This window comes from Lygodium microphyllum, chromosome 26 (genome assembly GCF_053477565.2).
Source record: "Lygodium microphyllum isolate KBCC chromosome 26, Lygodium_microphyllum_v1.1.10, whole genome shotgun sequence".
NCBI classification, from domain to species: Eukaryota; Viridiplantae; Streptophyta; class Polypodiopsida; order Schizaeales; family Lygodiaceae; genus Lygodium; species Lygodium microphyllum.
Window position 1 is genome coordinate 84,009,649 of NC_141160.1, and position 144,179 is coordinate 84,153,827.

Below are 144,179 nucleotides of genomic sequence, written 5' to 3' on the forward strand. Positions count from 1 at the left end.
TCTCTCTCTTAAATTTTATATTTCCTCTCTCTATAATTCTCTTTCTCTCTGTTTCCCCTCTCTTTTTCTTCTCTTCTTTCTTTTTTGCTCTTCGAATATTTTTTTTCTCTCTCTCTCTCAGATTAAACTTTTGAATGTAAACTTTTTGTTTAATTAAAATAAGAAGAGAGATTAAACTTTTAAATATAATCTTTTTGTTTAATTGAGAGAGAGAGAGAGAGAGAGAGAGAGAGAGAGGGAAGAGAAATTTAATTAAAAAGGGGAGGGGGAAAAGAATATTCTCTCTATCTCTCGTCCCTCCCTCCTCTCTTTTCCTCTCTCTCTCTCTCTCTCTTAAATTTTATATTTCATCTCTCTATAATTCTCTTTCTTTCTTTTAACTTTTATCTTTCCTCTCTCTATAATTCTCTCACTATGTTCAAATTCTTTCTCTTCTTCTTCTTCTTATTTTCTCTCTCTTGCTCTCATATTTTATTCTCTCTCTCTCTCTCTCTCCCCTCTTCCTCTCTTTTTCTATTTTCTTTTGCTCCCTCCCTCTCTCTCTCTCTCTTAAATTTTATATTTCCTCTCTCTATAATTCTCTTTCTCTCTGTTTCCCCTCTCTTTTTCTTCTCTTCTTTCTTTTTTGCTCTTTGAATATTTTTTTTTCTCTCTCTCTCTCTCAGATTAAACTTTTGAATGTAAACTTTTTGTTTAATTAAAATAAGAAGAGAGATTAAACTTTTAAATATAATCTTTTTGTTTAATTGAGAGAGAGAGAGAGAGAGAGAGAGAGAGAGAGAGAGAGGGAAGAGAAATTTAATTAAAAAGGGGAGGGGGAAAAGAAATAGAGAGATTATAAGTGTGAGAGAGGGGAATGGGTTTTAATTTAAAAAAAGGGGGGGGGGGGAGGCTTTAATGAAAAAAGGGAGGGGAAGAGAAAATGAGATATTACACGTGAGAAAGAGGGAAAAGGGAGGGGAGGAAGGTTTGGAAAAGGGGGTAGGTTCAGGAAGCTCTCTGGAGGTTTGGGGCTTTCCGAACCTATAGCTAAAATAATATAGTAGTAAGAAGTAATATGAGAGAGAGAGAGAGAGAGAGAGAGAGAGAGGGGGGGGGAGAAATTTAATTAAAAAAGGGAGGGGAAAAGAAAGAGAGAGATTATAAGTGAGAGAGAAGGGAAGGGGTTTTAATTAAAAAAAGGGAGGTGAGGGAGGGGGGGGGGGGGGGAAAGAGGGGAGGTTTTAATGAAAAAAGGGAGGGGAAGAGAAAATAAGATATTACAAGTTAGAAAGAGGGAAAGGGAAGGGGAGGGAGGTTTAGAAAAGGGGGTAGGTTTGGTAAGCCCTCTAGAGGTTCGGGGCTTTCTAAACCTATAACTAAAATAATATAGTAGTAAGCTCTCTCTCACTTATAACCTCTCCCTTTCTTTTCCCCCTCCCTTTTTTAATCAAATTCTTCCCCCCCCCTCTCTCTCTCTCTATTTTAATTAAACAAAAAGTTTACATTCAAAAGTTTAATCTAATCTAGAGGTACGGGGCTTTCTAAACCTATAACTAAAATAATATAGTAGTAAGCTCTCTCTCACTTATAATCTCTCTCTTTCTTTTCCCCCTCCCCTTTTTAATTAAATTCCTCCCCCCTCTCTCTCATGTGTAGGCTTAGGCTCTCTCTCTCTCTCTCTCTCTCTCTCTCTCTATTTTAATTAAACAAAAAGTTTACATTCAAAAGGTTATACAAAGAGCAAAAAAAAAAAGAAAAAAAAGAGGGAGAGAGAAAGAGAAGGGGAGCAAAGAGAAAGAGAATTATAGAGAGAGAAAATATAAAATTTAAGAGAGAGAGAGAGAGAGAGAGGAAAAGAAAATAGAAAAAGAGAGGAAAGAGGGGGAGAGAGATAGAGAGAAGAAAATGAGAGAGAGAGAGAGAGAAAATAAGAAGAAGAAAAGAAAGAATTTAAACACAATGAGAGAATTATAGAGAGAGGAAAGATAAAAGTTAAAAAAAAGAAAGAGAATTATAGAGATGAAATATAAAATTTGAGAGAGAGAGAGAGAGAGAGAGAGAAAGAGAGAGAGAGGAAAATAAAAAAAGGAAAGAGAGAAGGGGGACGAGAGATAGAGAGAAGAAAATGAGAGAAAAAAATGAAAAAAGGGAGGGAAGAGAAAATAAGATATTATACGTGAGAAAGAAGGGAAGGGGAAGGGAATGAGGTTTGGAAAAGGGGGTAAGTTCAAAAAGCTCTTTGAAAGTTCAGGGCTTTCCGAATCTATAACTAAAATAATATAGTAATAAGAAATAAGATGAGAGAGAAACGGGGGAGGAATTTAATTAAAAAAAAGGGGGGAAAAGAGAGAGATTATAAGTGAGAGAGAGGAGAAAAGGTTTTAATTTTAAAAAAGGAAGGTGGGGGGAAGAAGAGGGGAGACTTTAATGAAAAAAAGAAGGGGAAAAAAAAAAGATATTACACTTGATAAAGAGGGAAAAGGAACAGGAGAGAGGTTTGGAAAAGGGGGTAAGTTTGGTAAGAACCTATAACTAAAATAATATAGTAATAAAATAAGATATTAGTAAAAAGAGAGAGGTTTGATTTAGTATTAACAAGAGGAGACAAAGGTTGTGCTTTACAATATGAGAAACTTAAAAAAGGTGGCTAGAGTTCAACAACATGAGCCAAAAAGCGAGAAAAGTAGAAAAAATATAAGCGTTATTAAAAAAACAGAAAATTAAATCTCCCTCTGAAGCCGATAGGCATTCCTTCCAAAACTGCAAACTAGAGCAGTAAGTAAGATCGTCACAAGGCATGAAATCAATATTGTTTTTTCCCAAAAAAGAAACTATTTGACCTCCACGGTGAGGATGCCTCTGAGACTTTCCAGTTGAAACAGATCAGCAGGTACTTGGAGAACATCAGCAACGCCATTGCAATCAGGGTGGAGCATGCTGATGGCAGGTGATCTGTGCGGCTTAGGCACAAGCTTCTCCGGATTAGCGTCCCAATGAAGGGCCACATGGGGCTGTCACAGAGGCCAGAAAATGCTCCAGGTGCGCCATTTCTCCCCTTGTGTAGCGGCCGAAGCCGGGCAAGTCCCTCCGCCCCGGTTCGGCAGGCTCACAAGGGAGAAATGGCGCACTGGAGCATTTTCTGGCCTCTATGAGGCCCCATGTGGCCCTTCATTGGGACGCTAATCAGGAGAAGCTTGTGCCTAAGCCGCACCAGATTGGCCTCCCATGGCGGTACCTTCGCCCTGATTGCAATGGCGTTGCTGATGTTCTCCAAGTACCTGCTGATCTGTTTCAACTGGAAAGTCTCAGAGGCATCCTCACCGTGGAGGTCAAATAGTTTCTTTTTTGGGAAAAAACAATATTGATTTCATGCCTTGTGACGATCTTACTTACTGCTCTAGTTTGCAGGTTTGGAAGGAATGCCTATCGGCTTCAGAGAGGGAAAACCTTTGTTACTTGCTCCCCGAAGTGACTGATCAGGAAGGCTTGGTGCAGTCTTTACTACGTGGTGATATTTTTCATTTTGGGAACCCTTTAGCTGATTGGTAATTTGTCCTACCTTTCTCATTGATTTCACTTAGTTTTAATCTTTTGATGTAGCTGCCATGCTGTATCCAATAGTCTATTAATTATCAACAAGAAGTTAATGGTTGTACAGAAGCAGCACACGATATCTCATTCTTGGACATTAAGGATGAACATATCACCTCTAATTGCAACTGATAAAATCTAAGCCTTAATGGGATGTTGAGTAAAAGTTTATTTCATATGAGGGGGTGGAAGTACAAGCCTTCCAATGGCTGCAAATACTGAAGGTTGCTGAAATACGTGCAAGGGTTAAGAGCCTGAGTTTTTCCGCTAAAATTGATTACATGTTCTTTCTTTGACAGCTTAGTTGAAGTCTTATTGAATAAACCACCTGTGCAAAAAAAAAGGAGCCTCATGGGGCATCCATTTGAGGCTTGAGAAAACAATGGTTGCGTCAGCTAGTGAGAGAAGAGAAAGGCAATAAATGGTCCAAATCATGGAAGGACAGGATGTCAATGTCGAGGATAAGCTGTGCAGGGAAATTGCCGGTTCGTGTTTTGGTTAGGGGCAAAGTTCATCACTGAAATCATGGATATTGATGTTGAGGATAAGCTGTAGAGAAAATGCTGGATCATGTATGGGGCAGGGCATGATACAAAATAGGAAGTTTCCCTCATGGAAGTAGAGGATGTCAATGCCAAGGATAAGTTGTAGAGGGAAATGCTAGATTGTGTCTAGGCTAGGGGCAAGATACAAAATAGGAAATGGCCATTATGGAAATAGAGGATGCTGATGCTGAGGATAATCCATGGAGAGAGATCCCCTACTTGTGTCCATGGTAGGGGTACGATACTAAATAGGAAATCGCCATCAAATGAAAAGAGGATGTTGATGCGGATGATAATTTGTAAGTTATCAAAGGAAGAACTACTTAATACTGGCAACGATCTTGTGTGAAGATCAATATGTTCAGAGCTATCATTAAAGGGAGAGTCAGATTGCGTCTGGGGTAGGGGTGCTATACAAGAAATCACCATTATGGAAAAAGAGGATGTCCATGCTAGGGATAAGAGATTGAGTGTAACATTGGATTGCATCTGGGGTAGGGGTGCTATAAAAAAATTAGGAATCACCATCATAAAAGTAGGAGGATGTCGATACCGAGGATAAGTTGTAGAGAGAAATGCTGGCTTGTGTCTAGAATAGGGTCATGAGAAAATAGAAGATCGTCCTCATGAAAGTAGAGGATGTTGATTCTAAGGATAAGTTGTAGAGGGAAATGTTGGATTGTGTCCGGAGTAGGGCATGATACAAAATAGGAGATTTCTATCATGGAAATGGAGGATGTTGATGGCGAGGATAAGTCGTAGAGTGTAATGTTGGATGAAAACGAGGATGTCGATGCAAAGGATAAGCTACAAGGAAAATGTTGGATCTTGTTCAAGGTAGGGATGCGATACAAAATAGGAAATGGCAATCATGGAAATGGAAGATGTCAATGCCTTGTCATGGAAAAAGAGGATGTCATGGAAATGGAGGATGTTGATGTCAAGATAAGTTGTACAGGGAAATGTGTTCATGTTTTGGGTAGGGGCACAATACAAAATATGAAGTTGTCATCATGGAAATAATGCCATATCATCTCTAGGATTGGGATGTTGGGTTACCAAAATTTAGCCATGCATTAATGCAAAATTATCATGCACCAATGCCTAATTTTACTCCTTAAAAAGAGCCCCAAAAAGCTTAAACAAAATAAAAGGCTTTATTTGAACAGTAGGAAAAATGCCCAAAAATCCTCTCTAAAAGCACATGTTGTGGTCATCAGCCTACACTCCCTTGCTGCTCATGCCCTGAAGGAAGACGTTGCCTGGCCTTTTGAGGTCATAACCAGCAAGAAATTGTCAGCCAGCTGTGCCCAGCCTGCCGAGTTCATTGCCAGCCTTTTGGAGGTGTTGCCCAGCCTGATATGCTGCCACCCAGCTGCCTGACATCATTGGCAGCCTTGGAGGACTGATCTGGCAGTGCCTCATCTTTGGCATCACCTGCTGCTGTGTTTTCATCAGACCAGCCTGCATTTTCAGCTTGTGAAGACAGCTAGCTGGCCTCATCACTTTCATCACCATTGGCTGCTTGTGGAGCTGCATTTCTCAGGCAGCCTGCATTGTGTTTGCTGCCTGGAGTGTAATGCACTTGGGCATTGTCCACATACATGTGCTATGGCAGAACATGGTGTATATGATCATTGGCAGAAGATGTGGCAGCAGATCGTTTTTGATAGGCTTGGCTGGAATTGTCATTTGTTAGCGATTGTCATCCCTTGGCCGTGCCACGTCAGCTGCCCCACGTGGCAGTCTGGTCGGACTGTACCAGTCGGCTGCATTTAATGTATCCAACCTGTTATATTTTTCGCATTATTTCAGGCTATTTATAGCCGACGTTCTGCACATTGTTCCACACTTCTGTTTTGCAGATTTCAGGCTGGAGACTCGTGCAGACTGCAGCGTACTTCGAGGTGGACAGCAGGTTGCATTGTCGAGGTGGAGACACGCAGTCCCGCGCACTGCGCCCGTGTATGTATCTGCATATCTTTGTATACATCACACCTTGTACAGTAGATCTTCATCTTCCACTCTCTCTCTCTCTCTCTCTCTCTCTCTCTCTCTCTCTCTCTTCTCTTTGTGTTCACTCTCAATCTTGGTCCCACGCTTCCACATCACTGCACACTGACATGGTATCAGAGCATTGAAGAAGGGCTGACTGAGTGAAGAACCTACCTGAAGAGGAGATTCCATCGCAACACAAGGCTGCGTTTCCAGCGTTTGAGGGCGAGCGGGAGGGCTGCGCATCGGAACAAGGCTGAAGCAAGCGTGGGCGCGCGAGAAAGGAGTCCAGTTGGTGGATTTGCTGCTGGTGGATTTGCTGTTGTTTGCTACTGTTTGAAGAGGAGGTCCGAGGAAGGCTGTGTTTTCAGCTTTCAAGTGCAGGTTTTACTTTTTCATCGCCTCCGGCGAGTGAAGAAGGTTCAGCACGCGGAAGAAAGAGCCTAGCAGGCTGTGTTTTCTCAGTCAGAGGGGGCTGCTTTTGCGTTTTTGCAGGCATTACAGGTGAAGATGTCTACAGAGATTGACTTGGAGTTCCAGATGATCATGGATCGGAAGGTGCCTGTCTTATCGGCTCTTTCCTAAAATCAAAAGCTCGATGGCGACAATTACCGCATCTGGCACGTGATGATGTTGGCCATCCTTGAGTCTTACGATTTGGCGGAGCTTGTACAGGAGATCGACCGGCCCTCGGTAAGAGATGAGTCCAAACTCTCTTCCGATGCTCGTGCGGAGTTGGCCAAGGCCCAGTTTCACTGAGACAAACTGAATGCCCGGATTCGTTCTTTTCTTTTTTTGTCTTGTACTACAGCCGTGATAGCCCACATCGAGCACTTGACGGTGGCTCGGGAGATATGGCTGGAGCTTGACGGTGGCTCGGGAGATATGGCTGGAGCTTGACCAGATGTATAACCGGATGACTCTTATGAAGAGGGTTTCTTTGGAGGTGCAGATGCGGACCTTGTCCGTGAATAAGTCTTCTTTGTTGCGGGAGTACATCAATAAGCTTAGACAGCTTCAGATGCAGGTTCAGAATGCGGGGAAGCCGATTTCCTCCGAAGATATGGCGATCACACTCCTGTCCCAGTTGCCGCCATGATTCGGTGCTTTCTACTCCGCCCTTATTGCTTCGGGGCGTGAGTCTACTCTTTGCTGGAAAGAGTTGGTTCCTATGGTCTTGGACCAAGAGGAACAAGTGAAGGGACAGCGTGCTTCCAAGTCAGAAGCATTGACAGGTCAAGCCTCTCAGAAGAAGGGAAAGAACCAGAAGAAAAAGGAGGACAACAAGTCAAAGAAGGACAAGGAAAAAGAATCCACATGCCATATTTGTGGTAAGATCAGCCATTGGAAGAAGGATTGCCTCGACAAAGACAAGAAGGACACCAACAAGAAGGACTCGAAGGATTCTGGAGTGGTGGTTGTACCCTCATGAGCTGCGTTTCTTCATCTAGGAGTCATTGAGGACTCTACACCGAAGGCTTCTGATGCTGCAATGACAGCTCCCCAGGCTCAAGAGTGGATCGTAGACAGTGGTGCCTCCCGGCACATGACTCCTTCATCAGTTGGTGTTGCCCAGTTGCGATCTTCGCGTAGCAAATTCTCATCGGAGATAGCTCTTTGGTGTCTATTAGAGGACGGGGTGAGATGCACCTTATTCCAGATGGACGTGGTGGTACCCATACCTCAGAGGTGTTGCATGTGCCATGTTTAGGGTATCATCTACTTTCGGTTCATAAGATTTGTTCCCTTGGACTTTTGGTGGAGTTTGACAGTGATTCGGTATGAGTCCTTGATCGTGGGTCAAGGAAGGTTCTCTCATCAGGATATGAGGAGAACAACATCTACAAATTGACGTCTTCTACCGCTCTCCCTACTCTTCTTCTTACCTCTCAGACACAGTCAGAGCTATGGCATGCTCGGTTTGGTCACCTCAACTATGATTATCTTCAGAGGGCGTCACGTGGACAACTTGTTCGAGGGTTGCCGGACATAGTGGTGAGCCAGCAGCCATGTGTCTCCTGTATTCGTGGAAAGCAGCATAGGGATGTGATTCCCAACAAAGCTTCGCGGCGGTCTACTTCCTCGATGGAGCTTGTATCTACGGATCTTTGTGGCCCTATGCAGAAGGAGTCCTTGAAAGGGAGCTCGTACTTCATGTTGATCGTAGATGACTACAGCAGGATGACCTGGGCCTACTTCTTGGCGTTGAAGTCGGAGGTTTTCTCCCACTTCAAGGATTGGCTTCTCTTTGAGGAGAACCGATCGGGCCGGCGATTGAGGACCTTGCGCTTCGACAAGGGTGGTGAATTTGTTTCTAATGAGTTTACTCGTTTTTGTGCAGATAAAGGCATTCACCAAGAGTTTGCTAACACCAACACTCCTCAAGAAAATGGCATTCTTGAATGGAAGAACCGAAGTGTGATTGAGATGGCGCGCACCATGATGGAGCATTGACAAACACCTCAGTTTCTGTGGGCCGAGGTTGCGGCTACTGTAGTTCACATCCTTAACCGATCCCCCACTTTGGCCGTTGATGGGATGACACCTTTTGAGGCTTACTTTGAGACTAAGCCCGATGTTTCTTATTTTAGGGTTTTTGGGTGTGATGCCTATGTTCACATTCCAAGCCTTATCATGATAAATTTGAAGTGGCTTCTCGAAGACAGGTGTTTGTTGGCTATAGCTCTCAGTCCCAAGGCTATCGCTTGTATGATCCCGTAAAGCGGGATGTGTACACTAGTCGAGATGTGCGGTTCGTGGAGGTTCCGGCCATAGTAGCGGGTGAGGAGCATCCCGTTCTTGGAGATCCAGGAGAGAGTTGGGCTCCCGAGACAGTTCCCTTGGAGCCAACGCCTTTTGATTCGGATTTTGTTTCCGATATAGAGTCCACTGTTCCACCAGTCACCCTCGAGGAGTTACCACCGGTGGATATCCTAGAGTCTTCAGTTGATGGAGAGCGACCAGGAGAGGTCCGGCCTCCTCCTCGTTGGGCCTGTGACACACTCCGAGATTCGGGGATCGAGGGGGTCCCTGAGGAGTGGGGACCGCAGGATGGTCCGCGGCGGTCACGGAGGCACCAGGCACATTCTACGGAGCTTGTTTGCTCTAACTATTATTTGATGAACCGTGTTATGCAGGATTGAGAGCCCACCTCCGTGAAGAAGGCTTTACAGTCCGCACCATGGAAGAAAGCTATGGAAGCCGAGTTGGAGGCTATTGAGAGGAATGGCACTTGGTCTCTCGTGCCTCGCCCCTCGAATAAGAAGGTGATTGGCGTCAAATGGGTCTTCAAGACCAAGTACCTTAGCGATGGTTCTTTGGGCAAGCACAAGGCTCGCCTTGTTGCTAAAGGTTTTGCACAGCGCCCAGGGATTGACTGTCATGATACTTTTGCCCCCACTGTTCGTATGGCGACTATTCGAGCTGTTCTTGCCTTGGCTGGCCATAGGAGATGGCCTGTCTACCAGTTGGATGTGAAGTCGGCCTTCCTCACAATGGTGATTTGAAGGAGGAGATCTATGTCGAGCAGCCTCTTGGCTTTGGATCTTCAGATGGGCAAGTCTACAGGTTAAAGAAGGCCTTGTATGGCCTCAAGCAGGCTCCGCGTGCATGGAACGAGAAAATTGACTCATTCCTTTAGTCACAGTTGGGATATCGGCGTTCCAAGGCTGATCCGCAGCTTTATGTACACACTTCCGAGGTTGGTTGTGTGCTTTTTGTGTTGTATGTTGATGATTTGATTGTCACAGGTGATCATGCATAGAAGGTCAAAGAGACGAAGGCAGCTTTACATGAGGCGTTCGAGATGATGGACTTGGGTCAACTCCACTTCTTCTTGGGCCATGAGATTTATCAATCTCAGAGGGGGATTTTCATCTCTCAGCAGAGATATGTATAGGAGCTTTTGGTTTCTTTTGCGATGGCGTTTATTTTCGCATCTATAAGCGCGTTTAAAAATGCGGGTATATAGACACGTTTTATATACAAGCACCAATAGACGTGCTGATAAACGCGCCCGCTATTTCGCGTGTATAGTGCGCGTCTATAAGGCCTTTCTCTTGTAGTGCATCCTTGATGTCAAAAAATTTCAGATTGACTAAGCGTTATTGTTGCATTTGTAATCGAACGGAACATCTCTCCCGAGATTGCTGGTACAACAAAAATATCAAGAACCTGGTTGCAATGATTAAAGTTGCTCAGAACAACTTGAGGAATGCAAGGGTCACCATCCCTAAAATTTAGGGAGTTACTATTTTTGGACCTTTGAATTTGTTTGCGCCGTTATCTTCGTTTTTGCATGAGGATTAATTCTCTAGTTTGTGCCGAGGTCAAATTTTGCACCAATCATGGAGAATTTTAGACCGGAAGGTTTAAACGAGAAAATTATTACATGTATGCCATGTGTCACAATTTGGGCATAAATTCCCAAAAGAGAGAGAGCATTAAAAAAAAACCGTAATAGGCAGGAGCAGATCTGAGCGTGAAGTTATTCAGGGGTTGAGAATAGATTGCTGCAAGTACATCAGCTATGGAGAGTACTTTTTCGTCTTTGACTCATGTACGGAGGTAGAGCTTGCTCCCTTTGGTCAACTCTCTCTCTGTTCTTAGAGGAAATGCTTTGCTTGCTGGGCTGATTCCATCGCATGTATAGTTGTGTGTTTTCTTTGCACTCCTGTTGAGGCAAGAGCCTCACTGTCCAGGTTCAGGAGTAGCTGATTGCTTCTCCAATGCAAGAACTAAAGAAAGTGATGACCACACCACACGGGAACAGGGTTTCAGCTCTGATTTAGTGCTGTTTGTGGGACTGTTTTACTGTTGGAATGATGCCAGGGTCAAAGGGTTTGTAGTCCAATTGGTATGGAACGGATCTGGAATGGAATAAGGCTGAGAATAGGTCAAGAAATAGGTGAAAAACAATAAATACAGAGTTCTGCAGTTTGCAGTTCTACACTTAAGTTATTGAGTTATGCCCACAGAAAGTGTTTTCCTACTCGCGTTGCTGTTCTGGATATGCTGTACTGTCCTTATGCAGCTGAAATTTACTCAAAAAAGATGAAAGTCAACTGTTCATAGGTTTTGTACTTTGGAACATTTCATTTTTGTAATTTTCCATCTTTGATAAAGAAATACCAAAAGGGGCGTTGGACTTCAAGGCCAATCTGGTGTTGAGCGAGGGAGTGAGGTCTCTTTTTGTATGTGTACGTGAAAAGACTGGGTATTAATTGAAGGGACTATTGCTTTATGTGAGTCATAGATCGGTTTCGTGGTTTCATTGCCGGGATTTGAATTCTTTTATGTAAGAATTTAAGCTTAGACAGTTTTGGGTGAAAAGGCTATACACACAGGTTTTACAGAGATTACACGCGAGAAAGACTGAGATTTTTTTTCTTGGATATAGTATTTGCTGGATACAGGACTAGAGAGATGGCAGACATGGACAAAGGCAAAGGAAAACTCCCTCGTGAAGAAGAGAGTTCTTCTTTTGCTCATAGACACCGAAGAGAGAGTATTGGTGCACATGTGTCAGCACCTTTTAGAACCGAGATTGAACCACAAGATGAGGAGCAAGAACAGGAGGACTTGTTTACAACACAACTCCTCAGTATGGTTGGTTCTTTTGAATAGCTTGTAAAGAATCCTCGGATGCAAAATTTTTTGAAGTCACATAATCAGGATTCTCAGGCTGAGTCATCACATCATACCATGGAGTGCTCAAAAAGGCAAACCTCTAATGTGCGTGAGCATACGGAAAATACACCAAACATGGAGACAGGTTGAGTGCAACAAGAAGCACAAGCATAGGACCAGGGAGTGAATGGTCAAGGCAGTAATGCACAAGTGGCACAACAGACTATTCCTCCTCAGTTTGCTATCTATCTTGGTTACTCTGCTGGTGGGTCAGTTTTTCAAGCAATGGCTGGATTACCCATTGGTTATTAGGGATATGTGCCCAGAGGGCCACCAGGAATGATGCTTATTGAGGCAGTGAACCCACTTTATGCTAATATTGGTCTACAGCCCGGTTATCAAACTTTGCAGAGTCCTTATTTGATGCTTGGAGTACAAAATGCAGTGGCTGGTTTTTCTCAGCCTAGTGGGCATATGGCAGCTAAGACAGGTGCAATTAATGTTGATAATGCGCCTAAGGACTCCCCTTTTTACAACCACCTGTCTATGACAACTTCACACCAAAAAGTGCAAAGCCTAGAGACTATAAAGAGGGTGGTCAGGCATTAAAGTTTGAAACCTTCTACGGTATGCAAGATAAGCTGAAAGCTTTGACATTTATACAGCACTTTGATGCAGCTTACATTGGAGGGAATTTTACTGAGACTTCTAAGGTGTGGACGATTGCAACTTTTTTGAAACGTAATGCTTTGCAGTGGTGGAACATATTGTTGATGCAAGGATATGCACCTGCCACTTGGGGTCCATTTTAAATAGTTGTTTGCAGCTTCATGGTTAACTAACACGTTTGTAGTAGATGTCATGACTGCATGGCATAAATTGGATGCAGCAAATTGTGGAGATTTAGAAGAGTACAATAAGAAATTTTGGGAAGCACTTTTGCCCGTGAGTTCTTACAGGATAGTGTCCCTGTCAGAACAAATTGAAAAGTATTGTTGCGGTTTGCCTGAAGCCATCGGGGATTATTGTACCAAGACCAGGGTTACAAATATGTACAGTTAATTAAAAATGTTGGTGTGGCAAATGCATTGTTGAAAGGAAAAGCTGACAGCTTTAAAGGCACTGGAAAGAAGGATTCTCAATTTAAGTAGGATCTTGGCAAGAAGAAGCAGCAATTTCCAGAAAATACCAGCTTTACAAAGAAGTCTTTTTGGAAGAAAAATTTTCAGTAGTAGCCTCAGACTTCTTTTAAACAGGGCAAAGGACAGAAGAGGCTACTTTTTGGCAAATCATTTGAAGAAAGAAAGGCTTTAATGCTGGCTGGGAAATGCTTTATATGTGAACAGAAAAGCCATATTGCTCCTAAGTGCCCATAGCAATCTTCTAAAGATGTGGAGGATAAAGATGTGCCAAGTAAAAAGAAGCCTAGCATTGGCTTAGTGCCTGATATGGTGGAAGATCAATCGGCTGATGATGCTACAGAATTGTGCAGAGCTTGGGGAAAGATTAGAGATTCCACAATACTTATTTTCTTTGATCCTAGAGCTTGTGCAAGCTTTATCTCACTGACATTGGCAGCTAAGTTGGGTATACATTCTGTGGAAATGGGACCAGTTGGACTGACTGATTTGGCATGCCTAGGACATACTGAACCTGTCACCCCCATTCTTGGCAAACTCCATATGCACATGCAAAGCATATGCACATGCAAAGCTATGTGGACACAGAGGAGCTCCATATTATGCCTTTAGAGGGCTGTGATGTTTTGTTGGGTATTCCATGGTGCCACAGGAAGCATGCTATCTTGGATACTTACAATAGAATGATTACTCTTGTACATAGGGGCAAGGCTCATGTGTTAGATGTGAAGCTTAAAGGAGAGTCTGTCCCAATAGTTTCTGCTTCTGCAATTACTTCTGTAATGAAAAATCATATTTTTGTGTACTTAGTTTTTGCAAAGCAAGTTAATGAAGTTAACAGTAATGTGTCTATACTAGATGAAAGTAGAAGGGCTTTCTTGGATAAATTCAGTTAGTCTCTCAGATTCGTTACCAAGAGAGTTACCTCGTGAGAGGCTTGAAGATCATACCATAGATCTTATTCCGGGGACTAGTCCGCCCAATAGACCATTGTACAGGGTCAGTGCAGCGCAACAGATAGAGATTATGACACAGGTTAATGAGCTTTTAGAGAAGGGACTGATTCAGCCCAGTAGTTCTCTGTTTTGTTCATCTGTGTTGCTAGTTCAGAAAAAGGACGGCCCTTAGCGAATGTGTATTGACTACGAAGCCTTGAATAAAGGATAGATGACATTCTTGATCGATTACAGGGAGCAAGAATGTTTAGCAGGATAGATTTGAAAAGTGGGTACCATTAGATCAGAATTAGGCCAGAGGATATCCATGAGATTGCTTCTAGAACGACATTTGGTCTCTATGAATTTTCAGTCATGTTGTTTGGATTGACCAATGCTCCTATCACGTTTAACAGGATGATGGATAGAATTTTCCGTCCTTATCAAAGTTTTGTTGGCACTTTCTTTGATGATATGATTATCTTTTCAAAGAATGAAGAGGAGCATAGAAAACATTTAGTTACAGTCTTTAATGAGCTTAAGCGTAATAGATTGCTCATTAATGGCAAGAAGGGTGAATTCTTTTTGGAAGAGATTTACTTCCTTGGACACATAGTTTCTCAAGATGGTGTGAAGATGGATCTTGCAAAGATAGAAGCAATTGTCTCTTGGCCAGACTTGAAAACCGTTCATGATGTCTGTAGTTCCTTTGGCTTATGCTCTTACTACAGAAGAATTGTAAGACACTTTGCAGAGATTGCTTCTCCTATACATGCGCTTGAAAAGTCTAAGCCTTGGGATCGGATTGAATGGGCATTGAAGAATAGAATGGCAATGGTGGACTGTGTGCTTAGTCACTGGAGATGGTGTAGGACAATGAACCTGGCCAAGACAGAAGATGCACATGGGAGAATGCTCACGGAAAAAAAGTCACTGTAATTGAGCCACATTACACTTTTTGATGTGGTTGCAATGATAAAAGTTGCTTAGAACAACTTGAGGAATGCAGGGGTCACCATCCCTAAAATTTACGGAGTTACTATTTTTGGACTCCAAAATCTGTTCACGTCATTATCTTCGTTTTTGCACGAGGATTAATTCTCTGGTTTGTGCCGAGATCAAATTTTGCACCGATCATGGAGAATTTTACATCGGAAGGCTTAAATGGGAAAATTGTTACATGTATGCATGTGTCACAATTTGGGCACAAATTCCCAAAAGAGAGAGAGCATTAAAAAAAAAAAAACGTAGTAGGCAGGAGGAGCAGATCTGAGCGTGGAGTTTTTTAGGGGCTGAGGGCAGATTGCTGCAAGTACATCAGCTACGGAGAGTACTTCTTCGTCTTTGACTCATGTACGGAGGTAGAGCTTGCTCCCTTTGGTCAACTCTCTCTCTATTCTTAGAGGAAATGCTTTGCATGATGGGTTGATTCCATCGAATATATAGTTGTGTGTTTTCTTTGCACTCCTGCTGAGGCAAGAGCCTCATTGTCCAGGTTCAGGAGCAGTTGATTGCTTCTCCAATGCAGGAACTAAAGAAAGTGATGACCACACCACACGGGAACAGGGTTTCAGCTCTGATTTATTGCTGTTTGTGGGAATGTTTTACTTTGGAATGATGCCAGGGTCAAAGGGTTTGTAGTCCGATTGGTATGGAACGGATCTGGAATGGAAAAAGGCTGAAAGCAGGTCAAGAGACAGGTGAAAAACAGTAAATACAGAGTTTTGTAGAGTGCAGTTCTACACTTGAATTATTGAGTTATGCTCACAGAAAGTGTTTTTGTACTTGGGATGCTGTTCTGGATATGCTGTACTGTCCTTATGCAGCTGAAATTTACTCAAAAAAGATGAAAGTCAACTGTTCACAGGTTTTGTACTTTGGAACATTTCATTTTTGTAATTTTCCATCTTTTAATTAATAAAGAAATACCGAAAGGGGCGCTAGACTTTGGGGCCAATCTGGTGTTGAGCGAGGGAGTGAGGTCTTTGTTTGTATGTGTATGTGAAAAGGCCAGGTATTAATTGAAGGGACTACTGCTTTATGTGAGCCATAGACCAGTTTCAGACATCCTCATTAGGGATAATGCCTTGTAGCCAACATTGAAGAGGCTGTACCAAGTGAGCCGGAGTATTTTGGGCTTGATCATGGTTGAAGATAGTTTGAGGCTGGTTTTTGCTGATCACGGCTAGCATACAATTCTTGTCCTAGGTAGGATAGTGAGGTAGCTTGGAGGATTCAAAGTGAATAATGCTATTTGTGCTTGGATTGACAGCCTGAATACCTTGTACATATTTATTTAAATGCTTCAAGATTTGATGTGTTTTTGTTTTTGGGGTCTCTTACCTTTTTGAGTTGTGCAATTACGACCTAGTGTCTTATAGATAAATAGCCTCTATCTCCTTTGGCCCCTGTATGAGCTATGTTGGACTTTTGTCCCACCAAAACTCGAATAAAGAAATAATTTAATTTTTCCTTTTTGTGGCTGTCCTAGAGAAATGCTCCCCCTGTGGCCCCCTTTTTATAGAATTTGGGTGCGCATATGTATGCCCACATTTTGAAAACTTCTAAAAAATTAGCAAAATATTTGTCCTTTTAAATTTGGCATCAACTAGTGTTCTTTGTGGCCTACTCTAGTCTTGCTTTACATAGTAGACAGCAACCATCCATTGGACATGTTTATTTGCCAAGTTTATTAGATTTTGAAAGCTTTTAGTGCATATGTTTGGGCCTTGGCATTTGGACTCCCCAAATACAGTGCTCTTTTTCTATCTGAATCAAATTGATGTTTTTAGAGCTTAAAGTATTCTTTATTGTGTATTGTTTTAAATGAATATTGACTATCCATCACATTTCCTGGATGTAGTTTGTATGCTGTCCCACCTGTCCCCATTCCTTGGGTTTTGTTGTCCCCCATCCTTGTTCTCCTCCCTTCTTTCTATGAGTCAGTTAGGTAAAGTCCCCAACATGCAACTGATGCTTGTTGGTTAATTTGCTGGAAAATGATTTTTAATCTTCAGTGTGGTCCATTTCTTGAAATTCATGAAATGATTATGTAGGCATAGACTATGACTCCTGTTTGCTTACTTAAGCCTTTGAATGAATATTGCAGTTAGTGTCCTAAATGTAATGTGGCATGATTAAGGACTTTAATGTGTTCTTGTTTGTTTGTAGGAGTGGACTATTACTCAAGGGGGCAATGCATCCTGATGTTTTGCAAAAGTGGGATTCAGAATCCACAAACTTGCAGAGGGAATTTTATGTGGAAAGGCAAAACTATCATCAGAAGTATGCATTTATGTGGTTTCTCTTCTGTAATTATTTTCGTCTCTTTACATGTTAATTGCAAGTGGCTTACAACCTTTAAATTTTCTTCATTGCAGAATGCTTGAAAAACTTAGAAACTTGAAAGAGTGCTGGGTCTCATGCAGAAATGCTGGAAATGAACCCAGCTTCAAGCTGAAAAGGTTTAGATTTTGGAATTATGCATGTTCCATTGTGATAAAAGGATGCACGTTTCAGGGCTTCATTAGTGCTGTTCACTAACTATGTAAAACATATGATTTCAAACATGTGACATTTCATCTCCATAAAATTTCATCCTTCTCTTGCACAGTAAATTTTGGTTGAATGAATCAATGGGTCAAATACTAATTAGACAACCTAAGTAGTTTGTACAGAATTTGCAAACACATCTTGTAGAGTGTGCAGCCCTGATTCAGTCTCAATTTCCAACTGACAATTGTACACCGCCAATGTGTGCATTACCTTGAACTCATGGAAAGACATCAATGGTTTGATGAATTATGAAGATTGCAGCTGGCCGATTACTTTAGGACTGGTTCATTCCCTAGTGCAACTGCAGGCAGCTGCAATCTCAAGTTGGTAAAAATGTCACCAGACGCTGTCTAGTTGCTCATACCTGTTCAAGCTTGTCCATTTCTCTGTCCACAAGGGGCAATTGGCCAGAGTGGGTCAGGTCCATGAATATTGCTCAGTTTATTCTATGGTAGTGGTGGTATTGTAGGCTATGGAAGGCTACACCTGTTCTAGTGAACAGCAAATGCTATTTTTGCACTTGCTCCTTCTCAATACTTTAGCATTGCAAACTATCATGGCCAGTTTTACAGTCCTTATTTGGTCAAATTAGTTCCAGTTATCTGGATCAGATCTATAGCAGCAATCTTGTACATCATTTTGGAACACTAGTAGTGAGTTGAAAATTCTTTGCCAATTATGCTTTGCTGCTACAAGCTCCTGGCTGCACTTTAGAAATTTCTGTAATACTAAGATTTCTCTTTCTTTATTCTGTTCCACTTTGTTGCAAAGTCTTAGGCTGCGTGTGACCTGTGGCTTTGTGCTCAAATATGACATACTTCTGCAGGAAAGTGCTACTGATCAAACTGTCAAAAGAAACTTGCAAAAGCCAGTTGGCTGTAGCAATTGAAAACAGGCACGAGTGTTTTTGTGGTTCAAAAGATATTTTTTCATTCACGAGTTTCTAACAGAGAGATTCTGGCTTTGATCATTGCATTCGACTCTAGTTGGAAAGTGGTCAGGACATTACTCTCAGACAAACCTTTTGCTCCTTGGACAGATTCCTTTTCAAAGAACTTAGGAGTAGAATTTGTGATGTGGAAATTCAAGCAATATGTGAGTTATGCAATGCGTATGTGCATATGTGGGTCATACACACGCATGTTGTGCCCACGCATGCACACGTGCACCTACATACACACATGGGTGGAGGGGATGCCTTGGAGGCTGAGATATGGTTTCTCTCCTTGGTCACTGTTTCGAACCATGTGTGTAGGTCATCAGTCTTGGGTCTCTGTTGCTTGCTTTTTTTTGGAAGACTGGGGAGTTGTGCATGGTAATATAAAAATTCTGGGTCCGTGGTGTCACATACTCAATAATGACTTCCTGCTCTTGATTTCATCTTTTGCTCTATTGACCCATTTGGTGTGCCCATGGAAAACAATCCTTTAGAAGGTGAATTGGCATCCACGAGAGGATAAATTGCACTCTAATTGAGAAGGGAAACAGGATGATGGTTCCAAGTTCAATCAAATGGCATGTTAGGGCCTAGTTTCTATTGTAGATACAACTGTATCAGTAGTGTGCAATAATACTAAAATTCTGGGACTGTGGTGGCACATACTCAATAATGACTTCCCGGTCTCAATTTTGTCTTTTGCTCTATTGATCCATTTGGTATGCTCATGGAAAACAGTCCTTTAGAAGGTGATTGGCATCCACGAGAGGATAGATTGCTCTCTAATTCCTGGCAGATGAAATTATTGACTGTCTTGCTTGCTCTCATTGGAAGAGAAACAGGATGATGGTTCCAATTTCAATTAAATGGCATGTTAGGGCCTAGTTTCTATTGTAGATACAACCTTATCAGTAGTGTGCTCATGTCTTTCTGTACAGCCAGATGGGTTTTCTGGATCCCTTTTGGATAGTGTGATCTATGGGCCATGATCTCCATGCATTTATAGGATCATCAGCCCTTCCCACTATTGATTTGGATTATCCTTAACAAGATTGGAGACTTGCCAGTCAGTTGCATCCTGATTTGGATTATCCTTGGTAGGATCGAAGACTTGCCGGTCAGTTGCATCTAGATCGTGCTTTAGTCAATTAGATCTATCATCTCTTGATTAGAGATCATTATTGTTTGGTGGCCATGGCCAATGCTGTTTAGGGCTTACACAAAAGCAGGGCATGGTGGAAATCAATTGTTATGGAAGGGTGGCTTAATAAGACCCTGCACAAATGCAAAGTGGTTCTTGGAGAATGTGGATAGGTGGCTTGCCTCTCATCTCCGCCCTTTCTAGGTGCTGCATTTCAAATGGCAATTGCTTCTTTTATACTACAATTGTGGAATCTTCTTGCCATAGATTCCTCTCTTGCCCTTGGCAAAGAAGATCTGGTCCATTTTGTTTGAATTCGGAGGGCTGTGGTGGGTCCTTACCTTCGTCCATCAGATTGGATCTTTGGCAAGGCAAAATATCCTACTCTGGCATAGCCACATATGAAAATATTATTTCATTTTCCTAGATTTTGGGATTGTTGACACAAGTGGGTTGCATGGGATGCTTTCGTGTTTGGGGTTCAATGTAATGAAGGTGGGAAAAGCATGGATTTTATGTGGAAAATAGATGGGAAAATAGTAGGGGAAATGTGGGAAATGTGGGGGACTATATAAGTCAACCCCAAAAGGATTGTAAGGTACCTATTTGATTTGACATCTAATCTCCAACTCAATCGGCTTCCTTCCTCACCTGTGCTCTCTCTCAATTCACGCTACTCCTATCTCCCCTTCCTTCTCTATCTTCCCTTGCCTTCTGTGGCTTTCCTCCATCTCCCAGTTCTCCTTCATTGCATTGGTATCAGAGCCTAAAATTTTGGCACCTACAGAGCAGCTTTGCATCGATGGACAAAACTATTGTTATCTAGGTGAACCAAATGGAATCCAGCACGTGAAAGAGAGTGCAGGTCGATTGGAATAAAGGCACTCAGGGCGGCCAAACTCCCTCACGCACCGATTCCACCAGTGAGCCATTCCGTTTGCTTCCGCCAATCACGAACTCAACATTTCGTTTGGAGAAACCAGCAGCCTTGCTTCAGCCGTCACTTCTCTGCCTCACGTCGCCCTCACCGTTCTGTCCATTCGCTACAGTTCCGTCCGTCTTTTTTTTCTGTTCACGTCACCGTTATTGCCTGCCACAGTCTTCGCCAGTGTTGCTCGACCACGAGGTAGTAATATGCCATCTCCACCGGCCTGCAATCTCCACCGTCACCCGCCCGCGCCTTCCGCTGGCCACTGTTTCCGCCACCGTTTTCATACCTTAGACTAATTTTCTAATCTATTTCCTAAGGTTAGTAAGGTTAGTTAACCTGAGGGGTAATTAACTCGTTAATTGTGAGTTAGTTTAGTTAGTCTAGTCCTAACGGTCCTAGATAGGCTAGGACAGTCCTAGCAGTCCTAGCTAGGCTAGGACAGTCCTAGGACTTCCCAGCAAAAAAAAAAAAAAAAAAACCTCTTTTAGGGCACTTCTACAGCCGTGTTCTGGGCCCTTCTCAGGCACCTTTGTGGCTCATTTCGAGCATTCTCTCCATCCTCTTCATCGAGTTTTCTTCAAGCCTCTTCATCGACTCCATTGCGCACTCATGGCCCCCAAGCGTGCACCCCGATCAGATGAGACGTTTCAGCATGGCGATGATGTTGCTCAGCAGGAGCAGATGCCAGTTACAGAGGGTGTACCTCCCTCACAGCCAGTTCCTGCTATGCCTACAGACACACAGTTTTTGGATGCATTGGCCTTGATGCTTCAGGGGGCTTTTCAACAGATGGGTCAGCAGCTCACCACTGCTATGGCTATGCACGATACAGCTATCACCCAGATGGGTCAGAACATTGGGCAGCAGATCACTACTGCCATCAGTATGCATGATAAGGGTAAGCAGGCCGCACCCTAGCACGGGGATCAGTCGGATAGCCAGGGGGATTTTCCTGACCCACACAAGGGATTTATGGCTGATGGCCGTCGCACTTATGATGCTGGTTCTATGCATGCACCCCAGCATGGGGATTATGTTGATATAGGTGATGCCTTGCCCGTGCTGCCGAGCACTTCTTTTTTTGATTCCAGGCCGCCATTTGGCTCGCAGATTTCATTGGCTGAGCCGTCCATTTTGGGCCGGCCTACTGGCATATTTCGGCCCACGGCGAGCATGCCTGGATTGAGTGTTGGGTTTCAGGGCAGTTGGGAGAGAGGCCAGTCCTCTTCTCAGCCTTTTTCTATGCCACCCACTCACCGAGATGTTTTTGGCAGGCAGACTCAGCAGGGATTGCATGCTTCGATGACACCTCCTGTTAATACATTCAGTCAGACTCAGCCTGCATATCAGGGAGGTAATGCTTTCAGTCAGACGCACTTTATGCATCAGGGGAGTGGTTCTCCTAACCAGCATGATGCTGGAAGTGGGCAGCATGCAAACATGGATGATATGCTTTCAGATGCCTTACGTTCATACAGGGCTTTGCCTGAGGATGTTCGTGATGAGATGCCCTTTTCACAGTATGTGAGCTTCAAGCGTGAGGATGCTAGATATGCTGGTAGTCACTCTAGGAATAACGCAGCCAAAGATGTGAAAGATAAAATCTCTGCGCACAAGTTTAAGGGTGACACTCGCACTCCCTCCCAACGAGTTGGAGGAGTGGCTCACGAAGTTGGAAGATTATTTCCGCTTCTACCCTAAGAATGATGAGGAGAGGATCATTTTTGCTGGCATGCATTTACAGGATTATGCACATACATGGTGGCGTTACATGCGAGAGTCACCTCAGAAGCCAACCACATGGAAACAGTTCAAGGAGCTTATGGTCACAACTTTCGTCTCGGCCCTAATCCTTGAACAATACCTGGCTGATTTTTATGCACTATCTCAGACAGGTACAGTCCAGGAGTACTTGCAGCGTTTTTGGAGGCTTTCCTTATTTGTACAGGACATTTCCGAGAAGGGGAAGCTGCTGCGTTTTATACAAGGCTTAAATCCCTCTCTGGCTGCTGATGTGAGAGCTCATAATCCTCAAACCATTGAGCGAGCAGCCCAGCTTGCTGAGGTGTTTGAGCCAAAATATGCTGGCAAGTACAAGCATTTGTCAGGTAGCTCCTATGGTACTGTTTATGAGGCTGACAGGAAGACAAAGTTTGCTGATTGGATCGATAAGAAATCGGCAGCTGCCCCCTTTCCACGATATCTAACGGTTATTGGGAGTAAAATGCCATATGCAAAGCCATACAGGCCCATGGATGCAAAGTCAGGTGTTAAACCCAGTGCTGGTTTTGACAAATCAGAAGTTAAACAACATTCCAGGGCCATAATGGACAGTATTTAAAAGGCAAATTTATGCTTTAGGTGTGGAGAGAAATGGACACCTGAGCACCGAGATGTGTGCAAAATGAAGAATGTCAGCTCAGCCAAACTCAGCATGATAATTGAATTATCAGATGATGATGAAGTGGCTGATGTAGCAGACCCCCATGATGTCTCTCATGAGGAATTGATAGGAGCTCATGATGCAGATGAATCTCCTAACACAGAAGCCACAAAGGGGACTGCATTTCCCTTTGATCCGGGTGGGGCTATTGAGCAAACCACTCGTGTGATGCATGAGATTAATATTCAGCCTACATGTGGCAGGAAAGGCCGTAAGCCAACACTCTCTGTGTTGGAGCATCAACCTACAATGCCTTTTCATGTCAGAGGTGATGCTAATGGTAATGTCCCTGTGGATGATGAGCAGATTTATTGGGATGCCCTGTCTACACTGTATACCATCTCACTTCATGCCTTGATGGGTGCCAAAAGTGCTGACACAATCAGGTTGAAAGGAATGATTAATGGCAGATCTGTTCATGTATTGGTAGACAGTGGTAGCACTCACAGTTTCATTAATTGCGGAACATTGCAAAGAGTGGGATTGGTTGCTACAGAGATAGACCATGGTCTGAAAGTGGAGATAGCGAATGGACAGCATATGATCAACAGACATTGTTGCCAGGATGCCAGGATTAAGTTCTCTGATGATGATGAGTTTGCAGGTGATCTTCTGGCATTGGATATGGGGCCAATAGATGCTGTCCTGGGTTGTGATTGGCTGCAATCATTGGGGAAAATCAGTATAGATTTGAATGTCTTATTGTAACGTGTCCACCTGTTATCTTTAGGACACTCTTAGCAGTCCATCGGAAAGGATGTCTAGAAAGCTCCGCTCGGCACTTCCATGGAATGTTACGGGGTTTGCGATCTAGGACTTTCCGCGTTTGCCACGTAGCAGAAGTATTCCGGCCGTTTCCACTTAGGACCGACTTGAATTAGGGTTTTCTCTATTGGTCATTTCCTAACGGCAACTAGCGTCGAATCCGAGCGAACTACTTTACGTAGAAACGCTAGGTCCGAAGCGGATTCACGCTGCACTTGGTTCAAGGAGAATGGAAAACGAGAGGGATGCGAAGCTCAACCTCTTTGCCATAAGGCATAGTCCCATTCCGTTCCCCCTAAAACAGCGTAAATCGGGATCATTTATAACTCTAGGTCAACGCTCTTGTTGTTCGTGTTCTTTGAACGATCTTCTTGTTGTTCATCCTGATTGAGAAAAGTTTCCGGCCAATCGGAACTACCCATCCGTAGGATGGACCCATGGCTATATCCACCGCACTTTCCTCAGGTTGTTTTAGTTATTTAATTATCTAACACATTTAATTGGACGTGTATCAATCAGCTTCCTTAATTAGCCTGTTAGGCACTGGTTCCTTCACGTAATCGTAGCACTTGACATAGAAAAACAATGTCAAACAAGTTCCTTTTCAACAGGTTATCATATTTATCTTTGAAATACATAAAGTCCAGCTCGTAGGCTTATCCATAAATCCGCCCAAAGGCTATCTAGCAATCCACAGGGATTACTAATCCAAGATTCCGCTCGTAGACTAGTATGCGGGCCTCGAAATCCAATCCCGAGTCACGTTGGCCTCTTGTGCAGGGCTCGGAAGGCGAGGGATTTACGGCCAGAGCCTTCCCTGGTCCCAAGCGTCCTCCTGCTCCAAGTAGCGCTCAACGGAGAGACCTCTCGCGGTGTGTTCGGTCCACCTTTCCGGTGCAGTTAACAACTCCCTTGGTTAGGGTCAGGCAGGCAGTCGGGGGTAACTGAAGCTGCCTCTCTCTTCAAGCCTTCAACCTGAAGCATTAGATATCTTTTCATTCTTTAATTCTTTGAGGAAACAAAGCAAAACAGTGCTCTTAAAACTGTTACAAGCACAATCAATTCCATTGGTCGTTATTATTGGCCAACTGCTAAGGAGCGAATCCTTCTTTCCGGATGCATCCAGCACTCGATCCGGGATCAATTGCGACTTGGCAAGATCCCCAGGGTTTAATTTGTTAACCCTATATCTTGGGTTAGGGCCGTAACCTATTAACCCAACTTAACCAAAACCTTAAGTGCTATTAGTAGTAAATATGTTATTTGAATTTACTGATTGGTCCTTTGCTTCCAAGCAAAAATCTAATCCCCGTATCTTGGATACTTTATCCAAGAAAAATACCATATCAGGACGTTTATTCATCCTCTTGCAAGATAACTTGCCTAAGAATCTGCCAATCTCATTCCGAGGAATTGGCCATTCCCTTGTGATCAAATCACAAGATTATGCGACTCTGCAACTTTTTGCACAAGTGTCGCATCAAACTATGGGACTATTCTACCCTTCAACGGTGTCTTCTAATCACGGTATTATGATTAGATATAACAATCCGTTCCTGATTGCATTAGGCCGACATTGTTGGTCCTAGGGTTCCGAGTTTTATCTTTTTAGCAAGAGATTCTTAGGAAAAACCCTAGATCACTTCTTGCAAGTATGTTCCAATGTCCCTACATTCCGTGAATGTGGGCAAGTCTTTAGGGTATAGGAGTTTTAGCTTTGGTAATACGAGCGACTAGGTAATGTCCTCAATGTGCTAACCCTAGTTAGCTCTTTGGGATATGTTGCATTGAATTAACCCTTCCTAAACGAGTACCTCGCGGTTTTAGGTGTTTAGGTTTAAATCAATTTAACTTGTCTATTCTTGAAGATAATTACGTTACCATTTCTGTAACCACATGATTCACTGTCTACGTGTAAGTTGATTTACAAACCCTAACTTTTCGGGTTACGATCAAATCATAGGTTAAGTTATAGCATCATTTCAATTGATCATCCTATAATCTGTAAAGAAGATTCATGCTACTAGGCTTTTAGGATTTTATGTTTAAATAGGCAACCTTTTTCTACTTTCATTTCCGAATGAATTTGTCGTATGTAGGACTTACACAACTTTTCGTTGATTTGAGTTTTTAGGCCACTTGCCTAGTTAAATCTTCTTCATGTAGTCCTAGCAATTTCCTACGGTTGCTAATAACTTTCTTTAAGAATCATTTCGAAAAAAGATATTCAATAATGCAATATGCGGTTTATTTCTTTCATGCTTAATCGGAGTGTATTATCATAATTCCGTTTTGTAAAAATGGACATTAATCTAATTTCAATTCATTGCAATGCACAAAAACTACTTGCTAGAAATGCATAGGAATCTTATGCTCACTTTATTTTGTTCGTTTTATTAAAAATACTAATGACCGAATTCTTCCATCGTGAGCTATCTCTTTTAAATTAGTCAAAGTATTTAAAACGAAAAATGCATCCTATCTCCAAAAATCATCCACGCACGATTAAATTATAACGATGTAAATAAAAATTAGGAAGAAAAACTTGGACTTGTGGTGAAATGTCCACATAGATGTTAAGAGACGATCCTCTTGCAGTTGAGCCTTGTGCTTTCTTAGGAGCCATCGCGAATGTGGCCTTATCGTCTTGGATGCAGATTTATGACCTTGGCCGTCTCCTTTGCACACGAAACTCCCTTTGTAATTCCACTGTCCTTTATGAATTTAGTTTTCCTTCCTTTCGTAGAAGCTCCGGTGCAAATTGTATACACGGAATGGGGGAAAAGAAAGTAACTTTGTGGTATGCAAAAAGGGGGAAAAGAGGGTGTTTTGCGAAGGTCAATAGGAAGGAGGTTGTAAGGGACCCCGAGATTAGATGAACCTTTGAAGGACTTGTAAAGAAAAGGGCTTAAAGGACCCTAAAGCAACATGTGGGGGAAAAGCCCACGAGAAGGGTTTTAAAATCCCGGGAAGGGGGGTAGGAAAACCTTTTGAGAGTAAGGCTTATTAAAGCCACGGGAATGGGGCTTTTATTTGATCCCGAGGGGGGTTAGTCTTAGGATGCACTAGGTGTGTAAAAGGGGAAAAAAGGGGGAAAGGAAGGGGTGTATAAGACCTTGAAGAGGGGATTTTATGTGGGGGGAGAAAGCGTATAAGAGACCCTTAGGAGGGGATTTTGTGCGGGGGGGAAAGGGGTTTTACCGAGCCCACATGAACAAGGCTAGGTGGAAGCCCACAAGGAAAATTTGTTGGGGGGTGTAATATGAAAGGGGGCTTATGACAGCCCCCTTTTGAAGCTTCAAGAAGCTTCCAAAAGCTTCTGCCCACGTGGAAAAGGGTAGATGACAGTCAAGGGGCGGTAGCTGGCGGGTAGTGCTGGGACGACGACAGCAGATGGCGACGTGATGGTGGCAGCTGCAACGGCAATCTTCAGGCGGCTCCACTCCCTCCCTGTCACGGCAGCGACGGCTTTTCCCTCTAGCTTTACGGCAGCGACGGCAATATCTCAGCAACCTCACGGCTTCCCACTTCCTCTCACGATTCCCTTCACAATTTATAGCTTGCACCCTGTCGCCTCTCCCCCATGTCACATATTAAATAGTTGAGGGGAGGGGATCCTCCCTCTCCCACGCGTCATCGGGCATGCCTTTGTCTGTCCCATGGCATCTAGCAAGCAGCTTGGTGGCCATTACTATTCCCTTCTCCTCCAGCATGGTAGTTGGCTGGAGGAGAGAGGGATAACTAAATTAATTTTTTTTGCCATTATCCAATTAACTATCCTCACGACTTATCCTTTTGGCCTCGCCTTCTAGAGGCGGTTTACGCATGTTTTTAGAAAATCGGAATATTACACTTATCTCTTGAGTTTTGCCACAAGGGTAGAACTGTTACATTGCAGGGCATTGTGAATCAGAAATTGTAGGTCATTTCAGCAAGGCAGCTAGCTAGGGAGCTCAAGAAAGAAAGTGCCATTTATGCATTGAATGCCTCTGTACCTTTGGAGGGTGGTATTCCCCATGTGGATAATTGTGAAATGCAGAAATTGCTCTTAGAATTTGGGGATGTGTTTGCTGATATGCCAACTTAGTTGTCCCCCAAAAAGAGATGTTGATAATGCCATAGTTCTGGAACATGGGAGTAAACCAATAAACAAGGCCCCGTATCGACTTTCTAAGGTTGAACGGGAAGAAGTGGCAACACAGGTGCAAGATTTACTTGAGAAAAACTTCATTGATCATAGCACCTCGCCTTTTGCATCTCCAGTACTGCTGGTGAAGAAGAAGGATGGCTCTTTTCGTATGTGCATTGATTACAGAGATTTGAATAAGACCACCATTAAGAACAGGTTTCCTATTCCCAGGATTGATGACCTGCTGGATGAACTCAAGGGTGCTCAATATTTCACGAAGATTGATTTGAGGTCAGGTTACCATCAGATCAGGATGAAAGAGGGTGATGAGCATAAGACTGCCTTTCATACAGAAAGAGGATTATATGAGTTCAAGGTGATGCCTTTTGGTTTGACTAATGCACCAGCCACCTTTCAGGCACTCATGAACAAGATCTTGCACCACCTTCTTTTCAAATGTGTGCTGGTATTTTTCGATGACATTCTCATTTATAGTAAGGATGCATAGGAACACATTGACCGTGTCGGACAAGTGCTAGAAATCTTGAGGATGCATCAGCTTTATGCCAAGGCTAGCAAGTGCACATTTATGGCAGATGAGGTTGAATATCTTGGTCATGTTGTAAGCAGGCACAGAATCAGGGTAGATCAGCTAAGGTGAAATGCATTAAGGAGTGGCCGTAGCCGCATAATACCACGCAGCTCAGGGGTTTTTTGGGTCTTGCTTCTTTTTACAGGAGATTCATTAGGCACTTTGCCAAAAGGGCTGCCCCTGTCACTGATTTGCTGAAAAAGGATGCCTTCCAATGGTCAGAAGCAGCACAACTCAGCTTTGATAACCTCAAGGATGCCCTTAGTAATGCACTTGTATTGGTGTGCCCTGATTTCTCACGGTCTTTCATTATTGAGACGGATGCTAGTGGCAAAGGTTTAGGGGCTGTCTTAAGACAAGAGCATGGTGTGATTGCTTTTGAGAGCAGGAAGTTTAATGCCAGGGAAATGAATTATCATGTTTATGATCAAGAGATGCTGGCAATCTTGCACGCTTTTGCAAAATGGCACCACTACCTGTACGGTAGCAAGATTAAGGTCAAAACGGATCACAGGACACTCAAGTACTTTTTAACGCAGCCTAATTTATCCATGAAACATAAGAGATGGCTGGCTGCAGTTCAGTCCTATGACTTTGACATTGAATATAGAAAAGGGAAAGAGAATGTGGTTGCTGATGCTTTGTCCAGGATGTGGTCATGCAAACTGTCTGCCATTTCCACGCTTCATCAGGAGTGGATACTTGGGATTCAGGAGGAATACATGCAAAATTCTGATGCAGTCCCTATCTTTGTGGAGTTACAGAGTCCGTCGAGCCAAGGACATGTTTGATTTCAGCTCCGCAACGGACTGTTATGGTTCACAGACAGAATTTATCTTGTGCCAGACTCTAAGTATAGGTTGTCAGTATTACAGGAAATGCACTCATCTCCTATGTCAGGGCATACGGGTATCACAAAAACATATGAAAAGGTCAAGGAGAGCTTTATGTGGGATGGCTTGTGGCGAGATGTGGATAAGTTTGTCAGTGAATGTTTGCACTGCCAACAAAATAAAGTGGACAGCCGGTTACCCGCAGGCCTTCTGCAACCGCTACCCATTCCTGAAGGCAAATGGACTCACATTGCCATGGACTTCATTACAGGCTTGCCTTCTACAGATAAGGGTTGGGATAGCATATTCGTGGTGGTTGACAGGATGACCAAGCAGGCCCATTTCATACTGACTAGGACTCGGTACTCAACTTCATAGGTTGCCTGGCAATTCATTGAAAATGTGTTCAAGCACCATGGTTTTCCTCAAGAGATTGTCAGTGACCGGAATGCTAACTTTATGGGCCACTTTTGGCAGGAATTATTCACTGCATTTGGTACTTCCCTTGCGCCTAGTATTGCTTATCATCCCCAAACAGATGGACAATCAGAGAGGGTGAACTAATGGTTGGAGGAGTATTTGAGGCATTATTGTCATGACACACAAAAGTCTTGGGACAAATGGTTAGCATTGGCTGAATTTTGTTACAACAACACCAAACACCTCTCTATTGGCATGAGTCCATTCGAGGCTATGTATGGATGCAAAGTGGGAATGCCTTCCAGGGTTGCAGACTTGGCTGTGAAAAATCAGCAAGCAAGAAATGATTTGGAGAGCATGGATGCCCTTCTGCAGTTGGCTAAGAAGAATATGCAGGATGCCCAAGCCAAGCAGAAGAAGTATGTGGATGAACAAAGGAGGTACTTATCTTTTGAAGACGGGGATTATGTGCATTTACGTCTCCATAAGAATCGATATGCCTCACTGAAAGGTAATACCAACACCAAGCTTGCCCATAGGTATTATGGCCCCTACAAAATCATCCGCAAAGTTGGGGAGGTAGCATATCAGTTGGAACTACCCAGGACCTCCAAGATCCATAATGTTTTCCATGTATCATTGCTGAAACCACATGTCGGATAGTATGTCCAGGTTCTTCCTGAGTTGCCTCCTATGGATGAAGAGGGCCACATCATTTATGTGCCGGAGCAAGTCAAAGGCTTCAGAGATCACGTGCTCAGGAACAAAGCCTACAGAGAATACCTCATCAAATGGAAAGGTTTATCTGAAGATGAGAATTCTTGGCAACCTGAGAGCATTGTGCAGGACTACCCCTATCTCCTACAAAGCTGATCAGTTTCTGCTGTATTTTTCTCATTCAAGGCAGCCTCATGGAAATTTTGAGGGCAAAATTCTTTGGGAAGGGATGGCTGTAATGAAGGTGGGAAAAGCATGGATTTTATGTGGAAAATAGATGGGAAAATAGTAGGGGAAATGTGGGGGACTATATAAGTCATCCCCAAAAGGATTGTAAGGTACCTATTTGATTTGACATCTAATCTCCAACTCAATCGGCTTCCTTCCTCACCTGTGCTCTCTCTCAATTCACGCTACTCCTATCTACCCTTCTCTATCGTCCCTTGCCTTCCGTGGCTTTCCTCCATCTCCCAGTTCCCCTTCATTGCATTCAAAGTCATCTTGCTAGGCTGAAATGTATTCTTCATTGATAATTGGATCTTGTTCAGCACGTTGGTTTTCTCCCTAAGGAGGATTTAGTTACTTGGCATATGATTCTCTTTTGGTACATTGCCTTGACTCTAGTATTTCTCATGTGATTAATATAATTGGCCATTACGAGAGAGAGAGAGAGAGAGAGAGAGAGAGAGAGAGAGAGAGAGAGAGAGAGAGAGAGAGAGAGAGAGAGAGAGAGAGAGAGTACTTCCATGGTCTGATGTAACAGAATGTAAGAGATTTAGTGAGAATCCCGACCGGATGGTTTGATGTATATATTTTTCGGAGAGAGAGTTCTAAGTTGACCTGATGGTGTGATGTAAAATATTTACTTAATTCAATTACCTTCACGAAAAAAAAAGAGAGTACTTCCATGGTTTTGGATGACTTGATATTTGTAGAGGTGGTTGCTCCATGCATGGATATCATTTTCTCCACCCATGTTGCGCCACTTCATGATCCCCTTCTTTTGTTCTTGTAGCATTGTGTTTTCATAGGCTTTTGGTTTCATGAGTGTGTTGGGTATAGAGCTCATGTGTGCCCATCAGGTTATGGAGAATGAAGCTCCAGGAGAGAGAGAGAGAGAGAGAGAGAGAGAGAGAGTGTGTGTGTGTGTGTGTGTGTGTGTGTTTTACGAAAAGAGAGAGAGAGAGAGAGAGAGAGAGAGAGAGTGTGTGTGTGTGTGTGTTCTTGCAAGTACACATCAAGCTGAATAGATTGATGTGATAGTTGTTAATGAAAGTACAAATGATATGGCTTGAATATATAGGCCAAAGTATCCACGTACACGTTTGACCCTCATTTAATTCTAAGTGGTGTAAAAGGTGTTTACACCTAAGCACACACTTTTACGCAAAATAATATGTGTTCACACACGGATAAAAAAATCTAACAAACCCCTTTCGGGTCATGAGTGACTGAACCTGTGATGTGAAACATATGAAAAAGGAAAAGGGAAGGTCTTACATTGAAGAGACAGTGTCTAGTCGTGTACAATGATTCTAGAAAGGAGATACATAAGTGAGGAAGGTGCAACGTGAGGAAGATTATGACATGGCCTACCAAAAGGCTTAGGGACCTGAAGTAATACATGGCACAGAGGTGCATGTGCTTGGCTTAGAGGCTCATCAAAAGCCAGTGTGGCTTAGAGGCATTGGGCACATGACGAGAGGCCAAATACATGGGTATAGCTTTCGGGATCAACTTAGAGGTCATGCTATAAGTGGTTACCCCATTGAAATATAGCTTCTAATAGAATCATAAAAGGAAAGTGCAAATCTTTTTGGATAAAAATCCGGGTAGAGTATCCTACACAGCAAATGGATTTGTTTTGGAAAGGTCTTAATACATGCATTGGCATGGCCAGTGTCTAATTCCAAAACACATTATTTATTTATTTATGATCAATTCAAATTGCATATTGATAAGGTTCAACATTGCCAAGAGACGATGATTGAACAAATACATTAAGGGCCTTGTTAGAAGTAGTAGGTGGCTCATTAGGGTCACTATGTGATAAAATATTAGCAGTAGCATATTGGGCGTGCTGCTTGTCTTTCTTCTTGTAGCATTGGTCAATAATGTGGCCAATACGCTTGCAGTATCGACACTGGGGCAGTTGTTTCTTGGTGTAGAAGGCTACTGGTGTTATGTCGGCACCTTTGTTGTGCCTTCCGCCATCCAAATGGATGGTGGCCATCTCTTCTTTTTTCATTTGTTGAGCCACTTTGAGAGTTGTCATGGTTTCATGGGATTGTGCTTCTTTTGCCAAGCTATTAAGAAGTACAATCTTTTTATCATTATCAGTTAGATGGCTATTGAGAGTGGTCAATTGTTGGTAGAGAAGACTTAAATGATTGAGATGCTGCTTAAAAGTCTTCGAAGGATTGTAGGAGATACTAAACAATTACATCTTCATAAATGATTTGGAACTATTAATTTCTCCCCTAGATGTGTTTTGAAGGCCATCCCATACCTCTTTTGCTGTTTTTGTAAGATCAAGGTGATGAAGAAGGTTGTCAGAGAGCTTGAGCCCGATGATTGCGAGTGTACTTTCATTCTTCCTGAGCCATTCTTGATGAAGTTGTGCGTTGCCCAGAATGTGCTCTGGCTCGTTAGTGGAGACAACTCTCCATGTGCCTTCTCGTATAAGTATGAGTTGGATATTTGTCTTCTAGATGGAGAACTTGATGCCCAAGAAATTTTCAATTGTGATGCCATATCTCGACATCTTGATGGTAGATGCCATGGAAAGGGATCAGATTGAAAAAGCCTCAAATCTTGTGAAATTTTATTGGAGAAATTTTAAGGAGAAAAGAAACATAGGGATAAGTTTGGGTAAATTCAGGTGATTTAAAGTGAGATTTGATGGCTGGTGTAAAAAGCCCCATGTTTTGGTGAACAAATTTGGAGAAATTGGGCTCCAATTGGAAAAGTCCCAATCTGCATATGGACAGCCCTTAAGAATTCAATGTTTAAAGTTTAATTAAAGCTTTAGTTTTGGGCTTATCTGGTACAAATTGATGGGCTGCTGACAATCGAGATGTGGCAGGTCGATGTGATGTGGAGCTCAATAGATGATGGGCTGGAGTTGATAAGCCATCGGTGAGAAGAAGACAGACGACACATGGCCTGGTGACTATCTTGGAGTCAGACATGGAGCAGGTCGACAGATTGTGGGGGGCATGTGTCTGTTTGACCAGGGTGCAGGGAATGTGGGCAGATTGGCAGGGGCTTGATGGCCAGGATAGTGCCTCCTATCCTTCCTCTTCTTCTGCTTCTTCTGCTGTTGCAGCAACACTCATTGGCTGCAGACCTTTGTTGGACAGGTAAAACCTCACTCTGATGCCACTGTTGGATATAGAGCTCATGTGTGCCCAACAGGCTATGGAGGATGAAGCTCCATGAGAGAGAGAGAGAGAGAGAGAGAGAGAGAGAACTCTTGCAAGTACGAGCGTTATCCGCGTTGGTCTCCCTCTCTCTACTGGGTGCGGCCTTCTGCCACTGCTCCAGCCTTCCCTGGCCCCCTGTTCTTCTCAGGGTTAGCTTTAGGTTTAGGGTTGCAGTTGAGGTCCCAGATCAGGCACTGCAGATCACTAGCCAGGAGTCTCCCCTGCCATGGCCGCTGCCGTGGAGTACCACTGCTTCGTTGGAGGCCTCGCTTGGTCCACCAACGATCGTAGCCTCGGAGATGCCTTCAGCGCCTTCGGCGAAGTGATCGAGTCCAAGGTTATCAATGACAGAGAGACTGGTAGATCTCATGGTTTTGGCTTTGTGACATTTGCTGAGGAGCAGTCTATGATGGATGCTATCGAGTCAATGAATGGGAAGGAGCTGGATGGTAGAAACATTACTGTTAACCAGGCTCAAAGCAGAACTGGTGGAGGGGGTGGTGGCAACAGAGGTTTGCGGGGGTCTGATGGTGGTGGTTATGGAGGATCTCGTTATGAAGACAGGGGAGGGTATGGGAACAGGTCAAATGGAGGCAGTGGTGGCTATGGTGGCAGGGAAAGGAATGACAGAGGTTTTGGAGGTGGCCGCACTGGTGGTGGAGGTGGCTATGAAGGACCAGGTGGTGGTGGTATGGAAGTGCTAATAGATACGGTTCTGGTGCAGGTCCAGATTCCAGCAGCTGGAGAAAGTGACTTGCACTCTTGGATGTGATTTACTGTGTGACTAAGCATATGTGCTGTATGTCCTTGTGCAGGTGGCAGTTTCACCTAAGGATCTTTTAACTGTTAATGAATGGACCTGAGCTAGTTTATGATGTTGGTTTGAGATTGTATAATAATCAGCTATAAATTACGTGCACCATCAATGGTCCTTCAGTTATGGTTTTGGCTGTATTAAAAAAAAAAAAAACTCTTGCAAGTACACAACAAGCTGAATAGACTGATGTGATAGTTGTTAATGAAAGTACAAGTGATAGGGGCTGAATATATAGGTTGAGGCATCCACCACCATCTTTGACCCTTATTTAATGCTAAGTGGTGCAAAAGGTCTTCACACCTAAACACACACTTTTACACAATAATGTGTTTACATAAGAGGATAAATAAATCTAACAGAGTGTTTGCTACTTGTCTTTGATGTGCTTGGCGGGCCAGAATGCCTAATGTAAAACTTCAGTATAGTAATTCAAATTTGAGAGAGAGAGAGAGAGAGAGAGAGAGAGAGAGAGAGAGAGAGAGATGCTACTTGTCTTTGATGTGCTTGGCGGGGCAGAATGCCTAATGTAAAACTTCAGTACAGTAATTCAAATTTGAGAGAGAGAGAGAGAGAGAGATCGTTGTTGTTTGTGTAGTCTGGAGGTGTCTCTTGCATTCTCGGTCCTTCCGTCCTTGCTGAATCTATTGTATTTGGTTCATATATGATGGCCTAGAGCCTCATTGTACTCTGTAAGCTTATTATCTTGTACCTGTTTTTGTAATTAATACAATTACCCATTGAGAGAGAGAGAGAGAGAGAGAGAGAGAGAGAGAGAGAGAGAGAGAGAGAGTATTCCTTGGATTTCTTGGTGCCATGTTGCACCTCGAAAGGCAAGGGTGGTTGGGCTATTTTGGGTGCTGAGACTCATATAGTGGCTCTTTGTTGGTCACTTTTTCACACTATGTGCACTGAAATCATCCTTGGCTCTTTATCGTCCTTTTTTTTTGGAGGATTGCGGACTTGTGCATGGTAGTACCGGCATTCAAGGCTTGTGGTGGCACATCGTAAACCATGATGCCCATTTCTTGACATCTTTCTCTCTTTTGGTGACTTAGTTGGTATGCTCATGGAAGCTAGTTCTTCGGAAGGTACACTGGCATCTAGCAAAGGATTGCTTGGTTGCTTACTTTTCTTAGATGGAATTGTTGGCTGTGTCCAAGTTTGCTCTCTTGGGATAGGATGGAAAACATGCGGACCAACCAACATTTAATTGCATGGCATGTTTGGGCTTGTCTTTTATTGCTAATGCCATGCCACTCTCGTGAGCTGCAATGTGTTGATGTCTTTCTGCATAGTGAGGAGGCTTTTTTGAATCCCTCATGGATATTGTAACTCGTGGGGCTAGATTTTGATGGTACTACAGCATAGGAAGGTCTTTTCCGCCCTTCATTTTGATTGTCCTTGGCAAGATAAGGATCTTGCGGGCTAGCTCAATATCGGAAAGGCTTTGGTTGATTAGGTGTATCATCTCATGATCAAAGATCATCATTGGCTGGTGACCAAAGCCAATGCTATTTGGGGCCTGCATAAATCTAAAGCTGGTGGAAAATAATTGTGATGAAAGGTTGGCCAAAGAAGATTCCATTCAAATGTAAGATCTCTCTTTGGAAATTGTTGATTGGTGGACTTCCCCTTTTCTTGGCTCTTTTGAAGTGCTGTATCTCAAACGACAATATTTTGTTTTGCATTACTAGTGTGTCGTCTTGCCACTATTTATTTTTTGCTCCTTAGCTAGGAAAATCTGGATCCTTCTATTTGATATTTGGAGAGTTGTGGTTGGGCCATCATTGTGCCCCTTTGACTCGGTCTTTGCTAAGGCAAAATATCCCACTCTAGTGCAGCCATATATGAAGATATTGTTTCACTTTCTGAGATTTTGGGGATGTTGGCACAATTGGGTCACCCAGAATGCATTCATTTTTGACTCAGCCTTTGGTGTCCAAGGACATTGCTAGGCAGCATGCTAGCCTTCTTATGAGTGAGGACTCGGTTCCTTGGCATACGGCAGTTCCTTTGTATACAGCAATTTCTTCAATTTCTTTGTCGTGACTTTTGTTTCCTCATGTGATTTGATATAATATAACTACTCATTGTGTGTGTGTGTGTGAGAGAGAGAGAGAGAGAGAGAGAGAGAGAGAGAGAGAGATGGTAGCACGGTTATTCATGCTTCCTGGTGGCATGTACTTAATTCCACAAGGCCTATTAAGGTCTCCCAGTCTTTTCTCCTTTCTCATTTGATTGCCAACTGGTAGTAGATCCTACGTTTTGTAGTTTGGCACCCTCTTGATATTCATAAGGAGGAAAATTTGCTACAAGGAGAAGTACTGGCTTCCTCAAGGTTGTTGGATTAGTTGCATAAAGATTTGCAGCGAGACAAGTTTAATTGGATGGCTCGGTTGGGGTTGAAGACAGTTTTGGACGGTGTTATTCGTGGGCAGCCCGGTCTTTATTCTTTCAGGCGTATTCGTTAGTACTTTAGGGTGCCTCGCAAATATAGTGACATTTGGTCGTCCATACATGACAATCTTCAGAGTTTCTTTCCTTTGCCTATGTTATAGCCATTGCATCCATGGCGTGACTGGATGTTTGTGCTTCCTAATGATTTTGAGAAAAGGTCAGCTAATCAGATATAATGTCAGATGGTGGAAGCCAAGAGATAGGTCATTGGGAAAGTTAATAAATTATGGCATCTTCGGGATAGCAAAATGAAGTGGCGGGAAAGATTTATCCAGCTTTGGAAGTCTAAGGTTCCGTATCAGGGTAAAAGTGTTATTTGGAGGTTGCTTATTGGGGGTCTTCCAATGGGAGATGTGCTCTGTGCCCGAAAGATCTCTGCAGGATGTCGTGTTTTCTGCACTGCATGTGATGAGACATTGCTTCACCTCTTTGTCTCTTGCCTTGTTGCTCGACAGATCTGGAATTTCATTTCCCAAGTGGGTCCTCGACGACTCAGCACCGTATACTAGCTTGTTCATGGATTATGGGAAATATGTGCTCTATGTCTTCTTTGCATTCAGATTATTCGTGCCTTTTTCATTTCCTTAGATAGATAGCCATGCGGCATATATGGCGTACTTGGAATACCTTTATTTTTGATTTAGCATTTGGCATCCATGGGCATGTGGCCCGTGTGCATGGTTTAGTGCTATGGCAAATCTCTTCTATGATGTCAGTTGACTTGGTTCTTTCGGATATTGCTACTCCCTAGCTGGCTATTGTTCGCTCTACTCCAATTGTCTTTTCGATGTGATTTATTAGTGCTACTCATATAATAGGTTGTTCTAATAGCCTGTTGGCTTTATTATAGTTGTTTCCTTCCTGCTTCATTAGCCTGATGGCCTGATGTAAATATCTCTAGAGCAAGAGAGAGTTTATGATGGTTATTTTTGTGCTGACCTGATGGTCTGATGTAAATATTTATACTTAACTTAATTATCTTCACGAAGAGAGAGAGAGAGAGAGAGAGAGAGAGAGAGAGAGAGAGAGAGAGAGAGAGAGAGAGAGAGAGAGAGAGAGAGAGAGAGAGAGAGAGAGTTCTTGTAGCCATTTTGTACTTTTTGAATTTGTGATTTGGTAGTTAATACAATTACTCTCTTTAGGGAAAAAAAGAGAGTAATTCTTATACTTTGGTACTCTTGTACTTATCACTAATTAATGTAATTACTCTTTATGAAAAAAGAGACTTGTTTTTTATGCTGGCTAGACGGCTCATTGTAAATATTTGAGTTCAAGAATGAATTCATTCATTCATTTATGAGAGAGAGAGAGAGAGAGAGAGAGAGAGAGAGAGAGAGAGAGAGAGAGAGAGAGAGAGAGAGAGAGAGAGAGAGAGAGAGAGAGGGGGAGCAAACTTCTTTTATGGAAAAAAAGAGAGCAAACTCCTTCACCAAAATTAGAGAGAGGTGAGGTGTAGCTCAATTGGTTAGGTCATAGAAATAGGGAATGATCATCCGGTCTTTAGGAAGGGTCTAATGCATTCCAAACCCTCCCTCGATGAAGGTGAAATGGTTAGGGAATGTTCCTTGCCGTTCCTAGGCTTGTTCTTGCGCATTCCTTGTTTGGAACGGCCATTCCAGGCGTGCCGACCAAATTTCATGTTTTTTTCCATTTTTTTTTCTTGCTTGTGTCACAACTCACACTCCTTGTCACATGTTCATCCGTTTTTTTTCTTTTTCGTAATGAGTTGTTTTATTATATCATGCCATAGTACAAAAGACCAATCATGAATTTGTGTAGGGTTCACATTTAATGCATCATCAACTCTTGCTAATTGCATTCAAATTTTAGTCTTGTTCTCAATTCCAAGGTAGTCACACAATTATATCGTTTAACTTCAAGGAAAATCGGGGTAATTGGGGCATTTGGAGCAACTCAAGGCAATTTGGAGCTATTAGGGTAATCAAGGTGAATTTGGGGTATTTGGAGCAATTTGGAGTATTGAGGGTTATTGGGGTAATTAGAAGAGAATTGGAGGCATTTGGGAATTTGTGGCATTTTTTGAGCATTGAGAGCAATTCAAGGCGATTTGGAAACATTTAGGGCAATTTGGAGCATTGGAGGTCTATCGAGATGTGTGCCATTCCCCTAGTTCTCGTTTTCGAACCTTGGTCGTTTCTTATTCCTAGGGGTCCATTCTTGTTCCCGTTTTTTGTTCGAGGTAACTATGGGTTAAGTGAATGCATGGTGATCATAAGGCCTTGAGCTCAATTCCTACACCCACATGATGGTCTAGTAATAAGAATAAAAAAAGTAAGATTTGAAACCTGGGTTTGTGGGCCAATAAAAAAGTCGTTTACCACTAGGGTAAACACTTGCGTGTGTGTGTGTGTGTGAGAGAGAGAGAGAGAGAGAGAGAGAGAGAGAGAGAGAGAGAGAGAGAGAGAGAGAGAGAGAGAGAGAGAGAGAGAAGGGGGGGAGAGGCTTGGACCTGCGCATGCCCTGCCACCGGAATGGACCTACGTTAGTCGCCTGTCTCGTTACTTCGCGCCACGTTGTAGACACTTATCGGATTCGACCACCCTGTTAGCCTGTGGTCCTCCTGTTTGTGCTCCTCCTGATCTGCACAGGTGCTGCGAGCCCTAATCTCGCCTGTTTTTGACAACGCCAGCAAGTGTCAGGTCACGGCCAGGTATTCTGTATCTATTGACGCGCTACACATCAGCCCTGCGTCCTGCAGCCCCGGGGTGCCACATTGTGCACGCTGCTGTGCCGAGAAGTGAGAGAGAGACTTAATTTCGCAGGACGTGACTGCGTCCCTGCACAAATCTGAGTGCTCACTGCCTGCACACACACACACACACACACTTGTGGTCTTCAAGTCTGCAATAAGGGAGACAAAGCAGTTCATGCTCAGCATCTAGATCAATGATGGAGAATCTGCAGGAGACAAATGGTATCGATGTGGCCTTTCTCGGCCAGTATTTAGGGAATGAAAATGACCAACTTCTGGCGGATTTAGATAGTGATTCATTGGTGGAGGATTCCGGTTAGTTGGCAGAAGGAGATGAGACAGGTAAACATCAGAAGATGTCAGTTGAAGATCCGCTATTATGCCCCCTAAATTTGCCTCAGCCAGAGGTCCAGGCTGATGGCTCTCTTCAGTTCATGCAGGCCACTGCCAATCATCTTATGTCCGATTATGTTCATGCTAATGAGAGGAAAGCTAACTCTTTTCCAGAAGGGGATCATGTAGATGTAGTTATGGGATGGAACTGTTTCTACAGCAGATTGCTGCCTTCCATAAGAGGGCAGCCATCTTTTATTTTACAGGAAGGACTCCCTTGATCACAAGGATTCGTACCTGGCTGCTGTCTATGCTTGTAAATGTTCAACAATGCCAAGAAGATGCTCTAGGGCATGTGCAGGCCCCTCTTGTTGAAGAGATTTATGATGGTCCCAAGGGGTTTTTTGAGGTGCTTTTTCGCTCCTCGGAAGTGCGGTCATTCATCATGCAGCACATCCCTTTGTTTTTGGATGAGCAACTGGTTCACGTAGTCCCTTGGAGGCCCATGGCCGAGTTTCAGGAGGTGTTGAGGCAGGCATGCCCTATTTGGGTGGAGGTGGTTGATTTCCCTACGCATCTTTGGAGGCTTCTCCCTTTGGTCTTGAGAACCTTAGGCGACGTGTTGGTAGAGCCTCGCCTGGCTTCCCGCAATTGAAATAGAGTATGCATGCTTTGGGACATAGGAAAACCTCGCCCGACCAAAATTTATTTTCAGGTTCCAGGACTGCAAACCTTGGTTTATGAGTTGAAATGGGGTACTTTTGCAGGATACTGTTTCTGATGTGGCCAATTGGGCCATTTTATTTCGGAATGTGACAAAAATCCGGAGGTTTTGTAGCAATCTATAGATTCAGACATGGATATGCAAGATCACGATCCTCCCCACATACATCAACAACTTCAAGCTGATCCTGAGATGCCTCCCCAACATGGTCGTGATGAAGGTAAAAAGCAGGTTCCTCAAGTGGGCCCTGAGCATACTTCCCTTCCGGTCGATCGGAATGTGTCTTCTCGGGAAGATTCTTGGGTATCGGTGGTTAGACGTAATGCAAGACAAGCATCTCGTTCGGCTCCCGCCCATCCATCGCCACACCCTATCACTCAGACCTTTCAACGCAGAGGTAGGGGGTTTTATATGAACCCTCAATCTTCACGTGCTCTGACTGTGGATGATAAAAGGAATTCCAATTCTGCTTTGTGCTTTGATATGCAAGGGAGGCTTGTGCCTCCGAGGGATATTTTTCGTTTATAGCAACAACAGTTTTCTTCTCGTGCTTCGATTGCTGGTTTGCAAAGGGCGGACCTTGTAGATGTTATCCGAACCGAGATGGAAAGATTCCAGGCAGCCAAAGCTATAGATGTAAAAGGAAAAGGAAAAGCGGGGGTTCAATAGTTTTCTCATTTCCGATTTATTATCAGAATTGCTTTCTGGAATGTGAAAGGTATCTCTTCACGTAGTAAGCAATATCGGTTGTGGAAAGTTGTGTTTGTTGGAAAGTGGGATGTATTTTGTGTGGTGGAGCATAAACAACATGCTTTGGCTGGATCCTCCTATGTTTATAAGAATTATGTTGTTTTTTTCAGTGGTCGAGCTCCATATAAATTTGGAGTTATGTTGGTTGTCAAATCTTGCCTGTAGCAATCGCTGGTTTCTCAAGACCCTCGAGGTCGATTTGGAATTCTAGAGATACTATATGAGGGAGAGGTTTTGTGGTTGGTGGGTGTGTATACTCCTTCCATGGTAAGGGCGCGTCGTCAACTTTGGGATGAGCTGTGTTGCCTTTCCATGGCTCGCCAAGGTTTTGTCATGGGCGACTTTAATGCATGTCTATCTGGGGATCAGGCTACTTCTCTGCACTCGGTTATGGATGGTCCTGAGCAACAGGCTTGGGATGCCCTTGCAGCTGGATCTTTGAAGCAGGACATGTGGTCCTGGATGTATCCATCACAATCTAGTTATACCTATCGATCTTTGCAACATCCTAACACTAGGGCCAGATTGGATTGGATATATATCTGTCCCAGTGATTCCTTTCTTCCTGCAGTTATTGACATGTGGGTGGAACGACAACATGTCTTATCAGATCACTACCCTTTGGTCTTGGAAATGACCCATAGACCTGTTCATGTATTTAAGGCTCTTCTTGCTCGATTGCCACTTCGTTTTAATCAATCTTTTCTGCAGCAGAATCAGTTTTTGGAATATGTTCAACAACTGATCGCTTCCTTTAGCTTGAAGGTCCTATCTAGAGGGAGGGATGCGTGGGCTGTTTTTAGGGACAATGGCCAATAATTATCCCGTCAGTATGGTATTCAGCAGGCTTCGTCTTTACGAGCTGAATTGCAGAATGCCTAATCTTTATTGGCCCACTCCTTGTCTTTAAGTCAATCAGGGGATTCTAATGATGAATTGATCACATGCATTGAATGGTTGAAAGGCAGGGTTCATTCTCTTCAAGTACAGGAATATGCAAAATACAAACTGTTGGCCAGAGCAGAAGCTTTATATGATAATAATTGCCAATCCCATCAATTCTTTGCTCACCTGCACCAGAAATATGCTAGGGAAAATATTGTGCGCTTAATGTATGAACCTGGTGTTATGGTGACGGATCTGGCCGCCATCATTCGTATGTGTGTCAACTTTTATAAGTCCTTGTTGGGACTGCAAGAGAATTCTTTTGATGCTGTCCTCTCTGCTCGCCGCTATATTTGCGAGTTGATAAGCAACCAGGTCAAACCAGAATGGCCATGTGACTACACCTAAATGAATGGGGGGAGCAGCCCTGCTGAATGTTAATTTGCATATGAAAGCCTTGAGGTTGGCTCTTTTGCAGGCATTATGTGTACAGAGTCATCCTTGGTCGGACATTGCAAAATTTTTCATTGAAAAGATTGGTATCTCTCATGGTAATACGGTTATTTGTGCCTCTTGGTGGCATGTGCTCAACTCCTCGAGACCAAATAAGACCACCCAGTCTTTTCTCCTTTCTCATTTGGTTGCAACTTGGTAGGAGATCTTACGTTTTTCAGTTTGGCGCCCTCTTGAGATTCACAAGGAGGCGAATTCACTACAAGGAGAGGTCTTAGCCTCCTCCAGGTTGTTGGATTGGCCGGACAAAGATTTCCATAGACTCAAGTTTAATTGGATGGCTCGTTTGGGGTTGCAAACAGTTTTTGATGGTGTTATTCTTGGGTAGTCCCCTCTTTACTCTTTTTGGCGTATTCGTCAATACTTTCGGGTACCCCGTGGATATTGTGATATCTGGTCATCCATACATGTCACACTTTAGAGGTTCTCTCCTTTACCAGTGCTACAGCCATTGTATCCATGGCGTGATTGGAAGTTTGTTATTCCAGATGATTTTGAGAAGAGGTCTGCTAGCCAGATATACCATCAGATGGTGGAGGCCAAGAGATGGGTCATTACAAAGGTGAATAAATTATGGCATATTAGGGACGGCAAAAAGAAGTGGGAGGAAAGATTCCTTCAGCTTTGGAAGTCTAAGGTCCCCTATCAGGGAAAAGTCTTCTCGTGGAGACTGCTGATTGGTGAACACCAACCAGAGAGGTGTTGCGTGCTCGAAAGATCTCTGCTGGTTGTTGTGTATTTTGCACTACATGTGATGAAACATTGCTTCATCTTTTTGCCTCTTGTCCAGTAGTGCGATAGATCTGGTGTTTTATTTCTAGCGTTTGGCTCTTGGTGACTCAGCTCCAAATAACAGCCCGGTCATGGATTATGGGAAAGCTGCCCTTCGAGCCTTCTTTGCATTCTGATTATTCCTGCCTGTTCCAGTTCCTTAGATGGACTTCCTTATCGCATATTTGCCGAACTCGGAATGCCTTTCTTTTTGATTCGGTCTCGAGCATCCATGGTCATGTGGCCCTTATTTGAGGCTTAGTACTATGGCAGATTTTTTCTATGATATCAGTTGACCTGGTTCTTCCTGACATTGCTGCCCATTGGCTGGCCATTGTTCGCTCTACACCAGTAGTGTGATTTTCTCTTTGTGTCATAGTCCTAATAGTCTTTCGTCACTTTCTTTGAGGACTTGATGGCCTGATGTAACAGAATGTAAAGAGAGAGAGAGAGAGAGAGAGAGAGAGAGAGAGAGAGAGAGAGAGAGAGAGAGAGAGAGAGAGAGAGAGAGAGAGAGAGAGAGAGAGAGAGAGAGAGAGAGAGAGAGAGAGAGAGAGAGAGAGAGAGAGAGAGAGAGAGAGAGAGAGAGAGAGAGAGAGAGAGAGAGAGAGAGAGAGAGAGAGAGAGAGAGAGAGAGAGAGAGAGAGAGAGAGAGAGAGAGAGAGAGAGAGAGTTTCTCGGATGACCTGATGGTCTGATGTAACAGAAAGTAAGAGATACAGAGAGATTGCTGACCTGATGGTCTGATGTAAATATTTACTACTTAATTCAATTATCTTCACGAAGAGAGAGAGAGAGAGAGAGAGAGAGAGAGAGAGAGAGAGAGAGAGAGAGAGAGAGAGAGAGAGAGAGAGAGAGAGAGAGAGAGAGAGAGAGCACCCATACTCACTTGTGGCAGCATATGTGGAACTTTGGTATGATGCCTTCGGATTGGAAGATTGTTGTCATCATGTTGTTGCCCAAGGTTCCCTCTTCGACCTTTTTGAAACAATGGAGACCCATTTCTGTTATGGGATAGTTATATAAAATCTTTTCCAAAATTATTGCCAACAGATTGCAAAAAGTTTTCCGCACCTCATTCATCCACGACAATACGGTTTTATTAAAGATCGAAATATAATGCACAACATTTTGAATGTTCAGCTTGGAATTGACTATGCCAAAGCTTCTAGCCAGCAGGTTGTTATGCATCAGCTGGATATCAAGAAGGCATTTGATCATGTTAGCTGGTCTTTCTTGCGGCAATTAAGGTCTACAATGGGTTTTGGGCCATGTATGATTTCTCTAGTTGATACTATTGGTTAGGATGCCGTGGTCCGTATTGCTCTTAATGGAGGGATTACTGAGGAAATTGCCTTATCTTGGTCCCTTCGGCAAGGCTGTCCTCTCAGCCCTTTGTTGTTTGCTTTGGTAAATCACCCCATGCTCTCATTATTGGATAAGTTGGCAGCTCAAGGTGAGATAGTTGGCTTGGCTCTTCTCGGCGGTGACTAGCTTGTGGGTCAATCTTTGGTAGATGATTCTTTTAGTTTTCTTAAGGCGGATCGTATTAATGTTAATCGGGCAATGGTGGCTTGGAATCTTTTTGCTTTGGCATCGGGTCTTCACATTAATACTCAGAATTCCACCCTTCTCTCTTGTACAGAGAATGAGTTACAAGCCAAGGACTGGAATGGAATTGTGATTACAAGGGGTAATATAACCTGACATTTGGGATATCCTATTGGTGTGGAGGTTGCTCCTCGAGCCTTGCTAGATTGGATGGCCTCTCGAACTCATGATAGGTTCATGTACTGGAAATCCCAGAGTTGGCCACTACAACTAAGACTAAAAGTGGCTCAATGAATTGTGATCAGTATGATCTCATTCTTTCTGCCATTACTTCCTTGGACTAAGAAGTCCATTTTGGATTTGGTTTAGCCTATTAGATTTATGCTCTGGAAAAAGAAAAGCAATCATTTGGGGCATGTATGGATCTCCTAGTAGCATGTGACCAATCCGAAAAGGATGGGGGGTGCAACTTTGCCAGATGTAAATTTGCATATGGCTGCTTTGAGGTTATCCTTGTTGCAGAGTCTATGTATTTAGTGTCACCCTTGGTCAGACATTGCCAAATTCTTCATAGAAAAGACTGGCATCTCTCATGGTAGCACAATTATTCATGCTTCCTGGTGGCACGCACTTAATTCTATGAGGCCTTTAAAGGTCTCCCAGTCTTTTCTCCTTTCTCATTTGATAGCTTCCTGGCAAGAGATGCTCCGTTTTGCAATTTGGCTTCCCTTGGATATTCGTAAAGAGGAAAATTCACTGCAAGAAGAAATACTGGCTTCCTCAAAGTTGTTGGATTGGGCACAAAAAGACTTGTAGCGAGACAAGTTCAATTAGATGGCTAGGTTGGGGTTGAAGACAGCCCGTGATGGTGTTATTCCCGGGCAGTCTCGTCTTTATTCCTTTAGGCATATTCGTCAGTACTTTAGGGTGCCTCGTGGATGCAAGGACATTTGGTCATCCATACAGGACAATCTTCAGAGGTTATTTCCTTTGCTTGCGTTACAGCCTTTGGATCCTTGGCGTGACTGGATGTTTGTGCTTTGTGATGATCATCAGATGGTGGAAGCCAAGAGATGGGTTATGCAGAAAGTGAATAGATTATGGCATCGTAGGGACAGTAAAAAGAAGTGGCGAGAAAGATTTATCTAGCTTTGGAAGTCTAAGGTCCTGTACCAGGGAAAAGTGTTCATGTGGCGGCTGCTCATTCGGGGTCTTCCAACGGGAGAAGTGCTTTGTGCTCGAAAGATCTCTGTTGGGCATTGTGTTTTCTACACTACGTGTGGTGAGACATTGCTTCACCTCTTTGTCTCCTGCCTTGTTGCGCGATGGATCTGGAATTTCATTTCCTGTGTGTGGGCCTCGGTGACTCAGCACCGCCTATCAGTTTGTTCTTGGATTATGGGAAATATGTCCTCTATGCCCTCTTTGAGTTCAGATTGTTCTTGCCTATTTCATTTCCTTAGATGAACAGCCCTGTGGCATATATGGCGCATCGGGCATCCATGGGTATGTGGCCCATGTGCGCGGAATAGTATTATGGCAAATCTCCTCTATGATGTTAGCGGACTTGGTTCTTTCGGATATTGTTGCTCCTTGGATGGTGATTGTTCGCTCTACTCCAGCTATTCCTTCGGTGTGATCTATTAGTACTATTCATGTAATACGTTGTTTTGGTTGTTCTGAGAGCCTGCAGGCCTCATGTAAATATTAGCTACACAGAGAGTGAGAGAGAGAGTATACTGACCTGATGGTTTGATGTAATAGAATGACTGGTTGGATGCTTCCAAAGGACTCGGTCTTTGGACATCCCAAGTTTGTGGACCTCGTGATATGAAAGTGCTCTTTCCTTTCTTACACTTTTGGGGTTGTTGGCATATATGTATTAGCAATCTAGTCAGCTCATGTGTGAGTTTGGGCTATGTGAGGCATTATTGAGTTTATTAGGTATTTTTTAGTGGTCACTATAGTGATTATTTATGCATTTGTTGCTGGCTAACCTAATGCATTATTTGCATTCTTTTTTGCCTATTTATTGAGGCTCCTCCTCCACAGTTAGTCATTTTTCACTTGTAGATCCAGTGCATGCCTTGTGGAGAGAGGGAGCCGGTGCTAGTGCCCAGGCAGCTAGTGACTCACTGCTGTATGCGGCTGTCTAGTTTTGGTATATGGATTCTATTTTTGGAGCACATTTCTGAGTTCTCCTTTGCAGTGTTCTTGCGTTTTCTTTTTCCCCTCTCTTTAGTTGTGTGTTCAACAATCTATTTCAACATTTGGCAACAGTTTGCGTTTTCAATTTCTGCATTATTTTATTGTGGTACTACTGCATTTAATTCTGTTTTGCCGGCATTCTTTAAGGTTTTGTTGGCTGTACTTTTCACCTTCTAGTTGTGTTTAATCAAATTTTGTCCCTTTGCAGGATTTATTTTGTGATCAGCCTGTCCTACATCACATGTGAACTCTTGTCAGTGCGGTTTGTGTTGTGCTTTGGCTGTCCTCTCTCTTTCTCTCCTCTTCTTTCCTCTTTTTTTTTCTCTTCCTATCCTCTCTAGATGGCTCCCCCTTGCTATTCTACCAATGACAAATTACATGGCCTTGATTATCTCACATAGAGTTATGGTACATCGTTTTGGAGCTTTTGAGCATCTTTTGTGTCCCACTTCTCTTCTAGCTGATTTTGACGAGGACAACTATGAAGACACTGTGCTCACATGGGATATTGATGATGCCCATGCTTATTTTTCTCTTCTTTGTTGCATCTATAAAGACGTCCTTTCAGTGGCCACCTTCTATAGGACCTCTTTTGCGATTTGGGTGAAGCTTCAGATATACAAGGCTCCGTCGACTATGTGTGAAATTATCCTTTATGGATAGCTCAAGTAGATGATGTTTGAGCCGAAGGACACTATTTAGTTTTTCTTGCTTTGTGTTACATAGGTACAAGATCCGTTGAGACACATGCAATCCATCTCCTAGGGGCTCATCTTATGGGGATTATACTCTACAAGCTTCCTTCAGAGTTTGATGGAGTGGCCAATACTTTGGGGGTCCAGACGTCATCCATGCCTATGAGTTTTACCCATTTGTCCTCATTGTTGCTTGAACATGAGGTGTCTTTGCGGTTACAGGAGAGGCTTTCATCCCAGTATGCTGGCTCCGAAGTGATAGAAAGAAGAAGTCGAAGGCCTAGTGCTATCATTGTGGTAAGAAGGAACATTTGTGCAAGGATTGCAAACAGTTAGTAGTGTTTAGGAAGAAGAAGGAGAAGAAGAAGAAGCAACAAGATGGTGACTTCTCTGATGAGTCATTCGTCTCTTTCGACTCTGACTTGGATCCTATAGCCAAGCCCAAGGTGCAGTAGGAATCTTCTTCTTTAGATCGGGGGATGGGCTTGGCAAGCGGTTCTTTTACTTTCCAGTGCATGTGATGTAGTCATCCCTCATGACTCTCCAGTGCCAAGGAGGAAGTTTGAGAGGGTGGTGAGGTGGGTTCGGTGAGCCTAATTTGTATAGGTATATAGATGCACAGGTTCCAGAGAGGGACTTCCTTGACACATCGATAGAAGTTTGGCCGGTTTTGATATCTTGGAGCTAGGATTGACTTCATGTATACTATTGCGAGGCATTGATGACAGATAGAGAGAGGTGCCATGATTCTTCTTTATTTTCAAGAGTTGGTACGATCAACATCGACATTAGGTTCCCTCCGAGACACCTTGGTGGTGGCTTGATGTTGGGACTTAAAATGGGTGCAATAGTAGCTCTCACACTCTAAGCTCACTACTTGACATCACACAACCAATTCCTACAGCCTTGCAACCCTGAGTGATTGTCTATAGTTAGAAGAACTCTCTCTAAACACTAACATATTGTGATTATAGTCCACTATCTACCTACATACTTTGAACTCCAAGCAGGAGTAGCCAAGATAAAGTGTCTAGCACACCACATAAATGTAACACAGGTTTCTTCTCGGTTGATTGATGTGGCCTCCAATCATGAGCATACTGACCTGGTCAAGGATTGGCCCACTGGTCCTTGTCTTTTTGCATAGATCGATACACGTACTCAACTTAGCCTCACTGCTTATCCTTGTGAACCTTGTATCTAGGTAGCTTGAGTTTTCTCATACGCTCAGTCAAATGAATACAATTGTGAATGTGATGTTTTTATTTTTTCAGGTTTCTTAGATTATTCTTAGCATACTACTAATTATTGGTAATTTTTACTATTTATTAAAGTTTTATTTTTAATTTTTGGCTATTTATTTCATAATGAATCAGAAAAACAATGAATAGCAAATGTGAAGTGCTGAAAATTAAGTTCAAGCCATTTTTTATACACCACTAAAACAATTTTTATTTGGATTTTGTTTGCTAAAAAAATTAGAGCACTTATGCTTAGACTGCTTATGCACCATAACATGTATGAGGTAACGTGTGGAATCCAAGGTCTTTGACATTTGAGATAGCTGTTAACTCGCTTGGGAAATCCTCCATGGACTCTAGCAATGTACCACGAATATTCTTTTTCATACCACTCTTACCTCTCCCTTTCTTGCATCTAACCCCCTTCCTCTCATAGGAATTACCATTATGTGTGTGAAAAGGGAGGAGAGAAAGACTGAAATGTAGAGGAGAGAGAAATATTAAAAAACCAGCATTCTTTATTCTTCAAATCAGGCCATAAAATTTACATGATTGTGTAGAGGATGGAGAGGAGAACTTGTTTCTCATTTCTTTGCGAAAGATAGTGCAAATTTTGTGCATGGTGATCATTAGAAGCAAGAAACCATCGCTCCTACTTTTTTGATTTTCTTCTCTCTCTCTCTCTCTCTCTCTCTCTCTCTCCATGATTTTCTTATTCCAATAACTGCATAACTTAATGTGTCCTTTCCCTTTGGTCCATGCCTCATTAAAATTTGTCCACACCCCTTCAAATCTTGGTCCTTTTTTGGCCTCCTTAGCTACCTGCAATGTGTTTCTTCATAAATTAAGGTCTCTCTGCATGAAATTTGACCTCAAACGTGCAATATTAATGTCCAAATGATGGCTAGGCACTTCTTCCTTGTTTGTAGACTCGACTTGGCACTCCACTTTGCCTCTAGATTTAAAATGTTCTGCATCATGCACCTCAAATGCTTTGCACAAACAACCACTTTGAAGCTTCAAATCTTCTTATGGATCTGCAAAAAAAAGCTCTAGAATCTTATGAAGTGTGCCTTAAAATCCATCTCCCACTTGATCACCTACTGCTTGGGTAGGTCTTTGTTGTGTGGACTATGATGAGTCATTATTATTGTATCATTGTGTTGTATTAGATCGCCCATGATCTGAGAGAGGGTGTTAGTAGTCTAGTGAGCTCATGTGTGTATCTAGGCTATGCGAGACATTATTGAGTTTATTAGGTATTTTTTAGTGATCACTATAGTGATTATTTATGCATTTATTGTTGTTGGCCGACCAACATTATTGAGTTTATTAGGTATTTTTTAGTGATCACTATAGTGATTATTTATGCATTTATTTATTGTTGGCCGACCAGCATTTAATGCTGGCTGTTTTGATGCATTATTTGCATTTTTTTTTGCCTATTCATTTAGGCTCCTCCTCCTTAGTCAGTCATTCATCACTCGTAGATCCAGTGCATGTCTTGCGGAGAGAGGGAGCCAGTGCCAATGCCCACGTAGCGAGCAACTCACTACTGTACACGACTGTCTCATGTTTGGTATATGGATTCCATTTTCCGAGCACGTCTCTGAGTTTCCCTTTGCAATGTTCTTGTATTTTCTTTTTGCTCTCTATTTTGTCTTGTATTCAACAGTCTATTTCAACATTCTTTCATGCTTCCATTGCTGCATCCACTTTTGACAATATGGACCATGAGGAATGCATTAATCTTTGATGTTTCATTGGGCATGTAGAGTTATATAGTCCGCTTGAAAGGACTTCTTCATTGGCAACTCGACTTGATTTAGTTAACATATATTCTCCTTAGATAGGATTTTCTTGCTTGGCATGCTGCAGTTTCTTTTGCCCCTCTCTAGTTATGTGAACACCATGCAAACGGTAATCGTTCTTTAGCCATCCTTTTTTCCATTGCTGATAGGGGGACATTTTTCTTGGCTGTCCCTTAGTGACATAGTACATGCTCTTGGGATGACTTATTTTGGGATGCATTTTGGTTTCTTGGGGGCATGTGTTCTCTACTCCATATTGCTATGGTTTCATGGTAGTGTGATTTGCAAAGCTATACTCATATTGCCCATAGTGGATTCTAGCTCATCAAATTGTACGATGATTTTTGGAGCTTCTCATGAATCTCATTTCATGGTTGGTGAAACGAGAATGAGGGAGATGGAGGGCTGGTTTGGGGGGAGTCTGATGTTTCATTCAAAATATGTCGAAGGATGATGTTCTTGTTAGGTTTTGCAAATTATAGGTTGAAGAAAAAGAGGGAGGGAGAGTAGTGTATTTAGGATCAAACACAAATCAAGGATGCAGTGATCCCCTCCAATTGCCATCTCATTGTTGCATTCATGTTGCTTTGAATATCATAAGTCTTGTTAGAAAAAGGTTCTTGAAGAATTGGTTATTGAGGCTTCACTTGAAGTGGATGAGGTTATTTGGATTGTTTTTGAACAAGAAGCTTCCCACAAGCAAATAAAGAGACCAACTAGCTTCATTATTTAGAAAATTCTAGTTAGGCTATAGGTTTAGACGGAGGGAGTGAAATGGCAATGAAAATCATGACCAGCCCTCCACCTCTTTTATGAACGGTGAAGTTAGAGGTAGAGCATGCATCAAAAAGGCAAAAGAGTTTTTGTTGTATACCAGGGCTCTTTCGAGGGGGGAAGAGTAGAAGAAAGATGGTGGGTCTTGAGGAAGGAGGAGGGAGGTCTCAACCACTTGGGGCTTGCCATGTCAAAGCATGCCCTTGCTATCTATCTCCACCGTTGCTCATCTAAAGCTAGCCTCGGTTAACGACTGTTAACTTAATGTGCAATGAGATACATTTGAAAGATTACCCTTGAAATTCTTGGGTCTTATTTGGACCCTTTGCATTGGAGAAGAGTGGGGAGTTAAAAGGGGGAGACAAGGATATGTCACCATCTGGGGTCTCTTTCCCAACCTTAACCTTAATCTCGAAGATGTTGAAGTGACATAGTTTGTTAGAAGATTGTTTGTTAAACCTAATGCAGCCAAGGGTTTAGCCAGGGACATTTGTGTAGTGGGTGAGGATTGCCTTAGCCAATGTGGTGGGAGGCTTGTAAAAGTTTTAATCCAAGGCACTATTTGTGGAGGTGTGCCAAAGCCTAGGTGTGGAGAAGAGCCCTAAGGATGGTCTTCATGGCACAATGAAGACAATGGCAGCGACATGGGGGGTAGGAGCTTGGGTTATGAATAGAGGCCTAGCTTGTGAATAGAAGGATGTTTTGGGGAGCCACTCTCATTATTGGTTGATAATTGAGCATAATCCCATCTTTAGATTACTCACAAACCTAGTGGACTCAAGGGCACTATCAGAGATGGGAGTTGATTGCCAACACCATTTCTTGGTTCATTTGGACTGTGAGATGTAGCCACACCATTGACCTTCGGGATGTCTACATTGCAAAGACTCTCTAAGATACGTACAAAGATTATTTGCACTCTTATAGGGCAACTATAGTTGCATTTGTACATCATACGGTACTATCCATACTGTACAATACGGTATGTATTTGTATAGCAAAACTTGCCGTTTTTGGCCATTGTGTTTGGCGTGTTTCTCCATGTTCTTGCACATTTTTCTTGTGTGTTTCTGGGTCCATGTCATCTTGCGTGGCACTTTAGAGGGGTGGGAAGCCTTGGATACTTCAGCCCACTCCCTTTTCCAACTATACACTCCTCCCCCAGCCCCCCTTGGATTCCATCCAACTAGTAGTCTAATTTGATTGTTGACTCCTCTTTGATTGTTTGACCCTTATCCCATCTACAAAAGATGCTTCTCTCCTCCATGCTTCCACACCAATTTAGCAAGCATTTGCCATTCTTATCTCTCTCTCTTGGATCTTGAATCTTGGTGGTGATTTGTAATTTGTGAAGCTCTAGCCTCTCACTCTTTCCCTTTCTTGTACCCTATCAAGGCTCAAGGATCAAGCCTCGTCCATTTCCTCTCTCTCACTCTTGCTCTTTCAACTTTACCCCAATCCTCTCCCTCTCTTTCAACTTTCAAGTTTCAAGACTCAAGCATCTCACTCTCCCTCTCCTCTCACTCTCCCTTAGGCCTCTCCATCCGATATTAGTACCATGACTCCTAAGAAGTACGAGGCCTTGAATTTGCACGCTATCCATGTGGAGAGAGACACAAAAAAGTCAAACTCTCACCATTGGACGTGCAAGTATTGTGAGAAGTGTTGTATAAGTAGTGTAACGTGGCTTCTCCTATATCTTTCCAAGATGTGGGGGGAGGGAAGGCAAGTTGCTCCTTGCAAGAAAATCCCTCAAAACATCGCGGATGAGATTTTTACCATGATGGGAGGGGGATCCGTAAGAGGAGGAGGAAGTGGCATACTAGCACCAACTCCTATGCCTACTAATGAGGAAGCATGGAATGTGCACGTATTTTCAACCAATGCGAGAGATGCTTGTACCATTGGTGGTGGAGACTTCATATCCCATTTGGCTCCCCACAGCAAAAGACGAGTGGAGGCTTATGTGGTACCAGAGAGGCAATCCTCTCTCTCTCTCAAGTTCCCATTTATGTGCGTGGATTGGTTGCCTTTCTTAGAGAAAGGCAACGACTTGTGGACATTGAAATTGCATGCACGGTGATTGAGTGCAATCTTGCATTCAATGTCCTAAAGCAAGAGCAATGGAAGAAGATGGTAAAAGCCATTGTCAATGGGGGTCCATGTGAAGGATGGACCGGTGTCACATACAACGACATGAGAGCAAAAAAGATTGATGATGAAGAGAAGGAGAGGATTGATAGCCTTGATCCTATCTGGGCCGCATGGATAAAATATGGTTGCTCCATTCTCACCGATGGATGGAGTGATTGTAAGAAATGAGGTATCATCAACATACTTGTCTCATGTTCACTTGGCACTTACTTTTTGCGGGCCGTAGACACCGGCAAGAGGGGGAGGAAAAAGATGGGTGCATTCATCTACCGCCACATTTGATAAGCTATCATTGAGGTATGCATTGTGTTTTAAATCTATTTTACTTTCTTTCATTATAATTTATACTTAACTATCTATCTCTCTATTCTCTCTAATATATATCTCGATTTTCTCTTTCCCCTAAACCTCTCTCTCTTGATTCTTGAATCTTGAAAGGCTCAACTCTCTCTCTCTCTCTCTCTCTAACCTCCAAGTATTGTTACTTGTAATTTGTGGTTGTAGGTGGGCTCCTTGAATGTGGTGCAAGTCATTGCTGACAATGCATTGAATTGTCAGTGCATGGGTCGTCTGCTTAAGACTGAGTTTCCGACAACTGTGTGGACTCCATGTGCAAGTCATTGTTTAGACTTGCTCATGGAGGACATTGGGAAGCTCAAGTGGGTGAAGAGGATGGTCCGCAAAGCTAGATCAGTGGTCACCTTCTTCACAGTAAAGATAAAGGGGCTTGCGATGTATTGTAAGCATAGCACACTCGAGTTGTAGAAGCCTTTTTCGACTCGATTTACTTACATGTGGTTGTTGCTTGAGCGCCTTTATGAGGTGCGGTTTGCCTTGCGCCAAGATAGTGGTGTCTACTCTATGGAATGAGTGGGATGAGCATGAGACGGAGGAGGACAAACCCATGCAACACTTTGTGAAGAAATGCTCTAAACACAAAAAGCACAAAACCAATTGTATCATAAAGCACAGACTGATAAATACGGAACATAGTTAGGGTAACTCAGAGACAATGAACACAATGAATAATGAAGGGAATGAATAATGAATATATAGTGCTTATACAATAGTTACGCTATGCAATGAATATTGAACCTTGAGCTCTCGTATCTCTAGGATCAAGGTAGAGGTTATGAGCTGTAGAGCGTGTCGTACTTTGAACGGATCCCAAATTGCAACAAAGATAGCCTTTAAGTGTCGAACATTGGCAAACACAGCCAAGGAAGGTTGGATTTGATGCAGACGGTAATGCAAGAGAGAGAAAGACTAAAAAACGCAGGTACTTGAGGAGAGAGAAAAACTGAGCGATAGCTGCTAGGTGCAAACATCTCCTATGGAGGAGAGAGAAGATCATGGTGGCAACCAGAAATTGTAAATATAGCTTGTTGAGGCCTATGGAGGAGAGAGAAGAACATGGCAGTAGCTGGAAACTATAAACGTAGCTTGTTGAGGGGAGAGAAGATTAGGGCCATAGCTCTAGATTGTTGGCGACAGCACTAGATGCTAACATTAGTATCAAACGCGACAGACAGACTATATGTGACAACTCTAGGATACCTAGCGACAACTGTAAACAGGTGGTGAAGGCTGAGGGCCTGCAAGAGGAGCTCGATTCCATTGAATGTAATGAGACTGGGGAGTTGGTTTCACATCCCCCAAAGCTGAAGGTGATAGATGTGAAGTGGGTCTTCAAGACCAAGTACTTTGCAAATGGTTCCTTGGACAAGCACAAAGCTAGACTTGTTGCCAAGGGTTTTGCTCAGAGGGCAAGTTGGACTATTTTGAGACTTTTGCACCTATGTCTTGGATGTCTACTATTTGGGTTATTTTGGCTCTTGTAGTCCATCACCGCTAGCTTGTTTATTAGATGGACGTGAAGTCTACCTTCTTGAATGGAGTCTGTCACGAGGACGTGAAAATTTGATGCTTTGCCTATGTTTAATTGACATTTGATTAAAGGATTAATCAAATGTGCAATTAAAAGATGCACATGTGTTGCACATGTGAGGTGCAAGCTACTTTTTCATAGTTGAAGGCCAAAGGACACTGTGAAAAAGATGGGTGTCAAAGGTGAAAGTTGTAACAAGTTACACTTTTTAGATTCTAGGTGAATTTTGGTGTCAGTTTGCCCCTAGTGGATTAATGCTTGTCCAAGGGTCAATTAATGCATGGGATCGCTTTGGGTTGCAAATGGCCTAGCCAATTAATTTTTAGATGGGTAAGGTCAATTTTCTAGGCATGGATTAAGGGTTGAATTAATTAATTCTGAAAATTAATTAAATGGTTGGAAATTATTGAAAATGGATTAAGAATGAAAATGGATTAAGAAAGCTGCCACTTGACAAAACTTTCCCATGCAAGTGGGGGAAAGGCTAAATAGGGCTGAAGGGAGAGGGAAATCTCGTTTTTTCATTGTGGAGCTGTTGGGAAGAGGTGTTGGACTGTTGCTGCTAGCTTTTGGGGCCATTTCCCAGCCATTGGAGACCATTTTGGTGATGGAGATTGCATATTCTTGACCTTGGGAAGCTGGCAATTGTTGCTGATGCACTTTCTCATGAAGATCACAGGCTCTGATGCTCCTATTGTTGTTGGTGCATCTGTTTGGGGCTGATATAGCAGGTCAGTAATTGATTTTGATAAGTTCTTTGCAACAAATCTCAGAATTTTCTCTCTCTACAGCATTCTCTCATCTCCTTCAGCCTAGGCTCAGCCATTCTCAGCAATTCTCAGCCATTCGGAGGAGATCTCAGCCATTTTTGGTGGGCTGATCTGTTATTTTTGGCAATAAACCCTAATTTACAGCAGAAATTAGGGTTTAGCAGCCACCTTGGGATCCATGCCAGAGATTGAAGGCTCAAGGGACTGAAATCAGTAGCTGATAATTGAAGATTATCAAGGGATTTCAGGAGCCAGCCCATCCCAAATTGATTTGGGGCAGCATTTGGCCAGCCAAGGGTCAAATAGGAGAAGAAGTCCTGGGTGAATCAAGGGGCAAATGACCCAAAAGGCTTGCTGGTCATTTATGACAGCAAGAGCAATTGGTTAGTAGGAGATTGAAGAATCTCAAGTTGTACTCCTTCCAATTGAATGAAAGCTAAAGAAATACTGCAAGGGGCGCTAGTTTTGGGGCCAATAGGGAGTCTACTGTCCAAGAATGTTATGGTAAAGTGTGTATTTCATTTTATGTGCATTTATTTATTGCTGTAATTAAGTGCTTAATCGGGTTAAACCACCCTATCCGAGAAGGAAGGTTGGTTATAGAGTCCTTGAGCAGAAGATGTATGTTTCATAGCCTCTTGGTTTTCGTGTGCGGGGGAAGGAGGACCATGTCTACAGATTGTGGAAGGCCCTCTATGGTCTAAAGCAAGCTCTTAGAGCTTGGTGCTAGAGGATTGATCGATTCTTTCTTTAGATTGGCTTCCATTGATCCGCTCATGACCCAACCTACACTTCTAAGTTGTGGGTGATAGGGGTGTTTTGCTCATCTTGTATGTGGATAATCTTGTCATTATAGGGAGCCATACTTGGGAGGTCGATCGTACTCGGGAGATTTCGCAACAGGAGTTTGACATGACAGATCTAGGGATCCTTTATTTCTTCCTTGGCTTGGAGATTTATTAGATGGCACATGGTATCTTTGTTTTGCAGCATATGTACATTTTAGAACTTCTCTCAGAGTTGGGTATGGCCGATTGTCGGTCTCTTTCATGTCCCATGGACCCAAAGTTTGAGCTTTTGGTAGTTGGAGTTCCCCTTACAGATGCCTTTGGTTACATGTGTCTTGTTGGCTCCCTCATTTGGCTTATTCACACTCTATTGGATATCTCCTTTGTTGTGGCTTTGTTGTCTTCTCTCATGACGACTCCCACTTAGGAGCCTTGGCGTGTGGCCTTGCACGTTCTCCCTTATTTGCAAGGGACTTGATCCTATGGATCATGTATGGAGAGGGGGTTACTTTCTTTGGTTGGAGTGATTCTGATTGGGTAGGTGATGTGGATTCACAAAGGTCCACTATAGGTTATGCCTTTTGCCTTGGATTGGGAGTTATCCCATGGAGCAACAAGAAGTAGCCTACTATAGCCCTTTATTCTACAATGGTTGAGTATCAGGCCTTATGTTCTAAGCTATGGAGGTGGTTTGGCTTCGCCGTATGTTGGTAGAGATTGACTTTACTTAGCTAGGACCTACGGAGCTGCATGTGGACAACTAGAGTATGCTAGCTTTGGCCAAGAACCCTATGTTTCATGCTTGCACGAAGCACATTGAGGTTCAGTACCACTATGTTTGAGAGCGGATCGTGGATTTCGAGTTGGCGGTGGCCCATTGTCCCATGGAGGATAACGCAATAGATCTCTTCACAAAGCCTTTGCCCATGGCTTCTATGCTTCATCACATGAGGTTGTTGGGTCTTTAGACACTCCCAAGATCTAAGAGGGGGTGTTCGCCTGCCAATGTTAGCCAATGTTAGTCATGTCACCATCTTGAAATTTAAAGAACCATTGAAGTAAGATAAAACAATTGTGAGCTGCTTGTATATTTGGCTGCCAGTTTCACCTTTTGTTTTACTGCTGCCTAAAAATACAACTAGAAACCTGAACACAATCTCACACTTGTATACACAATGGGTGTACTTGCTAAGTGCAATAGACTTCCATTGGCCTAAAATATCAGGCCAAGACTTAGAATTTGTTAAATTAGCTCTAAAATACCATGCTGTTACTCTGATGGTATGTGCTGACATATTCCACCAGTGGTTGAGCAAGCTTCTACTTTTGCTGTGTGCAATCTGTGTTGGGATGTCTTCTGTTTCTCCTGTATATTGGACTACCAAGATTATTGAGAAGCACTCTAGATTTGAGCAGAACCATGCTGATCTGCATGTGTTTCCTCTTTTAATGTACTTTGGCTGTTTGTGGCACCTTGATCTATTCGCATGTGAGACCATTTACTGATATGGCTATCCTCTGCTGCACTGTCAAATGATTCCTTTCCCTTAACTAGAAAGTGTCTGTTTTATTTATGTATGCAGGCACTCCATGCAATTGATCTTGTGGCTACTAGGTTAGCATGCTGTCAGTTTCCTTTTGGTTGTAACTTTGTAATTTCAGTTGCTTTACACATTACATGGGGATTGTTTAATTTTAAAAAAACCCTAAAGAAAATTATATAACCTAGCTATATCATTGTTAATCCAAAGGTTTAAGGTGGGTTTCAAATTTCTGCAGTTGCATTAAAAGAAAGACAGTTGAGAAAACCATGGAGACCAATGCAAATGTTGGGAATGTCTCACGGTATGCCCCAAGTCACAACTGCCCAGTCAAACTCTGTTCTTGTTTTTAATGGAATTGTGAGTGACTGCATCTTTTCTATCTTGAAGGCAGAGGTGTAAAAGGCAAAAGTTAGGAATTCAAAAAGAGGCGATAAAGAAAGCAGCTTGTTTGTCTACAGACGATGTGAAACTCGCCAAACCCAAGGATATTGATGGCTGTAAAGAGTTGATATATACTTTGAGGGTGTGTTCCAGGCTTTGTCTCTGTTGTCTTTTCGTGATTTTATGAACATTCACTATCCTTCAGTTTATTTTCAATCTGATCTACTGATCTATCTACTGTTCAATTAGCTGCAACTTGCTCAAGGTTGAAGTCCTGCAGGTGAGGCGAAAACAATATCTGAACATTAAGCATCGAGAAGGAAAAGGAGAAGAGCTTTTGCTGGCATCTCTTAGTTCAATACTTGGAGATCTACAGAAAATTGAGATTTATCGCATTGATGTTGCCAATGAAAAGCCAGCACCAAAGGTTGTCAAATTCTGGTGAGATGCTTTTTATGGACCCTATTTGACATGAAATGGCATACTGAGTGTACACAAGCACATACATACATTGCATGCATTCTTCGGTGTGCATGCACACTAATGAGGAGACAGGTGTATTACAGAAGGAAGTGTATCCATGTGTTTGTTGATTAGTGTCTTACAAGCATTTGTGTTATTTTCAAGGTCTTCATTGGTGGAGAATGACATTCCCTCCGCTCATGCAAATTTTTATACAAGAAAAATGCATAAAGAAAGGCTTGCCAGGATGGCTGCTGCAAGATGTATGGAGAAGCTTTCTTGTTTCCTTCACAAGGTATGTAACTCTCTCTTCCAATGCACATTGAAAGGGGTTCAGTTTGCTTATTAACTTGCTGTCAAACATTTGAATTGTTTGCAACGTTTGTAGTTTTTTTAGCACTGAAATTACAGGTGTTGTTGCATTAGTATCTGCAACTCTATGCTCCGATTGTTATTATTAGATGATTCAGAATACAAACGTCCTATGTTGTTCTGCATCTTGCTAAGCCGAGTGCTTGTTTGACAGCACAAAGTCAAAACTATCAGTGTTAACCACCAAGTATTAATTTATGAAGTCTTACATATGCAGGAAGACAAGGGTGAAGCAAATAATGACACTACCACCTCTACCACCTTTGGTGGATCAGCAACTTCACAAGAAAAATGCAGAATTGTAGAGCATGATCCACATTTTGTAGCAGAAAATTCCAGAAAAAAACTCTTCTCAACATCAGAGTCTTCTGTTACATGCAATGGTAGTTTGTTAGGGATACAGGCCACGGTTGACTCATCTACAAGCTCAGTGGAAGTGGCTCAATTTTCTAGTCAGCATTTATCACCAAAGTTGCAAGCTTCTCACAATGTGAAGCAGGATCATGCATGGTTGCACTTTGACCATGATGCTTATCTGGCATCAGGTCAATCACGAGGAAGTTTTGATAGCAGTATTGGAGAACACGAACAGAATTTTGTAGGAGAGCTACATTGTCATGTATTGAGAGAAGGTGAGGCTAACCTTGCAGAATCAGATAATGACGTTTCTAACAATAATGAAATCTCCACCATCAAAAACATCTGGCCAGGTGATGATATAGACACAGAGGAGCTACAATCACGTGATGAGAAAAAACCAGACTCTTTGCTGAGCATGGAAGTTTCAATAAATTGGGATCCACGTTTAAAGCTTGGAAGTGAAGATTCCACTGTTCTAGCTGGCAGAGCTGAAAGTGAGGAAGTAGAGCAGGGAATTGGAATACATCTTGGTGCTCATTGTAGTGGGGTAGATAGCCAGGTGCTTGATATGGATCTGATGTCCACATTTCAGAATCAAACACTCAAACTCTCAGGGAACAGCTTTATGTTTGGACATCAGGATCCTGCATCGCGTTATTCTGACATGAAGAATGGGGATGACAAGAAAACACACAATGAACTTTGCAGAGATGAGCACCACCACGACAGGTACCAGTACCAAGAAACACAAGCACCTTCAAATGAATTATCCCACATGACTGATGGTTCCTTGAATCATGCTGTGGATCATGCACACTTGTTTGATTCTCATTTGAATGGCGTTTTCAGGACAGATAATATCTCTCCTTGTAATTCAATTCAATCTAACAAACATGACAGTAGTCATTCATTGGTGCTGTCTCTCAGGGACTACAAATGCAGTGGAGACAAGAAAGATGTGAAAGAATTAAGATTGCTTGGGGATCATAGGACAACAGAAAAAGGTGACTATGCATCAGCATCCCCCAGAAGTCAACATGGGTTACCTGGTCTCAATTTGGGACAAGCTACACACATGCGAACTTCTTGTTTTGGTGATCAGTTGAAGCAAAGGCAACCATCCTTATTCTCAAGTCAGGAAGAATGCTCTCCTGGCAATCTTTTGCCAGGATTACCGGGATGGTTCAATGGTTGGCAGATGCCTTCCAATAAAACCCAATGCTTCAATTCTCTTCTCAGCTTAAAGAATCAATGGGATGTGGGTCAGGCTGGAGTTCAAGAAAATTGGCCTTACATGGGAGCTTTCCTTGATCCTTTCTTGTCAAATAATAGGATTGATGCAAGCAGGAATTCATGTATGCTTACAAATACCTATCAACAGTCTCAAAATTCTTGTCTTTCTAAGTACAGGCTTGCCAGACATGAACCAAATACCAGATCTTTCCCTAATAGATCATATTCCAATACAGGAGGTAGTCAAGATAACCATGGTCAAATTCTAAGTCCTCATGCCTTTAGGTGGACTGGTGATGCAAGCAGAACAGCTTCTAACGAACATTGGTTGAATGCACCCTCTGAATCTCAGCAGATCTCGCTGTCTGAGCAGAAAATGCTACAAGAGCACCTTCAAAGAAAGGTGAGCTCACATTATGGTGCCTCATGGTTTTAAAATTTTGTTTGCCCCCTTTGGTATTGTGTGTGTGGCAAATGGTTTTCACCAAGCAACTCCATAGTTTGAGAATGGCTGTGTACTTTTTAAATCTTGGTAAACTCTAAAGTTTAATGTGTCAAAGAATGCTTTTTGCTTGTCACCAATTCACTCATATTTCTGCATTACCATAGGATGTTGTGGACCGTGGCTTTAGATCATTGACATAACATCCTCTATGTGACATTATGGTCACATTAGCGAGCTTTGCCTGTTATATAAGCAAGATATCTTAGTCTCTAGTTCTTGACATTTTTCATGTCTCAGGCCACAAGCCCTTGGCTCTCATTGATTGGTTTCATGAATTCAAAACGTGTTTGCTCAAGCAATCTGTGGTGGCTCCTCTTCATCATGAGCATTGAAGAAGAGCTACTGCAGAAAGAACCAATGCTTGAGCAAATTGTGTTTATGGAAGGACAAAGACATGCCTTTTGTATAAGTATATGGCAAGGGAGACTGGAATGTTGGCCTTTTACATGAACCTATCATCATTAACCATGCTAGAGGCTTGGTAGCCTAGTGGTTAAGCTCAGTGAGCTTGTTGGATCCAGTGGCGACATTGTGGCTTGACCCATGCTGTCTCTTGAGGTTGGGTTTGTAGCCTGAATTGCTGCTGGCCTTGACTCTTTTGGGACTACGGTGCTTTGCTGTGTCCTTGCATCTTCATGAAAGATACTTGAGGCGTTACTGCATGTATCTCATTGCAGGGCAATGTGCTATGTAGCTAGATACTAGTATTGTAGGTCATTTTGGATACATTTTCTGTATTTCTTAAGATGTGGACATCAAGCATGTTATTGGTATCCACAAAATATGCCCAAAGGTATGTGCAATTTGGGCCATGTAACATACATGCTGTGTCTTTCTTAAATTCTACAATGTGCTGACCTAAACCTTGGCTTTTCATGAACATTGGTTTCCACTTTGAGACTTTCGCTTCTTTTTCATAAGAGCCCATTGCGATGGGGTGAAAGATGTCTACACTAGCTATTGGTATTTGAATTGTTTTTCACATTGTTCCATCAAGCAACTTCAGCTCTTATTGAATCTATTGTGGTGGTTGATTTTAACATATAACAAAATTAGACATTTCATGTGCCCTAAAATTGACTTGTTTGCTTTTGCCACTCTAGAAGATGATTAACAATATGTTCTAAAATTTCGTAATAAGTTGGGTGCAAGTATATAATCCAAGTCACTTTGGAATCTCTACTTACAATGCACATTAAGGCTACATTGATACCCAACCCAATCTTTATAACACCCATAGAGAGTCAATCAATGAAGCCTTATTCTCATTTATCTGCTTATTGATTGAGTTTTTCTCCATTGCCATTTTGAAAACATATCTAATAGGTGATTAGCCCCTCTTGTTTCAATCAAATGAGCTCTAATATATATTCCATCTCAATTAATAGAGGTTCGATTCAATGACTTCAAGATTCTCTTTTCCTCGGCCATCTATTGCTTAAATTCTTAACTAGTATTCTGATTGTTCTTGCTCTTATCTCAAGTGTATATTCCGAGGTGTAACCTCTTATCCATTGGTGATGCTTCTATAGCAATGCAGTTAAGTTCCAAATTTCAATTTTGATCTTTACTATATGAAATCTTGTGATTAGACAATACTTACCTATTGTAATTAGTTGTAATTACATTATAGTATCTAAGATTAGAGAAGGGTGCGAGTAGGGTGGGTACCATATAGGTGCTATGTATGGCATTCATCCTTTGAAATCTTGAAGCCACTTGAAGGAAAGAACCTTCAAAATAGGGTTTAGTGACAATACCAATTTTGGTTGAAAAAGATATTCATGATATCCCTAAAATGACTCGTCAACTAATAGTGTCTCTACCATGACTCGTTGAAGCACTACAATGGGTGTGAAGTTTGGCATATGAAAGAAAATCGGAAGGACACTTGGCCTAAAATCAAAAACCAAAAAATAGGACCTCCTAATTGAATAGTAAAGTAATTCATACGTGGACCTTCTCACATGGAAGGTAAAGGTAAAGCAAATTTCATGAGATTGGTAATCTTTGCAGTGGTAAGACGACGAAGTCGAGTGGATTACACAATGAGGTTGGCCCTCTTCGCTTTTCCGTTCACAGATTATTGCAAAAGAGGTTTGGCTTTCTCAACCCTTTCATTAGGGCAATTTGGAGAGGGGCTTCTTAATTTCTTTCTTGGTGGAGTGCTCATAGATTTCATTCAAAGTCATTATGTTGAATATTTGTGGTAACAGTATTCATATGGAGGTAGAGATTGGTCAAGCAAGATGAAATTTAATTTCAATATTTTTCAAAGGAAAGGCAAACAAGTTGTACCTTTCACTCTACTATGAGGGGTTTATTGGTGGTAACTCCGGAGCCAAGGCCATAGATTTGGGAGTAGTTTAAACACCAATCCTTTCAAGTAATTTGTATCAGTCGTTCAAAAAAATATGGTTTTCATAAAAAAGAATGTTCGAAGTGATTACATTCACCAAGTTCTCAATCCTATGGTCTATTGTAAAGCAATTGGTTATGCCAAATTTCCTATAAGGTTGGGTACATTCAACTAATCTTTTCAAGAATGTAGGAGCTAGTGGAAAAGACGTGACAAGAAATATTGAAAATAACCACCATTTGGTTTCAAAATACACCCAAGGAATGTACCAAGGATGGGATTATTGGGTGTAACAATTTTGCTTTCCCTTGTAATATATATATCATGCATTTAGAGAACCGTTACATTTCTTGCATCTTGCTAATATAGGTGGTATGGTTTTTAGGAGCAAGTACCCATGATATGTGGTCATGTGAGGGGTGATATCTTGCCTTCCGCCACCCGGAATCTTAATGTTGGCAAGAACCCATTGCATTTGAATACCTAGCCCTTAAAGTTGATTATTTTTGTACATAGTTGAATTCATATTCACAAACTTGCTCAAAGTTCTACATTACATGTTGGGAACGCCCTTTAGCTTTTACTTCTAGAAAATAAATGAACAGAAGCTTGGATGTCAAAGATTTCATGAGTTTAAGTCCCTTAATATGATCCTAAGGTGGACGTTACATAGTTTGTAGAATGGAACAATTTTTTTTGGAACTACTAAATTTTGGTATCTATTTTGACTAGCTCAACAAGTCACATGGATGGAATTCAAGTTGGCATAATTAACAATCCATCGAAAGTTCTTGGAACCAATTTTCCAAATCTACAATTAGTTAGCATAATATATGCCACCTAGCATAAGATATGCTCAATAATCACCAAGGATGAAAATTTAAGTTAGCATAATCTAGAACTTCTTAGCATAAGATATACTACCACATATGATACGCATACTAGCAAACATAGACATGAAGTGCTATGCAAATATGCCATTTAGCATGATGGACAATGCTAAATAAATGACAAAGTGTCCAAATTAGCATGACAACTAGCATAACTAGTCGTGGCATTGTATATTTGTGACATTCAAAAAATTTCAAGTATAAAGTCTCAAGCTCACTGACCTAAAACAAGCAAAAAAGGATCCTATATGGTCTTTGATGTTTGTACTACAACTCTCGAAGAATACTTTGATCAACTTGCAAATCTAGAAAAGGGTTTAGTTTTATTTGCTATGCAAATACTTCAAGCATATTTTCATGTTCATGCAATCCAAAATAAAGAAGCTAAGCATCCCATTATCTTAAATCCAAACTCATGTGATAATGCTTCTAATCCTGTATGCAAAAGAAGTAGCTAAGGGACTAAAATAGCTCTAGGAATGGTGTTAAGTTAATTTATTACTCTCCTTTTGTCTCATTGTACATTAGGTGCTCTACACCTAGTGTCCTCCTAGTGCTTTGCATTAGGACAAGCACTATGCACCGCGCTTTGCACCAAACTTTGAAGCACCATTGTTACTATTGGATTACACATTGAAAGGTGTAAAAGAAGGAAAGAAGGGTGGTCTATAACCCATGCATGATATCTCTTAGAATGTCTTGTCCTCAAGCTTAAGTTTGGCGCTTTGCACTAAATTTTGAAGCATCATTGTTACTATTGGTTTACACATTGAAAAAGTATTTATATAATTTTATATCTTAATGTATTATGAGCCTATATATCTATATAGTATACTGCACATTTTTGTACATACATATATATGTCAACATACAAATGTGTGTATCATAAATAAATAGATATATTTATTTATTACCTGCTCACAATCACACCTAAACTCTCGCCTATATGCATGTCAACCTGAGCAATGTATGGCCCTCTATTCAAATCATTGGCCTCATTGCTACCCCTTTCTCTCTCGCTTTCTTATCACACACACTCTTCCCCATCAACAAGCTGATGGTGTAGTCCTTCATGTCACACCCCATTTTACATACATGTGATTGCTTAAGGACAAGACATTGTAAGAGATATGATGCATGGGTTGGTCTTTGTCTAAACCACCCTTCTTTCCTTCTTGCATGATTACGCATGGCATGATTCAAATCTCACCATGGAATGGAACATTTACGATGATAGCATTAGCATTGACTTGGATAAGACTATGATCTTGTGCCTCCAAATTTTTTAATGAAAATCGAACATGGGTCCAGATAACGTGGACTGGTTCATTTAAGAATGCTGCGAGCAAGGAAAAAAGCCTTGGACCCTTGGAGAACATTGCCTCTCCGGTTGCCCCACCATGGCAGACAATCCATATCCCATGAAACTCCCTTGGAGGCGAGCGATGGCGTCGTGCCAACAACGCTTTCTCTTGCCCTAAGTCAGAGCACCGTTTGGAAGGAGCAATGGCTTGTGAATTGCGACACAATTTGCCGTTTGTCATTGCTTGCTAGTTTCTCCACAATCTCACGCTTATCCATTTTTCTGTGGGTGCGTGCAGAAATGGAATCATGGAGCTCGTTGCATGATGATATTCTGTTGCATCGTAAGCTGAGTCGGATGTTCGATCCGCCAATTTCTTCACACAAACCTACCATTGCGATACCTAACAATTTCCTGCTTTGTTGAAGTTGCAGCTCTAGAGGAGCTCGAACTAGCAAGAGGAGCTTCATTGAGCGCGCAAAGAAGCACAGAAGAGAAACTTCATTACAACGTAGCATTCGACGGTTTCTTACTTCGAATTTGTGTGGCTCTTTCATGGCAGCCGCATATGCGTTCAGTGATCTGCCAATTGTCCTTGCGTACCCGCATTCCCTGAAAATCCATCCACTTATTTGTCATGATACCCCAGCCGTGCGGGTTCTCAGTTGATCACCAGCCTCCTCTAGTTTCGTGGTCCGCGTTCATTGACCCAATAATTTCTAAAATTTGAAAGGGTCGATTTGCTCATGCTGCAAGGACTGCTTTGCAGGTCTGTGGCATCGATGGCACATGCATGCATTATTGTTCAAACTTGTCCTGCCTGCGCACACGGTGTCCGACTGCATTCACTTGTCTTATGTCCATGTAAGTCTTGTTTGAATTGCTTTATATTATTAAAGTGCCGCATGCAAATTTTCCTTATTCATGATCAACACGATCCTCCTGTTTTCGATTGGTTACATGCAGGTGATCGTGAAACACAAGACTTTGACAAGATCTATGAAGGGTGTACTTTTGTTCCACTTTGATGTGATACCTTTGAGTTTGGTGAGGATCTGCTCCTGTCCTGTGTTTCAGATCCAACATTTTCTCCCTTTGGAACTTATAAAGAGATTGTAGATGGTTTCAATTCTATGTAATATATTTCGCATGCTGAATTCTATCCATATTTCAGCATATACATTCAGGCAGACAGCTGTCCTTTATTTCAAATTTAATTTTACACTTCCGTGTTTAGGATGTGCTCCTCATGCTTTGAATTCTATTATGGCTTAGAAAGATCGCACTACAATGTCACTTTGAAGCAGCACTTGCAACATGAAGATTGATCACACTACAATGTCATAGTAGATTAATTCCCAAAGATTATGTGCATGTAAAGTGAGTCCATGCATGTGAAGTGAAATTGAATATGTATGTACAAAGATAATCAAGAGGTCTGAGGTGTATGTGCATATGTGAAGTGTATGGTGCCTACAAGGAGTATGTACAATCGCACTACAATGTCATAGTAGATTAATTCCCAAAGATTGAAGTTGAGACTCTGAACTCCAAGTTCTGAGCGCAGCAGAGTGAAGCGTGCTTCATTGAGTCCTTTGGTGAATATATATGCAGTCATCTGATCACTTGGACAATGTTCAATCATGATCGTGCATTTTTTTACTTCATATCAAACATAATGATAATGCACTGTAATATGTTTAGACTTGTTATGTTGAATATAGTCTTTAGTAAGACTAATAGCACTTTGGTTATCACATCGAAGCGGTGTGTTGGAGAGAGGAGGATGGCCAATATCTGATAGAACTTGTCGAAGCTATACTAACTCTCGAGTTGCTAAAGATGCAGCTCCATATTCAACCTCTGTAGCGGAAACAACACAACATTGTTTCTTGGTAGTCCAAGAAAGAAGACAACCATTGATAAATAAACAATTTCCACTTATAGAATGCATAGATAAGTGAGAGCTTGCCCAATCTACATCTGTATAATCCAAAAATTGAAGTGAAACTAGAGAATCAGAGTTTTGTTGGCACTGATAAATCAACCCAAAATCTTTAATGCCTTTCAAATACTTCAAAACTCGTTTAGCTGCGATTCAATATTGAAGGCATGGAGAATTAAGATGTTGTCCAAGAAAATTTACAACAAAAAGAATATCAAGGCAAGAATTTAAGCCAATAAATTGAAGACACGCATCAAGATTAGCATAAGGTTGATTGTCCATCATTCTGTAGAAAGTGAGAGTTTTTGGTAGAGCTCACAAGACAAGGAGTACTAGTAGGATGTGCAAAACCCAAGCGAAACTTTTGAATAGTATCTTCAATGAACTTTGTTTGATGCAATAATAAAACACCCTTTTCTTGATAGCGTTGAATTTGAATACCAAGACATGAGTGTATGTTTCCAAGATCGACCATGTCAAATACAGAAGATAAAATCTTTATTTGTTGAAGGAAGTTGAGATTGTTAGAAAGAAGTATGATATCATCCACATATAAAGCAAGAATAACAAAACTATCATTGCAGCGCTTGACATATAAGTTAGGATATGAAGAACAATAGATACAACCTTGTTTTGTAAGAAAGAGATTAATCAAACTCGTGAAGGTTGTTTGAGACCATAGAGTGCCCGATGAAGTCTGCAAGTAAGATTTTCCTTATATTTGACTACAAATCTCTTTCGTTGCTCCATGAAAAGTGGTTCTCACATCCATTTGGTGAACCTTCAAATCAAACTCAATAACAAAAACTAACAAGACCCACATACTAGTAATACGAATAACATGTAAGAAAGTTTCTTCATAATCAACTCTTATAATTTGTGAGAAACCTTTGGCAACTAGCCTTACTTTGAATTTTTCAAATGTTCTGTTTGCTTTTGTTTTAGTCTTATAAGCCCACTTGTATTTTGTGAAGAAAATTGCTAGGGTTTGTACTAAGGACACACATAGTGTACGACCACAATAGAAACACAAAGAGACAGACATAGACACAGAGAGCAAAACTCAAACCCTAAATGCAAAACTCAAAACTCAAATCCTAAACACAAAACTTAAAACTCAAACACAATCAAAAGAAGGGAGAGAGAGAAAACTTTGAAGTGAATGAATGATGTAAATGAATGTAAGAGTGTATAGTGTGCTCAAGGGCAGAGCTGAAAAATGTCAGAGAGTGACGTCCACCAGTCAGAGTCGTAAGAGTGCTGGCAGCAGGTTGATCACAAAAAACACAGCAGTCTGGAGAATGAAAACTGGTAAATGCATCAGTGTACCACCGATCGGAAGCTGAAATTGTGCACAAGTGCTGTAAACATCAGGGCAATAGCTAAAGATGTGTTGGAGAGTGTTGAGGCCTGCAATGTTGAAAACACAGGCTAGCTAATCCTAACGATGATGGGTAGCAGATTGAAACAGCAGTCTAGGATAGTCTAGAGCAGTCGCCAACAAGAATGGATAGACTGAAGATAATGTGACTGGAGTCAATGATGATTGGACAATAGATGGAGGTGGGTTGCAGGCTTTGGAAACTGGACACCAACAGCAGTAGAGGATGTGTGGGCTGGTGTAACCTGCAAACAAGGATGAGGGCTTAATGGGGGCAGCCTGTCTATTTATAGATGTAGAAGGGTGTCCCAAAAATTAGGGTTTTTGGGAGGTCATTGAAACTCTCTCGGACTGCTCCCCTTTTTAGGATTTTTCATTAATTAAGTGTATTTTGGGATTGTTTAAGAGGCTAATCAACAAGTAATGCATGTTTTAGCTGAACACCCCCTCTCAGACCCAAAACAGAGCCGAAAGGTTAGGCCAGCCATCACTGTGATGTTTATTGATCCCAAAGTGTCCCACCCCAAAGTAGCCAGGGCATCGGAAAAAGGGTGCACGTCAGTTTCCCAATGGCCCACCAAGACTACAAAGGCGACGGTTATCGTACCAAGGGAATCCAAGTAGTCACCCAAGAGAGAGGATAAGGCATCAGACAAAGGGTGGACGTTGGCTGCCCAGTGGCCTACCAAGCCCTACAAAGGTGGATGGAACCACATCGAACTTATTTTTTGAATAAGTGAGTTAAATTTTATGGGATGCGACTGATTGAGTAATAATGACCCAAAAGACTGGAGTAGGGAGGGTAACTGTATTCAATTGTGGAATTGCGACAAAACATCACAAAATAGAACAAGCTAACCCATCCACTTAGGGTGTCGATGACGAAGGAAAATAAGTGATGAAGTATCCATGTGATGAAGGAGGATGGTGGTGTGGTAACAATAGCCACCGGTGGAAATAGCTTAGGATCCGCTCAAGTGGTGCTCTGCACAATGAATGTTGAAGAATGCTCATGTAGTAGGTGCCACTTGGACACTGTCCCTGATGGAAAAATTGTTCACTTGCCCAAGCGCCCTAGTACAAAGATGCTGAAATCATGTAATGGAAAGGGTAAGGTACAACAGGGAGAAGAAACAGATGCCGAAGACAGAGTGCTAAAGCTTGTAGAATACCAAGAAGGGTAGGAACCGCCTCTCAACCTACATGTAGATGCCAAAGAGGAGTCTGATGTTAGTCTTCATATGGTACCAAGAACCATAAGGAATGAAATAAGATGAAGTGGATGAAGCACCCCACTAGAAGAGCAAGATAGAAGTCACCACCATGATAGCATTGAGAGAGATGCGGCACGATCTGCCTCGGGAGGGGAAACCACCATGCTGGAAGAAGAGCAAGCACTCCGAGGATGACGAAACCATGAAAGGAACGGTGCACATCTCCACTCTCTAGTCCAGGTAAGACCAAAGCAATCTACAAGTTAGCCCTACATGAAAGACAAAACCTTGCAAAAGAGATGAGAATTTGCAAACACAGAGGTTAGTGGTGAGATGCTCCAAAGCAAAACATAAGACAAAGAAAATCTAACTCAAAATAAATGCAATGAATGTGTATGTGTGTGAGTAAATGCAGCGGAAGACAAAAGAATGGAAAAGCTAAGGACAATGAATGCTATGGGCTCGACTCTAAGAGTTTGAAAAATGAATGCTAAATTGACCTAGGGTATTCGAAAGGACCTAGAGACATGCTAGGCTAAGAAGGTGGCCACCATCGCGTATGTCCAATAGTAGGGCTCTGCCAAGGGAATGCCTGATGAGGTGGAGAGGAAAGTGAGATGGATGCATGAAGTGCAACGTGATCGGAACCTGCAGACCAATTAGCCAATCCCTCAAGGGTAGTGAAAGAGATGGGCTGTTGAGGCTGTACTTGAGCCACATGTTTAGCAATAACAACGGGTGCTGAAGAAGCAGATGAAGGAGGAGCAGGTGTAGCCCCACTGGACTATGTAGTCGCAATGGTCTGGTGAGGCTTTTTAGGTGGAAGACATTGGGCCTTGGAGCGACACTCCTCGTCTAAATGGCCTGCTCTCTGGCAGTGTGTGCAAAACCGGTTTTTCTTAGGGAGATGCTGCTAGATAGATCTAGATTCTTTGGTTCCATCTAAGGAAGAGGAGTCACCCTTTGATTGGCTTCCCTTTGCATCTTGCGAGTTCTTGCCACTGGTGGTTTTCCCTCCTGAAGAAGAGGCAACCAACCCCCTCTGCTCTAAATAGGATTGTGATGAGAATTTCTTGTGGACTTGATCATGCAGCCTCATGTAACACTTGTTTCCAGAGTTGACAATCCTTCAAGTGAAATGAAACTTATCAAATGTTCTCAAAAGTCCATGTTTTGCACGATTCACTACTTTTGTTTTCACAATCTATGGGTTTATTCTATGTATTTTTTAAGCTTTAGCATAAGTGCAGCATTGTCATAGAAGCTTTGAGAAAAAATATTTGTATTGTGACAACTTTTCAAAAAAGGAAAACGCTAGGCAAACATTATATGTTTTCTCAATGAAACCACAAAGACAAGCAAAAAAATATAAGATGATTGCATTGTCAAGTTGAAGAATTTGATAGAGAGAAGACCCTATGCAAGAAATATTTGTCATGGCATGAAAGTACATTTTTTAAACCTCTTATATGAACTACAAAACATGCAAGGCAAACTTGTTGGATATCAACACTATGTAATCTTACTGGTGCATGCATTGGCAAGCGGTTATGTTGCAAAGAAGTGCACTCATGATCATTGCAAGCGGTTATGGAAAAATAGCATGGCCCACACCAAACAATCTACATTGCAAGCAAACAGAACTAAATGGGAGGGACATTGCAACTTTAAGACTTAATCACATTACATGCATTATCTTCTTTTTGCATAGGAGATTACTATTTTTTGTGGTTGCAAATCCAGTGATGTTGTTATGCTTTATGCTTTCCCATAGGTGTGTTAATTGTTTCCATTGCAATATATTTTTATTTTGCACTTAATGTGCAACAGAGCAATTGACTAGTGCAAATTTTGTCCACCATAAGTCTTATGCATTGTTATATTGTGCTTCTCGCCATTTGCATTTGCTTGACATAGTGATTTTAGTGCCAACATAGGCACGTTCAAGTATGAGTGCTAGCAACAATGCTAGTGAAATGCACACATTCCAAAAATTCTATAAAAAATACACAAAAATAACTTGTTGCAATCAATATGAACTAGAGAAACTCCAATACACGGGAAGAGGACAAACAATATTTAGGATTTGCATTGCATTATTTTTCCAACGTCACCAATGTTGTTGTCTTGTAGAAGGCACAATAATACTTAGCTGTGTAGTCACATGGACAGATATGCAAACAAGCATGTGGTCTTTGTATTTGAAGCAATCAGAAGACTAGCAATGGTGAAGCCTCCAATGGTGCCATTTTTGACAGTAAAACACTCATTGTTGTCGACCTTGTCTACTCCAATGCTAAGCAATTTGCAAGGTGAGGTGTTGAGGTACACTCCTTCACCATTGCTTTCCTAAAACTCCACCCCTCACTTTTAGAAAATTCTCGTGTTGCTTTGCCTCCCAAATTGTCGTTGTTTTCTAATTGTTTTTCTGCAAGGGGGGTTTTCAAAAACCCCCCATGTGATCTCAAATCATACTAAAAACATGTTTCTTTCAAGAAACTCGTTTTCTCTGGGAAATGGGTATGAGAATAGCACCTAGATCTCCATCTCAATGTCGTTAGTGCACATCCTATTGATCTACTTGCACCTAAACTAGAAACATAGCACATCATAATAGAATGGTGTTTGTATAGCTTGACCTATTTGTATGATGCATTGATTAGAGATTTATATGTTAATGTTGGATTCATCAAGTACTACCACATCATCCCCATGGTACAATTAGTGACTCATGATATTGCAACTATTACTTTTTATATAGCATTGCTCCTACTTTTTCCACTACTAACTCATACAACTAGTGCCAACATGTAAAACCCGATCAATCATAAATTTGTAACATGCCATCAAAGTTTTAATGCATAATTAAGGTAGGTGGACATTGATGATGCTAGTGACATAATCAAAAAAACAATCCACACTACCTAACCTAGTAGAGGATACTTCACAAGTACTATGGAGCCTCCTTACTAGGAAGATCCTCAAATCCCAAACTCACCCAATTTGGCATGCTAACCCCCTATAAGGATCCAATCATCCTAGTAGCCTCCAACGCCTCCACACAGAAAGTGTTTCCCCAAAAACATCTCCATGTTTGATATCCCAAAGGACATAATGTTGTCCAACAAATCCATGGATAGAATTAACAAGGAAGTGCAAATAAAACATGCTATATGTGATGGGGTAGATGGTGGAGTGGATAACACAAGATTGCCTTATGGGGTCAAATACTAAATTCTTTAAGGTCTAGAATTGGATTTACTCTCTCTCTCTCTCTCTCTCTCTCTCTCTCTCTCTCTCTCTCTCTCTCTCTCTCTCTCTCTCTCTCTCTCTCTCTCTCTCTCTCTCTCTCTCTCTCTCTCTCTCTCTCTCTCTCTCGTGAAGATAATTGAATTAAGTAGCAATATTTACATCAGACCATCTGGTCAGCTAAGAAAGAACACACAAAAATGAAAGGCTACCAAGACTCTAACACACAGATATCACATAGAAAGGACAGCTAGTGTGGAGCGAACAATATGCAACCACAGAGCAACAATGTCAAGAAGAACCAGATCAACTAAAACCATAGAGAAGATCTGCCATAACACTAAACCACGAACATGGGTCACATGACCATGGATTCCCGAGACTAAATAAAAAATAAAGGCATTCTGAGTATGCCAAATATGCCACAAAGCTGTCCATCTAAGGAAATGGAAAAGGCAAGAATAATCTGAATGCAAAGTAGACAAAGAGGTCATTCTTCCCATAATCCACAAACGAGCTATTATCCATTGCCGAGTCATTGAGGATCACACATGGGAAACAAAACTCCAAATCTATCTAGAAACATGGCAAGAGACAAAGAGATGAAGCAATGTCTCATCACATGTAGTGCAAAATACACGACACCGATCGGAGATCTTGTGAGCACGCAACATGTCCCCAGTTGGAAGACCCTTGATAAGCAACCTCCACATGAACACTTTACCCTGCTAAGGAACCTTTGTTTTCCATAGTTGGATGAATATTTCATGCTACTTCTTTTTGTTGTTTTGAATATGCCATAATTTATTAGCCTTTCCATTGACCCATCTCTTGGCCTCAACCATTTGATGATATATATGATTAGCTGACCTTTTCTCAAAATCATCAAGAAGCACAACCATCCAATCTTGCCAGGGAGAGGATGGTTGTAAAGCAAGCAAAGGAGAGAACCTCGGAAGCATGTCATGTATGGACGACCAAATGTCATGATATCCTCGAGGCACCCGAAAGTGCTGACAAATACGTCGGAAAGAATAAAGATGGAGCTGCCCAGGAATGAAACCATCATGGAATGTCTACAACCCCAAACAAGCCATCCGATTAAGCTTCTCTCGCTGCAAATCTTTATCAGGTCAATCCAACAACCTGGAGGTAGCGAGCACTTCTCCTTGCAGTGAATTCTCCTCCTTACAAAAATCAGGAGCGCACCAAACTGCAAAATGTAACATCTTCTACCAGGATGCAATCAAATGAGAGAGGAGAAAAGGCTGGGAGACCTTAAGATGCCTCGTGGAATTAAGTACATGCCACCAAGAAACTTAAATAACTAGGCTACCATGAGAGATGCCAGTCTTTTCGATGAAATTTTTGGAATATCTGATCAGGGATGACTCTCTACACAAAATGCCTATAAAAGTGTTAGTCTCAAAGCAGCCATATGCAAATTAACATCCAATAAAGTTGCTCCTCCCATCCTTTTAGGAGTAGTCACATGTTGCCGCAAAATCCACACATGGCCCAATGATTTCCTTTCTTTTTCCACATCATGAATTGGATAGGATGAACTAGTTTTAAAAGAGACTTCTTAGTCCAAGGAACCAATGGTAGAAAAAACGAGATCATATTGATCATGATGCATTGAGCAACTTTAAGTCTCACATGAAGAGGCCATGGCCGCCTTGAGATTTTCAGTACCTGAACCGATTATGAATATGGGATAACATCCAATCAAGCGAGGCACAAGGTGCTACATCCACACCAATAGGATAACCCAAGTATCGAGTTATATCTCCTTTAGAAATCGCAACTCCATGCTAACCCAAAACCTGCAAATCATTCTCTCTACAAGAAAGTAGTGTAGATTTTTTAGCATTAATATGAAGTCCCGATGCTAAAGCAAAAAGATTCCACACAACCATTGCCCGATTATCATTAGTACAATCAACATTAAGAAACATAAAGGAATCATCAGCCAAAGAGTGACCCAAAAGTTGGGCACCATTGGGAAGAGAAACCAACAATCTCTCCTTGACCAACCAACTTATCCAACAATGAGAGCATTGAGTGAGTGATCAAAGCAAATAGCAAAGGGTTGAGAGGGCACCCTTGTCAAAGAGACTGAGGAAAGGCAATTTCATACGTGACCCCTCCATTAAGTGCAATACGGGCCATAACACCCTGACTAATGGTATCAATAAGAGCAACCATGTGAGGACCAAAGCCCATGGTGGACATTAGTTGCCGTATGAAAGACTAGCTGACATGATTAAATGCATTTTCAAGATCAAGATGAAGTATAATAACCTACTGGCGTGAGGCTTTGGCATAATCAATCCCTAGTTGAACATTCAAAATGTTATGCATTATATTTTGACCCTTAATGAAACCATATTGACGTGGATGAATCAAGTGCGAGAATACTTTTTGCAATATGTTGGCAATGATTTTAGAGAAGATTTTATACAAAGAACCCATAACAAAAATGAGTCTCCATTGTTTCAAAGATATTGGAGAGGGAACCTTAGGCAATAACCAAATGACAACAATATTTCAGTCTGAAGGCAGCCTACCAAAATTCTATACTTACTAACATAGGTGACTTAATGGGTCCTTAAGCTGCTCAACATGGGCTGAAACAACTCATTAGGAAGCCCATCCCAGCGAGGGCTTTTCCTTCGTGACAAATGGGACAACACATCCTCCACTTCATCCTCTGAAATATTAACCTCCATCAAATCAACCCATTCTGGCTGGACCTGATTACTAACCAAATCATAAATGTATCGATGAGCAGAGTGAATACCATAAGAAAGAATCTCCTATGGACCCAACAAAGATTTATAAAAGTCAATGCACATTTGAATTATAGAAGCAAGATCACTTCCATTACACCTTGCTCATCCAACAAATGCACAATATTTTCCTGAGTGTATTTCTGGCGTAAACAAGCAAAAAATTGATGAGATTGACAATTATTATCATGGAAAGCTTCTGCTCAAGCCAACAATTTATATTTTGCATATTCCTCCTCTTGAAGAGATTAAACTCTACATTTCAACCATTCAATGTATGTGAGCAAGTCATCAATAATATCCCCTAATAACTGATACAGAGACAAGTGGGCCAATAAAGATTGCACGTGCTACAATTCAGCTCGTAAAGTGGAAGCATACTGAATACCATACTATCATGACAACGTTCATACATTATCCCTAAAAGCAACCCATGATTACATCCTTCCAAATAGGACCATTGAGCTAAAAGAAGCAATCAATTGCTGAATACACTCCAAAAACTGATTTTGCAATAGAAAAGATTGGTTGAAACATAGAGGCAAATGAGCAAGGAGAGCCTTAAAGGCATGAATAGATCTGTGGGTCAAATCCAAAACCAAAAGATAGTGATCTAATAAGACATGTTATCACCCATCCACATATCAATAACTACAAGAAGAAAAGAATCACTTTGACAAATGTAGATCCCATCAAGTTTAGCCCAGGTGTTTGGATGCTAAAGAGAACGATAGGTATATCTAGACTTTGAAGGATGCATCCAAGACCACATGTTATGTTTCAAAGACACAATTGCCAGAGTGTCCCAAGTCTGCCGCTGAGACGGTGAAGTCGCCTGATCCGCAAATACACATGCATTAAAATCACCCATAACAAAACCTTGACAAGCCATAGCAAAGCAGTGCAAGTCATCCCAAAGCCTGCCATAAAACCTCTCCCTCATATAGGATTTTCACGATCAAAAATCTGCCGTGAGGGTCATGAGAAACCAAGGATGGTTGTAAGGATGATCTAATAGCCAACATAACTCCAAATTTAAGCGGTACCCCACCACTAAAAAAACTAAATAATCCTTATGTACATAAGATCCTGCCAAAGCATGTTGCTTGTGCTCCACAATACAAAAAACATCCCAATTTTTAGCTAATACAACTTTCCACAATCGATACTACTTATTGCTCGAAGAAATGCCTTTAACATTTCATAAAGCAAGTCTCATGATAAACCACAGAAAAGAAAACTATTGAATCACCACTTTTCCCTTCCCGTTTACATCGATAGCTTTAAGTGCCTTAAATCTCTCCATCTCACTTCAGATCACATCTATAAGATCCACACTTTGCAAACTAGCAATCAAAGCACGAAAATGGAATTGTTGTTGGAAATGGAAAAGATTCCGAGAAGGAAGCATAAGCCTCCCACACACGTCAAAGCGCAAAGTAAAATCAAAAGCCATTTTATCATCCACACCAATTGAGGAACACGTGAATATTGAGGTTTCATATAAAACCCCTTACCTCTACATTGAAAAAGTCTAAGAAATAGGTTGTGGAGATGGGTGAGCAGGAGCTGAATGAAATTCCTGTCTAGCATTACATCTAACCACAGTGACCCAAGAATCATTCCAAGAAAGCAAATTCTGACCAACCGAAAGCAATGCATGCTCAGTACCAACTTGGGGGACATCCTTCTTTCCATCATCATGTCCATGCAATAGGACAAAAGACATAGGATCAACTTCTTATTGCTGAGCCATTTGCTGAGAATTATGCTCTTGCATATCCATGTCACGATCCAAGGAACACTGTAATACCTTAGGGCTTGTATCACATTCTGAAATAAAATGGCCCAATTGGCCACATTTAAATCTGTGTCTAGCAAATGTGTCTCATTTAAGCTAAAAAATCAATGTTTGCAATCGAGGGACCTCAAAATGAATTTTGGTTGGGCGAGGTTTCCCTATGTCTCAAAGCATACAAGCCATGTTCCTACTGTAGGAGGCCAACCGGGGCTCCACCAACACCTCACCAAAAACCAAAGGAAGAAGTCACCAAAGATGTGCGGGAAAATCAACCACCTCCACCCAAATTGGGCATGCCTACCTAAGTACCTCCTGAAACTCAACCATATGCCTCCATGGGATCATATATACTAGATGATCATCCATGAACAAAGGAATACGTTGCATAATGTGAACAAGCACTTTCGGGGAATGAAAAAGAACCTCTAAAAACCCTCTCGGTCCATCATAAATCTCTTCAACGAGAGGGACCTGAACTTGCTCTGAAATATCAAACATAAGATTGTTGGCAGTGGGAAGCATAAATTGAAGAGACCCATCAATCTGTGAGCATGAAGCATGAACATCTTGCTGAGTCAAATTTGGACCACATAATACCGGTTCATCGACTGACATCTTATGACGTTTACTCATCTCATCCCCATCCATCAACTACTTAGAATCCTCAGGCAACGAGTCACCATTCGATTCTGCCAAGTCTTGATCATCCCCCTGCCCTATAGGTTGGTCAAGAAAAGCCACATCAATACCATTTGACATTTGCATATTCGCCATAATAGAAATCTCTCTCTCTCTTGCAGGACTCAATCTGAGTGTGTGCATCTCTCACTCTGCTGAGGTCACACATAAACTGAAGCACAGATTTCTGTCTGCTTTGTCAGAGCCCTTCACATTTGAGAGCCCGAACTGAGAACAACAGTACCGTTAAGGGCTAGGCAGGCCTGCCCTTCAAGTCACACAGAATGCATAGAGTAGAGGGGCAGGATCAAAATCTGGTTCGACGAGCTGCTTGCAGGGTGACACAGGTCAACACAGGGTGCAGCACGCAGGTCAATGCACTGTCTCTGACACAGAAGAATTGAGCTTGCACGCTGCAGTAAGCAGGGCGTGAGGCAGGTTGGCGAACAGGGCAGCCAAACCCCCTATCCCGCGTGAGCACGAAATGTAGGGAAGATCCCCGCAGCAAAAACCTCAGGTCGCAAGTAGGTTCACCATCGCCATCTTCCAGAAATCCTCTCTCTTTCTCTCTCTCTCTCAGCTATTGTTATCATTTACTACAACTCTCGTTTAATGTATTTTCAAGCAATGTGTCAATAGAGGAATCACTCTTCACTTGCAATAACTATCACCGTGTGTGTGTGTGTGTTTGTGACATTTTGCCTTCAAAAATTGAGATATATAGGGTTTTTTCAAAAACTAATACTTTCAATTTAGTACTTTAATTAAAATATATTATTTAAAATTATACAATGAGATCATTTTTCAAAAATAATCAAAGAATTTAAAAATTAAAATTAATAAATTAAACTCTTTTCCATTTAAGAATTGAAACATATAGGATTAATAAAGAATTAAAAAAGCATCTTATATCGAATTAAAATTTTTAAAAATATAAAATTTACATATATAACCTTTTAAAAATGCAAAAATAAAGTAAAATTTAACTTAGTTAACGTAAACTATAATTTATACTTTGAGCATAATGCAAATCAAATTTCCTTGAAATGTACAAAATAGGTAAAAAAGGAGGGAAAGTCCATCTTGTCAAAAATAGTCATTGGGATTAGTCTTTCCAAGTCCAAGCAAGCAAAGAGTCTAGCAACACCTATATCCATACAAAAGAAGAAGATGAGAATATTGTTGTCTAATGCATATTGCAAGTGTTATCATGAGACTCTCTTGTCATCCCGATTGTAGCATAAAGATGCTGGAAAACCTAATCCCTAAGGATTTATGTTAATTATGTCAAGAGTAGTCCTTGGGATTAGTCTTTCCAAGTCAAGGCAAGCAAAGAGTCTAGCAACACCTATATCCATACAAAAGAAGAATATGAGAATATTGCCATCTAATGTGTATTGCAAGTATCATCATGAGACTCGGTCGTCATCTCAATTGTAGCTACAAAGATGTTGGAAAAACTAATCCCTAAGGACCTATGTTAATTATGTCAAAAGTAGTCCTTGGAATTAGTCTTTCCAGGTCGAAACAAGCAAAGAGTCTAGCAACACCTATATCCATACAAAAGAAGAAGATGAGAAAATTGCCATCTAATGTATATTGCAAGTATTATCATGAGACTTGGTTTTCATCTCGATTGGAGCTACAAAGATGTTGGAAACACTAATACCTAAGGACTTATGTTAATTATGTCAAAAGTAGTCCTTGGAATTAGTCTTTCCAGGTCGAAGCAAGCAAAGAGTCTAGCAACACCTATATCCATACAAAAGAAGAAGATGAGAATATTGCCATCTAATGTGTATTGCAAGTATCATCATGAGACTCTGTTGTCATCTCGATTGCAACTGCAAAGATGCTAGAAAAACTAATCCCTAAGGACTTATGTTAATTATGTTATGAAAACAAAACATCATATAATCAAAAGTATACTATAAATGCTTCGTCACTAATAACCAACCAATATATTTTTTTTAAAAGGAAGTTGTGCCAAGATCGCTAAGGTGTAGACGTCTTAGGGGAACATAAATACGAAGACAAAATACTTCACTAGCAAGCGACTTAGATAGTTAACTCATCATTTTGAGGAGAAAGTTAAGGTACATATCATACTAGAAGGTAAGTGTATAACAAAGTGTCTAGTAACACTATAGATAAGTGCTTTTACTATGCTTTATTAAGTACATTACATTCCAAAACTTTTCATCTACTGTGAATAAGAGAAACTTTAATAGTATGTAAAGTTGTCTTTTATAAAAGCTTATAACTTGAATTTAGAAAATTCTTATGTTGATTACTTTAGATATACTACATTAACTCATGCCATTAGAACAAAACACCACTAGATAGATTAGTGTATCAATAGACCAAGTAACATGGGATAATACTAAGGTCATCCACCACTAGTGTTGAATTAGTTTGAATATTCATATTAAAAATTCACATTTTAGATTTTAGAGGTTACTATCCATGGACTAGGCTTTGAAGCTTCCACACAATAATATTTCAATCTAAAGAATAGCAACAAGATCAATGTTAGCTTAGAGAGACCTTAACGGTATCTTCACATCAATATCCCTAAAGAGAGATGCAAATAAATTATAAAGTCAAAGAGTTAGACTTCTAATGGTTACAATGATTTCATATAGAGGTGCTACCCTTGTGACTAGAGAATATGCACCTCCACTTGATGATTCATCTAAGACTAGTCAATGAGTTGAATTCTAATTCTCACAAGTAGTAGATATAGAGGTGCTACCCTTATGACTAGAGAATATGCACCTTCATTTGATGGTTCATATGTTTTGAAAACTCCTAAATGATTGGCTATAGTAGGCAAATAATGTATTTTCTGCACAATCATTTGCTTAAAAGAGGAAATGCATGGAATGGCATTCTTATCATGAAACCATATTAGAACATTCTTGATGTCAAATTAGAAATTCTCCTCCATCAATCCTTTATGCAATTTCAAAAAAATATTGCTAGATTCTTCATCTAGAAGAAAAGCCTCCTATAACTCATCAATCCAATCATTATAAAGCTTTGTGGAAAAATACACCTTATAAGCCCACATTTTTGAAAGAGAATCAATCAAAATGTTGTCTTTGCCCCTAGTATAGGTGATATCACAATCATAGTTTTGCAAAGTTCCCACCCATCTCATTGCTCAATAGTGAGTTTAGATTGTGAGATAAAGTTTTTGAGAACTCTATAATCACTCTTTACCCTAAGCTAGCTCCCATAAAGATAGTGATACCACTTCTTGGTTGCATGAAGAATAACCAACATTTACTAGTCATAAGCATTCATTTCCATCTCCTTTTTTCTCAGCTTGCAACTTTCAAAGGCAATAACTCCATGTCTTGAAGCAACAATGCACCTACGCCCCATCCAGTTGTATCATATTGGATAGCGAACTCTTTTGAAAAAACATGCAATTCAAGATAGGAGCTGAAGTGAGCGATTTCTTTACTTTATTAAAGTTGCAATCAACTATAGCATCCCAAAAAAAGCTTCTTTCTTTAGCATTTCTGTCAAAGGTGTTACAATACTCACATAATGCCTAATGAATCCTTGATAGAAAGAGGATAAACTAAGAAAACCATGAAGAGAATTGGTATTGATAGGTCTTGGCCATTTCTTTACAAACTGAAATTTCTTTGAATCAGCCTTTATCTCTTTTTCACTAACACTATGACCCAAATACACCATTTTAGTTTTTCATGAATGCACATTTAGTCTCATGATCAATTATTGTATGCTCCCTCAAAACATTAAAAACCTTCCTTTATATGCATTTAAATGATCCTCCAATGACTTTATGTAGATGTCATCAAAGAATACCAACACAAACTAGAAAAGAAAAGGCTACAATTTCTTATTCATAAGACTCTAAAAGGTGATTAGAGTATTTGTCGATCCAAATGTCATAACAAGAAAGTGATAAATTCCCCTATCAATGCAAAAAGTAGTCTTCATCCCAATACCCTCTCTCATCTTGATCTAATGATCGACAACTATCTTAGTGAAGTATCTAGCCCCCTTAAGTTCAATCACATCAAAAAATCATCAACTCATGCAATACGGTACTTTTTCTTGATAATAATCTTATTAAGATCCATGTAATCTATACACATGCAAAAATTATCATCCTCCTTCTCCACCAGTAATAGTAGAGAGGTGTATGGTGAGGAAGTAGGCTGAATGAATTCCATTTCCAACAAGTCTTTGATTTGTTTGGCTGCTTCTTTTTCTATCACATTTAGAATGTATGTAAGGAGGTTTATTTACAATCTTTGGGTTGGTCTCCAAATAAATAGAATGATTTGCTACTATTTTAGGAGGGAGGGCTATGGGAGCTTAGAACAAGTCTTTGTACTCTTCCAATAGAGCTCTAAGTGTTAAAACTTGTGTTGAATTCTTAGATTGATATGTGGTTTCCTTGTTAAGATGCAACACAAAGATTTAAGACCATATTTAAAACTCTTTCTTAAGTTGCTTTGTTGCAATAAGCTAAAAATCTATTTTACTTCGAATTTTCTCTAGGTGTATGTGATGTCCCATCATTCAAAAACTCCATGTACACCTATGAGAGAAGCCCATGGTTATGTTTCTTGATTGCTTCAACCAATCACAGCCCAAAATAACACCAGTGAGGCCCATTTACAAAGCTACTAATTAAGTCCACTGATACCTCATAATTTTAACCAAGCATAGGTGGACTTTTGAGCACGTTTGGGGGCTGGTCTCTTCATCCCCATCAACCACTTAAACCTTAATTGGTTGGTGCAAATTAGTGGAAAGGCACTCCAATCAATCCATGGCTGGTTCGTTGATGAAGTTATGCATGCTACCACTATCACCAAAATGAAAATATTCTTTCCATGGATACTCCCTTGAATCTTAAGTATACTCAGGCTCCTTGATAAATGGTAGCAAGTCACTTAAAATGATGACTTTGATTTATAAGTGGTAGGGGAAAATCACTTGAAAGTTATATGTACCAATTTTAAGTGGTAGGGGACCGCTTGTAAGGCAAAGCAGACCACTTAAGAATGTTAGCTCACCACCTTAAAGTGGCAATTCTCTAATTACAAGTGCTACATGACCACTTGGGAGTTATAGCGCACTATTCTAAGAGGTAGGGGATCAATCGCAAGTGCTAGTGCACTACTTGCAAGTAGTAGAGGACAAGTTGCAAATGATAGGAGACTAGTTATAAGTGGTAGAACGTGACCACTTGCAAGTGGTAGCAAGTCCCTTGTAAATTTTTGAGGAGTAGTTGTTGTAAGTGATAGGGGACTACTTTCATATGAGCTTTTGAGAAAATATTTACAAGTGCCATACTGCTTGATAGGGTGTTGGACCCTTAATAGGGGGTATGAACCACTTGAAAATATTTACAAGTGATATACTATTTGATAGTGGTGTTGAACCTTTAATGAGGGGCATAGACCACTTGAAATTATTTTGTAGCATTTTTTTGTGGTATTGGACTACTTGTAGGGGATGGCACATAACTTATGAATGGTAGTTTTCCACTTTTAAGGGGTAGTATTCCAGTCGCAAGTTATAGAGGAGATAACTTACAAGTGGTAATGGACACCACATGTAAGTGGAAAAACGACCACTTGTAGCACATAACTTGTAAGTGGTAGTGTACTATGGCAAAGTGCTTGTAAGTGATTATAAGTGGAGCATAAAATCTATGATGGATAGCATAGCACTTGTAAGGAGCAAAGTAGCACCTATAATTGGTCGCATGCCTCTTGTTAGTGGTGGTATAACAATGTTAGTGCTACCAACCACCTATGAGTTCTAATGCACCACTTGTGCCTAGCTCTAATAAAATGAAAACTTGGTTTATAGACAGAATAGTAGTGTATAAAATAAGACACTCGTTCAAAGATAGTTATATTGCACTACTTGTGACTAGCTCCAATAAAATGAAAAACCGGTTCAAAGACAAATAGGATTGGCATATAAGCTCAAGGATATAGGGCTTTAGAAATATATAGAAATACTGAAGAAAAACAACATTGTAAATTGTTATATAGTAGTATATTAAATTATCAAATGTAAGTAATAAACCATCAGCTTCAGTTTCCACTTCTAAGTTATGTTTGGCTATATATAAGTTGCTTTTGTAGATCCCCACAAGCTTGATAGCTTATCCTATGCTCGTGTTAGAGCTTCATCCTACTTCACCATTCACCAACACCACTGCTTCAAAAACAAAGACGTACTTAAGCAAACATTACTTTTGGAATTGCTAGAGACTAGTATAGTAAATGTTTCAAAAGTTCTTAGCACTACAACATAACTAGCTAGTGGTGCAAAATAGCCAAGCCAAGTTATCGTACTAGTAAATGGTGGTATGCACAAAATAGATTACTACTTGAGGCTCCTCCAAAAGGTGGAGTAGATGTCTTACATATGAGCATCTAGCGAGTCTTTTACTAAAAGCATCATTTTTGTTGGGGAACACCCTTGTCTCATCCATCCAAAATTAAAAGATTAAGTGATCGTTTGAGAGATGTGGGTTCTTTGTGCATATTTTCTACGATGTACAAATGTAGGGAACAAACCATCAGCTTCACTTGCCATTGCCAAATGATGTTTGTTAAAATATAGGTTTCTTTTGTGGATTCCCATAAGCTTGGCAACTTGCAGTATGCTAATATCAGTACTTTGCCCCCACTTCCTCCATTCATTATCATCATCATCACAATGATTTGTTTACCAAAAACTCATCTAAAGATATCGAAATCTTGACACAATTCAAATTGTTGTGGATGTTTCTAAATATAATTACTTTCAACTTACTTTGCATTGGAATTGGAAGCAAGGATGCTGAAGAACTTCACCAAAGATTTCCTTTCTAGCACATATGTCCATTCCAATGGTTAATTTATTGAAGCTCTCTACCATGGATTGACATATTCTATGTTTCTTTTGCTCATTGAGTACCACATTATTGCATTTCATCCTAGAGTTTACCATTGTCACTCATTGCTTCCACTTTTGAGAAGCCCAATATTTCATCTTTGTTTTTCTACACCAAAGTTTAACCTCTCTATTCAGCAATGGAGAGCTCATGGAGGGTTCCATTGTTCCAAGGGATTTGCCTACAAAGCCAATAAGATAGATCATTAGTAGGTGCTTTCTTTTCATAGAAACATGAAAATATCTTGCGTTGATTTGCAACAATATTGTCTATGCATATAGGAGGCAACTATATCCTAAGGAGGATGTAGAAGAGGAGGAGTCGAGAGAGTATATCCCATGACTGCATACGAGAGAGTGTGTCACCCTTATGGTGCTTCCACATCCTTCTCACATACTTCCAAGAGAGAGAGAGAGAGAGAGAGAGAGAGAGAGAGAGAGAGAGAGAGAGAGAGAGAGAGAGAGAGAGAGAGAGAGAGAGAGAGAGAGAGAGAGAGAGAGAGAGAGAGAGAGAGTAGAATTCTTTCAAAGAAAAGCTAAGAGAGAGGAGAATATCTTTTCAACTTCAGATCTATGAACATAGAGATAGAGAAAGAAAGAAAGAAAGAAAGAAAGAAATGGAGAGAGAGAGAGAGAGAGAGATCCCAAATAGAATTCTTTCAAAGAGAAAGCTAAGAGAGAGAAGAATATCTTTTCAACTTTAGATCTATGAACATAGAGACAGAGGAAGAAAGAAAGAAAGAAAGAAATGGAGAGAGAGAGAGAGAGAGAGAGAGAGAGAGAGAGAGAGAGAGAGAGAGAGAGAGAGATCCCAAATAGAATTCTTTCAAAGAGAAAGCTAAGAGAGAGGAGAATATCTTTTCAACTTCAGATCTATGAGCATAGAGATAGAGAAAGAAAGAAAGAAAGAAATGGAGAGAGAGAGAGAGAGAGAGAGAGAGTGTGTGTGTGTGTGTGTGTGTGTGTGTGTGTGTGTTTGCAAGGCTCAGCTATAAGTGCCAACCTCTCCATTTTATTAAATGGAGAAAAAATCATTTATTATTTTATTATATATAAATATTGAGATTTTGTTTGAGATTATAATTACTTTTGACTACCCACTTTTAAGTTCCAAAAAGTAATGACTTGGACATTACTTTCTAGGCTACCTATACATGCTTTCATCCTTATATGTTTAAGGGAGTTTTTCCTGCTAATTTATCAAGTGGCCTTAAACTCAAACAAATTATTATATAAAGAAGCCATATTTAAGATGTTAGAGAAAATATTTATTCCTCCAAATGTGTTGCAACCTCGCCAAGGCGATCGGTACATAATTGACTTTTGGCCATGAAATTTATCACACATGGGGATAAACGCAGGGTGAGACTTCTTACTCCAATATGAATTATGAAGGATCTACTAGGCTAAGCAACTAAATTTAGTCAATATATATATATTAAACCCATAACATTGTGGGTCTATCAACAAATGGTACATATAGTACCATGTGAAAGAGTAACTATAGTACTAAGAAGACCTGCATTTGATATTGGATCTTGAGGATACCCCCAAGAGCCTACTAAAGTACATTATCTATCATGCTCAAGAGAAAGTCCCAAGATATGAGGATGTAGATTCTCATAACTTCCATGGAAAAGAAATCAAAAAATGACATTTTGGGGGGGAAATTTTGTAATTGCTAGTACATATGTGAAGGTTTTGTTATTGTGGAAAATTTTGAGTATGGTACCCATTCTTATTAGTTGAGTTGTTTTAATTGGTGATTGATAGAGTACACCTTATAAGATTTATTTTTGAAGTCACATATGCAACTACTTGTCAATCAATTGTAGTGGAATTTTCTGAGAGCATTATGGCTATCTTAGAAAATACACATTTTTGGACTTGTTTGAGTTTATGAAGAGGCTTCAATTAGAGTCCAACGTGGCATGGCCCATAATTTTTTCTAGACACAAGCTTGTATGAAGATGTGGGAACTCATCTTAAATTAATCACCCTTTATAAGTACAATACTCTTCAAAAAGATAGGGTGAAGTTTATAGGTGGAAAGTTTGTAAGGCTAAATAAATGGATATATGATCAATATACCAAGGTCATATTACCTAATAAGATTGTTCTTATTGAGCAAGTAAAGTCTAAGAATTATGAACTCTATGAGTATTGTGATCTCCCAAAGCATTATTGATTTCTAGAGACTAGGGCTAGTCTACCTTCCTATGTAATAAATAGCTTAATAAGATACATTATTGAATTCTTGTACTGACCCATGTTCAGAAAGATATTCTTTTTTTTAATGGATGTGTTGTGATATTTTAGAACAATGATCATGCAGAACAATGATCATGCTTATAAACAACTCACGGTGTTCAAAACTAATGGACATGTCTACTTTTGTCAATCCTCAAACATTGAGTTTCATAAATCCATGATGACGATCGTTGAGAATTTGTCGAATCCACACTACATCCGAATCCATAAACGGTTAAGAGAGATGCCATGGATAATTTCTTATAGCTTCTTCACAATCAATTTTGATCAAACAAGAAACCTCTAGATTGACCTCAAGAGAATCCAATGGATGCAAGAGCTAAAGTTATTCCATTGCTTCTTGTTTAAAGGATCGAGGAATGATGACACTATTATGATTAGTGGAGACTTGCCTAGAATAGATATGTTGTCGGAGGATATCTTCCTTTGCCTTTAGCTTATAGAGCCTTAGAAGTACTAGGAATGCCCCCTATTTTTGTAACTGTATCATTACATGAAGTTCATAATTGAGAACTTTAATACATCCAATATCTTTTTGATAACAAATTTTCCAATAATATTTTGTTACAAAGTGTGTAAGAGAGGAAGGTCTTAAATCCTTAAGGCATTGAATCCTAATACTCGACTTGTATGTCAATCAGAATTGTCACAAGTAATAAGGGTTGATAATAAGCACAAGGAGTTGCAAGAGAAGAAATTTGTTCTAAAAGAAAACTTTGCCACCCAAGTTTAATGGAGAAGGATCCAAGATAGAGCAAGATATAGAAGCTTGGATCAAATTCATGGATAATTGCTTTCTAGCTATAGAAACTACTACTACTAATCAATCCATTACGCATCTTCATCTCACTAGTAAGGCCAAACTTTGGTGAACCAATGGTGTTGAGATAAGGGAGTGATCGAGGCTTCTTAAACTTGGGAGAAAACTAGAGAAGTAGTGAAAGGGCGATATCTAACCATATCTTTTGAATCCATCAAGATGAATGAATTATATAGGCCTCGTTTTTGCAATAGTCAAATGAAGTGCCTTGTGTAAGAGGAAGTATCCACACCATGGGGCTAATATGGACAATGCGAGGGAAAATGGTCATACTAATACCATTACTCAAGGACCAAATCGGGTAGATAATAGAAAATACTACCGGTGTGGCAGGACTAGACATCTAAAAGCTAATTGCCTAAATCATCCTTAGAACCCTAATCTAATAACTAGAATAGGATGTGGGAACAACAACAACAACAAAGCCATATGAACGTGAAAGAGCAGTCGGGGATCTTGGATAAGGTAAAAGAGGATCCATATGTGCTACTATTGAGAATAAATGAGCAAAGCATGTCATTCAAACTCCAACCACTTATTACAAGGGTAAGCCATTTAAAATGTCAATTGATTGTGGATATACTCATTCTTTTCTTACACCAAAGAAAATTAGAAAATTGCACCTAGATTTGAGGAAAATAAAGATTTAACTGATGCAGTTACCTCTATTGAAATTGTAGAGAAAATACATTTTAGTTAGGTAGTTGATTAATTGAGGTTGAATTCCGAATTCTACCTTTGGGATGCTATGACTACATGGACTAGCTTAAGAAGAATAAAATTTAAATTATGTGTGCTACAGAAGAAGTAATAAGTCTTAGAAGGGAACAGTGTGAAGACATACAAAAAGGCTAGAAGAACCAACTAGTCAAGGCAAGTTGGCTTTAGAAAGGATTGAGAAAAGGGAAACCTATATGCATGATCTAGTTAAATAAGGTCAAAAAGACTAAATAAGACACATTACCTTCTTGGATCAGTGACTTCAAATATGTCTTCTTAGAGAAGCTAACTCAATTACCCCCAAACCAATAAGTTGACCTCGAGATAGAGTTGATTTCTAGAGTTCAGCTAGTATCCAAATGACCATATAAAATGTCTGTACCTGAACCCATTGAGCTTAAAGAATAGCTTAGGCAATTGATTGAGCAAGGATTCATCTACCTAAGCAATTCACGTAGGACTCACTTGCTCTTTTGCAAAAGAAGAAAGATGGATCTCTTAGACTTTACATTGACCTCGGCTGACTAAATCAAGTAATGATTAAGAACAAGCATCATATGTCGATGAACTACTAGACCAACTACACTACCAAAGGTATTTTCAAAGATAGATTTGATGTATGGATATTATCAAATCTGAATCAAGGAACAAAATATCCCAATGACAGTATTAGCTATTGTCATTATGAATTCTTAATCATGCCATTTAGATTAACTGATCCCCAAGTAACATTCAATTGACTAATGCATGATATCTTTTGATTATATCTAGATACTTTTTTTTGGGTATTCTTTGATAATAGTATCGGTATACTTTGGAGCACTAAAGGACCATAAGAATCATCTAAGGATCACATTACACATCCTTCACAAAAATAAGCTCTATGCCAAGAAGGGAAAATGTATATTCTTTTCCCACAAAATTGAATTCTAGGATACATTTTCTTTGCCAATGGAATCTTGGTAGACCCACAAAGGTGAAGGACATCCTAGATTGGCGGATATCTAAGTAAGTCTAGGAAATCTAAGGATTCTTGGGACATTCAAAGTGATCATTGATGCAAGTGGGCTAGCAATCAGAGGAGTATCGATACAAGAGGGGAGACATGTGGCCTATACATTAAGGAAGTTGAAGTCCTATGGTACTCATGATCTTGAGTTGCAATGCTCCATACCTTAAAATTATGGACATGCTATCTACTAAGAAAAAATTTCACTTTGGTGTGACAAGTCATAAGAGTCTGAAAGTGGATTTTCACCCCAAAGCTTACCTAAACATGAGGTAGAGAAGATGGATAGAAACGTAACAAATGCCTTAAGTTGAAAAGCATTCCTCAACAATATTGTTGAGACACAAAGCCTAAGAATCATGAGTATATCTTAAGATCTTATTGTGGTAGAGAATTGAAACAATGGATTGAGCATCTCCCTCTAATGAAATTTTCCTATGATGTTTCTTATCAATAGACAATGAGAATGTTCCCATTTCAAGACTTGTATGGTGGGCAAGAATGTCACATGCCCTTGAATTTTTTAAACCTCGATCTCAAGTGGAAGGGTCCGAAGCCATGGTTGACAAAATGGACTAACAAATTCAAACAATGTGATGGCATGACATCAAACTTCAAAGTTGCATAAGATCCACACAAAAAAGCCTATGTAGATCTTAATAAAGGAAGGTGACATGGCCTCCCTGAGGGTGAGATTTGAAAAGAGATTGCTATTCTTGGGAAAATACGAAAAGCTTAATCCAAGGTACTATGAATGTTATGAAGTAATCAAAGTGATGGAAAAACAAGCCTACAAGCTTAAACCACCAAATCATCTCAAAATCCATAATTTATTTCATATAAGCATGCTTAAGCCATATGTACCTAATTTTGGACATATACTTGATTGTGAACAAATCCCTATCCAAGAAATTTTGAAAATGCAATCAGAGAAAATTCTAGAGATAAAAGGAGAAACCTTTTAGAAGTTGAATATTGAGGAAACACCTTGTATAATGCAAGGATTATCCTGAAGAGGATGCCACTTGTGTCAATCAGGCAATGCTTATAAAGAACACCCCAAGTTCCTCTCGAGATGATGATATCTCGATTTCTTTAAGGGGGAGAAGCATATAACGTTTTCATTACTTAGTACACTTCAATAAAATGTGTATAGATAGTTCACTTCAACAAGAATAATGTACATTTCAAAAATAAGTTAAGTAATGTGTGAAAATTTTTGGATAAGTGATTATGTTAATGAAATGTGAAACTTGTCACATTTGCACATTTACACATTGTTAGACGCAAGTGTGATTAGTAAAAATTTAATAGTCTAGATGTGTTTGTCTCAAAAAATTAATCACTCTATAATTTTACAACATGTTAATCTGTGACACTTCCTTTTGGGGACATATGCCCAAGACAATGATGCCAAAGAGATACATGTCAAAGATAGTTCACTGTTGAAACATGATCAACAAATGTAATCTTCCATGCAAAATCACCAAAAGATACATCATATCTATCATCATCAAAGGCGGGACATGGCATATGTTATCCATCATAAATGGAGTACCAATACCAAATTGTAGTCTCACATCACCTATGTCAACAATGTCGCATACATTATCATCGCCTAGTCTAACTGAACTTGTAATAGTATGGTAGGTATAGAACCAATGACAATGCGGGGTCAACAATGTAAACAATAGTATGGTATGTCAAGAATGTCACATACATTATCATCACCTAGTCTAACTGAACTTGTAATAGTATGGTAGGTATAAAACCAATGACAATGCGGGGTCACATGAAGGGAGCCCTTGAATCAAACAACATTGGGATTTAGAGGACCGAACATCAATCAATCAAATAGCATTAAGTGAAGAAGCATTAAGGACGAATCATCTTAACTATACTTGAATGTATTTATCTCCTCAATCTTATAAAAATGCACTTAACAATACTATGATCATCAGAAGACTTAGCATTATTCTATACTTTCTCTTTATCTTTTTCACACCTTGGCCTTATGTAACCCTATTGCCTACAATAATGACAAGTAAGAGAGGACTTAGGACCGTGGGGCTTAATGTGTGACTACATATGAGACTTACTTCCCCTTGTTGGGCTATGAGTCTCTAGCATGGTGGACATTATTCCCTTTACCACTATATATGCCTCTAATTGTAAGTGCACAAGAAGTACAGGCTATATCAATATTCTTCCTATTCAATTCTTTTGTAAGCAAGGAACTCTCTATTGTAGAGCATTTAAAGCCATCTTTAAGAGGATTAGCACTCATAACATTACTAAATGTATCCTAAGATTCATATAGCATGAACCAAGAATAAAGACTTAATCTTATCCTCAACTAAATGTCCTAAGAGATAAGCTAGCTAAAAATGGAGTGGAACTCATTCAAATGAGTGGACATAGAAGTGCTCTCTCTCATACAAAGGTCCATAAGCTTCTTCAGTCAATACAATTGTGAATCGGGACTTTACTTGTCATAAAGATTACATATATTTTTCCATAAATCATAAGCACTGTGGGGGCGATCAACCACCGAGACCCACGAACCACTTATTGTTTCAAGTGTTCCAAGCCGAGCACTGATGGCTACCTCTCACATAGCCGATGCACCTTCCATCTCTACGAGTGTAGTGAGCTTACCTCCATGCCCGATCGAGTTGCCTCCTCCCCCGAGCAATGAGCACTCCAGTAGCTCCATGATCCAAGTGCAAGCTTCAAGCAAGATCCATCCTCAAGCTCCGCACTCCAACCTCCATTGGCGTGAGCAAGATGAGAAGAGAAGAGAAGAGAAGAAGAGAGGAGAAGATGGAGAGTTTCTCCTCCCCGGTCCCTCATCCTCACACACTCACTCCCTCACACTCTCACACTCCCTCTCTCAAGCACAAGCTCAAGCAAGCAAGCAAGAAGAAGAAGAAGAAGAAGAAGAAGAAGAAGAAGAGAGCTCCTTTTGGCCACACACAAGAATGAGCTTCTCATTCACTTTTCAACTTTATATACAAAACCCTAAATCCCTTTTGGGCGGTCACCCCCTTATCCCCTTTTTTACATGGTCGGCCATGGCCTAGGCCCTTTTTCCCATTGTCCTTCTATCTTCCTAGTTTCCTTCCTACCGCCCATCTACCTTTACAAATTGCACAGGTGAGAGCTCGGTGCTCTTTAAAATAAATCCTGGTGCACCTTGGGCTCTTTTACACAAGTATTAACTTGCGCTTCTCTTGTGCACCTTTCTCCTTGATTTAGGACTTTTTTGCAACTTCTTGTGTTTTCGAATTCTTCTTGGCGTGCCTTTACCTTCCGTTTCGCTTTTACCTTAGCCTTGTCTTTTGCTTCATATTTTTTGAATTTTCCACTTTTGTTCGTTTGAGGGTTAACATTACCCCCTCCTAGATGAGTGCCAGTCCCATGGCACTCATAGTCATAGGTAGCAGGCTTTAGCATGCACCGAAGATGTGGGTGGCAAGGACGTATGTGGCTGCCTTGGAGGATTTCTGGTGGTGGGAAGATGAAGGTTGTTGGGGCCATAGTGTTGGCATGGGTGGCTGGTGGGAGGGTGGTTGGAGTTGGGGATAGGGCTGTGCACTATTGGGAATTGCGTTGGCTAGCACAAGTATTGGTTTTTGGGGATTCTACACATGATGGTTCTTGGTGGTCTTAGAGGATGATAAAGGATAAGAATTAAGAGTTGAGTATCGATGAAGAGCGAATGACACTTTCATTGGAGTCTTCAATACCTGCAATTGAAAACCTGTAATATGTGGTCTCTCCCTCGGGGTAGTGCTAGTCTTCTTTATCGTGCACAAGACGTAGTTCAATTAGTTTGGGAGACAGGTTGAACTCTAAGCAAACTGAGAGTATTGCCCTACACTTGAGGACCCAAACTATATATATATTTCGGTGCAAATATTATGTGAGTGCACGCGCATACTTAGATATTACGTAGTTAGAAAACTGTGGTCTGGTTTCTCTTAACAATGTGTGGCTGAAGCAAAGTTGTCCATGTTGAGAAGAAGTACACATGAAGGTGTATGAGACATCCTTTGCATTGTGATAGTACGATGTAGCATAATCGAACACATTGACACCAAACTTTCGGTAGCTGGTAGCTACTAGGCTTGCTCGACGAGTACGGTGTACTTTTCATGGTGATTCGTGCGGTGCTTACCACGATCGATTGCAATGATACTAAGGCGGAGTGCAAAAAGGAATCGTGCAAATGGGTCAGGGTGACAGGTCTAACCATAGGCAAGACAACCTCCCTAGGTATGTCCTACCCTTGATGTGCCCTGAACAATTGTGGGGGATGTGTAGAGGGCTAGGGGACTAGGGACGGAGCCAGCTAACCAAGGTCACTGGACATACCTAATTTGAGGACCCCTAGGTGTCGTGCTGTGATTGTGAGTGCTTTTTTCTTTTCTTGTATGTTCTTTCTTTTTATTCTTTTATTTTTTTGTGTTTCTTTTCTTCTTCTTTTTTTGGAATAACATGAGTACAACCATTGCAATACGTTGAGGCTATTAGCCTTTTCAATCGGATCAGGAAATGTCGAGATTCAAAGGCTGGGAAACTAGATATTACAGTGATGATTGTGTTCCAACCTTGTTGCTAGAGGAATAGTTGTTGACATGGGGAGATACACTGGAGATTTTGCAAAACCTCCTTATAACATGCGATATTGGTACAATTGAGGTAACAGCCACCCTGAGTGCCAGATGTAGAGTTTGACCCAGAAAGAGAAAGTGGCCACTGATCATGCTTTGGGCCATGCGATGTGGGTGACCGGAAAGGGTGATTTTTTGCTTTCGGCGGTGTGGCTTCATCATGGCTCTTTGTGAGGTTGGTGGTTTTGTATTGACTTGGGCATTGAACACTTTCGTACAAAGACCTATGTCGTCCTGCATCCACTTGACACTTCGTGAGAGTATATGCAAGTCGCATGCATCAATTATACTGAACAAATGCAACCCAAAAATACATTACTTTATCAAAATCCTATGTGATGGCTGCGATGCATATCATTGGCACTTGTTAAAGACATGCCATGGATTAGTAGTGAGGGAGATTCATACAGTTGGGGAGCCTGCCCCTTTAACCACTTAAGGACAAAAAGTCGTGACAAAATGGCATCTTGCAAGAAGCTTATACACATAGGGCCTATTCTATTTGTATGAGGCATGGTGAATTTGGGTGATCAAATGACTAGGGCTGTGCCGGTGGTGGGCTCTTATTAGGCTGGGTGGGAAAGATATCAACCGGGACCCGAATGGTATAATCCCTGGCCGTAGCTGTTTCAAGAATGCTTTTAAACAATTCATCAAATTCCCGCTTGTCCCTAGATGCCTTCTCCTCTTTCGAGCACCTGGTGCCCAAGCATCTGGTGGGAGCCTGCACGGCCGGTGTTGCCACACCCTGGGTGCTCCCTTGAGCCTTGTCCTCTTGGCTTGGGGAGTTTTCGGCCTGCGTCTTGGGCAGTGTCTCTTGGGGCTTCTTTTCAGTGCGTACCTCTTTAGAGTAGGCACGTAAGCATTTTGGTGGGGGCGCTAGTGCCTTATGCTCCCTTCTTTGGAGGAGAGCTTCCTTACATGCCAGTTGCATTGTGTGCTCCATGATGGCTACTATGGGGAAATCTGAAAAATGTGAACCAAGGTTAGGCTTTGAGGTAGAATAGAATTATTTGCATGAAAGGGATTAAACAATGGATTATCAAGCACATATGAGGAGGAGTGCGGTGAGGTGAGGCATGCAATGTTTGTTGGAGAGGGACGGGCCCCGAGATGATATTCGTCCTACTTCGATTGCGGGGCATATTCCAGCCATTAGCAGATCTTGGCTTATGCTAAGTTGCGCGGACTGGTTGTGATGGAGTGGAGCAGGGCTCGTCCCTGGAAGGATAGACCGAAAAGGGGAAAGGCGTATAGAAGGGGATGGCGCTCCATCTACGCCCTCAGAGGTGTTGGTCAAGGCTTCCTATGGCAGCAATGAGGGTTGCATGCCCTCCACCTGGAGGCGGGGATGGTCACACGACTTCTAGATGTGTGGTGAGAGGAGGATCTGAGGAGCTCAACCTGTCAAACCCAACTCTTCTCCCTGTGCTTGACTATCATTGCTTGTGTGTGGTGATATTATCTATATAGGGTCACAAAACTCATTGTTTATTTATGTACATATTTATGAATCCATATCACTTCGTGAGGATAAAAATTGATTGTAGAACTCAGGATTGTACTTGAGCATGGCACATGCAACCAGTACTCGTGGCAACTTATTCAATAACAATAGATATTTTGCAACATCGAGTAGCATGGTACCTTGTCCAAGTCTACTGACAACATGTAACTCCTCCTCAGTGAGAACCTTATCAGCCAGAGAGTCCTCTTCGCTATGGGGCTAAGTCCATACCCCCAATGGCAGTCAGTACTCGAAAGAAAGTTGGTGCTACATAGGTTGGGTCTCTTTGAGAACGCCATTTAGCCAATCGTTCCTCTAAGACTGTCATAATCTAGCTCCTAGTTCGGCCATTGCAACACGATTTTCAAACCAACGTTTTTCAAATTGACTTCGACCCTCTAAGTGTTGCTTTAGTTGCTCTATCTTTAAGAGATTTGGTTGGCAGGGCACATCATTAAATGTTACAGTTAAGCATAGTTCGTCGGCTTCCTCGTTAGAGGTGAGTCGCATGCGTTCATGCAGGAGCCTATCATAGTGCTCATCAAGATGTTCTTGCTCTTCCCAAGATAGGGGAAATGGCAAGTATTTCCCAAGCTGCTTCTTGGGAAATGCACCCATGTCCGCAAGGACATAGACACGTGAGAATACTTTGAGTTTAGCATCCAACTCAATTAAGCTTTCTGTGACACTTCTATGTTCAATGAGGGCTTGCTTGATTGCTATCTCATGCAAGGTTCTAGGAGTTTCCCTAGGCTTTAGCATAGCTGGGGGCTTAGGCCTACATGAGCACGATTGGTCAACGCTGGGATTGCTTATGCTCTCGGGGTTTCCATGTTTCTCTTGAGGCCTTGTTGCTATTGTGTCATGGTTCTCCTTGGATGTGACCGGTATAGTTGTCACACTGTTGTGACAGTGTTGTATCCACTTTTGATTGGTCAATGCGAGTTCTGTTGTCGATGGATTGAGTGTTGCAAGAACCGTTGATGGTAATGGTTGCTTTGATTTTTCAGAGCACATGGATGCGTCTGAGGTTTCATCGCTACTAGGAGAGATGCTAATGGGTTCATTCATGGGTGGACTCGATGCTTTATTCTTCGGCTCTTCGGCACTCTTGGTCTCAATCTTCTTGGGGTCTACAACCACTTGCAACTGCTGTTGTTGTTTTCATTCTTTTCTCTTCTTTTTCTTAGGCAATTGAGGTGTATCCCTTGAAGACTCGTGACCTTGAACTAGGTCACTCGTTGATGTTCTTTGCTGGGCCTCATTCTCTTTCTCTAGTGTGTCCTCATGGGACATAGCTGTGGCCTAGTGAACAGCCTCGCTAGGTTGTGAGGGTACAACTACCTCTCTTTTTGGAGAGCCTAGCTCTTCAACTAATTCCCCTCTGTTTAGCTCCTCAAGCCTAGGCTTTAGGTGCTTTGGAAGTGCTGGAGTTGTCAAGGATGTTGGTTGCGACACCTCCTCCACATGTGAATAGCTAAGGACACATTCCGCAAGGGGCATTGCCACGGCCAAGGGCTGTGACTGTTGTGATCCCTGATCAGAAGTAGTAGCAGCTAGTTCAGTGGACTGGCTACTATTGGTGGATTGCAGTGTCAAGTCCTTAGGCCGATCGAAAGTGGTCGTGTCTTTTGTTGCCCTTTGAGCATTCACTTGTGTAGATCGAGCATCAGTTGATCTAGTCACATTAGGTTGCACAGGCACATCCTTGGGCCGAGAGCTACGAGTGGTGTCATGTCCCACCTCTTGGACATCTAGAAGCTTAGATGGAGATAGAGATTGGGATTGAGCAGCTACACTTGACGACTGTTTTTGTGCTTCCTGTGCCCTTTTAGGGAAAGAGGGTGTAGGAGATATGGGACTCTTAGGTGGACTTGGCACTGGCTAAAAGATTTGCTTGTGGCTATTAGACGATTGTGCCATTTTCTTTGTTGAGCAATCTGTCTTCTTATGAGTAGCATTGTGCCTGTGTCGCTCATGATTCTCTTGGGAAGTCAAAAGCTCCTTGAGCACTAGTGGTCTTTGTGCACGCTTAATGATTACATCTAACATCTGCTTATTAAGCATGCTAGGCTAAGGCTCTTGCCTTCGAATACTCATGTTTGGTTCCTTGCCCTGAGACCTACAGTTTCTCTTAGATTTCCTCCTGTGCTTCCTTGTTTTTAATGCAATCTGGCCTTTAGCTGATAGAGGTGATTTCACAGGGAATTTTGGTACCCAGATCCATTGGTTACCTGCATAATACCCTTGAGCACATACCAACGCTTTGGATATCCATCACGGTGTTGTGCTGGCTCTCCATCGATACCTTCGTCTGTAAGGCTTGGGCTTCTTTTGGGGTCTTCTACAATATTTGTAAGTCCAAAGCCTGTCCTTGGCATTGTCTCCTAATCTTCTTGTTTCAAGCATGGCCTCACTCACCGGTTCTCGTTGTTCAACCTGTGCTTGTATCAACTCTTTCAACAAGTCCTTGCTCTCATTACTGTGTTTGCCTGTTATATCAGCACCTTCCTTACCTTTCCCTCAAGGTTCAATGAGGTCACCCTTGCTAAAGGTTGTGACTATCCTCACACCCGGTAGTGTCAAGTGTACCCTCTATGCTACATAGTCAGCCTCACACTTTGTCGCCCTTTTAAAGGGTCGTCCTAGGAGGGTTTCCACAATCAAAACTATTTGGAGGGACATGGAATAGGATAGGCAAGCTTTCAGTTTCAATGGTTACAAGGATTTTGCACTTCCCTATAAGTGCTTGTGGGTGTCCCCCATAAGGGTTAAGAGTTGCATTAGTCGATGTGAGCTCTGGTTGGCCTAGTAAGGTCCATGCTTCATAGGTCAAGATATTAAAATCAACTCCTTCATCGATGAGAGCATCGACAGTATGCTCTCTCTTTGTGGTGAGTTTGACCCTAAGATAAGCAGGCAATACTATGTCTTCATCTTTCGGGTCTAGATTTATAATTTTAAGCCTTCTAACAAATTCTCTTGAGTCCCCAACTGCACGACCGGATGTGGATTCTCCACTAATGTCTTGGATCGTTTGTGCAGTGCTATTCAAGGTGCATCTATCGTCAGGACTGTCATATCTATTCATCCTCGCAGTTGTAGCTTGATGTTGTTGATTTTCGCTTTGACTAGATGCAGTCCGAATGCAACACATACGTGTTTTTGCAGTGTGGCCTTTTTGCCCTTGTTGTCTAGATTGATCCATTGAGGTTCTAGGGTCTCTGTTTGTCTTTGTTCGGGTATGGGCTTTTGGTTGCTCCTTTGCAAGTGAGAATCCATGCTTGTGTAGAGCCACTACTACACTAGGATCTAATTTGGAGGACCTATCACAGCGCGCATTTTCTCTCCAACTTGCTTGAGGGAGGTGCGGAGGGGGCGAACCCTCTACAGGGATCCGAGGGGGTAGTCCCCTCGGCTTGCAGGGCCATTACGGTAAACACCATGTGTGATTTGAAGGACCATTTGTAGCCAAGTTTTGAACTATTTACTCTAGATTTCAGTCTAATAATAGGTCTATGATGTGATTTTGGGTCTATGTGGTCTCTGTGTCCGTTTCGGGGTCTATGGGTCAAATATCCGAAAATATCCAAATTTGGCCCATTAGGTCCAAATTGCAGGGGCCGAATGCCCAATTCAGTCAGTCCGGTTGGTCGAGGGCCGAATGAAAAATGGTCAAATGCAACTGGTCCGAATGTCAAATTTGGCTAGTCCGAGTGTGGTTGTCCGAGGGTTGAGTGGGCTGAGGGCCAAGTCAGGTTGGGCCGAGGGCCGAATGGTGATTTCGGTTGGGCCGAATGGCAACTTGTCCGAGTGGGGCTGGGCCGAGTCGATAGGACCGAGGGCGAAATGGCTGATTCGGTTGCCGATGGCTGATTCTGGGACTCACCCTGGAATCACTGTCACTCAAAAGGTGGGCCGAACACGGCGTAATTTTGGTCGGTGCAACACGATTTAGTCACGGCCTATCGCCCGCACCTCCAAATCAAAGCTATGGGTGGAGGGGAAGAGTTGTATATTCCTGGAATAGCAAATAAACTCCAAAATGAAAATCGACAAGCAAATCAAACCCTTTTGCCATGTTATGATAGCAAAAACCCTATTGCTTATTTTCCTTTGTTTTTGTTTTTTTTTTCTACCCTAATGCATCCGAATCACAAGAAAAATACATGCACTACTCCAACATCCTTTCCCAAATCCAAAAAACCAAAAACCTAATTGCTAAGGAGATTGAATATCTCTTCAAACTCCCTCGCTTCCTACGTATCTACCTCAAGCACTCGTTCAGGGAAAACCCTTACTTTGACGCTCGATTCGAAGCATGCAAGCGCTCAAGGCTTGAATTCGTTGGTCCCGGCAACGGAACCAAAATTTGGGGGCGATCAACCACCGAGACCCACGGACTGCTTATTGTTTTAAGCGTTCCAAGCCGAGCACTAACGGCTACCTCTCACAGAACCGACGCGCATTCCATCTCTACAGGTGTAGTGAGCTTATCTCCATGCCCGATCAAGTTACCTCCTCTCCCGAGTACTCTGATAGCTCCACGATCCAAGTGCAACCTTCAAGCAAAGCTCCATCCTCAAGCTGCGCACTTCAAGCTCCATTGCTGCGAGCAAGAGAAGAGAAGAGAAGAAGAGAGGAGAAGATGGAGAGCTTCTCCTCCCTGGTCCCTCACCCTTACACACTCACTCCCTCACACTCTCACACTCCCTCTCTCAAGCACAAGCTCAACCAAGCAAGCAAGAAGAAGAAGAAGAAGAAGAGAGCTCCTTTTGGCCACACACAAGAATGAGCTTCTCATTCACTTTTCAACTTTATATACAAAACCCTAAATCCCTTTTGGGTGGTCATCCCCTTATCCCCTTTTTCCCATGGCGGAGGCCCTTTTTCCCATTGTCCTTCTATCTTCCTAGCTTCCTTCCTACCGCACATCTACCTTTACAAATTGCACGGGTGAGAGCCCAACACTCTTTAAAATAAATCCTGGTGCGCCTTGCACTCTTTTACATGAGTATTAACTTGCACTTCTCTTGTGCGCCTTTCTCCTTGATTTAGGACTTTTCTGCACTTCTTATGTTTTCGGATGCTTCTTGGTACGCCTTCACCTTCCGTTTTGCTTTTGCCTTAGCCTTGTCTTTTGCTTCAAATTTTCTGAATTTTCCACCTTTGTTTGTTTAAGGGTTAAGAAGCACCATGTTCAGTCGTAATAATAACATTGAAGTAAACATGCTTAGACAAGGACAAGATAATGGTGGACTTGCATAGCTCATCCAGATATTCCCAATCATCTCTATTCCAATCTTCTAGCTTTACTTCCTTGGTTTTCAATGGCGTAACTTATTTCTTTTGCACTAATATCTGCCAAATCTAGGCCTTTCAATACTGAAAGTTATTGTTATCCAACTTCTTTATGTTAAAGATAGCACTGTCATTGGAAGTATTTGAAACACTTGCCATTATATCTACCAATTAAAGAGAGTACAAGTTGCTATAATAATAACAAATCAGCCCCAAAACTATGCCAAAAATCATACAAAAAGAGGAAGACTAAGCCAATGTAGTGATGTCTACTATAAGCAATAAGCACTACAGTGTGCAATATAAGTGTCTACTCTCAAAGAAACTGCTCAAAACCGAAATTTAGTATGGTTTTCCATAAAACTACAGTGAATGAGTGTATAAATTTAGGCAAAATACCAAAATGCAAAGCTTCCACTACTAGGGATACATGGGTAGCAACTGAGATATACAATGCAACTAACATTGCAAGAAGATAGAGTATAAACCACCAAGGTACCAAATTATGTTAGAAACCTAAACATATCAGAGATATAGTAGCAATCCCAAACAAAGGAGTAGCATATACATAAGCCAACTATGCAAAAGAGATTTCAAAAGGTAACAGAGATTCACCAATTTGCAAAACTAACTCACTGCATATGAATAATGGAGTTAAAGTACATAACCAAGTATGCATCCAAAGCTGAAAAATCCATTTGATATAAGGAAGTACCAAATGTAAAAGCTAAAGCTAAATCAGCCCATAATCTTCAACATATGGAGGGATAGGATAAGTCAAAACCAAATGAGCATATATACATAGGCAAGAGACTCCCACTATCTCAAATAAACCAAGCTCTACAATAAAAAAATATCAAAGTGCTCCCATAGAAGCAAATCTAGAATGTCCAAAAATAAAGCAAACCTCAAGATATATGTCTCATAACATTTAGGTGACCAAAGACATGAAGCAATACATCCGAGAGTGTTAACCTCAGCACAAAAAGAAAGCAAAAAAAGTGGAAAAGCGCAAAGTCGGGACCTAAAAGAGGTGGCCCAGGAGGTAATTGGCCTCAATAGAAGAGGTAGGAGGGAGAATGATTAAAAGCACAAGGTTGGCCTCAAAAATCAAGTCAAAGGCAAAGGTGCTTTTTTTAATGCAAGGCACCCCTAAAATTGTTGTAAAAGAGCGCTAGGCTCCCTTCTATGCAAATTGTAAAGATAGATGGGCGGTAGAAAGGAAGCTAGGAAAATAGAAGGACGATGGGAAAGAGGGCCTCGGTCGGCCATGTAAAAAAGGGGATAAGAGGATGACTGCCCAAAAAGGATTTAGGGTTTTGTATATAAAGTTGAAAAGTGAATGAAGAGCTCATTCTTGGGTGTGTGGCAAAAGTGGAATCTTCTTCTTCTTTCCTTCTCCTCTCTTGCTTGCTTCTGAGTGCTTCAGGGAGGGAGTGTGAGTGAGTGAGGGAGTAAGTGTGTGAGGGTGAGAGATCTTGGAGGTGAAGCCCTCCATCATCTCCTCTCCTCTTATTCTCTTCTCTTCTCTCGCCTCGTGCGTGGCTAAGGAGGATGGAGCTTGGAAGAAGAGGCTTGAGGATGCTTGAGCTTGCATCACGAATTGTGGAGGTACTAGAGTGCTTGAGAGAGGAACCAACTCATTTGGGCATCAAGGTAAGCTCATTACACCCCAATCTGATCGAAGGCATATCTGCGTAGGTAAGAGATAGCCATAGGTGTCCGCTTGAAATGCTTGAAGGAATAAGCGGTTCATGGGTTTTGGTAGTTGAGCGTGAGCTCATCTCTACATTTTGGTTCCATTGCTAGGACCAACGAATTCAAGCTTGAGCTCTTATGTGCCTCAAATCAAGTGTTGAAGTAGGATTCACCCCCGAACCGATGCTCTTTGTAGGTAGGAGATTTGGGAGTTTAATCTTTGAAACAAGTAAGTATTTGGAGAGGTCGATCCAGGGAAGGGTTTATAACCCAAGAGACCAAGGAAGAGCTCATTTGCAAATGTTTCATTCTGTGAGAGAGAGAGAGAGACACATATTTCCCGCATTGGATTGATCAACTCACCCATGTGTTTTTAGCGCATTGCAGGTATGCACAACTCTTCTCCCTTGTTTATGGCTTTGATCTAGAGGTTCTTGCTATGGAGCGTGTGGTAAATCGTGTGATTTGAGCCATTTATTGTTGCGTCGGCCAAAATCCCTACCAAAATCCCGTCATATTCGGCCCCGTCCGAGTGACAATAATTCTGGGAATTGAGTCCCAAAATCGGCCCTTGTCCCTTCCATATTCGGCCATTCGGCCTACTACCACTCGAACCCCACTGCTCAGCTCACTTGATTCATCCGAATCTACCATTTAGACCAACTTGGCATTTGGTCCACTTGACTCGGTCCTTAGACAACCCAATGGGATGTTCCGAATCGAATGTTTGGCCCAATTTCATTCAGCCCATTCTCATTCGGCCCTCGTCCACTCAGACGGGCTGAATCGACCATTCGGCCCCTACAATTTGGACTTGTTGGATCCAGTCTGGATTTTTCTCAAATTTTGATTGGAAGACCTTGGCTGACCCAGACCATTGTCATACGAACCCTGAAAGGCCATACAGATGCTTAGAACACCTTTCTGGCATGAGAAATAGGCAAATTAATGAAGTGTGGACTTCCAAGTGACCCTAGCCAAACCTAGTCGAGACCAGCTAGCAATCCAAGCTACTAAGTAATGCCAAACTGAGTCATAGACCCCCAAACGGATCCTAATTGAGCGGAATGATGTAGCACAGATCCGAGGACCAGTAAGAACGACGACCAAAAATTGGGTCTATAGCTTATCAGGCCAAATTTGTAAATGAGAGTGCGAATGTCGCGTAGTCACTTTGTCTTCGCACTTGTGTTGTTTTCCAGCACTTGAAGTACACCTAAGAAAATCCGAAAGCCTAATTGCACACAGTGCACAAAAAAGAGTACACACACGCACTGAGTGACTGTAAATTGAGGATTGTTCGTAATTAACAAGGAATGCACTCAGACATAACCTAAGAACGAACACACCAATAGGAGAAGATCTGGAGACATAGTCGGGTGATCGAAACCCCAAGCATAGGACCAAGCGAAAGACGCAACAGGGACGCCAGGAGGAACAGACACCATTGGAGAAGTGGAGCTACCCGATCTAATCAGTCTCATCAAACAACTTGGTGGAGAGAGAGACCGCAAACATGGCAGAGACAAGCACTAACCGCAGGACAAGGAGCTCGACCTAGGCGATCTCCCAACAGAAATCCACAGACTAGTTACCAATCACGATCTACAGGCCCGAACAGACCACCACGGTAGGATGTCCACGGATGTCATAGACCTAGGAGAGGAGAGGTAACTAGAACGTGAAGCTTTGCGAAGTCTAGCCACCTACAATCAGGAGCAGCATGCCAGGAGCTTGCAACAGAACAAGGAAGTGCATGAAATTTAGAGGGTGCTAGTGCTAGCAAACAGGAATAGGACACACCCTAATGTCATGAGGAAAAGAACGCTAAAAGGAGATCTTATGCCAAATGAGCTTCTCATAAAGCTACTGTTAGACAACACTTCTAGTGAGCAAAGTGCCACTACAATGGCAACCTCGTTGCTGGCAGGATCAGGGGTTACTCAGGGCTCCAAGAGCCAGTCTAAAATCCCTATAGTCGCGAAGTAGTTAGATAAATACCAACTAGACAATGACCCTTATAGCTTCGTGGAGCAGTTCGAGAAGATCTATGAAGCCAACAACCTCATCGATCTCACTTAGTGATCGGAAGCCTTCAGCTTATGCTTAGGTGACTTAGTACACTAGTCTAGATGCCACAGAGCACAATGACTTCAATGACCTCAAGAATCTCTTCATTAAGAGATGCTCGGAGGCTAGGTACTCAGACAACCTACTAGTATGACTAATGAATGTCAAGCAAAGGGATAAGAAAGATACACAGGATTACATGACCCACGTGAGGAGTCTCTTCAAGAGAATCCCAAAACTGGTGAGTGACAAACCGAGAGAGCAGTGTCCACAATATTCATTAATGGAATACGAAGCGAACAGCTCTACAAGGCCTTAGCCAGCAACTCAAGCTTACAATGAGACCCGCTGACAAGGGTCTTTGAAGAGGCCATTAGAGTAAATGACCAACTCAAGGAGAGAAACTCCAAGAGCTTGAATCGACAAGAGACTGCCTCTAGGAATTTCAAGAGAGCTTCGATGACAAGCGGCTAGGAGCTAGTGGAGATGAAGATGGAGCTAGCTAGATTACAAGAGATGATGAGACGACCGATGCATCCTCATGTCCAATGTGTTTATTGTGGCAGAAACCACCTGCCAATTGAGTGTCAAGACCCTGGGTCCTGACCTTGTGCCACTTGTGGTAGGTTTGGCTATGATGCCATGCATTGCAGGCTGCCAAGGAGACTCCCGTACTCGCAACCATATAATCAACCATACCTAGCGAATAGGCTGCCAAAATTCTTCAAAAGGGGAGTCCCATTGGCTCTCCCGGCACACAATGACCCCAAGTTAGCCATTCCTAGGATGGAGATAAACCCTACGAGCACACCTAGACCACCTGGACCCTATGTGACCCATCCACCAAGTGATGCTCCAATCCACTACGTGGAGGAGCCGGATGACGAAGAGCCTTATGTGCACCCTTACATCTCATATGATGAAGAGGGCAATGTAGTCCTTATAGACTACTAACCAGTATCAGTAATGGCATTAGGTAGAGGAAAAGGTAGAGGCTTAGGAGGGCAGACCCAAGAGCCAATCACATGTTGGACTTGCAATCACCTAGGACATATCTCTTTGTGCTACCATGAAAGGGAGCAAGAAAATTGAGACAAGGCTAATCAAAGATGCATTGAATGCAGAATCACACACCTCTTTGTTGACTTCCCTAGACAAAAGCCATCCTCTAACTTGACAAACAAGCCATCAACCCCATTGGGGTTGTTCGATGTCGAGACACTCGATGGGGAGGCCACGTCCATGCATAGACAAAGCAGGTAGGCATATCATTGCCAGTGCCTAGCAACTTAGACGCAACCTCAATCGAGAAGAGGAGCCGTAAGAGAAGAAAGAGGAAACCAGACGCAAGGATCACACTGAAAAACAAAGAGTGCCACAATGCTGCTTGCGGAAAAGAAAGTGATAGATGCAGAAGCAGAAACGTCAGCCCCAAGGACGGCTAAGAAGGGAAGTGCAAAGGTCGGGGAGTACCCCAACCCAAAGTGCCAACTCAAAGCCATCGAAAAGGTGAAGAAGTGGGTGAAAGAAGCCCAAGAACACCTAAAAGACGTCGAGCCCATATTGGAGGATGAGATCCGTGGTAACCACCCCCATGATCACCTCACTGGTAACCACCCCCGTGACACTAAGCCTAGAAGATCTACTTAGGCAGTATCCACCGCTCTGGCAAGCTAAAACAGTGGGTTGAAGAGTCAATGGAGCAAGCTATCGCCGCTGACGCACACCAACCTGATGATGAGACATAGATACCGAGTCTGACGGTGCACTCAATGCCAAAATCCTTACACATTAATGCTTTTTGGGAGGGCATTGAAATGCATACTATCTTGCCGAGCTCTAGGCAATACCACAAGGAAAGAAATTGTAGACACTAGGAGTCAGCATGCTGAGCCATGTAGGGCTCCAGACATGGGGTAACCCACCAATCAAGACAGCTAGGTTTAATGTCGCACTAGCTAATGGGATGAAAGTGAAGCCATTTGGCATGTTAAAGAACTGGTCAATCAAGATCGCAGGAGTCCAATTCTCGGTTGATTTTATAGTCATGAAGGGAGTGGACTATGACATCTTGCTAGGCTGACCTTGGATGCACAATGCAAGAGTCATAGAAGATTGGGGCAACGGTCTGATCTTCCTAGGCAATCGAACGGAATTTGTAAGAGTAGATATGGACACCTAGAAGAACACACCAACGGTCGACCTAGATGCCATCTCCAGTATGTTGAAGGGTGACAACCAACAAAATAAAAAATCTTGCATGCCATTGACTAAGGATATCACTTGTCCTGGAGGATGAGCTGGACTAGATGCATGTCCTTGCTACAATCAACCTGCCATTCTTGAACAATGAAGAATGTGAGCAAGCTACCAAGGCAGTTGGCAAGACCTGAGGAGAGCCCTTAGTGCCAATCTACTTGATGGCTCAGAGCAAGCAGAGAAGACCCACTCCTGTCATATTCCAAGTTTCGAACAACAAGCAAAACCTCCATGAGATCTTAGAGCACCTGACCGACAAGTTAGCTGGCAACTCGTCAGCAAACCTTAAACCACTCAAAGATCTCTTAATCGAATATAAGTGGTGATGGACCAAAGTGCACGACTTAAACTTGATGTATAATTGGGCCTTAGTCACCAACGAGAAGGAAGAGACAAATCAAGACTTAGAAAATGACGAGCAGTCAAACGAGGATAGCTCTAATGATGAATATGAGGACTGTTGTTCCTTTAGAGAGACGAGAGCAAAGGGAAAATTGACATGATCGAATACGACACTTAGGGACAGGTGATAGAGCAAATATGAGCAAACTCCAAACCACGCAAGGGAAATGCCTTTAGAATTGAAGCAGGAATCATGCACATGGATTATGATCGCACCTAGTTGGAGCACGTAGGTACAATAGACTTTGAGAAACTAGGCCTAGTCCAAATAAGTGTCGCACCATTGCTTAAGATGGATTCACCATCGGAGCTATGACCACTGGGAGAGACTCCCTCTTCTAGCGAAGACGGAGAGTTCGATTCTGAATCGGAAGTAAGCTCGGATAGTGATCTTGAGATACCGCGACCTTCCAAGACTACATGCACCAAGGGGGACTTACCCGTCCACCTCAAGCACCATAGATTAAAGAAGGGAAGAAGGAAGCAGCCTAAGGACACGCAGGAAAAGGAGCAAAGAACACTATAAGACCTACCAAGGAGATTCACCAAGTTCAAGAAAGGTGATAGGGTAGTGATCTTGCTAGGAGCCAAACACCAAGGGCAAGCAAGTGAACCAATAAAAGGACCCGTCAAGGTCAAGGAGGTCAATTTAGCCAGGGAGGGGGAGACAACCCGACTTGCCTTTATAGCCGATGACTTGACCAAGGAAGAGGAAGCAAGCCTCATTGCTCTCTTGCAAGAGTATATAGACATCTTTGCTTGGTCCCTGGAGGAACTCAAAGGGATAGATTCGAGTGCAGTGACTCATAATATACCCATGACACCTGATGCAACGCCAGTCAACAAGTAGCGATCGTATCCCATGAATCCAAAGCATGCCCAAGCTATCAATGAAGAAATTAATAAGATAATGAGAGCAAGATTCATGTACGAGATTGAGCACACAGACTACTCTCACCCATAGTCATCGTACTAAAGAAGAATGGGAAGAGAGTGTGCATCAACTACAAAAAGGTAAACGCTACTACGAAGAGAGATAATTATCCATTGCCATACTACGAAGAGAGTGGCTGGTAAAGAGGCCTACAGTTTCCTGGATGGCTTCTCTGGGTAAATCAGGTGCAATTTCACCCTGACGATAGGCACAAGACGACCTTTGCCACTGAGTGGGGAGTCTTTGCCTACATAGTCATGTCCTTTGGGCTGACTAACACACCAGCTACCTTCCACAGGCTCATGTGTGCTATATTCAAGGATATGCTTAGGAAGGAGTTAGAGGTTTTCGTTGACAATCTGTGAGTTCACTCTACTTGGAAGGAACACATAGACAAGCTCCAAGCTGTCTTTGAATGATGTCGATTGTATCGTCTCTCATTAAACCCCTTAAAATGCCAGTTCTAGTGTGAGTGAAGCATGGATGCATCCTAGGGCACGTGGTGTTAAAGAACGGAATTCCCATTGACTTCTTGAAAGTCAAGGTCATTGCTGACCTCCCACCACCAATTGATTACAAGGGAGTTCAGTGCTTCGTATGCCATGCATTGTATTATCGGCAGTTTGTGTTGAACTATGTATTAATTTCTAGACCTCTATACAAGTTGTTGATTATATTCGAGTGGACCATGGAATGCCAACATGCATATGAGGAGTTGAAAGCGGCGCTAACCACTCCACCAATTCTATAAGCCCCAAACTGGAAAATCACTTTCCATGTTCACATTGACGCTTCTAAATTTGTTGTAGGAGCTGTGTTGTGCCAGCTTTGTGAACACAACTTGGACTATCATGTGAGCTTTGCTAGCAGACAACTCACATATATAGAAATGAATTACTTGGCAATGGAGAGAGAGGGTTTGGCCAAGGTATTTAATGTTAAGAAGTTTCGGCAGTAACTTTTGGCTAAACCCTTTACCTTCTTTGTTGACCATCAAGCCTTGCTTTACCTTGTTAATAAACCATGTGCTATAGGACACGTAGCTCGATGGCTACTTATACTTTTAGAATTTAACTTCTCCATGGTTGTGCGAAAAGGAAAGCAACATTATATGTCTGACCATGTGTCTCGCATCCCCACGGGAGAAGCTGCTAGACAAGGCATTACAGACGAACTACCTGATGCCCATCTATTTAGCATATCCAGTGCAAAAGATTTGTTTAGAGCTAATTTGACACCTTATTGGGCAGATGACATAGTCCAAGTGCTTGAGCACGGACTCCCTAATCGACCAATAGAAAAATCCCAACTTAGGTGACTCATTCTCAAAGTCCAATTGTATCAATTAATAGCAGGCCAACTCTATCGGCTAGGGCAAGACTGACTGCTGCGTAAATGTGTGTGCAAGCATGAAATGCATGACGTGCTTGCAGAGGCATACGGCGAAATAGCAGGAGGGTACTTCAATGAAGACACATCCCACAAGGTGCTGCACTCTCAACTATTGTGGCATGCTCTTTTTCGAGATGCAGCACGATTCGTGAAGCACTATGATGAGTGCCAAAGGACCAAGGTACCAATTCACAAGGACAAAACAGAGTTGAGTCCAATCATTGCAAGGCAACCATGCAAGAAATAGGGAATCGACTTCATTGGGCCAAGCAGTCCTACGGCACAATACTCACAAAGCAAAATACATCACTGTTGCCACAGACTATCTCACGAAGTGAGCAGAAGCATGAACTACAAGAAAGAATGATGCTAGGACCATTGCCAAGTTTCTTTGGAAATAGGTAGTCTCAAGATTTGGCTGCCCCATCGAACTCGTTAGGGCGACCAAGGCACACACTCCATCAATGAAGTAATCGCTCATCTCCTATCCACCTTTCTAATCATCCATCGAAAATCCTCACCGTACTATCCTCAGGCTAATGGCCAGGCTGAGTCTACAAATAATATAGTAAACATCTTAACCAAGGTAGTCTCTCTTCGCACAATGACTGGGATAACAAACTCATGGCAGCCCTATAGGCCTACCACAGAGCTTACAAAATGGCAGTGGGACAGACTCCCTTCAGGTTGACCTATGGGGCTAAAGCAATTCTACCTGTAGAATTCTTCATTCCTAGTCTGAGAATCACTCATCAAGAGAGATGGGATGGAAAGGAGGCATGGACAAAGTGCCTAGTTGAGCTAGAATGCCTATCGAAAACTAATGCAAAAGCTGGTTTGACAAGCACATCAAGCAGCGCAATTTTGAACAAAGAGACTTGGTACTACTATACTCGGTAAAGGGACATAAGCAAAAAATGAAGTTTAGAGGGCTAGGCCTTTTTCGAGTTAGTTCACATCATCAGTCGAAATGGAAATGTGGAACTCGAAACCCCAGAGGGTGAGGACATAGGTTTTTTCAATGGCAGCCACATAAAGAAGTACTACCCTCCCACACACCCACTACACGAGCTGCCAATGTGGGAATCCCCTGACAACATTCAAGTGGCCACTATCACAGAGATTGATGATGAGGATGAGGAAGCAGTAGAACCAGTCTACCTGAGCATAATGGTCACTGCCAAGCAAACATACACCTTCAATGCATTGATCGATGAGGGAGCTGACTTTAATGTCTTAACTCACAATCATTGGACTCACATTGGCAGATCGTAGTTACAGCCCACCAAAGCCAAAACTCAACCCATATGGAGGTCGATCATATGCACTCTTGGGAAAGTGCAAGTCTGCAATCTCTATCGAGTCTGAAAGCATACCAATTATCTTCTATGTGTTGCAAAACACCAAGGATGCAAGAACAAAATCGTTGTTAGGATGTACATTTAAAAAGCAAGCTCATTGCAATGTTGACTATGAGTCCCAACGTTGTTGTGATGCTATGCAGACACAGTGTGAAAAAGCATGGAATGCATCATCATCCGACTTCTTATTAATCAAGAGAGTCAATGTGATCAAAGTCATTAGTATTAGTGTGAGTTGCATGGATTATCCAAAAATACTAGATTTTTGGATAATTTTAGCCTATATTTGATATTATTTATTGTAAAAATCTGAAAAGTTAGAAAAGCTTCTAGATTAGGATGGCATGAAAAAAGCAAGTTGCTTTTTCAGCCAATTAGGAGATTTTTCATAAAAAAGGTAGATTGGCGAAATCATGCACGTCACGATCACTGTAAACAGGCTGAAAACTACAGATTGAACTGAAAGAAGAAGAAGGAGTGATCTGGGAAATCCGTGAGGAGGTGTCCTGAGGTTTTACCCCCCTTTTGGAGCCAATGGAGCCATCAAATTTGGGTTCCGAGCAGCAGAGAAGGAGCTATAATTTTTATGCACATTTTGTTGTACGAAGAAGCTCCAGGAGATCTAATGCCTGGAGATTGCTTCTGAGTAGTGCGAAGATTCCAGGTTCTTTCAATACATATTGATTCAATTCATTGTGATTTGTCTTTGTAGTGTTTACCACTTGGGTATTCTCTATCTTCTCTTCCATCTCCTATCTCTACTTCCTTCTACTTCTGATCCCCATGGATTCGACCTTTCGACAAAAACCCCTCCGACAATGTATTCACCTTGCCATAGGCAATGTACGTATAATTACCACCTTCCGCAAGGGTCAACTCCAATGAAGTCCGCAAAGCCACTGGTAGAGAAACCCACTACTAAGTCTAAGGAGGGGGGTCGTGACTCGCCACAACCCACCAAACCTAAAGACCAGTAAACCATTGAATCCAAAATTGCAACCCCTAAACCAAGGCTTCAATGGATACCTAAACATCCAAACCCGCCACATAGGAGCACATATCCCTGGCCCCACAAGGCTAAAGACCCACACTCGAAACCCAGGAGACCAAGATGAAACCATAAACATCGACATACGATCAAGCCATGATGGGTCCCCAATACCTTATTGCAAGTGCAAGGCTACTATGTGGGCAACACCTGGATCTAGGTACCTAAAGCCAAAACGGCCAAAGGCCCTACTCAAATGCCACCCCCAAGCTTGGCCACACGAACCATCACAACAGATCAGGCACTCAGGCCACAAGCGAGTCAAAATGCTAAATCCAAAGAACTTCTGAAGCTTAGCCCCGTAGTATCCAAAACAATCTATAGGCCTAAATCGTAGCCCACTACTAACAAACTATCTCAACCTGGGCCTACTAGTGCCCCTCAAACCTCAGAAGCACCATTAGCAACAGCAGCCCAGCCTATTGAACAAGAGGCCAAGCCACAACTGCAAAAGCAACTAGAGTCGCAACAATCAACTACTGAGCTCTCTAGTTCAGTCAAGCCCTAGCCACCAGGCTGCTACAGGCCTTAGACCCTCTTATGAGCAGAGATCAATTCTAACCTTGGCTGCGAACTTTGTTGAGAACATAGGGGATGACTTTGTTGCTTGCCTTAGATGCTTAGATGCAACTTTTTGATTGTTTGCTAAAAGCTATGGCTGCTTGGACTTAGACCTTTTCGAAGAGCCTTTAGCAACAGAGGTGTGTATGCTATCTTGCTCATGGGAAGAATCCGAATTTGTATTCATTAAGGCTGTTGACATAGCTGAGGAGTTAATCACTATCAAGATTTCCCGAGAGCAAGCACAAAAATGATGCCTCATCACATCATACAACAAGCGCACTGCATATGCCACCAACAAAGAAATTGAAGAATTGAAGTAGCTTGTTGACAATGACTCTTCTTTCTTGAGGAAATGGTATGCTCTCCACTTTCAATGGGGGGCTGTCAAATCATGACTAATGTTGAACAGAGACATGCTATCAAAACCTCAGACTATGACCCCACTTACGTAGATCCGACCTCCTATAGGGTGTTGACCACCATCCGTAACCAACCTCTAGAAAAGCATCTCCTGACCCACCCATATGTAAATCGAATTTTGACCAAGGAGGAGTTACACATCGCCAATTGCGTAAACTGCGGTGACTTCCTCATAGATGTTCTCACATACATCACTCAAGTAAGCATTCGTCCTTTCGACATGGACCACTATGCTCATTTAGAATACAATATGAAGTTCTATACTTGGCTCATGCAGAAGTGAAAGACCCAAAACACAAGCACAGAATGCCCTTGACCTTTTGACCTCTAAATCCTATTAAAGATTCTTCTCATTTCCTAGCAAGGAGGGGGAAAGGTGGAATAGAAGTAAGGTGAAGCAAGACGAAATCAACAAGTGGAATGAAAATGTGAAATCAAACATGTAAGGAAAAATGAAACATGCAAGAAAAAACTAAAGTCTCAATCAATGCCAAAATAGATGAAAACCAACTCGTGATTAAGAAAGAGTGTCGTAAAATTTTGGGAAACGAATAAAATTTTCTTCAAGGAAATTTCTCTTTTTATGCTTAAGCATGTCTTCTTTCCGTAAAAGCATGATCAACTCCTATTTATCTTCCAGCAAGGAAGTGTCTTAAAAACACTAATGGTGAACCATGGTTGTATGATAGGAGTTGAAGATGGCAGCACAACAGGATCGTGCCCACTGTCTTCCATTCATGGACGAAGAAAGAGCAAAGTATGGCCTCTTCCTCGAAAACTGCGCTTACAACCAGCTCAAGTTATGAAGCATCCATAACATCACAAAGGTGGTGGCTAAGGAGGAGGCTACTAAAAGGGTCGTGGAGCAATGCAACCTAGCCAAGTACATCGAGAAGTTCACTGACCACGCCAAGTGTGTGGACTTCTTGAGGACCTACAACCCTGATAGGGAATGTGGGATGGTGACTATGGGGAGGGGAGAAGGAGAGAAGCAAATTCAAATTCAGCTCAGTAAGACCTTGGTGGAGAAGGCATTGGGTCTAGAACCCAAGATGGAAAGGAGACAGAAGAGGGATGTATACGCCATGCTAAACATGAGGAAGGAGCAAGTCCTGACAAACAATGGCATAAGCATTCAAGACATCCCCAACCTAGAAATCAGAATGTATGGAAAAGTCGTACATTCCCTCTTCTCCAGCCAACGGTACAACTCCCTTATGCACAGAATTAGTGTGCCCATGCTGGAGATCTTGGCAGCTCGCATGCTCAATGAAATAGACTGGAACGGCTACGTGCGAAAAACCATTGATCAATCCGCTAAGGAAATAGCCATGGGTAGCAAGCCGGCAGGTGGGGAATGCCCATCATCAAAGGGAGCAGATAGGAAGAAACCATCATCCAAAGCCTCATTCATCAGATGTAGGGGAATCTTGATCACTCTCATCCCCACGAAGTAGTAAAGGAGACGCAAAATGCAGAACGAGCCAATGAAATACTTGGAAGGTCACCTCCCCAACAAGAACGAGAACAGTCAAGTGAAAGAACAGTTACTAATGAGAAGGGAGCACCAGAAGCCTAGCCCAGCAAAAGAAAACCAAAAATCCCCAAGAAAAAGACGACACAGGAGAGGCAAGAAGAGAGAATGAAAAAAAAAGGAGAAGGAAGAGCTAATGAAAGCAGAAAGAAAGTCCAAGAAAGCCGAAGAGAAAAGAAACAAAGAGAAGGCTGAATTGCAAAAAATAACAAAAGAATCAAAAAGGGCAAAGGAGGAACGGCAAAAGAAGGCAGAAGAAGAAGGCAAAGAATTGAGAAGCAGTTCTTGGTCAATAAAGCACATACCCCAATGCCCAACTCCAGGTGTAGGGACTCCAATGACAAGAATGAAAACAACTGTGGATGCCGAATCTCAACAGGGGCCCAAGCGACAAAGAATTGAGGTTGCCACTACCACGGAACTACAACCCACTAATCAGGACAAGCATGTCAAGGAGCTTTACGCTTAATTGGAAAGAGCAAAAGAGGATAAGAGAGCCGCAATGACAAAGCTGGAAGTTGAAAGAGAAATGTCAATTGCCTTCCAACTAGAAAAAACATGCCAAGTGGCCATGCAACAAAAAGAAATCAAGGCAGTAAAAGTGAAACTAAGGGCCAAGGAAGATAAGGAGGAACAGTGGCCTAGAAGAAGAGAACTAGGAGCTGGTTGGAATGCATAGGGAGTACAAGCTCTTGGTTCTACAGCAGCAGGCGGAGCTTGAAATGTAGATGAAAAAACTCCAGGAGGACATGGAAGAGATCACCGCACTAGAGAGACAGAGAGAGCACAAGAACAAGAGGAACGACAAAGAGAGAGGGAAGAAGCTGAGTATAGAGTGCAAAGGGAAAGAGAGGAACAAGCAAGATTGGAAAGAGAGATCGAGCACTTGACAAGAGAAAAAGAAAAAATTTCATAGAAATGGAAGGGGCAGGAGCCGATGATAGTTCACAAAGGCAAAGTGAGGGCTTGGAAGAGATGAAAAAGAAGGCAAAGAAATGGGAGACCAAAAGCGAGAAGAAAGTGAAGGACCTAGTGAGTCGTTTGGCCCTTGCGGAAGGAAGCAGAATACTAGCAGAAAGAAGGGCAGGCATCGCTCAAGCCAGTCTAGAAGCCCAACAACATGCCTTCCTCAGCACAATCTTAGACGTCACACTCTCTGAAGAGGATGTGGCAGTTGATGCACTTAACAGAAAATAGGAAATAGCTCGCAAGGCGATTAAACAAGGGCTATGCTCCCAAATCCAGGACACAAGCCTCAATCCGACTTGGCAAGATCAGTAAGAAAATCTATTGAGATAGGGCTTGACGCCGCAGGAGGTTGACACATTGGGACTCCAAGAAGAACAACCACATGAAGTAGTAGCAGGGTCAAGCCATGATGGGGCACAACAAGATGAGGAGTGGGTTCCACCACCTCCCTCATCACCACAGTCAAATCGCCCTCAAGAGCAAGATGCCACAGCAAATAGGAAAGCAAAAGCTAAAAAGAAGAGGGCTAGAATGCTTGAGCAAGCATGCAAAAGGGCAAAAGTGCAACCATTACAATCCCAGAGCCTCCCATCCCACCAAAGAGGGACTGCTCACCCATGAACTAGAACACGGAGCTATTAGTATGGGAGCAATGGGGAAATTGCCGCCAACCCTTTGATTTCACCTTCTGATACCCACCGGCCCTGAGCAAAGTGTTATCCACCAAAGTGGTAACGGAAGTAATCGCCATGGGAAGAAGGCTTGGTGATCAATGGCTTGCCAAAAGAGAGAAGAATCCAATGGCTTAGGGGACAGAATCTCCATATTACTAGGAAAACAAGGTTGAGGAGGTACCCCACACAGTGAAAGGCTATGAATCCCAACCTAAATGGAGGAGAAGAGTCTAGAATGACAATGTGGATGCATGGATGTCATTTTGGGGTTCCCTGCCCTTTGAGTGAAACGATCTGACCTATCTACCATATCCTCAAAGGGTAGGAGTAGATTTGAGGGAGATGTACTAGCCTATCTACCATATCCTCAAAGAGTAGGAGTAGATTTTGACCCTGACATCCATGGTCGATACAACTTCCTGAAGATCTACAACATCAACACCACATAGCATGAGGAAGCACTTTCTTTCTCAGAACAGGATCTACGAGACTCCATGGCTCGCTTCTTGATGGAATTCTCCTCCTGCCTAGACCCCACCTTTATAACAACATGTAATTATATTAGATTGCTTAGGCCACTCCTCAGACAACCCCCCGCACCAGCAGAGTACCATCTCCTGCCGCTCTTTTTTGACATTAATACAGGAATAGATGGATGCGCCATGACTCGGTTGATGCTGCGTGCTGCTTTGCATGGCCCTCCTTGAGGACATGAATGAGAGCCATTTTACGAGCTGTAGCCATCCATTTTTGTCCACAACTCCTCTCCATGTTAGGATAGGCCAAAAAGGGTAGATGTTAAGTAGGAACTTCCTTAGTGAATCATTAAAGCCCCCTACCTCCCCATCTCACACTCAAGAGCCTGAGGAATAGATCCTCTATTTTATACTATTCCTCGAAGGTCAAGGTTAAAGAGAGAGAGAGAGAGAGAGAGAGAGAAGAAGAAGAAGAAAGAAAAGAAAATGAATGAGGAAGAGAAAAAACGAAATAAGGGAAAAGAAAGCAAAGATGAGAAGCGAAGAAATCACATCGGACTGTTTACCCCACATAGGCCACACTCACTGCACCTAGGGGTTCTCAAGTTAGGTGCATCCCCGATGGCTTCGGTCGGCCAACTCCGTCCCTGATCCCCTAGCCTCATTTTGATCCCCCACTTCATGCTTAGGACACATCAAGGGCAAGACATGCCTAGGGAGATAACACTCGCCTATCGTTAGACCTATCACCCTAATTTACATGCGCCACACCTCCCTTATGCACAAATTGGGTCCTCAAGTAAGGGACAACACCCAGGCTTCAACCCAATTCCCAAGCTTGCCTTCCTGTGGTTCTGACCCAACTCCCAGGCTTTGACTCAACTCCCAGTTCCACTAGCACAACCACAATGCACCACATGGCAAAGTAGGCAAACCCCCAAGTAGTGCACCTTCTTTTCTTTTCATAGGTACAAAAAAGGGCTCCAATCCCCCAACTTCGGAGGTCCCATCATCCATGCAATGCACTCCCGGCCTCCACCACCTTAACCGAGTGATCTGTTTCTTCCCAAGACTGATTCTGTTGAGACCCCATCATCATCGATTCACACATTCGCCCTTTTAAATCATCGAACCTTCATCAACTCAAAATCACAAGTGTCCTGGAACTAGCACCCATCTAAGAGAGGGGCCATCTTATGCGACAATGTCACTATGCAAAAAAAATAAGGCAAAGGCAGACCAAGGCAGCCCTAGTCAAAAAGCGAATGAAGAATCTCATTTGGAACAGTGCAGGAGAAGGCAAGCTCAAAAAACAGAGGGAGCTCCAACTACTTTTGTGAGGTCCTCTCAAGGATGAGGGAGGTCCTGTCAAGGATGAAAGATGCTTTCCCAAGGATGGAGGTAAGCACTGGATATTCTAGCAAGGCTCTCTCAAGGATGAGGGAAAACCTCTGAACTCTCTTGCAAGGACAACATGAGGCGCAATGTAATTCATTTTATAAGGCACGCATGTTTCCTGCTGTGTAAAGTGGTAAACTCTATACATACATAGGTGAAGGGATAAGGCAGCTTGACGAAAATGGGAAAAAGCCATCTTAAGATCGCATTGTAGTAATCGTGGAGGGCAAGAAGACGAATCCGTCCAACACAATATTTAATTTGAAAGACAGATCCACCCAACACCATCCCCCACAAGGGTTGTATACAAACTATAAAAAAAAGCCATCTGGCTATACCCATCCCACCTTCCAACCACTACACATCAATGCCATGGGACTAGCACTAAACTAGGAGGGGGATAATGTTAACCTCAACACAAAAAGAAAGTGGAAAAAGTGGAAAAGTGCAAAGTCAAGACCTAAAAGAGGTGGCCCATGAGGTAATCAGCCTCAATGGAAGAGGCAAGAGGGAGAACAACTAAAAGTGTAAGGTCAGCCTCAAAAATCAAGTCAAAGGCAAAGGTACTTTTTTTAATGCAAGGCACCCCTAAAATTGTTGTAAAAGAGCGCCAGGCTTCCTTCTGTGCAAATTGTAAAGGTAGGTGGGAGTAGAAAGGAAGCTAGGAAAATAGGAGGACAATGGGAAAGAGGGCCTAGTAGGCCATGGCAATGTAAAAAAGGGGTTAAGGGGATGACCACCCAAAAAGGATTTAGGGTTTTGTATATAAAGTTGAAAAGTGAATGAAGAGCTTATTCTTGGGTGTGTGGCAAAAGTGGACTCTTCTTCTTCTCTCCTTCTCCTCTCTTGCTTGCTTGTGAGTGCTTGAGGAAGGGAGTGTGAGTAAGTGAGGGAGTGAGTGTGTGAGGGTGAGAGATCTTGGAGGTGAAGCCCTCCATCATCTCCTCTCTTCTTCTTCTCTTCTCTTCTCTTCTCTCGTCTCACATATGGCTATGGAGGATGGAGCTTGGAGGAAGAGGCTTGAGGATTCTTGAGCTTGCATCATGAATCATGGAGCTACCGGAGTGCTTGAGAGAGGAAGCAACTCATTTAAGCATCAAGGTAAGCTCACTACACCCCAATCGGATTGAAGGCGTGTCAACTAGGTGAGAGATAGCCATAGGTGCTCACTTGAAACACTTGAAGGAATAAGTGGTCTGTGTTTCTTGGTGGTTCGCCTCTACAGAGTGCATATACCCATAATAAGCCTTCATGCCTAGAAATAGGAAACCACTAAAGCAAATAGCCATGACAAACATGTATCAACAGAGCTCAAGTCCAAGGCTTAGGCCTCAACATAAGCATATCCATACATAATTATCAATGCCAAGCATCAATACATCCATGTAATATCCCCAAAGCATTTGTAAGCATTCAATACATAAGCATTCACTATGTATGCTTACTGCCAACATGGTATTACAATAAAGAAACTTTCAATGATGACGGAACTACTCGAGCTCTAACGGATCCACAAGCCTTTCCTAAGCATCAATACATCACCTAGGCATAACAAACTTGCCCCATAAGTATCACTAGAGCATTTACAATCAAATACTTGGTGTCTAGATGGTATATAGGTCTATCTTGAGGAGTAGGTCAATGGTTGACATCAAACACTCCAAACAAGGGCAACTAAATTGGCACAATTCAAGATGGCTACTCTTAGGGTCATGCAATCTATGGTTGAGTTCAAGGCTCACTTGGCAAGGCTCAAGAGGTCCAAAGAAAGGCATTGATCAATGTTGGAAAGGTTGAGAGTGATCATGAAAGCAATGGGACTGATGCATACCTCATTGAGTGGCTACCATGAAAGCTAAGAATGAACCCCTCTTCCTGAGTTGAAGTAAAGGTCAACAAATCTCCTCAAATGCCTGCTGTAATACCAGTTGAAAGGTGGAGCATGAGCGAAAGCACAAGCAGAAGCAAAGTGGAAGTAAGAGCTATGGAGGTTCAAGCAAGAGAGAGCAAGACAATATGTGGGGACTTCAACAATCACAAGGTATGACCTGCCTTTTCTTATTTTATTGCCATAGAAAGAATAAAGAATAAATAACAGTGATGGGCGGTTGTGTACAAGTGTGCGGGCACTATGTACAAAAGTAAATGTAGACAGCCAGGTACATACAATTTTTAACCCTTAACACTTAGAAATTTTTATGTCATTCACTATTTTTCATCGTATAAATGCTCATAATCAAATCTTTCTTTTCTTATATTTGGTGATCTACATGTGTTATTCCCACCTTTACCTACATTTATTTAATATTTATAAAATTTGTGATTTCAAAACACAACTAAAAGGCTTGAAATTTTTTAAGGATTTTGGATTATGGAATATTTTGACTTGAAACTTTCACAATAAGTTTGAGAAAATTTAGAAAGTAGTTAGCCTTTTTTATGTGTTTGATCACTACGTGAATGACATTAATCTTATAGTTAGCTTTTCTTATGTGTTTGATCACTACATGAATGGCGTTAACCTTATAGTATGGACCTAAAAGCAAGTAAAGTTGAGAGAGTTCATGCCTTGTACGTTAAGATTTTTATATTTACTAGGTCCTATGGGAAGGTAGCAAATTGTTCATTCTTCTTATGTTGCCATTGTTTAGAAATTGCTTACTTGTAGTGGTTATCATCATTGGAACTTGATGGTTTCACCTATTACAAGAAATCTTAAGAGGTAACTTCTTAAGATGTTGTTACATTGCAAGTTTATGAGGTACTTAATGATTTCACCCATTAGAAGAAAGCTTAAGAGTAACTTCTTAAGATGTGGGTATGTTGTAAACAAGTACCAATATAACATAGCAAATGAGCCCAATCATGTGAAGCTCTAAGGTACGATTTTCAATGGCTAAGATGTGGGTATATTGGAAGGAAACTTGTATCCACCTTTTCAATAGTTCCATAAGACCACACTATTTCTTATCTCTAAGCTTGGCAAACAAAGGGTTATAACACTTTGGACTATAGCATTGGGTTGGCATGTAAGAGCATATCTTATAGTGCCTTAATGTAGATTCTTTCTTAAAAAACAATAATCCCAAGTTTTCATGGTTGTTAATAATTGCATATTGAAGTCATTTTTTGAAGTATCACAACAATTATCAAAAGTTTTTCCTCAAATGATACATCTAAAACCCTTACAAAGGAGAATTTCATCAATCCTATGGTAGGTGCATAAAATTATAGAATCATATAGAACACTTACAAAGGAACATCTAAATCTCTTTGTCATTATCATCTATGGTTGATGGTAATGCACTTTATGATGTAGTCAAAGAGCTAAACTTAAGAAAATGTACTTTAGGAGAATTGCAAATTAATAGACTTAACTATGGAAAAGCCAGAAAGGACTTGGTATGCTTTCTAGAAAATGTGGGCCTAGTAGATTGATTATAGGCACCATGTAAGTTCCTCCACAAGTGAATGTTAAGGATCTCAAAAGAAAATGCATTTAATGGTGGTAGAGCCATAATGGTCTATTATGCGATGTAATCAAAGAGCTAAATTCAAAAAAATGGATGCTTAGGAGAATTGCAAATTAATGGAGTTAAGTATGGGAAAGGCAAACACATATTGTTATGCTTTGTGGAAAATGTGGGTCTAATAGATCGAATATAGACATGATGTGGGTTCCTTCCTAAGAGAATGTTAAGGACTAAAAAGAACATATATTTAATGGAGGGAAAGCCATAAAGGTCTTATGATGCTTTACAAGAAATGTCAAGCTAGTAGATTGAACATAAGCACGATGAAAGTTCCTCATAAGAGAACGCTAAGGACCTCAAAAGGGCATATATTTATGTTCTAATTTTTATATGATTTGCCCCTTTACATTTGCCCTCTTAGGGGTCACCATGGTCATTTGCATCAATTTGAACCTTTATAAATATGACTTTTGGGGTGAGGATTATGTTGTAACATATGTTTTATTAATGCTTTATGATTTTCATTATTGAAAAAGGATATACATTACCTAGAAAGTTTTTCTTGGTAGGGCATGGATCAAGTTCGAGGTGGCACTTCCGGAGTAATGATTGGATGGTTTGTGGATTAAGAAGGAGCTAGCTAGCTATAGTTATAGAGGGAAAGGGAAAGTTTGCCACTTACTTGGAATCAGCTTCAAGAGTAGTTCCTTGACTAAGTGAGACAAGCTAGTCTTCCTACCAAGAAGGCCCAAGGGCCAAAAGGCTATCGCTACTTTCTTTTTTTGCATCAAGCAAAAATGTTTGGCACTCGGTCTTCCACCTAAAGTTCGCCACCTTCAGACATGGAGACACCTTTATAATAATGAGGCTTTGGGACTTGACCCAAGGGAACAGGCGGAGAGCCCGGACGGCAAGCCTCAAGGAGATGTTTCTTCTTGGTATGAATGGTCAATGAATGGGGTCCTTGAGATTCGTCATCATCGTCGTCTTCTTCGGTGTGCTGCGTCTCGCCCTACCATAGCATCTCGCCTGCCTCTCCACTCTCCAGTCTCTAGACCGTCTCTACTTACTTATAAATATATTTATAAGTTGCCTATCCATTCGGTCTTTAACCTTCATCAAAGGCAACTCTTTGGGTAGCATCAGAGCGCTAGCCCCGGGCCCATGCCCCAGTTGCATATCATACCACGTATACACTACCATCCCCTCGTGTACGCAAATGTCTATCTTGATCACGATAATTCCAACGGCAATAATGCCTCCTGCATCCCGAGAGAGAGAGAGAGAGAGAGAGAGAGAGAGAGAGAGAGAGAGTGTGTGTGTGTGTGTGTGTGTGTGTGTGCGTGCGTGCGTGTACAACCTAAAGGGCCCTCCCATCTCTTTCCCAACATTAAAGTGGATATCAAGAGCTAGGATAAAGGGTCTTGTGGGCCTTCTAAAACCAAATAGATCACACCATTTTTATGACCCTTGGATTTGATGATTTTTCTCATTGCATTTTTTACAATATTTCCAATTATATATTTCTCCTCCAAAGCTCATAGTTTGTCATCCACCTTTAAGTTGTTCTTAAGCTGCCAAACATTTTAAATAAGTTTTGGAGGATAGCAATAAGGGAACTCACAAAAGCTGAACTCATTCATGACATCATCACAATGTTCGTTAGAAAAAAGCCGTGTATATCCCACCAGTCAAATACCTTCATTTACCCTAAGAGTTGGGTCACACCCTACTCTAGTGGGGACAAGTAACCCCTCCTCCCCCCACAAATACTATGTCGCACTAATAGAGGTAAGGAGAAGTGGGGCCTTGATACACCTCCACTACCCCCGCAAACCAAACCAAAATCAAAGTTTGATGGTAGTGCTAACAAGGTTAATAGCAAAGGACGAGGCCTATCGGTTAGGTAAAAGGTTACTGCAGTTTCTTAACAAATCACAATGAGAAGTTTGACAAAATATCAACAACCTTTTCCACAACTGGCAATGTAAGAGCACTATGGTGTAACCTGAATGTTGCAAGGGAATGGAGACCTTTTGCTAAACCCTACTACACTTGGCATGACCCAGCTCTAAGCTATTTAGAAATGAACTAGAATGCCCATACAACTCTAACTTAGTAAAGACTACTTTTGCAAAATGTCATACTTAAGAGGCCAACAAACACATGGCAATAGAATACCCCAACCAACCTTGCAATGAAGAAATTTGATTGTCTATAAGATTGTGTCTTGATCTATCCTTCCCAAGAAAATGCTCTCTATGTATCTTCATACTACTCATTAAAGAGTACTAAGTACTTTGTGCCTAGATTCTTCCAATGCCTTGCATTGATGTTAAGCAAGTGCTTTGCACTAGTTTTAGTAACAATTAGGGAACTTCATACCTTAAGGGGGTTCACACAAAATAATATTGTATTTTAGTTTAGTGGCATGCATACGAAATCACATTGTATACATTTCTGGTCATTACAAAATGTTCAATATTGCTAGGCAAGCATCCAAGAAGCAACGAATGGTGGAGGGACAAAGAGCCAACCTTGAGAGGCCTCAAAGGTTTGGTCCAATTATTTTAGTTAAAAAACATAGATGTTGTTTGTACAATGTACCAAGTTCTAGCACCAATTAGCTATTGAGAGAGAGAAAGAGAGAGAGAGAGAGAGAGAGTGTGTGTGTGTGTGTGTGTGTGTGTGTGTGCACGTGCGCATGCAGATGTATGTGTGTATGCACATGCACACCATTAAAACACAAAAATATAAATAGATAAGTAAATCGTTAAAATAATTACTTAGCCTATAATTAATAGCGATCTAACAAGATTTGTACATACATGCATACATATATACATATAATTAATTCATCTATATATATAATAACAAATTAACTAGTAGCTAATTAATTCATAACTAAATAAGTAATTAGCTACTCCTTATATATATATGTATATATATGCATACGTATGTACGTATGTATTGTATGTATGTATGTATTTCTATTGATACTAAATAGCTAACTAACTAACTAATTAATAATTAATCCATTAATTAAAGATAACATTGGGTGTAACAAGCAAATTGATCGAGAGAGAGAGAGAGAGAGAGAGAGAGAGAGAGAGAGAGAGAGAGAGAGAGAGAGAGAGAGAGAGAGAGAGCAAACAAATTAAGAGAGATAGCAAGCAACATATAAAATTAAAAATAAGTAATTAGCTACTCCTTATTATTAATAAGCTATGTGTGTAACATACATACATACATACATAACAAAGCATTAAAGCATAAATAAGTAGTTTTTTATTTTTAGAGAGATAAAAAAGCATATAAAATTGAAAATACTTAATTAACTAATTAATTTCTATTGATAATTAAATAGCTAATTGACTAACTAATTAATTAATTAATCCATTAATTAAAGATAACATTGGGTGTAACAAGCAAATTGATCTCCAAACAAATTAAGAGAGATAGCAAGCAACATATAAAATTAAAAATAAACAATTAACTACCTTATGAATAAGTATCAAATAACTAACTAACTAATTAATATTTATCTAACCCACATGTCCATCTTTGTATAGTCAATTATGTCTATAGAGAGAGAGAGAGAGAGAGAGAGAGAGAGCATTGTACCAACCTATCAAGGAGATAGAGGAGGAAAAAAGTGATAGATGGGAAATATTTTGTAAATAAAGGAGAAAAAAGCAAAAGCAACATATAAAATTAAAAATAAGTAATTAGCTACTCCTTATTATTAATAAACTATGTGTTTTACACACACACACACACACACACATATAACAAAGCATTAAAGCATAAATAAGTGGTTTTTTATTTTTAGAGAGATACAAAAGCATATAGAATTGAAAGTACTTAATTAACTAATTAATTTCTATTGATAACTTAATAGCTAATTGACTAACTAATTAATTAATTAATCCATAAATTAAAGATAACATTGGGTGTAACAAGCAAATTGATCTCTCTCTCTCTCTCTCTCTCTCTCTCTCTCTCTCTCTCTCTCTCTCTCTCTCTCTCTCTCTCTCTCTCTCTCTCTCTCTCTCTCTCTCTCTCTCTCTCTCTCAGAGAGAGCAAACAAATTAAGAGAGATAGCAAGCAACATATAAAATTAAAAATAAACAATTAACTACCTTATGAATAAGTATCAAATAACTAACTAGCTAATTAATATTTATCTAACCCACATGTCCATCTTTGTATAGTCAATTATATCTATAGAGAGAGAGAGAGAGAGAGAGAGAGCATTGTACCAACCTATCAAGGAGATAGAGAAGGAAAAAAGTGATAGTTGGGAAATATTTTGTAGATAAAAGGAGAAAAAATCAAAAGCATTTGGGGGGATAGGGGGCACAGTGATGAGAGGCTACCATGTGGCATCCCCCTAAAACCTTCTAATATTAAGTATAGAAAAGGATTGGAAATGAAGTTTTGTCATAAGGAGTCTTTGTTGCTAGAAAACGAAGGCTAAAACCATTTCAAGCAATGGTGATGAGTGTTTTGGAATGTAAAACTCTTTCTAAGATACTTATGTGTGTTATTTAATAGTCCAAGGATGTCTATGTCTCATGAGAGATTCTCTAAGAACACTCATACTCTTCATCACTTTGAGGCTTATATTGTTTATAGTATCTATTGGAGGTAAAGATGGCTGTGCCTAGCCGCCCGTGTATTAGTTACACTGACAATACCTGCATGCCCGTACACTTGTACACTATAGGTGGTGTGCGCCCATCATTATCACTTCATTCTTTATTCTTTTAGTGACATTTGAATAAAGGGAAGGCTTGTCACACATCGTGATTGTTGGAGTTCCCACATCTTGCGTGTCTCTCTCTCTTGCTCTTGCTCCTTCTACCATAGCTCTCACTTCCGCTCCATGCTTCCCCTTTAGGGCTCACTCCCTTCAACTGGTATCATAGTCATTGCATTGGTTCAACCTGTGGAGAAAAGCTTCAGCTCATAGTTTCAATGGTGGCAACCATGCCCAAGGTATGCATTGAGCTCTACCTTCTCCTTGACTTATTCATGTTACCTAAAGCTTGTTCCAGGGCTTCCTTGGGATCTACTAGAGCTTCCCCATAGCCACATTCCACTCAATAGAGGCAACACAATTGGCCAGCAATTCAACATGAATTGTGCCTATTTGTTGCCTCCATTCTCCCTAATCAGTCTGTTTTATCCTACCTCATCTCCATCTCTTAGCATTGCTTCGGGCCTTTGGGCAATCACTTGGCATTGTACCTGACATCTTTGACATGAGTTTGGGCATCAATTGGGGCTCTTAGGTTTAGCCATTAGCTCACACTTTATGGCAACTTATTGTATTATAGTTCTGAACAGCCCTTCACTCATTGTCTGGAGGTTACTTATGCTTCCCATGATGTCTTTTTGATGTCGGATCATGTGGGGATGTTATGCCAATGTATTGGAATGCTATGGGACTGATTTGAGCACTCTTTTGCTCAATTTTATAGAGGTTTTTTACTATTGTAATAAGTAGAGCAGAATGCTATTTTATTAGAGAAACTTCATGCCTATTGCTTGTTGATGCTTCCCAAGCACTTTGGATGCTACAATGGGGTATACCATTGAACTTACATGCTTGGTTATGCTTCCGGATTGCTTGTGAAATGAGATTAGAGCTTTAAATCTTGACGTTGGCTATCATCCACTACTATGTATAGCTATTTGATGCTCTAGTAAGAGCTTTGCAAGTCACTTGGGTCAGATGCTCTAGGATATATGCTACTTGGATCTTGGATGTATAGATGCCTTCCATATGATGTTTTGAGCTTTGTTTGTGTTGGGGGGTAAAGGCGCCTCCGCCTAGCCGCCCGTGTATTACTACACTCATAGTCACCGCCACTGCACACTACAGGTGGTGGGCGCCTGTCACCGTCACTTTATTCTTTATTCTTTTAGTGACAATTGAATAAGGGAAGGCCCGATCACACATTGTGATGGTTGGAGTTCCCATTTCTTGTCTCTCTCTTTCTTGCTCTTGCTCTCCCGCCATAGCTCTCGAGTGCAAGCTTTGATCCTTCTCACCTTTCAACTGGTATTAGAGCACAGCTTCTGACTCTTGAGCTTGGCTCGTGGCATTCTCAACTTCCCATCCACTCGCATTGGGCCTCCTTCCCAGCAGCCATAGCTCATTCTCTTGAGCTCCTGTCACTCCCCGGCTTCCTAATAAGCTTCTTCCCGGCCTATTGAGGCACCATCAGGGCATTGACATTGAGGTATTGCTTCATTATTTCAGAGATTTATCTCAGTCCATAGGTCTAGGTAAACATGGTTTTCACAGGTTGTGGGCAGCCATAGCTCACACCTCTTGGAGCTTCCTTCACCTGGATCTTGCTTCGGGCCTATCAAGGCTCGGTGTAGGTCTGCCACCATTTAAACTCAATATTTCATTTTTATAGAAGCTTTCCTTTTAGAATATCATTTAGTTAATTTGGCAAGATAATTTAGATCATCTGGAGCCGATTGCTCATTGGAATTAATGTATAAAGAATTTAATGGAGGGTGCTAAGAAGTTTGGAAAGAAGAATGCCCCTCATAGAAGATCAACGAATGCTTTGGCAGATGTGCTGCTAGGGATGCTCTTATGCATGTTGTTCAAGAGTTTGCTTAGGCTCTTTTGGTTGCAAATTAAAGTTTACCTTTAGATTTGAGAAGAGGAGAAAATCAAGGGTCTTTGAGTTCAAGCTCATGCTTAATTGCGCTAGATTGGAAACTTTATTCTTCTTCAAATTTGTAAAGTAAAAGAGGGTGCACAACGTCATTGTTGAGGTAACATACCAAGATGGGGTGTCAAACACAATCATGATAAGAATATTTCTAAGGTCTAGCTTTCTCTTTAGCATAGTTAACAAGCTTAAAAGAAGTGGAAATTATTTTCAAAAAGTTTATCTGTTCTTGGAGCTAATGCCTCAATTAATTCTTACAAATAAAGCTTTTGGCATGGACCGAATTTTTATTATCAAATAGATCAAACAAGTGGTATCCATGATGAAAATGGAGAAAACCCCTAGTATTGAACATGTTTTTTAAAAGTTTTTTGGGATCCTTGCAATGAAGATCTTTGTACCTTGTTGAACACAATCAAAGATGTAGGCTAGCTAACTACAAGACTGGGATTATTAAGTTAATTCCCAAAAATCCCATGAGACAGACCTGTAATGATTGGTGCTAGATAACTCTACTCAATGCCTCATACCAAGTCCTAGCAAAGACTTTGGCTTTACATATCAAACACAACTTAGCTCAAGGGTTTTTTCTTACAATACAATTTGGCCTCATCCGTAAAAGGGCATCCTACATTTGATCTTCTCTTTGGATCATGCTTCTACTCTTGATAGGGACTTCATTATGATCAACCTACATTTGGATAAGGCATATGATTGCATCATGTGGAATTTTATCACTTTGACCCTCAAAAAAATGGGATTTGACCATGTATCCTAGAATATGGTTAATGCCCTCTTTACAAATGCATCCTTGAGGCTATGCATCAATGGATATTTAAGGGGTTTCTTCACATTGTTCAAATATGTCTACCAAGGATGTCCCTTGATGTTGCTACTTTTTGCTAAGATCATTTACTCAAGAATTTAGAGCTATAGGTGGCTAGTAGAGACATTAAAAACTTGCATCTTCCAAATGGCTCCCTCTTCACTTGGCAAATGTTCACCAATGATAATGCAAATGTGATAGAAGAAGAGGAGAAAAACATTGAGACTCTTTTGAGGTCTAAGATCAGCTTGTTGAAAGTGTTTGGGTCAAAAGTGAGTAAGGAGAAATTGAAATGTCGATGCTTTCAAATGGAAATGATCCAAGGGTTCTACAAAAATCCAACTTAAAGGACATTGGATTGGGCAAATCATAAAATATCTAGGGTGCCCTATTGGTTAAGAAATCACAATGAAGTATTGGATTGGGCAAATCATAAAATATCTAGGGTGCCCTATTGGTTAAGAAATCACAATGAAGTAAAGATTTGCTTAGCTAGAGCAAAAGATTTGCTTGAGGCTAGAGTACTTGTCAAGAAGGGTTCTCTATCCTTTGTTGGTAAGACAATTACTGTTAAACAAGTTTTGCAGTCTTAGTCAATTTTTATGGCTATGGTGATACCCTTTTCTAAGTTTGCATAGGAGTAGCTAGAAAGGAAGTTTAGAGTGTTTCTTTGGCAAAAAGATTCACATTATACTTGGCATTTCATCTCTTAGGCTCAAGTTTCGTTTAAGAAGTTCTTTGGGAGGACTTGGTGTACAACCATTAGTTGATAGAGGAAGAAAATTTAGTTTGAAATGGCTTCAAAACTCCCTTAAAAAAGCAAGCAACCATGGGAGGTGATGATGAAGAATTGGATAGTTCATGCTCTTATTTAGAAAAAGCAATGTCAGAGTCTCCAATGGTTGTGCAGGTTGCTTTTTGTGGACATGAAAATTGAAATTAGTGCGTTGGATATGGTTCAATTGTGCTAGTGCTTGGTATGATTTTCTTCCCAGCTTGAATGGAGCCCACTTGAGAGAGGGGATGCCTATTTAAACCTCTTGGTTTGGTTAAGTCTAGCAGTAGTCTCATCATCAAAGGATAATAAGGCGCTATTTTGGTAGAGCTCGAAAAAGGCACTTAATGTTTTCATGAAGGTTGTGATCTAGTTTAAGATGTGAGATGCAAGGTAACAGGACTAGCTACCCATCAATGAAATCCAATAGAGATTCTTCCTCTCAAAAGAAGAGATGGACTAGTTGATCACCATCTTCTCCAATCAAGGAGGATTGGCCTTTTGCTCCAATGGTTAGGATTGACTTCAACTAGAATCGGTTCAAATGCAACAATGTTTTGGTGTGGATCCTTGATAAACCAAATGAGGATTGGATGATCAAAGCATTGACCTACTAGTCGAGATACGTCCTCCTCTCTCGGTTAAGAAACTCGAGAGTTTGACAATGAGCTTGGAAAGAAACTCCTTTTGTGTAGCATAAGCTGATGATGTGGAGAATCATTATGGGAAAGTTCCCAACAAGAGATAAAATAGGAAAGTGGAAGCAACTTGAAGGTGCAAGATTGGCTCAATAGAGTAGAACTACATGATATCGTCACTTAGAAATTAGCCTTGTTAGGATAGAAGGATGGGATGTTTGTAGTAGCCGATGAGGTTTGGCATGTAAATAGGAGTGTTGCCTTAGTTAAGATTTGGGAGGCAGGAACCTTTTGTTATTTCAAAGGGAAGCCATGGAGGATCATGCCTGATCCAAATCATTTTGGCAAGTTTTGTATTTGGGTCCTTAGTTTACCCAAGGTCAATGTCAAAGAGGAAGGGTGGAAACTTGTAGTCTCTAAGCTACAAAGCTCTATTAGAGCTTGATATTCTTCACTGGAAGGCTATGCACATTGATATAATATTTTCGACATCACATTTTAAAGAAATAAAGTTGCCTTAAATTTATAAAGGAATGAAGTTGAAGGACATGCCACGTGAGAGCGACTTTCCTTTGAGAGACTTTCAAAACGCTTGGTTTGAAGGTTAAGCTTGAATTATCTTTCGAAGGGGATCCAAAGGTACTTTTCCGTGTAATATCTTAAGAACGATAACCTTTGAAAAGAAAATTAAATTTAAAAAAAAGTGGGACTTCTCTTTTGAAGAGTAGAGGCCTGGATTGAGCATGGCAGAAGCCTGGATTGACACGTGGGCACACAGTGTAGCGCTAGTTAGTACACGTCGCTTTCGGTGTGAACATGACTTTACTTTTCAGTTTTTCTTTAGAATATCCATAATCCCGGGGAAAAACGCTTTTTAAGTTTTAGAAAAATGAAATAACGGTTGGTGTTTCGTTTTTTTCAGTTGGGGGAGATTCCGAGATTCAGTGGTGTACTTTTGTTGCAGTGTCGAGTGCCGATGCCGATTCCCGAATGAGGGGTTTTCCCCGGCCCCGCCAAATTCCCGTCTATTTGGTTTTGCTGAGCTCTGCTTTGAACTTTCCTGTGCGCGCGCGTGCAGTAGCGAAAAAAGTCTCTGTGTTGTGTTGTGTTGTATGTGCTGCTGCCTGCTCTTTATTTTATTGCCCAATGCCGCCGGTAGATGCGGATTCCTGTTCCAACCGTCACTTCAAAAGGGACCGAAGCCGAACCCGATTCCGAACGCCAGGCCAGGTGCACGTAACGGCCCGTCCCTGCTTTTAAGCAAACCTGTGTACACTAAAAACCGCATACCCAAAAACAAATGGCTTTTCAAGCAAAGGGGCTGCAAACTTACGGCGCTCGAGAGCCTCGGGCCCCGGCTACCTATTACCAAAAATTCCAATGGGAGCCTAGGAGTCGACTATGAAAGATTGATTGATAAAGAAGCCAGCTGCCCTGCCACTGTAGGCCTGCCGCTTCCTATCATGGGGCATTTCGAGTCTCGACAATTTCATCAAAGTACTACACCTACTTATAAGAACTGTGTCGCACGCGACTATCCCAAGGGGAAAGAAAGCCCCCCCCCCCCCCGCCCCCAAATTATGAGTTCATGTGACATTGTAGGAGTCCAGTGCCCATTAGTTGTTGCTAGCATAAGCAAAAATGCAGATCTAGCATGATTTTAGTAGTGCTATCATTGCTCATTGAACAGCCATCACATGCAAACGCCTTTAGCCTGCTGATCGGCCCTAGGCACGTCATAGTGCTAGATGAGGCGCTGGCTACATATTAGTAAAGTTTAAGGCTTAAGGCATCCTCCATTCCTGTTCTTGCACAAACGTGGGAGCGAGTACAAAAGGCGCACACAACAATGGACGCGGGACGCGTGAGCTTTGAAGGGGCTGGCCCCCCTTGGATGGGGCACGTGATAGGTATGGAGCGCTTTTGGACACGTGGAAGCTGGAGAGCGTCACCACGTGTTTTTTTTTTTTTTTTTGCGGCGACGCAAGGCGTCTCTTGGGCTGAGTGGAGAGGCGCGTGCATGCAGCCCTCCAAGTTCCAAGTTCCAACCAGGACGAGAAGGACAAAAACAAAAACAAAATGAGCCGATATTTAAATTACACGAGCTTCTCCCCGCAGTTAACGGCGGGCTACTCGCTGCCCGCCCGTGCCCCTTGGCCCCGCACGCACCCTCGACGCTGCTTCCCAAGCCTACTGCATCCGAACCCCGAGCCTCCTATCTGCCTCCCTTGTCACATCCAAAAAAAAACCTTGTTCCTGCGCTAACATTACAGGACCAGGGTCACATGAAGGCTTTCCCAACTTTAGGTGCCCCAACGTCACATGAAGGGTCTGGTAACTTTAGAATCCACTATCCTTACATGAAAGTGTGTATGGTAACTTTACAACTAACTATCCTAGCATGAGCGCGTTCATGACCACCTGACATCCAATGTCAACACTCGTGACAAAGTACCAAGGCAATTGAGTTTGCTCGAGCAAGACATGCACCTTTGGGAACAATCAATGATTCCAAGAGGTCTTATGTCATAGTTCCTCCTATATCAACAACAATGGTACACTCGAGGGACAGTTGAACTATCTTTAATGTCAACACCTTAGTTATATGGTAGTAACAATGATATACCTTTAATGATAGCCATTTTCATGTACATCTCCATAAATGATGACTTCATGACTGATGCATAATGGAAATTAAAGTAATGCCTATTAATTTTAGGTGTATAAAAACCACATATTTAAAGAAGGCCAATTCTTTTCCATTACTTCCATGATTATTTGCCACATTAGCACTCCATTAAGGGGGTTGTACCTTGACCACAACACTATGATGTACCCTTCACAACAAGCCCATTGTGTAAGCCCCAAGTATCCCTTTAATACAACAACATTTCGCATTTTAGAATCCAAGAAAAATTCAATTCGAGGATAAGGTCATCTCCTTATGTGAAAACTTTCCCCTTCTTTTTTACATTTTCTTTGAAAAACAACTCCATAATCTTCTCTACCTTATTCAAATGTCATTTTAAGCTATTCCAAAAAGTTATCATTAATGAAAGATACGCGTCCTTCAATCTTTATACATGCTTATATGTATTAATTAACTTGTTTCATCTACTATTATCCTTCTCTATTTGTAGGAATAGTGTATTGTTTAATTTGTTAGTATTCACTCTTTGTAGGAATAAGTTAACTTGTTTCATCTACTATGATTCTTCTCTATTTGTAGAAATAATGTATTGTTTAATTTGTTAATATTCTCTTGGCATTCTAGCACCTATTACTAATGAGCTTTTTACAAACTTTTAGCCATGGATTTTACTATTTCTTTCTTTTCGTGTGAGGCCCTAAAACCTCAATAAACTAGGAAGAATTATAGAACTCTGTAGTGTTTTCAAATATGCTCGCTTATTGGGACAACCACTAATAGTTTTTGCACACCCATGTTTCTAGTTAACATTGGATTCCCAACCTCAATTCAAATCATCAATCTGTTTCTAAGTTTAAAAAGGATGCAATTTAAACATTTATTTGAGCATTAGTATTTTGAATACTTCAACAACCTTTGAAACATTGCCCCACTCTTAACAAACTTATTAAGAGGACCATAATTGTTAATGGTTAGCCTTAAAAACTTGTGACAGGGACACTAGCCCAAGTTTCTAAATGGCCATCGAATGTGATCCACTTGTTTAACAAGAATATAAACATACAACAAAATAGTTGGGTTGAGAAAATGATGGTGTTACATTAGTACCAAAGATATAATAAACCTTTTGGGTCTAGAGAAAATGAAAGAAAAGCCTCCTTCAATCTCTATAGTGCTAGTATGTATTATACACGTGAATGAATCCATTCTCTAGGTATGCGCACTCATCATGTGCAACCCTCCTAGGATGATACATACATGCTTGTATGCATCATATATATGGCAAAATTCATTGGCTAGGCAATTCCACACTCCCATCATATGCAACCATCCCCAAATATATCATATTCACATGTTTTGTTATGTTAAAGTCCTCCCACACATGGAATATCCTTCATAGTAGTGTTTCCTTACATAACTATAATACCATGCTTCCATGCTTATATTGCCTATGCTCCATGTCTTTTCCCAACCTTAAGTGCCAAAAAAGAGATTTATTAATGTCTCACAAGCACCTAATACATTGTCAATTTCTCTCTTTGTCTTACTTCTCCTACAATGTAATCTAGGGACAATTCATGTATTTATTTTTCTGATTATGAGTTGAGCATCACAAAGCTCTAAGTTATACAAGCATCATTATTTCCACTCTATAAGGCATTTAGAGATTGTGCACAAGTTTCAAGGTAAGGCATTGGTCATGTGCACCCTCAGAATTGTGTCATTAAAATATGCCTCTTTATTGTGATTTCCCAACACAAGGTTTGTCATAGACCCTTGAAGCATATAACTCGTGGGAAATCCTCTTCGCTTATAATTTCAAAGATGTACAAAATGAAAACAATGCTTGTGGCAATTCTTTTAGTACACTCAAAAGGTGCTAAAAGTTTTAGTCAAATATGTAAGATTTTTCTAAGGCCTTGAGCAAGAAGGATATGTAAAAATGGATTTTTTGCCTTGGTTGTAAATACTCACTTTACTTACTCAACAAAAATGCACATTAGTTTGAATATATTTGCCAAGTGTCATTCCAAAAGATGGAGATAAGTAGAATTATGTTTAAGCAATGAGAAGAACTAGATTTGAGTTTGCTTGCACTTCAAATTCCCAACCATAAGAACCCTATTTGGACCTAAAATCTACTTGAAAGGTTCTTTATATAGTGATGCGACTCCCCCCCTCTCTCCACGCACACACACACACACACACACACACAAATTCATTCATTTATTTATCTCCACCTATGTAAGAGATGTAAGCAATCAGAAAATGTGAAGAGGCTAACTAGTAGTCTACACTTTCACATAAGCATGGAGTGCTTGTCACAAATCACATATGAAAGTGGCCACAATTAATCGTGTTAATCTTGTATTTAAGTGAATGTATACAATTAACATATATTGGCTACTATTCTTCCAAGAATGCATGCATCTACTCATGCATGTGTCATAATGAGATAGAGCATAAGCTTAGTTTACATTTGGAAAAGTGTTTGATAGTTAATATGTGGGCTTAGATATATTGGTCAACCATATAAAAGGTTAAGGAACTATAACATGCTTTAACTATGTAGCAAGCACATTAATCAATAAGAGCACAATGAGCTACTCTAGATAACAATTTGTGACCCTAGTATGAAACTTCAATAGGACCACCCACCTAAGATGATACGAAGTAAACTAACTTGTTCAAACAAGTCTATAATTTCATTACCTTTTCCAAACATTGAAAAGATATTTATTTACAAACAAAGTGACCTTTTTGTGCATACAATGTAATAGTAGAGAGACCTTTCTTGTTAGCTAGGGATAAGTAAAGTCATGACTAGATATATAAAAACTAGTAGAGAATACAGTATGTTTAGAATTTTTGACCTTTGAAAGATAGATTTAGCCTCCACATAAAAAAGGTGCTTTCCATTTGGATTCCTAGTATCTACATCATCTTATTATTGGAAAGTTTTCATAACACCTCTTCTCTTTGTATTATGAACTATACATAGTAAAGGAATCCTTTTGATGTATCAAGTATTGACTTCTACTACATGCCTTTGAAGCTTTCTAAAAGTCTTAAACTCATGATGAAAATTAAGAGGATCCACCATGGCATACATGTTTTATATAATACAATTGCCCATGTGTTAATACATTATTCCTTAAAGAAATAAAGGGCAAGCAAAAGGAATAAAACGCTTCCTACACAAGTTATTCTACTTGCACCTTGTTTATCACAATTTAAATATACTCACCTATGCACTAATGATTGAGGTTCCAAATTCGAAGGTTATGGTTAAAGTTTGCTCTATAAGTTTGCATTCATCACTAATTTCCCAAATTAGATATAGGTATGTAGTATTTTATCAAAATTTGTATATAAGTTTCTACTCATAATAACATTTGTCTTCACTTTATCCAACAAAAGAACAACTAAGTCTTAAAATTTCTACATGAAATTGGTCACTTCTTATGCCAATTCTCAATGTGTACATTTTACAAAGTTCTCCATAGACTATTTCCTTTTCAAATAGTGAAACGTTTACATATGAAATTGGTCACTTAGACTTATGCCAATTCTCAATGTGTACATTTTACAAAGTTCTCCATAGACTATTTCCTTTTCAAATAGTGAAACATCTACATAATCCAAAATGGAAATGTTAACCTAGCTAGCTTCTATCCTAATTACAAGCTTAGCACAACTTCCATGAAGCCTACTAACTACCTTCAATGATCTATATTTTCTACCTAGTTCTTTGCATATGGCCTAAGCCTCCATAAGAAAGTTTAGGTCAAAGGATGCTAAGATGCCATTAGCCAAATACCAAATCAATTCTGACAGCTCAGATTGCCTTGACGATCAAAGCTCTTATTAGTCCCCAAACCTTATCAAACTACTCATTAAGATAGCATCTATCTCTATGTAACATCTATTTTCAATTGACATTATGGCGAAGACCAATGATCTTATGATTTTGTGCCACAATGATTTAACTTCTTTGCAATCCCAAAGTAGGTGCCCTAATATTCTCCTCAATTGACTTACATAAGTCACGCAAATGGAACATTCTCTTGAACTTACCTATCTTTAGTGGGTATTTTGTTTGCCACTACCCTTTAAAGAAGTGATGTTAAGCCTATGAGAGGGTGTTTGTGGCAAGCCTTCTTTAGCCTCTCCTTCCAAGTCTTAAAAGTACCTATGATTTCAATCATGTTCCAAGAATCCATAGTTTTCAACATCTAGCATGAGGTAGGCTCATCAAAGTCCCTCCTTTTTCTTAGCAAAATCATAACTTTCCCTCCCAATTTCCCCAGTTTTTCAACAAGTCTATGATGACAATAGATTGAGAGGTGGGCTAGTTTAGCTTATTTTATTGAGAACTATCTATAAGCATCTTTTCTCCTAAGCATTCAATCTAAAACAACCAAGTAATTCAGTACATTGCACCAAGGATCTAGTTCCTCGATCCAAGATATTAGATTGATTTTCTAGTCCTTTATCATGCATGGCTTTGCTAATTTTGGGCTTAATAGCCACTGAGACAAAGTCATTAGTTTCTAAAGCATGTTGAATCTGTATATTTAGATGCAAGGAAGGGTCACCTTTCGTTTATGGCACCCCAAGCTAAGTAAGTTCATTCAACACTTCTTTTTTAACATTGATAAACATTTGTGGCACTCGAGAGCCCTTAATCTTGATTCGTTTATCACTATTGAAGAGGATATCATCCAATCTATAGTCAAACCAATTGCATCTAAACATTTTGGAATCACACCTAGGGATCTAATTCAATCGAGTTTGTCTTTGAAGATAAAAACAATAATTGTGCTTTGACTTTCTTGACCTTTGATCTAGATACAAATGTAAACTCATCATAAACATGAAGGAATTCATTACCTACCTTCTACTTTGCTTTGACAATATTAGAATTGTCATATGCCAATAGTGGAGTATAGAGTTGTTAATTACCAGGTAAGGATAGTGCTCCAATGCAACCCTATTGTATGCCAAACTCAATGTTGTAGAATAGGGGTTATAGTGACTAGGTACAAAAGGGATGGACAAGAGGGATTCCCTACCTAATGCTCCTATTTTTGCACAAACTTTTAGCAAAGTATTTGTCAATGGAGTTAGTAGCCATATCATTAGCAAAAGGGCATTAACCCTTTAGTAAAGCTTGATACCAATACCCAATTTGTGCAACATGGCCATTAAAAAACTTCAAACATAACTAATCATATGCCTTCTCAAGATCCACGTTAATAAGAAATACTTTTTATTGCTAAGAGCATGGTCCATTCCATAATTTAGGCTTAAAATTGTATCATGAATCCTACGGTCATGAATATTCTCTTTTATATACTAGCTTGGATACCACAAATTAGGTTTTGATGGCATTGCTTTAGCCATCACCTTGTAAAGTACAATTGACATTGTCAAGGTCCTAGGTTGCCTTCTTTTCAAGGGACTTAGGGACTAGCTTGATATATCTATAGTCAAATATAGAGCCCTCGATTGACGAAAAATATTTAGCAAAGCAAACAAGTCTTGTGAAGATACACCCTACATAAGTGAATAGACTTCAATAGGGCATCCAACCCTAGATCTTTGCCTTGATTCTTTAGCCTAATGACACCCTTTAAATCTTTAATAGTGATTATCAAGTATCATTGCAATATCTTGGTCCACTTGACCCACCATATATTTTAGAAACTTCCAGACATGCTATTGGTAATCACCTTGAAAGTCAAAAATTTGATTGGCATTTGATGATAGATGTTTTTGAAAAACTGCAATAATTCCTTGCTCACCCATTATCACTCTCCTTCAAGATCCTCCATCATGTCTAGCGACTGCCTTCTCTACTTATCCTTAAGAGAAGAGAGGAGTGTAGAAGGTGGGGCCTCCACCAACTCTACCTTTGCTCTTAATTGAAACATAAGACTTGAAATTCAATGAATCTTCCTAGCTTTCACATAGCCTACAATGTCCTACAAAACACTGATAAAAATGTTATGGCAAGCATGAGAAGATAGGAATTAAAAACATCAAATCTACATTTTTGAGCCTAGTCCAATTGTTGTTACCTTAGGTCAAGCCTTAGTTGTCTCATGCTTCTTGCAAATTTAAATCACATTTAGCTGCAAGATTTCCACCACAAACAATAGGCACCAACTAGATCTCCTTGGCTCTACTAGTAAGGGAGATCCAACGGCCCTTGTTGGTAAGAGAGAAACTATTAAGATGTGCTCCCATCCACATGCTATTCGAGTGTTTAAACATCATTTTGGTGATAGGATAAGAGGGTTGCAACCATATCCTCCAACTCAAGAATCTTCCCTAGGGAAGATTAGGGATGCCAACTCATCCCCAATCTCCTCCATCATACTAGTGTGGTTCCTCATGGTGGGGGTATCTACAATTAGTAGACTTAGCCTCATCTAGATGGTTATTTGATGTGCAAAATGTCTTTATTTGGTAGAGGGATGATGGCCTAGTCTAGACTTGGAGAAGTGGTGCACTTACATGCACAAGGGCTAAGTCACAAAAATTCGAGAATACGAAGAAACAAGCACATGAATTGAACCCAAAGAGATGTCAAATTTATAGAGGCACTAAAATGAGGATTCATACTAGGTTAGTGACGAGGGGCAATGATGAATTTCAAAGGTTGAAGGTGTTGAGGATGGCCTTGACTTTGCACAAATGGGATAATTTGTCCCATCTAGGAGGGAGAAATTTGGGAATGATAGGAACTTAAACATATGGTGTCATGAGGTGGGGATGAGGTCCATATGTCTCTAACAATGAGGGGGCAAGAGAAGCATGAAGGGACAGTGGAAGGGAGGGAGTCTCATCATAGTCTGCTTATCAAATCGCATCAAGATGGCATTGATTTGATCATCTTGCTCTTGATAACCTTCACAACAACCCTCATGGTCTTGTGGGCCTTACTAAGCCATAGCTTTTTGGATTTTGTAGGGCTCAAGCTTCATGTAATAGATGATTTAGTTGATTTATGACCATGTTTTAGGAAGCCCTCCAAGTATATGTTCTCTAAGTTACCTTTTCATGTATCAAAGTTTGAACGTGGATGCTTCTTTCAAGTATAGATAAGTAAGACCATATAAATCCAAAAGCACATTTGTTTTTAGTGACAAACATGAAGTAATTAGTAAGAGATGGTTATGTATGATTATAAAAATTCACGTATTTGCAGTTTTAATTAAGCAACAAGCTTATTTAAAATCATCAATTTTTTTTGAAATATCAATTAAGAGTTGAAAGGTGGAATAGAACTCAAGGGGCATGTCTTTATGTGCTTATTATGTTAAAATGTGCTATAAGGGCTAAAATAATATTCTATAATGTGTCAAGACACAAGTACTATTTAAAAGGACTCAAACCTTGACTACTTAACCAATTCAAAAGAATTATAGCCCTCATAATTGCACATGCCATCTTATCTACTCATTATGCTTAGTGCATTTAAACTTTTTATGCTTCAAGTCTCCACCCCTCTTGAATTTCATTACGTGGCTCTTTGTTGGCCATACAAGTGCCAAGCATGGTTGAATATTGAGGTACAAATAACCAATGAGAAAGGTAATTTATTGGATTCAAGGAAAAGATGGTTGCAGTGAAAAGTGGTGTACATATGACATGGGTTGGGTTAGCATAAACATTCAACCTTGGAGTGATTCCTAAATCAAAATTTGTAGTTAAATTCAAAAGCATCCCTCTTGCATATTGCTAATGCTCTCATTCCTTATTGTTTATGATAACCTTTTTCTTTGAGACTTTTCTAGCATGAATGATTTCATGTTGAGTGTCGCCTTTTCTTGATAGGCTTCCAATTCTACCATCTAATTCACATATAACCACATTGCTTATTGCAACAATTAAATAAGACACATCACAACCTCTTGAAGATACCCTATTATAAATTTTTACTAATTTATTTTTGTGCTTGTTGTAACGTGCTTGAACTCATAAATGTACTCACCAAGTTCACGACAAAGGTTATACAAAATGGACTCATTCTTTATGTTGTCAACATACATGTTTATGTATGCATTTCTATGTGTTCACATCCTACTTGTTACCCTTGCTCTACTTCAAACTAGGACTTTTGGAGCTCTGACACCATCTCCGTTTGTTTATCTTATTCGTGTGACAATTGCATTCATTGTCCACACACCAAGTAGAGATTAGTGTTTCTCTATCTACATAGTCCTATCTTTTGTGTTATTAGCCTTTCTCAAGTAGTCCACATGGCATAACCATTGTTCTCTCTTCTCATCTTCAATAGGTGATACATTCATTACATATCTTGCTTGTTGGGTGGTCATTCCTAGTGTTAGTGGTGGAGAGTTTTCTTGACTTTTTCTTAGATGGGTGAACTTATTACTTTGCAATTGACCATGTAGGACACTTTCAATCCATGTGGCAATTTATTTGCAATAATTTGCAGCATATTCGAGTCTCATGGTTCGTGTTGACCAATTCAGGTGACTGTTGGGTACTTATAGCATTTTTCTTTTCTACCCTCACCAGTGGTATCGGTTCTACCCTCCTACTATCACATTCATCTTTGGCCAGCCTTCATCTTCTCTCTCCTCCCTCCTCAATCAAACAGATCCATCTCCTACCCTTT

At 41.2% G+C, this 144,179-nt stretch overlaps 1 protein-coding gene and 3 pseudogenes across 1 annotated transcript; 3 read left to right on the forward strand and 1 right to left on the reverse strand.

Moving 5' to 3' along the window:
• Window positions 1-3,051: 3,051 nt before the first annotated feature.
• LOC148013479 (nuclear factor kappa-B-binding protein) lies at window positions 3,052-63,426 on the forward strand. The gene is made up of 11 exons (XM_087667595.1): window positions 3,052-3,310; window positions 3,391-3,527; window positions 16,987-17,100; window positions 17,196-17,279; window positions 59,326-59,391; window positions 59,478-59,613; window positions 59,752-59,912; window positions 60,099-60,228; window positions 60,523-61,394; window positions 61,593-62,301; window positions 62,641-63,426. Exons 1-11 carry the CDS (start codon window positions 3,131-3,133, stop codon window positions 62,851-62,853), a joined length of 2,802 nt encoding a protein of 933 aa, XP_087523721.1. The 5' UTR covers window positions 3,052-3,130; the 3' UTR covers window positions 62,854-63,426.
• Window positions 21,352-23,082, forward strand: LOC148013480 (uncharacterized; annotated as a pseudogene).
• On the forward strand, window positions 33,833-34,578 carry LOC148013481 (glycine-rich RNA-binding protein GRP1A pseudogene; annotated as a pseudogene).
• Window positions 63,427-80,162: 16,736 nt separating the features above from the next.
• Window positions 80,163-87,125, reverse strand: LOC148013482 (uncharacterized; annotated as a pseudogene).
• Window positions 87,126-144,179: the final 57,054 nt, after the last annotated feature.

Excerpts from the sequence above, each read along its gene's own strand:
- LOC148013479 (XM_087667595.1), top strand. The coding sequence starts at position 3,131 with ATGAGGCCCCATGTGGCCCTTCATTGGGACGCTAATCAGGAGAAGCTT. Across the intron at positions 59,614-59,751 it reads AGTTGATATATACTTTGAGG|GTGAGGCGAAAACAATATCT; the intron begins GTGTGTTCCAGG and ends GAAGTCCTGCAG. Across the intron at positions 60,229-60,522 it reads TTTCTTGTTTCCTTCACAAG|GAAGACAAGGGTGAAGCAAA; the intron begins GTATGTAACTCT and ends TTACATATGCAG.